The following is a 118,555-nucleotide window of genomic DNA, read 5'->3' on the forward strand; positions in this document are numbered from 1 at the left end:
GATGATATATTTTTTTTTTATTTTTTGTGTCAATTTTTGTCATTTTGCTTAGTTGGCAACATTAGAAGCTCCCCCATAATGCCACTAATTTATTGCCCTCCTCCTTATCCTCGCTATTTAAATTTACTATTTAGCTGTAACTCATTTATAGTTTTTTTTTTGGTCAAAACTCATGTATAGTTAAAAAAAATATGTTTTTCTTTAACAAAGTACACCCATTTAAACTTTTTCCTATATTAGTTAGTAAACAAAAGCTTCTATTGCTTTATGTGTATATGAGAAATATGAAAGATATTATATCGTTACAATTTCTTCTGACTTCAAAATTTAATTTTATGCGTACCTTTTACAATTAACGTCACCTTAGAGTATTGCGAGATTTGTGCTTATATAATATCTTAATTCCATTTGCAATTAAATTGTATTTTAATTTATATCTGTTGCATTTTTAATTATAATTCGCAAGACAATCCGCTCGATTCGCAGGTAAACGTCCGACTTGTCAAAAGTCTATTTACTCAGAGATGATTTGCTACATTATTGGGAAAGTCAATTTTGTGAACAAATTCTAGAATTCCTCTTCGAGCATCTGTACTTTCTTGGAGACAGCTTGATGCTAAAAGTAGTTCACTTTCTGCATATTCATGAACACTGCAACGTCATTGATGACCTAGAGATCTATGAAGTCACACAATGCAATAACATCTTAAAATCTCTTGACTTGAGCTAAAGTAGTTGGTGTAGTTTCCAACTAATTCATGTAGGGCCATCATTTATTTTCTATCTATCCAATTGGTGCTCTAAGTTAATGTATTATGAAAGATTATCGACAAAAAAGAAGTTTGCTAGAGACAGCGAAACTGAGTTTATCTTAAGCGCATTGCCAAAGGAAGCTTTTTGCTGCGCGAGCGACTCTATGATCAAGACACCGTGTACTCACTTTGATGGTGAACAACACTCATGTCGTGTGTAATCAATGTAACTCTGACCACCAACTCAATGTATAATAATCCGAGTTATGATAGAGCGTGTAACAACTAGTATTGGAGGGTGAGTTCGTGGGCGCTCATGCTTCAAGAGGTGTTTCTAGTGACTAATTGCCTAATTAGCTAAGGCTTTTGCGGCAAATGAATCATCGCAGGGTCTATTTCGGCTATAGTTTTGCAAAGGGAAAATTACCCAATCAATTCTAAACCTATTATTCAAATGTCAATTCAGTTATAAAGCTTCGCACGAAATTGCAATGCAGTCTGTCCAGTCAATTTTTGCTAGAAATTACTGACTTAGCAATTCAGTTATTGCACACTGCCACGTCAGCGATTTTCAGCGAAAATTGACTGGAGTGACTATATTGAAATTTCGCACAAAGGTATATGACTAAATTGGCAAAATTAGAAAGTTTAAGACTGAATTATCATTTGTATAATAGGTTTAAGACTAATTGGACAATTTCCCTGTTCTGCAAACCCTAGGATATACCATAGAATCACACGTTGAATGAGGAACATTACATGGGTGTTGTTGTATACGTACCGTGGTAAATCTGCATCATCGAAAAGCGCTAGGGTCTCGAGGGGGGGTCCCACCAGACCCGACCGTTCAAAATCGGACTTAATATGTACACCGAGTTTATTGAATAATTCTCCAAGGTGAATCATAGCGCACGGCGTCGCGATTGATTCCGCCGACCTTATCCTCTCGCATTCGAGACGCGTTCCGTGGAAAAAGCTTGGTCGATCCGGGTTTTGGTTCGGACGATCCGAGCCTATGATGCACGGACCTGAATTGTCAAATCCAAGGACAGGAGATCATACGAATCCGGGCACGACGGTTACGTCGTCTACCCGGCATTTACTAGATAAAGCCACCATTCAAGGTCGAGCAAAGTCAGAAGAGAAGCTTCCGAGACACTGAAGAAGAAAGGGTGGACCCAAGAAAGTCCACGGTCAAATTTGGCACGTACGAGAATGCCAATGAATTCAACCCGACTGATAAGTTTATCGCCTCCAAGAACGAATCAAAAAACCCCTAATGAAAGGTTACATGCATCAATCTCTGTAATCTAATAATAATAATTACAATAGGTGATCATGATGATGACGAAGATTTTGTGAATATATACTTAGGAGGCATTTGTTAAACAACCTGATTAAAAAATTCACGGTTTCTAAAGCTTTCTCGTGTCATGCACGAGTAAATTTTTTTTGGTACTTGCATTATTCTAAATTAAGTATACGTGGCTAGTTTTTCGGGACACTCGTCGACATCAACCTAATAATAATTATAATAATAGTACTAAAGATAACTACTGTTGATATTGCAGAGAAGATAGACGAGCTGGAGATTTGAGAACCCTTGAGTCGGTCAAAGAAGACATTGTTAGTCAATTAGGAGTCCGAAACAAGTTTATGACCCGGAAATTTCGGTTCCTCATGACGGTGTTGCTGTCACAAGCTAATGAGCTCAGCCAAGCAAGAAGTGAAAACCTTTCCTTTAAGTATCAAAATGCGCAAAACTGGACCGGGAAAAGAGTCTTGAAAAATATTATAAATAGAAGAAAGGTTACGACATATATAACTGTAATTGTCGAACGAAAGGAAAGAGAAACATTCGCATTTTCCCTTTAGATCCTCTACCTCATGTGGTGTTTTCTTTTGATGCAGTGAGTGATCGATTTCGAATCTAATCCCTTTCGCATAAATTGACGATTGAGATGTTGGGGATAACGAAATGGGGCCACGAATCGAGATAGAGAAAGCTAAACTTTAGGTACTATTTGGAAAATAATTTATATGCGGATATATTTTACTTGAACTTTCTTGAATTGGAAATCAAACGTCGAATTCGCTGTAAAATCATGATTTTTCATTAGACCAATGTTTCCATTTCTCTCATGCTCACTTGTTGTTACTATTCAATGCATGCAAATCGATTTGAAAAGTGGGATGACTTGGAGGTATTCCAAAGCTATTGCTCTGAGTGATTTTACTATAATTTCTGCAAACCAATCTTACCTATTTTCTTTCAATTATTTTCTCCTAGTCCAAACGTACCGATAACATTAGTCCATCCCTTTCTCTTCTTTTAGTGATTATTAGAACACCGTCGAGTGCGAAAATATATATCGACCAATGATAACACATCATAATTGTCTATTAAAGAGAAGTATATGCTCGAAATCTACGTATTTGAGCTATACTATTTTGACCTCCAAATTGAGTTTTGGTTCCATTAAACAAAATATATATACACACACGGATAAATCATAACGAGGGCAAATTACACTCACAAATTGATAACAGTTAATAAACAATCTTAGAATATAAGTGAAACATTAATCTTATCCTACTTTTTAGGCATAAGAACATTAATATTATATCTTAAACAAATTTACATTGTCTTGTTTTTTTTTTTTGCAATCATATATCATATAGCCCCCAATAAGAAAAAATTATGGATTGGGATTTGCCTTGACTTCTTTCCAAAAAATAAATAATCCATAGATATATGTTAATTATGGACCCAAGAGCTAGCAGGGTGTTGCCTCTTGTACTCGAAGCATTTCATTAGTCAAATATTAATGTTTACCCAATACAAATTTTATATCTCACCCCTCCTAGATTAGGTCACGGTAATTTTTTTCTTGTTCTTAAGCTAAATTTAGGCTTCATCTCGTCATCGCCATCATCAATATTATTCTAACAGTCTTCACCACGCAATTGTTTCTTGACATCGCAAGTTTATGAATTGAAAAAATATTGCGAGATAATTGTCCAAAAGTTTCTAAATCTATTACACGGTGGCTAATTCGGTCCTAAACCTTTCAATTGTGACCATTTAGTCCTGAATTTTTTGACAAATTGCCAATTTATTCCTAAACCTTTCAATTAATTTAGTTATATTTAAGTGCCAAATCGGGGGAAAAACGATCACTTAAGTGCCAAAAATTTTTTTTAGATCACTTCAGTGCTAAAATTTTTGAAAAACGATCACTTAAGTGCTAAAATTTTTGAAAAACGATCACTTAAGTTCTAAATTTTTTGAAAAATGATCACTTAAGTGCCAATCTCCGGCGAGCCACGTCAGCTTCAGAAATTAATAAAAAAAATGCCATGTCGGATTTCCGGCAAAAAATTGTGTACGGCACCGAAGTTGGCACTTAAGTGATCGTTTTTCAAAAATTTTAGTACTAAAGTGATAAAAAAAAAACTTATGGCACCAAAGTGAGCACCGTACACAAGTTATGGCACTTGTAGTGTTCTTTTGCCGATCCAAATGAGTGCCGCGACCCCCATTTGCTAGTCGGCAAGGGCCGCGATGCCCTTGCTTGGATCTTGGCGAGGGTGTGCCCTCGCCTATGGCCTACAAGGACCGTGAAGCTCTCACCAAGACCAAGTGAGGGTCACCGACTAGCAACCTTGCCAGCCTAGAGTTGGAAAAGAAAAGAAAAGAAAAGAAACAATCGAAAAAAAAAATTCAGAACAATTTGAAAAAATCAAAAAATTTACAAAAATTGTCTACATTAGCGACGGTCGTGCCACGTGGGGCGTGCCATGTAGGATGCTTGGCACGCCACATGGCGCACGCTTAGCGCTGAACAGATCGCTACTTGAGCGATTTCCGACCAAAATTGATCGAAATGACTAAATTAGCAAATCTTCAAAAGGTTTTGAACTAAATTGGCAAATCATCAAAAGGTTTAGGAATGAACTGGCACAATTGAAAGATTTAGGACTAAATTGGTAAATTGTCAAAATATTTAGGACTAAATTGACGAATCATCAAAAAGTTTAGGACTAAATTGACAAATCGTCAAAAAGTTTAAGACTAAATTGACCGCCGTACAATAAATTTAAGACTTTTTTGGACAATTTTCCCCAATGTTGCACATCATGTAATCACCTCTGAATTCTTAAACACCTGTATTACGCGACACCAAATGTTTAACCTGAACATCGACACGACATGACTTAGCACATTTTCATTGTGAACCGATTTTTTAGCTTATAAAGTTGTAATTAGCATGTTTTATCTACAAATCACAGACAACGATGATAACCTGATAACCCGAATTTGTCAAAACCCAAGCTGCGAGATTGTGCTGATACTAATCTATGCGCAAACCAGAAGTTTTAGGTAACTAGAAAGATCATAATATATTCCACTTGAACTAAAGCGGGCCAAACTCTTACCAAAACAACATCTAGAGATCTAGTCAAGTCATAACTGGAAAGGGTTTTTTTTTTTTTTTGGTAACCGAGGTGTCCGGGCCAGCTTGCGCACACCTTGACTATTCCTCGGGGGAGACTAGCAGAGCAACCCACTGCCATGGCCCCCCACTTAAATCACAAGTGCTCAGCTGGGGAATCAAACATGGGACCAGTGCGCCTAACCACACAATCCCAAGTACGCCCTAACCAACCGAGCTACCCATGGGTGGGTTAACTGGAAAGGGTTAATACTACGAAAAATCCCAAACTTGTACATTTGTGACAATTTTACCCCGAACTAATTTTTTGATCACCAAAAACCCCAAACTGGTACACCTGTGACAAATTTATCCCGAACTATTTTTTTTGACCACCAAAAATCTCACACCGGTACACTTGTGACAATTTTATCCCGAACTAATTTTTTAACCACCAAAAACCCCAAACTGGTACACATGTGACAATTTTACTCCAAACTAATTTTTTGACCACTAAAAATCCCAAACTGGTACATTTGTGACAATTTTATCCTCCGTTAGTGTCCGTTAAATTGGATTAATATCACGAAAATCACAAATTGATAAACTTGTAACAAATAGAGGGGTAAAACCCCAAACTGGTACATCTGTCAACTACCATGTGTCATCAAACTTAGCAATTCAATAATAAAATTTAACGGAAACTAACAGAGGGTAAATTTGTCACAAATGTACCAGTTTAGGATTTTTGGTGGTCAAAAAACTAGTTCGGGGTAAAATTGTCACTGGTGTACCAGTGTGAGGTTTTTTGTGGTCAAAAAAATAGTTTGGGGTAAAATTATCACATGTGTACCAATTTGGGGTTTTTCATGGTATTAACCCTAACTGGAAAGATGAGCGAGGTTGCTTGTACATGTACATGCTCGTTAAGGCCCATACACAAAACAAGCTTGGTCCAAGGATGCAATGCATCACATATGATGCGAATTACCAATTTGGGTTGGACTAATATCGAGATTGGTCCAATTGGGATGGACCATCTCCGTAAACAAAAATACTAAAATCAGGCTCCGTTTGTTTCGCGGAAAAATGAATGATTTGAAAAATATTTTCTAGTAAATGATCGTTTGTATCGTTTACAAAAATGAATGAATAAAAAATATTTTCATTGTCCATAGAATTGTTTAGACATAAATTGTGGTCGATAATGAAATATTTCCCATTGACTAATAATTTCAAGCGACACAAGCGATTATTTTTAAGGAAAATATTTTTTTAAATCGTTAATTTTCTGCGAAACAAACAGAGTCTAAAATCAGGTTTCGTTTGTTTCGCTAACAAAATGAATGATTTGGAAAACATTTTTGTAAAAATCATGATCTGTATCACTTGAAATAAGTAGTCGATGAAAAATATTTTCATTATCGATGAATAAATTTGTCTAAACATTTTCATGTATGACAACAATATATTTCTATTTATTCATTTTTGTGAGTGATATAAACAATCATTTTCAGGAAAATGTTTTTAAAATAATCTCTTATATTACTTACGAAAATGAAAGAGCGAAAATTATTTCCGTTGCTCAGAAAAATATTTAGACATAAATTGATATCAATAATGAATTTTTTTTCATTGATTAATTATTTCAAACACTACAAGCGATCATTTTCAGGATAATGTTTTCCAAATCATTTATTTTCCATGAAACAAACGGAGCCTAAATGAAATTGAGTAGGTCGACAAATTGCAATTTTCAGTTCTTTTTCTTCTTTTTTTATTTTCACCCTATTATGCAATTTTCCGCCAAAGTATTTTTTTATGCACATGTCTAGAAAAACTGTCTTTTATGTGGGAAATACAAACTTGATGATAGAAAGGCATAGTGAGATTCACATTGCAGTGCACTCAATTTTAACTTTCATTTGACATGCATGAGTTGTCAATTCTCAAGAAATGAAATTAACACAGCGTATTTCACAATCATTGTATTGGTATTAAAATCTATATTGAAAATGTAGATTGCCAATATAAATAAGTAGTGTCTCAAAATTTATTTTTTTTTGCGGTGGATCTCGGTAATAGCGACACAAAAAATGCATTTTAATGAGAAATTGTAAATTACGAACCAAACATTTTTGGACAAAAAAAATATAATTGTACGTATTCGTCCGATACCTGTTATTTCCTCCTTTCAAGAATTTTCATTACAAGATTGTTCATGATACATCCTTTAGGTTTAAAAAAGAAAAAAAAAATTGGACTGGACCGGTTAAGATTGAATGCGTCGATATAGTGTCAAATAACAGTAGGCTACCTCCAACAGTCACCCGCGTTGGAATTATTCATCAGATGGATTGTTGCAAAAATTCAAAATAAATTTTTATCATTGGCCATTTTAAAGAATTTCGAAAATAAATTCTTTCCAATGAGATTCATGCGCAAATGCAATCATGGTGATAAAATCTCTGTTATTGATGATACATGGCTGTAAATTTGTCAATAACCCCTGGTGTTCTTAGATATGCATCTCATTCGTTCTTGCTTCTTCCGGGAGAAGAGCTGGGACAACCCCATTAAGCGGTACCCCGTTTGGCTCCGAACACGACCGGGAGAGCGATATTGAGCTGAGTTAACTAGGAGTCCGGCGGAGGAGGCATTCGGAATGCAACCGAAAGAATTTTCATCGGAACTCTTACTCTTTCCTTAATATCACGAGAGATTATGCAATTTATGCGCTAATTAATTGATGTGCACAGGGATTTCCTGTGCAGGTCAAAAGGCTGAGAGCGTAAGTGGACTACTTCAACGTCACAAGACAGTCAAATTGATAAATTGCTAGGCCCATCGAAGGCCGAAAAGCACATAATGAGGAAATCCATCTTTCTCCATCACAATCGGAGCAAATTATTTCCTCGACGATTACATGCTTCCGGTTCTCTCCATCGGCGGCCCGATATCCGAGATCCCCGACGCCTTCATAGACGACATGATCAACCACTTGCAGACCAACTTATGGTGCGTACATCTCTTCACACATAGTCGACCTCGAGAAATGACCTCGGCGATACATTTGACAACATCTGATTGGCCATGTCAATTACAGAGGCTTTATAAGCTGGATGCTAGTGATTTTGTGCTCGAGAACATCGGCCTGATCGGTTCCATACCTTATCAAAAGACGATGAATCAGGTGAACCCCGATGGATGTGCCAACTTGCCAAACATACTCGCGAAGCAGTGCAATGGAATGTTGAAGGATTTGCTGGCCGAGCTCACGGACAACCTCCCGGGAGCCATTTTTGTCCAAGCCAACGCCTATGATATGGTCATTGAAGTCATGACCAACTTTGACAAACATGCCCCTGTCTCAATACGAATAGAGAAAATTTACACTTTTATTTGACGATACTTTGCGTATATCGTGTTTTCGCAAGCAGCATAGGTTGATTCACAGACATATAGCCTTTTAGATATCTTTATTGATAGAGAGTGTGCACTTCGGCTTGAATTGTAGGATTTACGACGGCGAACCGTGCATGCTGCAGAAACGGAGGCCAATTTGCAGGTATGATACCATTCGGTCCGACCACCAGCATGTGCGAGGACCGGTCGGAGCACGTTTTTGGGACCCGTACCACCCGAGCGAAGCCACAAATATCATACTCGCCAAGCAGCTGGTCGACGGCGAGTGCCGTCACATCATCCCATGAATCTCAGAAACTCCGAGATTTTTTATCCTAATCAACGTCTCTATGTTGCTTGTGAACCGCCAAGTACCAGTCTCGCAACAGTACTGGCGCAAAAGGATCGGTCCTTCACTTGCTGGTCGTTCGCAATTAGGCACTGATATTCTGAGTCTCTCAATTACACATGTTTTAGGGAGTTGAACGTCTTGTTCTTATGAGTGGCCTATGTAAATATAAGCGACGAGCAAGTATTCGGGAAAGTGAAATCCGATATTGCAAATGCAAGTCGATGTTCCTGATATGAAAATGAAAGTGGAGTGAAAGCCGGCCCTAAGCAGGATCCAAAGGCGTTCAATGCAGTTCGGATAAAAACGACCGATTGGGGACGCCTTGGCGATTGTTACTCGTGCATTTACACGTGGCCCGTTGCTTCCTTGTAGCCTCGTTTTGAATTATAAATATACTCAAAAGGAAATTTAGGTTTCTTTCTACATGTATGTTTAGGGTTCAATGTTCATGTTGTTAATTTTATTGGTTCACAGAACTTGATTCAACACAAGTATTTCTGTGTCTAAAGATTGGGATAAGCTCAGCGAGCATGAGAAGCTCTCGCAGAGCCAGAAGACTGCATAACAGATGAGTCTCATCAACATTGAGCGATGCAATTACAGACTTTCAAACCCATCATCATTTGACCAACCAAAAACAAAACCATCATTCATTTAAGGGGGAGTGGAAACACCGAACATGAACAAGGAAACGCCAAACATGACGCTTTTCTTTCTCTCTCTAAGTTAACACAGATGAACTAGCACTTCTTCTCTTCTCTCCCGTGCCTGCTCCCCATTCGGAATAACGAGTAGAGCTCCTGCAAATAGATTAAAAATGCAAAAAAGGAGAAGAAAAAAGAGGACCAAAAATTAAAAGAGAGAGAACCACTATACCCTTCCCGCCACTCGAAGCCCCCAGCCTCGAGGGTCTCCCTCATTTGTTGTATTGAGGGGGTTTATCATGTTGCCATGAACTGTCGCCCTTTGAAGCAGGGAGTGAAACTTCTTCTAATAGCTCCATATAGCTTCTACTTCGTCCACTAGAAGCTATCGTGGAGCTGCTAGAAGGAGTTCCATTCGCATGCAAGCGCGCGGGTGTGCTCGGCAGGGCGAAGCCTCCTCTGTTCCAAGACCTGAACGAGCGTCGCGAGAGTAGCGGGAGGGGATCGGCCATGGTTTGTTTTTGTTTTGAAAAGAGGGGAAAATGGCAATGTGATTTTCACTAGGAGAACGAGGCTTTATATAACGGACTCCGATGACTTTTTAGCCGTTGGATACGCCAAGCTGATTGGGGCCCTCCATGAATAAAGCTTCTGCTCCTATTTACAGTGCTCCCGCAGGCGCGCCTGAAAGGCAAAGAGTGGCCTCTGCTGGTGTCGTGCAGTACTCCCGCAGGCGCGGTTGAAAGGCAAAGAGAACCATTTACGTGTTTGAAGAGACAGAGCTTTGAATGAGGATTGAGACTTTGCGTGTGTTCATTAAAGGCAGACTCGCGTGTAGGTTGAAGGGTGGTTCTTCCTTTTCTTTAAAAGCAGACTTCCTGTTCTGTGATGAGGGCAGGTTTACAGCCGTGGCATTAATGGCACAATATAGCTCTTTCTTCCTCCGACTTAAGCTATTGCATTTCATAAACACAATTAATTTACTCCTATGATACAAATTCATGGATCGAAATTATTTGGAGCAAACAAATAAATTGTACTCTTTCGAGGCAACGGTGCAATCGTATTACTTTGCCGATGATCGTTCATTGATGGCACAATTTGTGGCGGGACAAAACCAAAGACACTTCGGTCTGTCTTTCTAGGAGCAACTTGATCGTGTAACAAGACAAAGAAAGATCCCTATTTCATAAGAATGTTTCATTTGACAAATTAAGCAGAAATCATATGGTAATTCCTCTCAAACAAGGAATTATGTCGGACTTTTGTATTTCTACACAAAATCGTGGGACAAAGATTTCATTCTTCCATATGACAACATTCAATATAATTTGTTAAGTATTGTAAAAGTAAACAATGATCTTTGGAATCAACTCCGAAATCAACTTGAAGTATAATATGAGAGAAAGGAAGAGATAAGAGAGAAGTGGGGAGCAAATGTTAATCTTTTACTCACATCAACAAGTTTACAAAAGCTTCTATTTATAGGCTAGAGGGTACATGAATAATATAGGTACATTGTACATGAATGTATAGAACTATTCATGAAATGGTGAAAAGTGATACATTCACATCATACAATGTATTTATAACACTCCCCCTTGGATGTTCACATTTTATTATACGTTGTTTAGACTGCCTCATTAAAAAAAAACTTTGCCAAGAAAAATCCAGTGGAACAAAAACTTGGCAAAGGGAAAAATAGTACAGTGCATATAATACTCCCCCTCATTTTAATAGTCATTGCACGTAGGCTGCCTCATTAAAAACCTTTAGCAAGTAAAAACCCTGTGGGAAAAAAAAACTTGGCAAAGGAAAAAAGAGTACAGCCATAAACCTTCTGGGTTCATCCTCCAGGGATTTTCATATATATATCAGTGCCAAGTGACCCATACAAATATGCAGTCACAACATTCATTAAGTGCATATCTAGATTCATACTTACTGCCATACTGATCAAATAACGGAACGTAATGTTGTCCGTTACTGGAGAATAAGTGACATCAAAGTCTATACCGTGTCTCTGCGAAAATCCTTGGGCAAGTAGTCTCGTTTTATATCTTACCACCTCATTCTTTTTATTGTATTTTCTTACAAACACCCATTTATATCCAACAGGGATAACATCTTTCGGTGTTCGGACAACAGGTCCAAAAACACAACGTTTATTAAGCGAGTCTAGTTCTGCCTTAATTGCCTCCTTCCATTTATTCCAATATGAACGCTTCTGGCATTCAAGAATGGATTTTGGTTCTGGATCTAGATTATCTTTTGAGACAGTAAGCGCTACTAAGGAGGTAAAAGAGTCGTTGACAACAGTTGTAATTCTATCATATCTTACTCTCGTATTCATATAATTTACTGCAACTTCTATGTTAACATCAACCAAATCCTCTTTGTTTCCCAGATCAATAGGATTTGGCCGTTCCGTATTCCCGGAATTGTTATTTGGGATAGCTGCACTAATTTCACCGGGATTGCATTCCTCTGCAAAAGGCACATTGGGTGACTGAATGTTTTTTCTTTTCCGCAGATTTATGTCTTTAGCCCCTGTGGGTCGTTCACGCTCCTGGCGTTGACTGGGCTTATCAGACATTTTTGGTCCCAAAGGGATCTCCACTCTAGGTGGTGTGTTTTCTGCAGGAATACGGGACTTAGTCACCCCTTTATGATCAGCAAATGCATTTGGTAGTTTACTTGCTAAATTTCGCAAATTAATAATCTTCTGAACTTCAAGTTCAGTCATGCTTGTACATGGATCAAGGTAATTCAATTGATCTTCCTTCCAGGAAATTTCACGGCATTCTTTAAGCTTCAGGCTTTCTCCCCCTAATGCCGGGAAATGTGCCTCATCAAATATACAACCAGCGAATCGGGCAGTAAACAAGTCGCCCGTCTAGTGCTCCAAATATTTTATAATAGATGGAGACTCATATCCCACATAAATGCCAAGTCAACGTTGAGGCCCCATTTTGGAATGCTGTGGAGGTGGTATAGGAACATATACGGCATAACCAAATATTCGCAGATGGGAAACATCAGGTTCACATCCACGTACAAGTTGAATCGGGGAGTATTCATGATATGCAGTAGATCGAATTCTAATCAGTGTTGCAACGTGCAATATCGCATGTCCCTATAAACTAAAGGGTAATTTGGCTCTCAACAGCAACGGTCTAACAATCATTTTCAGGCGTTTAATTAAAGATTCTGCTAGGCCATTCTGTGTGTGAGTATGTGGCATAAGATGCTCCACGTCTATCTCAATGGCCATACAATAGTCATCAAAAGTCTTTGACGTAAACTCACCAGCATTATCTAACCGGATCTTCTGGATCGGGTAATCAGGGAATTGTGCACATAATTTAATTAGCTGAGTGAGTAATTTTGCGAAGGCCATATTATGTGTTGACAACGGGTCAACGTATGTCCATCGCGTTGAAGCATCAATCAAGACCATGAAGTACCTAAAAGGTTCACATGCAGGGATAGGTCCACAGATATCTCCTTGAATTCTATGCAAAAATATAGGAGATTCCACCCTTATTTTAGTATGAGACGGCCGTACAATTAATTTACCCTCGGCGCACGCATCGCATACATAATCAGTGGGTGAAGGGAGCCCACGATTTGTTAATGAATGCCCAATTGAATGTGTTAATATTCGGCGCATCATATTCGACCCCGGGTGGCCCAAACGGTCATGCCATAATTGAAAACCTTCTGGGTTTGTGAACTTCAGGTTCATCGCAACATATTTATTACTCACATGTATGTAAGTATAGTATAACCCGGAGGAGAATGATGGTAACTTTTCCATAATTTGTTTTATGTATCCACTCATCTGGGTTAGATACAAGTATTCTTTACCACAATCGGTCTTGGTTTCAACGTGAAACCCATTGGAACGAATATCTTTAAAGCTAAGTAGGTTCCTTTTAGATCGTGTGTAAAATAAAACATCATTAATGAAAATTTTTGTGCCCATTGGTAGTATTACACAAGCTCTTCCGGAGCCTATAATTATGTTAATATCGCCTGAAATAGTGGTAATATTCCCTTCACATTTTTTCAATTTCTCAAAGAACTTTCTCTGCTGGAGGATAGTATGTGTAGTACCACTGTCTACAAGACAAAGAATATCATTGTTCTCCTCGAGGTAATTGTTTAGCATCATTGATCACTAACATAAAAAGAATAAGAAATGAAATTATAATATTAAACATGAATATTATTCAAAACTAAGAGAATACATGTGAATAAACATAAACTTATTATATATATATATATATATATATATATATATATATATTGCTTAATCTAAATCACCAAAATGATCAATATCAAGAGATGTATTGTCAAGAGATGATTCTTTATTCTCTATTGAGGGCTTGGTTGCAACGTTGGCTTCCCTTTTTCTCTCATCTTGTTCTCTTTTATAGAGGTCAACCAGGTGCTTTGGGGTGCGACAAGTGCGATACCAATGGCCTGCAGAACCACATCTATGACAAATATTGGCACCAACCTGGTTAGGTACTTATGGACCCTCTTTTCTTTGTGGAACATGTTTAGGTCCTTGTGAACCTCGATCTCGATTCTTATAAGGCTGATTTTTCAAGTTATGCCCTTTGCCCTTCCAACGTCGGTGGCTCTTGTTATTATGACATTCGATATGTGCTTCAGACATAAGTGCAGATCCAGTAGGACGAAAATTATGGTTTTGCATCAACAACTGGTTGTGCTTTTCAGCTACAAGTAGTGCAGAAATTAACTCTGAATGCTTGGAGTAATTCTTTGCCCTATACTGCTGCTGGAGTACAAGGTTATTGGCATGAAAGGTGGATAATGTTTTTTTCCAACATTTCAATCTCTATGATTTGCTAGCCCCAAAGTCTTAGTTGTGATACAATTCGGTGAATAGTAGAATTATATTATGCTACAGACTTAAAATCCTGAAAGCGTAAGTTGATCCATTCAAACCTGGCATGAGGAAGGACCACTTCTTGTTGATGATTAAAGCGATCCTTCAGGGATTGCCATAGAATTGCAGGATCCTCCTCAGTCAGATACTTAGCCTTTAAATCTTCATGTAAATGGTGGCGGATGAAGATAAGAGCCTTAGCCTTCTAGGCTGGAGTACAATTCGATTCTGAGAGAATAGACTGACTGAGATCTAATGATGTTAAGTGTATCTTGACATCAAAAACCCATGTTAGATAATTACTTCCGGTAATATCTAACGTTGCAAACTCTCTTTTGGTAATGGTTGACATACTTTAAAAGAAATTGTAGAGATATTAGATAATGGAGAGGTAAAGGTCTGTTACCTTGAGTGATATCCAAGATTCTAATCGGCTTGGGCTGATAACGTGTTGTAAAAGTAAACAGTGATCTTTGGAATCAACTCAGAAATCAACTTGAAGTATAATATGGGAGAAAGGAAGAGATAAGAGAGAAGTGGGGAGCAAATGTTAATCTTTTACTCACATCAATAAGTTTACAAAAGCCTCTATTTATAGGCTAGAGGGTACATGAATAATATAGGTACATTGTACATGAATGTATGTGTTCATGTATACTATTAATGGAGGAGGTGATCATGTACATTGAAAGAGGGAATGTATAGAACTATTCATGGAATGGTGAAAAGTGATACATCCACATCATATAATGTATTTATAACATTAAGCGTATTTAATTTGAACTATTTAAAATTTCAAGATTGAGAACTTTTTGAATTTCCAAGAGTCCATTGCTGACGTGGACGCCAACGGTTTTACGTGGTACAGTTAGCGCTAACGTGAAATTATTTTACAACTTTTTAGTATTTTTTATGAATTTTTAATTATTGTTTTCTTTTTTCTTTTTTCTTTCTCTTTTCTTTTCTTTTGGCCGACAAGTTCGTCAGTCGACCATCACCGGTCACAAGCGAGGGCTCCCACGTCCTCGCCAACCACAGGTGAGGGTTGCCGCACTTAATAAATTCAAAGGTGTTTTCAGTGATTAATTTCGTTTTGCTTCTAAGTGACTAATTGCCTAATTAGCTAAAGCTTTCGCGAATACACCAACGTTGCAATACAGTTGTTCCGGCCATTTTTCGCCAGAAATCACTAATATGGCTATTCAGTTATCATCGGCCGTCCTACATGGCACGTCGCCATGTTAGTGATTTTTGACGAAAATTGACTGGAATGACTACATTGGAATTTTGCGTAAAGATTTATGACTAAATTGGCAAAATTAAAAAGTTTATGACTGAATTGACATCTGTATAATAGGTTCAGGATTGATTGGACCATTTCCCTGTTCCGCAAACCCTAGGATATACCATAGAAACACATGTTGAATGAGGAACATTACATGGGTGTTGTTACATATGTACCGTGGCGAATCCGAATCATTGAAAAACAACAGGGTCTCATGTGAGTCTCACCAGCCCCAACGGTTCACAATCGACTTAGTATGTACACTGAGTTTATTGAATAGTTCGCCATGGTGAATAAAGTATGACATCGTGATCGATTCCGCCGACCTTTTTTTTTTTCGCATTCGAGACGTGTTCGGTGGAAAAGCTTGGTCGATCGGGTTTGGTGCGGACGATTGAAGCCGATGATGAACGGACTTGAATATGGTCTATGCACGGTCAAATTTGGCATGTACGAGAGAGCCAATGAATTCAACCCAACTGATGAGTTTAACGCCTCCAAGAACGAATTAAAACCCTAATGAAAGGTTACATGCATCAATCTGCAATAATAATAATAATAATAATAATAATAATAATAGGTAATCATGATGATGATAAAGATTTTGTGATTAATATTTCAAAGGCATTTGTTAAAGATCCTACTAAAAAAATTCACAGTTTCTAAAGTTTTCTTGTATCTTATGCACGAGTAATTTCTTGGTAAACATTGACATTTTCCCTTCGGATCCTCTACTGCATACGGTGTTTTCTTTTGATGCAGTGAGTGATCGATTTCCAAACTAATCCCTTTTGTATGAATTGATGATTGAGATATCGGAGATACCGAAATGGGGTCACAAATCGAGATAGAAAAAGCTAAACTTTAGGTTCTATTTGGAAAATAATTTACATGACGATATTTATTACTTGAGCTTCAATTTTCGAACTGGAAATCAAACGTTGGATTCGCCGTGAAATCACGATCTTCATTAGATCAATGTTTCCATATCTCTCATGCTTACTTGTTGTAACTACTCAATGCCTGCAAATCCTTTTGAATCGTGGGATGACTTGGAGGTATTCGAAAGCTGTTGCTGTTAAGTGATTTTACTATAATTTCTACCGATTTTACCTATTCCCCTTCAATTATTTTCTCCTTGTCCAAACATCTCGAGTACATTAGTCGATCCCTTTCTCTTCTTTAGTGATTACTAGAACGCCGTCTTTTGTGAAAATATATATCGACCAATGATAGCACATCATAATTGTCGATTAAAGAGAAGTATAAACTCGAAATCTATGTATTTGAATTAACCTATGGAGTTGCTTAGTGAATAGGGGACAAATTTGAGTCTGGGTCTGGAACACAGCATGGGTTCGATATCTCGTACTATCAAGTACAAACAATTCAATGTTTAGACCGCCAACAGGGATGAGCTTATAATTTTGTTGCCCGAGTCACTTCCTTGTAGTTGTTATGGAATATTTTGTCTTGAATGTCCTTTAAGTAATCTCATACTATTTTGACCTTCCAAATTGAGTTTTGCCTCCATTAAATTACAAAAAAAAATGCATATATATATATAAGTCACAGTGAGGGCAAATTGCACTCACAAATTGGTAACAATCGATACACAATTGTAGAATACAATCGTTATAGATAAACGAACATTAACTGCGTCGTACTTTTTCGTCGTAAGAATAGTACTTTTACATCTAAAACAAATATACTCAATTTTCTTTGTAGTAATGGATCATATTAGCCCTGAATAAGAAAAATTATGGATCGGTCATTGGTAACCAATCTGAACTTTGGCTCACCTCGTACTAAGATCATGAAATTAGTAGGGTATTTTTATGGATAAGAGTTTACCTGAACTTCTTCCCATAAAATGAAAATTTACGGATTTATATTAGTTATGGACCCAAGAGCTAACAGGGCGTTACCTTTGGTACTCGAAGCATTTCATTAGTGTGTATGTTCTATTGTTTATGTTATACTTCTATATCTAAGCCTTCTTGGATTAGGTTATTGCAAATATTTGTCTTGTTCTTAAGTTAAATTTATGCTTAATCTCATAATTATCAGCATCATCATTGTTATACTAACAGCCTTCAACACATCACGTTTTTTTGGCATAATCAAGTTTATGAATTCAAAATGATGTTGCATATAATATAGTCGTCCTTGAATTTTAAACACCGATGGAATTCTTTGCAAATCTCAATTAAAGTCGACTAAGTACTTTTGTAAGATCATAAAGCCGAGTAGACTGGGCTTGCCCAACTTTTTACCTTAAATAAGAGTGGGTCTAGTGATTTGGACAAGGCTCGTCTGCACTATGAACACTACACGAGGCAAAACACGAATTACAAAGCAAAAGAACTTTAAAAAACACGACACGAGACGTTTGATCTAGACATTAACATGACACGGGTCAGCACCTTTCCATTCTAGACCGATTTGTTGATAGAATAAAAATCATAATGTTTTATGCTAACAAGAAGTTATATAAATTACCAGCACGATGACAACTTGGTAACCCCAATTTGTCAGACCCTCAATACGAGATTGTGCTGAACATGATCTACATGTGATGCCCCTACACCTTCTCCTACACCTTTTAGGCAAGATTAGCAACGTGCAAGGAATTACTTCCTCAAGCAGAAGTCAAACCAGAGACCTTTTTGCAGTAGGTTGAGGAAACTCCGGAGAATTTAGATGGCCTGATTTTCTCAAAAACCTTAAACTTTAGGTTAGAGGTGTCAAAATGAGTTGAAACCCATTTTTTTGACCCATATTTAATGATTTGGGTCAAATATGGGTTAGTCAAGTTTTAATGAATGGGTTGTTAATGGATTTGAATTCTAAGCCTTTCTTATATGTGGGTTTAAAGACAAACCGATGTACAACCCATTTTCAACCCACCCATTAGATCCACACACACTCTATCCCTCTTTATAAATATTTTTTAAAAAAAAGTCAAAATTATTTTTATTTTTTTCTCTTTTCCTTTATTTTTATTTTTTCTTTTCTTTTCTTTTTTCTTTTTTTTCTTTTTTCTTTATTTTCGGCTAGTGGCCGGCCATGGCGACAGCCGGCAACCGGCCATAGGGCGAGGACGAGCCCGCCGGAGGTCAGTAAAGCTCAAGCTCACCGATCCGGCGAGGCTAAGGCCTCGCCATATCTACAAGCTCGTCCTCCTCCTATGGCCGGTCACCGGCCATTGCCATGGCCGGCCACGGGCCAAAAATAAAGGAAAAAGAAAAAAGAAAAAATTAAAATTTTGATTTAAAAAAAATTATTAAAATTATTAAAATGAGTGCACGAAGTAAAATCAAATTAGATTTTAAATACCAAACGTTCAAAAACATTTTCTAGAAATGTTGCATCTTTCGTGAAACAAACGAAGCCTCAATTTTCAAAAAAAAAATTATAAAAACTGTTCACTAGTTTTGTATTGCATATAAATGTTTTAATAGTGTAATTTTAAAAAAAAAATCATAAGAAACATGTTTTTCTAGATTTGGTTAAATATAGAAGCATTTTAGTAATATGGGTCAAGTATGGGTCGGGATATTTGCATTGTGATAAATGAGTTATAAACGGGTTAAATGGGATAATATGGTCGGACCATTTATGACCCGACCCGACCCACTTATTTGACACCCCTACTTTAGGTTTAATCCCAATTTTGCTCCGAACTCTTTTTCTTTTTCTTTTTTTGATTTTCCCATCTTTCACTCTATTCCCAAATTTGCTGATGCGTTCAAAGATGGCCACTACTTTCTTCAAAATTATCAACATCAAGGCCACTTAGAGATTCATCATCAAAACCTGCATTTTTATCAACACCCTCCCTCACATTTGTATGGAACAAGATTCATCACCAGAAGTCGTGTCTTCATCAACACGCTCACTTTGTATAAAACAACAGCAATCTCTTAATGTTAATAATCTTAAAGAAACCAATTGCGATTTTGGATGAGTAAGCAGATTTGAGACTAAAGTGAAGTTTAAGGTTTTTTCTAAAATGGTTAATATCACGAAAAATCCTAAACTGGTACACTTGTGACACTTTTACCCCGAACTAATTTTTTGACCACCAAAAATCCTAAACTGGTACACCCGTGATAAATTTACGCGAACTATTTTTTTGAACACCAAAAATCGCACATTGATACACTTGTGACAATTTTACCCCAAATTAAATTTTTGATCACCAAAAACCCCAAATCAGTATATCTATGACAATTTTACCCTATACTAATTTTTTGACCATTAAAAACCCCAAACTGGTACATTTATAACAAATTTAGCCTCCGTTAGTGTCCGTTAAATTGGATTAATATCACGAAAAATCACAAATTGGTAAACTTGTGACAAACAGAGGGTTAAAACCCCAAACTGGTATACCCGTCAACTATCATGTGTCATCAAACTTAGCAATTTGACAATAAAATTTAACGGAAACTAGCGGAATGTAAATTTATCATCAATGTACCAGTTTAGGGTTTTTTGTGGTCAAAAAATTAGTTCGGGGTAAAATTGTCACAAGTGTACCAGTTTGGAATTTTTGGTGGTCAAAAAATTAATTCGGGGTAAAATTATCACAAGTCTACCAGTTTGGGGTTTTTTATGGTCAAAAAAATAGTTTGCGGTAAATTTATCACAAGCGTATTAGTTTGGGGTTTTTGGTGGTATTAATACTTTCTTAAACAACAAGAAGTTTGGGATGAAATCGGGATTAGACCCAAAGTTGGGGATTTTTTACGGGGAATTAGCCCGAATTTAGATTGATTTGCCCAATCTCACAGTATATAGTGGACTTTTTTTTGGGTCGAGGTACATAGTGGACTTATAAATCGACATATTCTACTGGAATTGAAGCGGGCCAAGCTCTTACCAAAACAACATAGATCAGCGAGGTTGCTGTGTATGCTCATTTCATTGAGGCCCATACACAAAACAAGCTCGGTCCAAAGTTACAACGCATCAAATTTGATACGAATTACTAATTTGGGTAGGATTAATATCGAGATTGGTCCGACTCGGATTCACACTCTAAAATCAAAAATATTAAAATAGCTTAGTTTGTTTCGATGAAAATGAATTATCTAAAAAATACTTTCCTAAAAATGATCATTTGTATTGCTCGAAATAATTAGTTAATGGAAAATATATTCATTATCGATAATTTATATTTACATATTTTCGTAGATTATGATAACATTTTTTATTTATTTGTTTTTGTAAGTAATATCATTTATTTTCAGCGAAACAAGCAATACGAATGTGAGCAGATTAACTAATTGTTGACCACCTATAAAGGAGAGTAGTTTCTAATGCTACTTCACCTTCGCCTACTCTTTCTTCCTAGTTCCTACTCCCCTCTTTCAGTTCTTTTTTTCTTTACTTTTTTTATGTAATTTTTCGCTAAAGTATTTTTTAGGCAATTGTCTAGAAATACAGTATTTTATGTGCTTGGCACATAACAAAATACACATACGTTGGAGAGCACCATGTGAGAATACAAGTAGATGATATAACGCGTGTTTGGATCCACATTACAGTGCACTTAATATAACTTTTATTTTATATGCGTAAGTTGCCAATTCTGAAAATGAAATTAAGAAGGCATATTTCATAGTCATCGTATAAAAATACCTATAGATTTTATGTTCATTTGATGTCTCTCGAATCAAAACTATATCTCTACTTCTAACGCTTATCAGGTTAGAAAGTGGTGATTTCTTTCCATAAAAAAGCATGTTTTTAATAAGCTAGATCGAATACGCAAATTATCAATATAAATAAGTGATTGCCAAATAATTTTTCTTATGCGATGCCTAACTTGTTAGAAAAGTGCTATTTCAAAGGGTCAAAAAGAAAAGGAGTATACTATATGCATATTCACTCATCTTGCTAATAGCGAGACAAAAATTGCATTTCAATGAAATATTCTAGGACCAAACCAAACATTTTTGCCTAAAAATTATAAACATATGCCTTCGTTTCATATCCATTGCTTCCTCCTTTCTAGAATGTTTATTGCGAGATTGCTCATGACACATCATTTATTTTATATTATATAAAAATTTGGACTGAACCGGTTAAGATTGAATGCGTCAAAACATAGTGTCAAACACGATTATATCCGATACAAATTGCACCCCTTAATAGCACTAGAGTAACTCCAACATTTCAAGAGATTAGATCCATTCATCAGATAAAGGGCGGCCTCGTTTTATTTTTGTGGAAAATACTTACATTCAGATCAGCTAAAACGGATCCTCAATCGGAAAAGGTAGCCAAAAACAAACGAACAAAAAAAAAAAAAAAATCAACCAAACTCAAGCGGCGCACGTGGCGCATGTGCAGCCATTGCCGCAGCGGCAGTGGAGCCTGCCGGTGCCGGTGGCGGCCCACGCCTTGGCGCACGAGCAAGGGTTGCAGCCACAGTGCTCGCCGCAAGTGCATCGCTTGTGAGCTTCGTCCCTACCCGAGGCCTTGCTAATCGATGTGCACCTGTTCAAATTAAACGTTTAATCGTTTAATTATGTGTACACATAGTTCAATTCCACACAGGTTTAAAAGGGTATTGACATAAATGTAAACAGCGCACAACTAAGGCATTACAATTAATCATAATATATATCTACAAAACATCACAATTGATTAATACATAATCCCAGAAGGCATGGCATTAAGTACCACAAATCGATAGTGCTAAGTTTCTAATGGCGCGCACCTGCAAGCGTCACGGCCGGGACAGGGGTTGGGACAGCCGCACCGGTCGTTGCAGCCGGCGGTGGTTCCGCTCCGATCCGCCATATTCTTCAGCTATTCTTTCTTCTCCTCTTTCGGCTGTGAGGGACAGTGCGATGCCAAACGCCGCCATGGAAGTGAAGCTCTATTGAGAATTTATAGGAGGGAGGGTTTCTCAGTTCTGCATGCTTCCTCGTCCCACGTGGCATGCCAAGTGTCTCAAGCTCGTTCGCCGAGCTCGACACGTGGCGGGTTCCTGCGTTGAAGGCGGCTGAGAGTTCCGATTGTAAAGGATCTTCTGTTGCTCGATTGTGATGAACTAACGGAATTATATAAGCCTTGTTTCTTGCTGATCAAATCATCTGTCACTATATTCGGTTTGACCAGATTATTGGTCGGATGTATTGTTGAAAAAGTTCAAAATAAATTTATTAAAATCAACACATGTCAATTGTAACTTTTAGGAATTTCTTTAGAAAAATTCAAGTTTAATAAAAATATTATGTTTCTATGCACAAGGTCAACTAGCAATATAAACACAGGAAATTAAAAAATTTTAGGAATAGAAAATTGCAAAATAGAAATTCCATCAAATAGTTTTCATCAGCTCAAATCAAATTAATGTTTCATTAGGTTTTTTTTTTCGGCCTAATACCCTAAAAAACCTCCAATTTTAGCTATTGTCCCTTTTCATAAAAAAAATCCGAGCTTTAGGTCCAGTTTCAATTTCACTCTAATTTTTTTGTCTCATAAAAAATCACTAACTTTTACTTCGGCCCCAAATATGCTTTCCATTAATACTCCGTCAATATCTCCCTTAGGGATTTTGTGCTCGGTCTTCGATCTCTCGTGCTTGGGAATGTTTCATCTTCCGTGGTCGAAGAGCTCACGCTCGTTACACTCGAATAACTTGTGCTTGGGAGTAGTCCATCTCTTGGTTGTTAACGAGAAATTTTAGACGAATCGTTAATGAGAGCAGATTGTGACTCAAGTAAAAGTTTGTGGTTTTTTATGAGACTGTAAATATTTTAGGGAAAACTTGGGATTGGACGATAAAATTGGGACAAGACCTAAAGTTGGGGGTTTTTCATAGGGCTAAAAAAAGTCTAGAGTAGAATTGAGACATGACCTAAAGTTGATGATTTTTTATGGGACAAAAAAAAGTTTATGGTAGAATTGTGACATAATCAAAATTTAGAGGTTTTTAATGAGGCAAAAGGTAAAATTGAAGGTTTTTTAAGGTATTAGACTGTTTTTTTCATAGAACTTGAGGCATAGTTTGACCTATTTCTAGATATTCTTGAGACGTGTAATACATGTAGGGAAAATGAAACAAATGGTCCCTCAACTTTGGCTCAATATGCAATATGAGCTTTGAACTTTTTAATTTGTTCATATGGTCCCTAAACTTTAGCCCAATGACAATGTCATCACTAAGCTTTTAATTTGTTCGATGCGGTCCCTAGATTTTTTGTACATATTCAATTTAGTCCCTGGACTATATGAAAATGTTGTTTTAAACTTGAATTAATAGAAGGATAACATTGAAAAACATTAAACATGTATCAAAAATTAAAAGTTCAGGGATCACGTTAAATTAAAGTTATGGGACCACATTAAACAAATTAAAAGTTTAGGTAACACATTGCACATTTATCAAAGTTCAAGGACCATTTGTGTCGTTATTCCATACATGTATTATATCATTAGTGCCATGATCTTATAAGATGTTTTTCTGTTTTTTCAGTAAATCAAAACATCTAAAAACGATTATTCAGTCCTTACAAATTTCGTGTCATGACTTTTTCCCATTGTCACTCGCCTTTCTAATCATCATCAATTCCAAAGTATTAATGAAACATATAGCAAAAGAACCAATACATAAAAATTGCAATATTTTCTCAATTAATTATTAAATAGGTGCCATTGGGTCAAAGTTTAGCAAAATCTTATTTTGTTAATCCGTAAAGTTATGCGATTTTTTTATGCTAACAAAAGAGGATGAGATGGGTCGGTTGGTGTAAGTGCCCGCAACGGATGTAACTGCAGGAGACCCGACAACCTACCACAGAACGTATGGCTAACGGTTCCATTCGATCATCTTCCCTTACGGACTGTTGCACACTATTCTCATGGATTAAACTCTGAAAGTGCCAAACGGACACGAGCCCATTTTGAAGTGGATTGATAGCTAGGAGTCTAATCCTCAAACTCGTAAAATTCGGACTCCCGACCACTTGAAAGTAAGCCCTTACCCGCTTAAGCCGCCGCCTTCGCGGTTATAAGGTTCCGTGTTATCCGACCACGTACTGTAGAGTTGATATATGATGGGTCCGGCAAAATACAATTGTCAAAAAGCACAAATTTTGGAGAACGCTATTTAAAGCAAGAGGAAGAGAATTCTAAACTTTGTTGACACTGCCCATGCCCATGAGCCGAAGCATCTTTCCTCTTTATGAGCATTTCCTCCAAGTGGTTCGATGCCCATCTCATTTTTTTTTGGGTTAATACCACGAAAAACTCCAAACTGATATATTTGTGATAATTTTACCCCAAACTAATTTTGCGATCACGAAAAACCCCAAACTGGTACACCTGTGATAAATTTACCCCAAATTAATTTTTTGACCACAAAAAACCCTGAATTGGTATATTTGTGATAAATTTACCCCTCTATTAGTTTTCATTAAATTGAATTAATACTACAAAAAATCATAAACTGGTACGCCTGTGACAAATGGAGAGTAAAACATAAAATTGATACATCTATCAATTGCCGCGTGTCATTTAACAAAGCAATTTGACAGTAAAATTTAACGGAAATAAACTGGGGGTAAATTTGTCATAGGTGTATCAGTTTGGGGTTTTTGATGGTCAAAAAATTAGTTTGGAGTAAAATTATCATAATCGTACCAGTTTGGAGTTTTTCACGGTATTAACCCTTCTTTCTTTTCTTTGCAAAGGCCAGGCTGACATTGTTTGGGATGATGGATGAGGAAAATGGGTGTGAAAACTACCTTTCAAACAAATTGCCCTCTTATTTAAAAAATCCCAAATCGATGCCCCCATAATACATTCATCACGTACTAATTTTCGTCTCACAAAATATCACAAACTGATTCACTTAACATATTTTCACCCAAACTAATTTCCATTTCACAAAAAAATCTCAAACCGGTATCGCTGACCCGAATCTACCCTCCACGTTCGATCTCAAACTACCGCGGCAGATCAGATTTGAATCAAGGGTACCCATTTGAGATTTTTTGTAATATGAAAATTTGATCAGGGTAAATGCATCACGGGGTAACAAATTGGATTTTTTGTGAGGTTAAGGTTCTTTTGTTTGAAGGAAAATTGTTTACGGGAAATTATTTTTCGATTTTTTGGTGTTTAGACAACGAAAAATGGAAAACTAATCGATATACGCAAATTTTTTTTTATGGACAAAAACATAGCAAGTTTAGATTTGGGGAATTCTTCTTCAAGCAAGAAAGAAATACAAAAAACATTTGGCCCTGCTGGTAAAGGGATTGAGGGGTGGGGACGCTAATATCTGCGGGTGATTGGTTCTTGGTTCGGTCAGGTCCGGTTCCGGTTCAAGTCCAATGGAATCAGTCACTTTTTTTTTCCCACTACTTAATACCATATATGTTGGAATTAAAATTGTGTTCCCATGCAAACTACACATATGTTCTAAAATTGGAATTGTATTCCCCATGTTAACTATATAAAATCACAAAAAATATATATAATCTCCCGGGAATCGGACCAAACCGGCCAATCCGAGTGGTTCCATGTTTGGGTAGTCCGTTTTGCACACCCTTACTAATATTACATGTGCTCTGCAAAAGGCAGAGCAAAAGTATGCCAGGGTGCAAACATATCCTGAAATTAGTTTGGAACAAATGTGTCATGATACACCAGTTGACCAGTATGAGATTCTTAAGTGGAGTAACCTCTTTCGAAATATATATATTTTCATTTTTACCCCAAAACTTTCCATTCCTCCCATTTTGCTCCCCCTCCCAAACTCAACGAGCTAATCGACCAACTCAAGCAGGGGAAAAGCGCAAAGTGAGAGACCGGAAGGACAGGACAGCCCCTTTCTTTTATTCTCTTCATCATTTCAAAGGGATCCATTAGTGGGGGCCATCTTCTCATGGACCAGAGAATCAAAAGTACCAAAGATGTCCGCCCGGTTTAGATATTTGGGGGATATTTTTGCCCATCGCCCTTTGCTGTTTTGCACAATGTGCAATCCAATTTGGACGTTCATGTGTACATAGAGAGTGAGGAATCACACTGTTCCCACAAAGAATAATATCATGTACATTGAATAGATATAACGTATATATGTAAACGTGATCTCACTTCAGTCTGTCCGATTGCGACGGAACGGACCATGTAAGCTAAACTCGAGATGAATTTTCTTCGATTCAAGCGCGAATATAACATTAAAGTTCGCATGATTCCGAAAAAATCGGCAAATGAGATAATATCATCACATGACATAGCAATATTCCTCTTGCATTTCGATTTTTTTCTAGCGCTTTTTTTTAATAGCTTTCTCGAAACAATGATTGTCCTATTCGTCTTGATTACGAGGAATTCGTTAATGACCCTCCTTTGAGTAGGGATTATAAATGCTAGTGAAAAACACTTTCTAGATCACGACAGGTATGGAAAAGGCTAAAAATTTTACACCGCTGCATCGGGATGTTTTCTCTATCCTAACAAAATTGAAGAAAATATCTAAATGCGAACTATAAATCAAATCAATAACATCCACCAAAACGATAGATCCTACATGAACATTCGACCCACGAATGCTATTTTCCCAAGTGATCGATTTTTTTTTTTCGCTTTAACGGAAATCCCTAAAGCATGGCGACGAGCCGTATGCTGTTGTCATTTAACTGCTCTCGTTTGTCGATTGATGCTGGGTAGAGACCAACGCCGACGCGAAAGGGTCCATAGTTTCAACGGGGCATAGGTCATGACAAGTCAGAAAGTTATTTATGACCAAGGTGGTTGGATCTCCAACTTTTCAAAAAAAATTGTGTCCTCTTTCTTTCTCTCCCCCTCCGTCCTCTCTTCACGGAGGCAACAGCTGCCCTCCAATGAAAGGGGACCCTCCCACACAGGAAAACCCTAAACTCTTCCTTCTTTTCAAACTCCCTTGTCAAAGGGGCAAACGAGAAAACAAAAGCGAGTGGGTGGGGGGGACTGCTTTGTTTCGTCTTTACCTCTTTGGCAATGGGCTGTAAAAGTGACAAAACAATAATCAATCATCTTCCTCTTGTGAGGGCCCCTACCCTGCATTAGCTGTTGATCACTGACCGATGCCCTTCTCTGTTAAAAACTGACTTTTATAGAGAGAAAAGTTGGGTCACCTCCCCCCACTCCCCTGCTCTCTCTCCCAAAAAGTCTCTCAACCACCGGCATCAAACCCATCCTGATTGAAGCTGGAGATGCCCTTGATGCTCCTCAGCTTTCGATCATGGTGCACAGCTTCGTCTGTCCTTAGGGCTTTTGATCTGAACAATGGAAAGGTGAGTAGTGGAGGAGGTCAAGGCCGTGATTGGAGTTGGGTTGGAGAGTCCTCTTGCTTGATGGGTTTTGTCGATTGTGCGTGACTGGCGATGAGATGCTGCGTCAGTCGACTCCGTTTGACGATCGGAAACTCGGTTTCGGTCGCGATTTGAGCTCGACTCTCGGCTTGCTGAAATTCATCTTCGAACTTGAAGTGGATGAATCAAGTTCGAACGGTCTAATTCAGGCCCGAGCATCAACAGACATGCGGCCTTGTCGACAATAGAATTGGGGAGCGGGGCTCGAGAGTATCAGGTCCGGGATTCAATTCCCGTGAATACCACACACATGTGTACATAGTAGAGAGGAGTGAGACAACAAAAAAGTTCGGACTTGAGCCGTTTGCAAGTATGTTTGACTTTTGTATATGCTATGCTCGCATGATTATCGTGTGTATAGTATAATGATCATTAGGGATTATTTTCTTTTTCTTTTTCTATGTAGGGTATACCTTTTGCTCTTTTTTGACTTTGGTATTAAGAGTTGAGAATTAGCAATGTACAAGGATTACTATTGTTTATAAATAACTCATCATGCATTATAGAATTAGTACCCATATCAGGGTTTTGGACTCATATGGAATATAGTAATACTATTTACAGCTAGCTTTCATTTTCGCGCGCGCAAATATTATTATTATATGAAGTTAGGACTAATGCATGTGCTTATCTTTTTTCAATCAATAAACATAAAAAAATTACAAAAATAAATTGAAAAATAAATAACAATTTGAAAATTAATGATATGTGAAGAAGGAAAGGAGCAAAGACTACCATTTTCATGAAATTACGTAGACATATAGATTTAAATTGAAAATCCATGGCTATTCTGTAAAGTTATTCGCTAGCACAATTTCGTCTGAAAATATTACGCGTTTGCGCTTTTATAGAGTCACTTTTGTCAATCAAATTTAATTATAGGCACAAATTCGGAGATTAAAAGTGAGACATCGAATTCAAAAGTTCCCTTAATAGGAGTATTCGCTTTATATAGCGCGTGGCTGATCCGAGATGGAATTAGCAGGAAAAAAAAAAGTATGGGTAAAAATTTCAAATATGAGAATACTCTCACAAAAGTAGGAGGTTTGCTAGATAATCATTCGAACACAACATCGAATTTCGATCGTCAATTGTATTTAACCTTCTCTTTACTTTTTTCTTATGCTGGAATGAGAAGAGTGTTTCGATTCTATAAAAAATAGAATGGAAACCAAATTTGACAATTGGCTCTATATGTAATAAGGAAAATTGTTTTTAAAACCCGCTTTCCTAAAAATGGTTTATGTTACCATAAAAAATCTAAAAGACTGTGGGTTTAGATCTGTGGGAGAAATTTAGACTATAGTTCAACCGAATTGGGTGGGAGAAATTGACATAAAATAGCAAAATAATGGACTGGCATACGACTCTTGTCAATTTTTGTCTCAATAAATCCAAATTGCCCGTGAAGGCATAGTGCTGACAAGATTAGGAAGTCAAGTGAGCTAATTAATTGCTGACAAAAAGAAAAGGTTAACATCCCAAGATTTCAAACCCAACAAGACCCACTTGCAATTTTCACTCAGCCATGTACAATATAAAAAGAAATAAAATGATATTTATATATATAAAGCATCTATCGGGAACTTTTTACATCTAAGTAAAAATTCTAAATTGCTAAGGAAATAAAAAAAAATCAGGGGATAAAGAAAAATAGAAAATTATCTCATCTCCTATCTTCTTCAAGCCTCTACTCCAAAAGGCAACCCACTTCCATGATGTGCTTCCTCCAATCTCCCCAAACCCTTTTTTTTATTTCCAAAAAAACCCCAGAAAATTGATTAAAAAGGAAAAAAAATCACTTTTAAGAAAAAAGGAATTTGGAAAATTAAAAATCAGTCCAAAGCATTTGGACCGGCACAGGACTTCAACACGGGGCTCCACAGCCACTGCACCAAGAACCGCCGCCCGCTCCGGCCGTTCATGTTGAAGCTCCGCCCTCCGCCGTCCCTCATCACCTGGCCGATGTACCCGCCGCCGCCGCCCGTCCCGTAGAGCCCCTCGCAGAGGTCACCGATCTCCGTCGGCGCCGTGGGGTCCTCCCCGGCGTACCACGCGTTCACCAGCGGGTTCGACGACAGCTCCGCCAGCTCGTGCCCGATCACGCTGATCATGCCGTCCACGCCGACGTCCCCGTTCGGCGGCGACAGCGGCTTCGGCCCCCCGGCGCCACCGCCGCCCATGTAGCCGGGGATGGCGAAGGGGTAGGCGCAGACCTCCGGGCACTGGCGGCCGGAGTTGCCGACCCAGGCGTAGGGGAGGGTGTAGCCCACCATGGAGGGGAAGGTGAAGTAGTGGAACCCGCAGACGGCGCGGCAGAAGTCCTGCATCGTGACGTCCTCGCCGGTGAGGACGAGGTAGACGCCATTGCGGTGGTCGACGGGGAAGGGGAGGGCCCGCGCGGCGGTGGCGATGACCTGCTGCACGGAGAGCCGCGTGAGGGAGCGGCCGTGGGAGCAGGCGGCGTCCTCGTGCTCCCAGGCGACGACGACCCTGCGGGAGACGTTGGCCCCTGTCTGGTCGGTGTAGAGGGACACGGTGCGCCACCACTCCGCCACGGACGGGGATCGCGCGGCCGCAGCCGCCGCGGCGCCGGAGGAGCGGCGGCCGGAGGCGGCGGAGATGGAGAGGAGGAAGTCCTTGATGAGGAGCTTCTGCTGGGAGGCCCAGCGGCCGTACCAGATGACGTAGAGGTTGATGGGGGAGTTGGAGAGGACGGGGCCCATGTGGTACCGGAGCTGGACGAGGTCCGACGAGCCCTCGAACTTCTTCGAGGAGGAGAGGGAGAAGGCTCGCGGCGGCAGCTTCGGGTTGTGGTATTGAATTTGCGGGTCGGGGGTGGTTTTCAAGCTCAGGGTCTGGGCTTGCTGCTTATGAGGAGCGACAGATGCATCGGTGGAGCGGAGGAGGAGGAGGAGGAGGAGGGAGACACTGAAGTGGGTGGGCGACATCTTCTTGTTTCTGGGCGGCGGTCGGCGGTGGCGACGGCGGTGGTGGCGAGGAGGAGGAGTGGGGGTGAGGGGTATATAAAGAGGCTAGGGAGTGAAGAAGGGAGGAGGTTTTGGGAGGGAAATGGCCTGGAGACAGCTTGCGATGTGTGTGGGCACCCCCCACTGCTTTCATTGTGGGGTGAGTCATGTACGTGTGCTCGGTTTCTGTTCATTTACACCTCCATGTATTCAAGCTCAAATTCATCGTATCTACCTTACTTTTTTTTTCTGTATTTTTCAAAATTATCTCTAGAACATCTGATATTTATTCAGTGGGGGTGACCACTCATTTTCTTTCCATCCATGTGTAAATCACCATTTCCTCTCAATAATATTTTTCGCAAACGTCGTTGGGATCTAGAAACGCTGTCTTATAATAGTTCTCTATTCCTAAAATGTAGCTCGCTAAATTTAGCACATAAAATTTACATTGCCGTCTCGAAAGTAGCTGCGCTCGAGTAACGCACGTGTGAGAACTAATTTTCCCCTTTTGTCTGGCACTTGACGAGTAGTTTAAGAATAAACCGAAAAAGGTACGGTTTTTTTTTTTAACTCCCTCGTCAAATTTTGAAATGCCATTCAAGTTTCACAAAATCAGGAAAAATCATATATAACTCTACGTATCAACATTTGGGTGTTACCAACGTTTGGGAGTTTTAGATCTAGAAAATGTCACATGCATTATCAAAAGGATCCGAGTGCATTGAAGATTCAAGTTTTATGACTCAAAATGTACGAAAAGGAAGTTTTAGAGCCTTAATTACCTCACCACGATAAGTTTCAAAACTTATCTCGTAGTTCTCCCTTGAGATCATCATCATCGAAGTAGTAGTGCCTGGTTCGCAAGGATCGGGCTAGATCGTTGTCTTTTAGCTTTGGGGGTCGGTCCAACTTGAATGTGGGAGCGACCCGATTGGCCCCCCTTTCTCTATGCTGCTTTTTTTGAAAACCGACCGTTCTGTGTGGTTCTGGGGCGTTGGACGGTTGGTGCTTTTCCTTGCTAATTAGTTTAAGTTGGGTTTTGTTACTTCCAGGCGTTTGCAGTTTTCTAAGCTTTTCTTGATTAGAGTGCCAAGGAGATAATTAATCATAGATCAGTGATTGTTAATCTTGAGAAGATAAGCTACTGATCGGTATTCATACGTTACCTTCAGGCTTCGTCTGTTTCGCAAAAAATAAATAATTTGAAAAATATATTTTTTAAAAATGATCGTTTGTATCGCTCGAAATAATTAATCGATTAAAATTATTTTTATTATCGATAACGATTTATATTTCGACAAAAATATATTTTGTAAAATATTTTCCAAATCATTCATTTTCGACAAAACAAATGGAGCCTTAAAGTAGGTCTCTAGATAACAAATGTCTATGAAACAATCAAAGAGCATCGATCAAGACTTTTGCAAAACCCGGATCATTTGGTACATGATTGATCGAGCGCCTGACCAGAAATTATCGCGTAAATAAATTATTTTTGATGATGGGTTAGTGCAAAATGCAAAAATGGTATCGATGTCGGTGTCGCTGTCAGCAATTATTTATAGCGAGAAAACCCTAAAGTTTATGATCGTACCAACAATGAGGCAAAATGGTTCCTGGGATGTTTTGGATGTTTATGTCGTCGATCGCAATGGTTGCCAAACGAGTAGAACTGTTACTAGTAGTCATGCAGATATTAACAACCTAAATTTCTTTAAATTAATTTTATTTTTATCCACAGGAACTCATTGCTGAATATTAAAAAGCATTGACCCAGGAAAGAAAGCTGAAAAGGGGAGAAAAGTGCTCCTAAACAAACCCTAATCAGAGGTGATTTTCTTGGTCTCCTCACATGAGGATCGTGGACAGAGACAAAAAACACTCAAGAACCAAGATTTATCCAAATCATGGATCACATGGACCTCCTTAGATTAAAGTTTAAATTTAAACCCTCCCCCTTAAACTAAGAGCACAAAATATCTTACTATAATTATATATATAGATATATTATATTCTCGATTTGAATTCAAATTATATTTTCGATAATTGAGCAGACCCAACTTCAGATTGGATCTGGCAATCAGCAAGAGAGCTCGAGCAGGGTGAAAGGGGATGCCATTTAATAAGGGGGGGGGGGGGGGGCGGGGGGAGAGGTGTTCATGAGAGTCATAGTTCTTGAATTCATGAGCCAGATATCTCTGGTTTCATTCAATTTGGACATAAAAATATAAATGCCATTCATTTGGTTTTTTTAGTAGGTGGGGGATTTTATTTTGGTGGCAGAGAATTTATGGAGGAGCTAAGATATATACATGTACACACACATATATATAATTCATTTATTTATTTATTTATATATGAGATATTTGGCGGAAGTTTCATCCACATGACATTATGGTGAGTCACTGAAGTCATTGAATCCTAGGCATGGGAGTCAGCTCAAGCAAGTGGTGCATTAGTTGACTTTTTTCTTGAAGAGGACGATGATTCCAGTGCATGTTGGGGGTGGAGTCCACTAATATGTAGAGAAGTATAGTATAGTATAGTATAGTATAGTATAGTGTGTAGTCCCTGATTGTTGTTTCATTGTTTTCTTGGTCTTGGTCAACGGTTCATCCATGACTCGTCCAATAATATCTTCTTTTTTAAAAGCTTTTATTTTCTTTTCATATGTGAGGAGAGATTTTGTTATTTTCATTCTATCTAACCCAAGAGTTTAAGCCGAATTAGTTCAAATGTAGAATTTCATGCTTTCTAAAAGTGAAAATTTTCTTCAACTCACTCATCCCATGCAGTTTGTTTTTTTGTATAATTGCGCGGGATTGGTTTGATGGGTGAAGAGCGAATTTGCATGTGTGAATTAGCCGCACTGACAAAGTTTTAAGCAGAAATTTCTAACCTTTCTATTTTCTTCTGAAAAAGAAAAACCCATGCTTTCTGGATGTAAATGATTCCATTTATAAGGTAACCACTCGGGTTTTAGTTCGGGTTTTATCTGGTCTTCGAAGTTAATCTGGTATTTCGCAATTCGAAGTTTATCCAGCTTGGTGGGCCTCAATGAGAATAGGGCCCTCGTGTACCGTCCCTTGTTGTGAGTTCTAGGTTGTTACTTGTAAGTTCCTTGTCCTATGTTCCAATTATGTTCATCCCATATGGTCATCCAACAAAATAAATAAAAAATTGTAGACATCAATAGAAAATGTAAGAAAACAAAGCACCTCTAAGGATTATCTTCATTGATGACACACGGGACTCTATATAATGAGTAAATCTTTCTTCTTATTGTAAGGAGTGATTTTCCTCCACTCTCCACAAGAAAAATGGTGCCATGCCACCACCTAAGCATCTTTTCCCCACTCATCATCCAAAATTTCACGACTGGCCGATTCAATTATCTACCCAATTTCTAAGTTGAATGTTGGCTTTATTTGTATTTTTTCCTATTAAAACCCGAAATTTAATCAAGTAAAAGTTGCCATCCGTGCCTTCTTTCCTTTGATCGATGAGCTGATGAGGGGGGGGGTCATTCGAAACGACGTCGCCCAATTAGGGTTTGTTTTTTTGTTGAAAACTTTGAGAAACCGTGCCAATTCAAGGGGGATTTATAGTATTTTTTCCATTTGAAAAGAACCCTTTTTTCCCAAAATTAATATACTACATTTTTTCTAAAATTGTATTTTGGCCATCAAACAGAAACCACGACTGTAAAGAGACGATAAATGGTCATCATAGACATTTGGTCGCATGAATACCATGATGGCCCATCACTTTCCACATCCGTCATCATCATCGATTTATCATGGTGTCCGTCGCAGGCCACTTTCGTCATGGAAAGGAGCCAAAATAGTCCCAGCTTGCAGCTCATGATTTGGGTGATGGTCCAAAGAGATTTTTTTTTTTAAAAAATCCACGTGCGACAGTTAATGCATCCACTTGGCGCCGACGTGTCGGAACTCGATTGCATGCCCAAAGACAAGGATTGATATCTTGAAAGAGAACAAGCCAGCTGGTTTGGAAGGTGGTGAGCTGTCTGTCCCCCTCCTCTGCTTTTGTCACCAAGCGACAGTTTCATGGATTCAAATCAGAAAGATCGAGTGGCCACAACTACGGTATAATTTTGTATCATGGACCGAGTACATCAGAGTCGTTGATTATATGATTCACGCGTATAAGTCTCGTAAATCAATGGCTATGGTGATTCTGGATCCATGGATGAGGATAGAAGCTTCTTCAAGAGGAAATAATATGCGGCATTATAATCAAGTGAAATGATGCCTTCATTATATTGTGCTATGTATGTTAGGAATGATTGGTTTTAGGATGGGTAGATTTCAAATTTCAAGTCTATAACTTATCTTATTAGGGTCGGTTCTCAATTTTTTGGAACTAAGATCCAACTTTGTTGATTCTGTAATCGGCATGGAACCAAACTGCCCAGTTCTAGGATTAACCCGAAAACTGAGGCAGAGCCTTTTTTATGTTTCATTTTATCATACATGTCCAATATGAATACAATTCTTTTTACTTGAGGATATTATATCAAAACTATTCAATTTCAACAAATATTTTATATCTTAGAAAAAAGAGAGAGAATTTACTTAGGGTAAGGGATAAACCCCTTTAAAACCGATTTGGTTCCAAGTACCTAGATAGAGCTAGCTGGTTTAGGATATATAATCGAAAACTGAATCAGTCACGATTAGTTCCTAGTTTTTGGAACCGGGAACTGGACCGGTCCCCTTGTTAATCGGTCGGTTCTACTCATTTGGGCCGTTCCCAAGTCGAACTTGTCCGATTGCTCACCCCTAATGCATGTATATAAGAAATTTAGAATATTTCTTAGAACATATTAATCTACACATGATTAGACAGATATTAATGGGCAAAAGTACACCACAAGTGCCATAACTTATGTACGGCGATCACTTTGGTGCCACAACTTTTTTTTAGATCACTTTGGTACCAAGTCGGAGAAAAAGAGATCACTTTAGTGCCAATTTGGCCGGAAATCCGACGTGGCATTTTTTATTAATTTTTGACGCCGACGTGGCTCGCCGGAGGCTGAGTCAGCGTGTACAGTCAGCATTTTTAATAATTTTTTTTAGCGTGTACAGTCAGCATTTTTAATTTTAAATATTTTTTTTTCCTTTTTTTTTCTTATTTCCTTTTTCTTTTCTTTTCTTTTTTTTCTTTTCTCCCCTCGCCGGCCGGTTGCCGGTGCCGGCCGGCCACCGGCGAAGCCCGGAAGGGCCGGGCGAGGGCGACCTTGCCCATGGCCGGCGAGGGCGGCCGACCTCGCCGGCGACGGCGAGGCCGGCCTCGCCGGCCCAGCGAGGCCGCCTCGCCCGACGTCGGCGAGGTCGCCTCGCCGGCGTTGGGCGAAGGAAGCCCTCGCCGGGCAGGGCGAGGGTCGCCCACGCCCGACTCGGGCGAGGGCGACCCTCGCCCGCCGGGCGAGGGCTCCGCCCCGACGCGGCGAGGGTCGCCCTCGTCGAATCGGGCGAGGGCGACCCTCGCCGGCGCTCGGTGAGGGTCGCCCACGCCCGACTCGGGCGAGGGCGACCTCGCCGGCGTCGGCGAGGGTAGCCCTCGCTTGGGCCGGCGAGGGCGGCCTCGCCCGGGCCGGCGAGGGCCGGCCTCGCCTGTCGCCGGCGAGGGTCGGCCGCCCTCGCCGGCCATGGGCAAGGCCGCCTCGCCCACCCTTCCCGGAGATTCGCCGGTGGCCGGTCGGCCACCGGCAACCGGCCGGCGAGGGGAGAAAAGAAAAAAAAGAAAAGAAAAGAAAAAGGAAAGAAGAAAAAAAAAGGAAAAAAATATTTAAAATTAAAAATGCTGACTGTACACGCTGAAAAAAAAATTATTTAAAATAAAAATGCCGATCGTACACGCCGACTCACCTCCAAATGAGCCACGTCGGCGTCAAAAATTAATAAAAATGCCACGTCGGATTTCCGGCCAAATTGGCACTAAAGTGATCTCTTTTTCTCCGACTTGGCACCAAAGTGATCCGAAAAAAATTTATGGCACCGAAGTGATCGCCGTACACAAGTTATGGCACTTGTGGTGTACTTTTGCAGATATTAATGGTTAAATTGAAAATTTTAGTTACATGATAACTTGATATGATACTTATTGCGATAGTGTACAAAAAGGGTTATGCTTAACTTGATTTTTCTGATGATGCACTTGCAAACGATGATTAGTACCTTAATACTATTTAGAAGATAATATTAAATTATACCAAAGGAGGAAGCAATACAATAGTAATCCAAAAACATACTGACACTTTAAGAATTTTTTTTTCCTTTCGGCTTTTACTTTGACTTATTTATTTGGTTAGAGTTTCTGCTTTCACTTGAGAAAGTAGAAAGATTGTGGGCCATGCTGAAAATTAGGCCATTAGCTCAAGTAAAAGAGTTAGTGGGCTGAGAGAGGCCAAGCTTGTAAAGAGGATTTCCATGTGTCTTGGGCTCATCCTAAAAAATGACTCACCAATGGTCATTTTTATTGAGAAAACATCACCAAAAATCCCAAACTATGTCATTTGTGACAAATTTACCCTGAACTTTTTTTTGTGATATGAAAAATCCTAAACTATGTCACTTGTGACACATTTACCCCACAATACATTTGTTCATGGGCATTTTCGTCTTTTTCTTTTTTCTGCTTTTTTTTCCTTTTTTTTTTCTTCTCTCTTCCCCTCCGCTGTGGTGGTCGGAGGGAAGCCGGCGAGGGTCGCCCTCGCTAGATCTGGCGAGGGCGACCCTCGCTCGACTCAGGCGAGGGCTGTCCTCCCCGGATCTGGTGAGGGTAACCCTCGCCGGAGTCTGGCGAGGGCAGCCCTTGCCGGCTTCCCTCCGCCGACCACGGCGGAGGGGAAGAGAGAAGAAAAAAAAAAGGGAAAAAAAATAAAATAAAAAAAACAAAAATGCCCTTGGACAAATGTATTGTGGGGTAAATGTGTCATAAGTTGCAGAGTTTGGGGTTTTTCGTGTCACAAAAAAAAGTTCGGAGTAAATTTGTCACAAGTGGCATAGTTTGGGGTTTTTGGTGGTGTTTTCCCTTTTTATTTAGAGTTCCAAGAGAAATCCCAAACTGGTATATCTATAATAAATTTACTTAAACTAAGTTTTTTTTACTACAAAAAATCCCAAACTGGTACACATATAATAATTTTACCATCAGTTAGTTTTTATTAAATTTTACCGCTAATTTTTTGAGTTGGATGACTGTGCCAGTTACGGGTGTACCGGTTTAGGGTTTTACCCTCCGTTTGTTATATGTGTACCAGTTTGTGATTTTTCGTGGTATTAATTTAATTTAACACAGAATAAATTTGTCACAAATGTGCTGGTTTGGGGTTTTTGGTAGTCAAAAAATTAGTTTGGGGTAAATTTATTGCAGGTGTACCAATTTAGGGTTTTTGTCGGTAAAAAAATTAGTTTGGGTAAATTTGTCATATGTGTACTAGTATGTGGCTTTTTGTGATATGAACCCTTTTATTTATTATGTAAACTGTATGTACCAACCTTCACGCATCTGATTGATCTACGTCACTTATACCACATACTAATTAAAATCTTCGTCACCTATACCATATACTAACTAAAATTAAGGGCTGTAAATCATTGCTTAGATTAATGCAAATCTGAATGATCATTTAAAAAGATTAGTTCGGGAAAAGAACTTAGAAACTAACAACCTACTATGGAATTATTCTTTGAAAGTTAAATTTAAATGAATGATGCAATTCAAAGAAATATTAGCTAGGCTTATAAGGATTTCGAAAGGACACCAAAAAGTGAAGCTAGTGTAATGAACTTGTAATGAGTTGTAACGCAACACCATCGAAGTTAAATGAAGTATATTGACCAATCACGTTGTTCGTGTGACGTGCATTTCTACCACTTTCCATTCGACTCTCGAAATCACTTACCAATGATTAGCTTGATTCTCCACATGTCACTATTACGTGACACATTCGATGCACAAATACCTTCTCGAACGCTGTGATCCTTCATAGGATGTGTCACAAAACTTCAATATTGCCATTATTTTGTACATTGCATTGTGAGCCTTGCTTTGTACACATCAATTGAGTTTACTACTACTAATTAGGTCTATCATAACGCAACTTAGTTTTTTTTTCTGCTAAAATGTGAGTATTCAAAAAAAGAAAATGCTTTCTTGACACCATAAATGAAAAGGTGAGAGAAATCATTATTTAGGGGGAAAATTTCAAATAAGGGCCTGAAGTGCTCTCGTTTTTTCAAATAAGGGCATGAAGTGGAATTTGTCTCAAATAAGGGCCTGAAGTGGACATTGTCTCAAATAAGGACTTAAAGTGGCCAAATCATCTCAAATAAGGGTCTGGAGTGGCTAAATCGTCTTAAGTAAGGACCTTTGGGTGGCTGGTGACTATTCTGGCGTCGGAGAAGGGATATTTTAGCAAAATAAATTCGGCGTATTTTTTTTTATTTTTTTACTTTCCTTTTCTTTTTTTATTTTTCCTTTTTTCTTCTTTTCCTCCCCGACCATCACTGCGCCTGGCCGGACGAGGGTGAGGGTTGCCCTCGCCGGCGTTGAGCGAGGACAACCTTACTGGCGAGAGATAAGGGCGAGGGTGGCCCTTGCTTGGGCAGGCGAGAGCCGCCTCGCCGAGTTCGACCACCTCCGCTGGCCATTGGCGATGATCAGCGGAGGGAAGAGGAAAAAAAAGGAAAAAGAAAAGTAAATGAAAAAACGTAAAAAAGAAAGAAAAAAAGGAAAAAAATGTAAAGGACGAAAATGCCATTCAGTCAGATAGGTCATGTTTTTATGTGATACTGATATAGTCACTTTAGACCCTTATTTGAAACAAGTTTAACTTCAGACCTTTATTTGAGAAAATGAGAGCATCTCAGACTCTTATTTGGAATTTTCTCTTATTTAGGGCAAATTTCAAAAACCTTCCTTACATTTGCGCGCACCCACATCAAAGATCCTCCCTAATTTTCAAAACTTGGAAAAGCCATCTTTAAAAATGATTTCCACGGAAATATTTTACTTTATACTAAAGTTTTTTCTGAAATAAACACACCCTAGATTTAAATCCTATTCACAAATATGTCATTATTCTCCAAATAAACCCCTCCCACCATTGGAAACCTACCTACCACAAAACACGCTTAAATCAAAACCCTAACTAACCCATTTTAACCCTTCCTCCCTATCGTCCGCCGACGACCGACACTACAATTGTCGGTCTTGCAAAAAACCCTAAATGTGCATTGCCCCTTCTCCCCTCCTCTCTCATAGATCCGTCGCCGTCAACCTTGTCTGGTGTTACAGCCATAACATTCCCTCGCACTTTATTGCCGTCGCCATCGCCATCGCCATCGCCATCGCCAGAGCTCTAGCTCTTGTGGCTTAGTCCTCCTCTCTCTCCCTCGTGGCCCCTCTGAGAAGGGGAAGTGTGACGACCTAGGCGGCGGTGCGCGGGGAGGAGGGATGGCGGTGCATCAGCACCTCGGTCCTCAGATATGCGTAGGAAAGGGAGGGGGAGCCTCTCTTGTCCCATATCGCTTAGGGGGGAAGTCCTGAACTAGTTTATAAGGCTTGGGGTTCTATATTTGTGTAACGCGTTTTAAAGTCGTAAGGGTCAGTGGGCCCAAAACAGACAATATTATACAGTATAGACTCGGGGTGTTACAGGAAGAGCTCGGTTGCGTGCCTCTACGAAATGATAACGTAGCCTTGGATTGAGGTTGAGCCCCTAGACCCAAGGTCCTGGCCTCGCCGCTCAATCAATTTAGACCTCAACAAAGAGAGATAGAAAGAGGGACGGCCATGCTGAACTAGACTCAACGGATCGTGGGAGGCGGGGCTTGGATGAATGTTGGCGATGGGGACAAAAAGAGAAAAAAGGGAAAGAAAATTTGAAAAAAAAGGAAAAAGAGAGAACGAATCTAGACCATTCAAAAAACACACGTATGGAGGAGGTGTCAACCTTTTAATCACTTTTTAAGAGTCCTTAATTGTGCTTTGGAAATATGAATATTTTTTAAGCTTGGAACTTTTTTGAAATATGTATTAATTTTCAAGATGTGTTGATATGCAATTTTATTAATTTTAGTAGTCTTAACTCGTATCCATGGGTAACCTATTAACTAGGAGTGAGTATGGGTCCACGTATAATCGGAAACCGGACTGAATTGGTCATGAGAACCGGTCCGATTCCAAGTTCTAGTGAGAATCGGTTTGGTTTCTGATTCCAACTTTTTGGAATCTTTACTATTGGGTTTGGTTCTCAATTCCTGGTAGGAACCGGACCGTGAACTGAAGAACCGGAGAATCGGAGAACTGGCCATTGGTAAGTCATGTATATCTCATTTTATTTAATCTATTCTTTTATTAGAGATATAAATTGTCTAAACAAGGAGATTATCATCAATAAATAGAGTTTATAAGTTTAAGTGAAATATATATGTGACGTTTTCTTGTTTTAGTTTAATGAATAGAAAATGTAAAACTATTATTAAGTAGGTACTATGTTTGTTGTTTCTTTTGTGGTTAAATTTTGGAGCAACCTTTTGTGGATGAATGAGACATGAAGTTTGATAATTCATGTTTAATGTTATGTGTTTTGAACTTTTGATTTGTTATTTTATTTTTACCTGTTTATCTTTTATGAATTTTTGCTATTGTTTGATGGGAATTTTTGTTATTGCTTTAACTTTCATTTTGCTTGATAAAAAATGAAAAAAAAAATGGAATTGGTTGGTTCCCAGGTAGACCCTCGGTTCTAAGGTATACAAGGTAGGTTTTAGGTTCCATAAATTGAGAATCTGTCTTGACAAGGTAGGTTTTAGGTTCTACGTGAAATTGAAACCTACCCTAAAACTGCTCATGTGACCTCCAAAATTATCTATATTATTAGGATGGTTTTCCAAATTTGTAGTAACCCGAAGTGTGATACTTTAAAATTAAATTGATAGATGTCAACATGTACGTTGATGATGTACAGTGAGGGTAATTGATTTACCGCCATATTAGTTATAGAAGGGGATCGATATGCTCCGAAATACGTATTTATTGGTTTTCAAGTTTTAAAATTTACTAAGCAAAGATTTTCCTAGCATCCGATAATTTTCATTAATAATTTTAGTAGGTTTAAAATATTTTTTTGATTTACCGATGTTTAGAACGGACATTGCTTTCCTTGTTTACAAACCGATTTACTAGAAATTTTGATAACTTAACAAAATACCTACTTTGAAAACCATATAATTGAACCATTTGTCACTTTCTAATTTAAGCACTTCTCACTCATTTTCAACTAAGTGTTTTTAGCTTCAGGCCATCATTGCTTTTAACCTTGATTATTCATTCTTATCTCTAGGTAACTCTTGGTCTTTTAAGTTCATTCCTCTTGGCCTTATCATTGGAAAGAGCCATGTGATTATGCCACTTGTAATTTTTCAACTTGAACACCTCTTTAGGTCATTAATGCTCTTGATAAGTTTGAATCTTCATTCATGCATCTCATTTTGGCTACTCACATTAATTAGATGGCAGGAGGCGAGCAACGAAGGACGGTGGCGAGAGGCAGTGGAGGACGGCATATGGCGACTGGAGGACGTGGACGACGGCAAGAGGCGGTCGGCGGCTAATGGCGGGAGGTAGCCAGTGTCGAGTAATGGTGGAGGACGGTAGATGGCAGGCAGCGGCAGCGGGAGACGGGCAGCAATGGCGGGCGGTAGGTGGGCGACAAGCTAGTAGCAAGGGCGACAAACTAGTAGCAAGAGTGAGCGATGAGAAGAGTTTTTATTTCTTATTTCTATTCCAGAAATAGAAAAGTAGAAAATTTTTACTTCTCATTTTTATTCCAAACCTATTTTTGAAATCAAAATTTGTTCCGGAAATAGAAAAATGAAATTGCTTTACCAAATGAATTTCTATTTCAAACCTGATCTTAGAAAAGAAAAATAGAGAAACAGAATGGTTATCAGATTACCGTCACTTTCCTCTCTTACTATCACTTTCAAATCTTTCGAGTAAAAGCAAATACTCCATACTTGTGTTGCCGAAGCTTCAAAATTCATCTTTCAAGGTTTTTTTTTGGTCAAAATCTTTCAAGAGTTTTCAAGGTGAACTTTTGAGCTTTATTCTCTTTTCTCAAACAAGTTGTTAATCTTTCCTATTGTTTATTTTGTTTTAAGGTATGTGAAAACTCTAGGGGCTAAGTTAGTTTGATCTACTTAGCACTCCTGACTTGGTTGATTGATGTCTGCTAATTTGGTTTGAATTTGATGTAAGTGAAAACTCTAGGGGCTAAGTTAGATTGATCTACTTAGTACTCCTGACTTGGTTGGTTGATGTTTGTTAATTTAGTTTGAATTTGATGGTAAATGAAAACTCTAGGGACTACGATAGATTGATCTACTTAGTATTTTTTACTTGATTAGTTGATATTTGTTAATTTAGTTTGAATTTGATGAAAAGTATGAGCAAACCTTAACAACGGCGTGTTGAGATATTATGATGATTTGACTTTTTTTGATGAGTTCTTACATGCCTAAATGTGTTTGAACGATTTATGTGAGGTATGGTAGCATCTTGGATGCAAAAGATGTGAAAATGACGAAACTGGACTTTCTTTTTTGGTCGAATACGAAATTGGACCTGAAAGTGTTATTTTTGTAAATTTTGACTCACTTGCCGCTTATATCCACTTATTGCTTATATCCACTTGACGGTTCTATCCACTTACCACCTATATCCACTTGTAGGTTATAACTACTTGCCGAGTATACTCTCTTGGCAATTATATCCACTTGTTAGTTATACCTATTGCCGATTATACCCGCTTGTCGATTGTTTGGATTGTCAATGTTCACGTTGCCAATTCTTTGAGTATGTTATCATTAATTAAATGAGAAAGGGCAAAACCATGAGGCCCGTTGTGGGATTGGCCAAACAGATAATACCTTAAGCGAGTTAATCTAGAGAAGCCAAAGCGGGACCCTCTCTAGGAGGTGTGTGGTTTGCGAATGAACCAAATAGAAGCTGGTGGGTTGCGAATGATCCAGTTCGATAAGAGTAAGGAGCGGTCGTCAGGGCCAGAGGGCTCGAATAAGGAGTGGCTCCTGGCAGGCTTCTAAGATAGCGAAGGAGGCATGAATGAACCGAATTGTACACCGAACGGGGTTGGGGTGTCCCGGGAGTCGGGATGAAATGATATGCTAATAACGAATATGATCTATCTCTATGTGTGTGTATAAATACATATATTCACACATTTCCATTAATGAATTAATTGGTGATAATTGTAAGTGACAATATGTTATGCCATCCTCTTGCATTTGAGTGAATCATCTTATGCAATGTTTTTAATGGTTTCCATTGGCATATCATGATAAGAAAGATAGATCATTTGCTTTTACATTTGTCATGCATGGTTATTTTGAATTGCTTTGAACTCACGTTGGTTGTTGGGGTAAGATAATTTACTATCTTAAACTTAGAAATTTCATTTACTAAGCTTTGACTCACCCCTTGTTTTTTTAGATTTGTAGGATGGATCACCCGTCATTACTGCTTTTTGGATCTTCCATGTATTGTGATTATGAATACCAAAATGTGCTTATATCTAAATCGACCGTAGGATGGATCACCCTCCACCATTATTTTTTTTAGACTTAGTATATACTATGTGTAGTTCCACTGTATGGGTCGACGGGGAGTTTGTTGAACTACTTAGGTGTTTTGATGGTCCCCTAGTTTTAATGGTGACGACTTATCAATGGGCAAGGTTGTTGATCCGTAGTTTAAAAGCATGGCCTTGTACCGGCAAGGTTTTGGAGCAGGAGTGGCGCGATGATTTTAGGTGACCCTACCCTTCCCATGAGTTTTGTAATGTATGCTATTTGTTGAATAATATATATAGATGGTAACTAGTGGTATTAATATAAAGAAGCTTATGTCTATTAATTTAAACTTTTGTGATTTCTTATATGGGATGTTGTGAAAATTTTATTGTGTTTCCACATGTTATTAATAATTAGAAGATATAATTGAAAAGACATGTATCGCACTTGACGTTCTGGGACGTTACAAATCACCCCTATTGTTAACAAATCCCAGAGAAGAAAAAGAGGATATCATTATGTTAGCGATATTGGTCTTAAGATTATGCATATATCTCCTCTGATTATGTATATGTCTGGTATTATATTATTTTATTGCCTCAATGTATTCTTCTTCAAGACACATATATCAAAATATTAACAAAATCCTTATTTCTCTCTTATGCATTATTATTTCTCAACTTAGTTTTAGAGCCATTGTTTGTGAGGAAACCTTAAATGCACCGATTGCACATAGCACTCAAGCACCTTGTTGCACATAGCACACATAGCACCCAAGCACCTGGTGCACATAGCACCCAAGCACCTGGTGCACACCTAAATAAATCAATCCCTATCAAGCACAAGTCTTATATGAGGAAGCGCTTAGTAGAGTCCATTCCATGATGGTTGTGTTTTGATGACGACTGCATCGCCCAATCAAGCCTTTTTCACAGAGGTGGCTTTCTTTCGATGCTAGTCGGACATGCCTCGTTGATCAGTGACAATTTTCACAAGTTAGCTCTATTGGTTGCTTGATGCTACGATATAAACCGTATTGCCGCGTCGGTCAGTTAGTATTTCGCAAGCAAGCTACATTGGCTGCTTGTTGTTTCCTCTCCGATCCTCAACTTTTTCGCTGCTCGTTTTGAGAAGTAGACACCACCAATAGATTCGCTACCCTAAGACGAGTAGTAGCCTGAAGTTTCATCTCGAACACCCATAGGACCCCGCCTCATGCACCGCCATATGCCGCTCCGCCGCGGATCCACCAAGCTCGAGTAGCGTCGTTGGGGAAACAAGTTTTCGTGGCTATGTTTGACTTAATTTCAAACTTCAATTGACTTCTTTGAAGTCACTTGAGTTTGAGGGGACGTCAACGATATTATCTTTTTGATTTTCCATATCTCTCAAGATTATACATATATTTTCCTTAATTGCGCATACCCCTGATTGATAATAATTGGTATTATGTTTATCTTATTACTTTAAATAGTCAAGTAAAATTGATGAATAGCCTCGTGTATCTTCAAGACATATGGAAATATAGACAAATTCCTTATTTCTCTATTCTGCATTATAATTTCTTAACTCACTATAAGATTACCATACTTGACCACATTGTCATTGGAGAAAAGGAATCTCGTAAACCAAAGCCATAGCATGCTCCCTTTTGCATGTCAAGTAAACACCACAGTTAAAGTATGTAAGAGACAATTACTATTATGTACGCATTTCAAGCAGGTGCCTTTCTTCATTAGAGTGTATTTGGGGAAAAAAAAAAAAGAGCAACTGCACACGTGCGTAAAAAAAGAATTTTGGAAGCACCGCGATAATAATTTTTTGATCGTTGGACTGAGAAGAAGATCAGGTGATGGGCCACATGATTAGGCTTATGGATGTCATCTCGACAAGTTTGTCCCTAATAAATTCCCTATTTTTCTAACATCACTTTTTCAATTTCGCTACGTCCCTTTCATAACTAATCATGGGCTGCCCATTGGGCTAAAAATTAAGGCGCTCTCCGTTTTACCCTTCCCTATCGACACTATTACTAATTTGTAATTCCGTGATTAAAAAAATTAATTAAATCAGTAATCAATATCATTTTCGTTGGGAGTCTAAACATCCAACTCGGGGACCATCATTTTCTTTTACAAAATTTAACAGCATATAGTAGGAAAAGATAAAGAGAAATTCGTCATCTTCGTCATCATTTACCCTTCTTTGTCGACATTATCTTCAATGGGGGATGATGTGCATCTATCACCTGTATGGCCATTCAAGTAAATGATTTCCTTTACTTGATGTGCTCGCATTCAAAACATATGAAGAGCATTAGGGATGGTCGTGAATACATCAATTGAAAGTGTGAGATAATGCTTAAGAGGACATAAGTTCCCACGTCGGAAAGGAAAGATAACGAAATATAAACTGAAATTTCTTTGATTGTTGTTTTTATTTATGTTTTCCTTTTCTTTTTCTACGGTCTTTAATTTTGATTAGTGACTCCTTACGTACTTGATGGCGTGTCGCATGCCACCATGTCGTTTGATAATTGGAAGGCTAAATGACTCGGGTCGTAGGCAAAAGCGGTGGCCGTTAGCAGAGCCAAGATGAGAAGGCTAATCGGAAGAAACTTCATTGGGGTTGTGCACCGGAGCGTTGGGGCTTTGGCATCTTCTCTTCTTTTCTTTTGCTTGAGATAGGAGTGAGATGTCTTGCATGGAGACATTATCCCAATTTACATATTCAGATCTTACCAAGTCTCCTACGTTGTAGTTGATTTCTTATTCCTAGAGAGGAATTGTTCCACAACTGCTCCAACAACATGCCTCTTACTTTGACCTATCCTCTTTCCCAGCTAAGAAAAAGTATGTTATCTGGCATGGAAGTGGACTTCTTCAATCATATTTAAATCTTCGGTTTCCTTCTAGACGGTTTCGATGCCGTGCACGATTCGAGTTCAACTGGATTGAGCGAGGGCCAGTTCTTCTCGAGGAGCACCATGTGTTCAAATCGATTTGTCAACTCAAGATGATGTAGGAACCAGTGTTTTCACATGCATCTTCATCTTCCAGAAGGAAAACACTTGCCAAGCTGCCGATTCACTTCCTATTGATATAATGTTCCCTTTTTTCTACGAACATGCAGGTGTTTGCACATACAGAGAATATCCACAAACCATCAGTTGCCTCAGTTTTCTATATCTGATTACCCGTGCTTTAAAAATTCGAACATGGCGTCTAAAGTTGCTACTATGCATCCATTATAGACTAGGAAATCTGAGAATATAAAAAGATGAAAAAGCAAAGTGGGAATCCTTCTCGTTAAAGATCGAATGACTAATTCTCGATGAGAAGGCGTTTAGTTTTACAAGCAATGTAGAAAAAATGAGGTGGTTGAGATTGCAGAACGATTCACCAGCAACACGGAAGAATAAACAATTGTGGTGGACTTGGCAGCGTTCCTAGCTTCGGCTGCTTCCTGCAGGCCAATTGACCGGGACTGAGTCAAATGAGTGACTCCTATATATAGAGTTGCTACCCATGCAGCATTTCACAACAATTCTCAACGAAGCAGAATTACCGAGACAGACTAAACCAAGCTCAGAAATTTTTCCATGATGAAGTTCTTTCCAACATTCGTCCTCTTGGCTTTGGCATCATCCTGTGCCTTTGCCTCTGACCCGAGTCCTCTTCAGGATTTCTGTGTCGCCGTCCCCGACCCCAACTCTGCGGTGTTTGTGAATGGGATGTTCTGCAAGGACCCGAAGCTCGCCACAGCAGATGATTTCTCTTTCACAAAGTTCAGATATCCCGGCAACACATCGAATCCGCTCGGATCCAAAGTCACAACTGCTTTTGTCGACCAATTCCCAGGACTCAACACTCTCGGCATCGCCATGGCTCGCCTGGACTTTGCTCCGTATGGTCTAAACCCCCCACACATCCATCCTCGTGGAACTGAGATGCTAGTGGTCGTGGAGGGCACGCTTCTTGTCGGTTTCGTCACATCCAACCAATTAAACAACACTCTATTTTCCAAAGTCCTGACCAAAGGAGATGTTTTCGTGTTTCCGCAAGGCCTCATTCACTTCCAGCTGAACATTGGAGAAACTAATGCACTGGCCTTTGCTTTCTTGAGCAGCCAGAACCCGGGACTCATAACAATCGCGAATTCAGTCTTTGGGTCGAAGCCGCCTATCAATGTTGACATCCTCACAAAGGCCTTCCAAGTGGATGGCAAGCTCATCAACTATCTCCAGTCACAGAGCTGGTTTGACAACCATTAGACTGATTTGTTCACAAAAATAATTGTGTTTGTTCATTACATTACAAAGAAGAGTTCTTCTGAATAACAACATGATTACTATTGGATACTAGTACAATTGCTTGCTATCTCTTTCTCTCTCTCTCTCTCTCTGAATGTGTGCGTGGCTCTATATTGTTTATTGAGATGAAACTGTATACCATATAGTGAATCTTACATTAAATATGAGCAGAGAATTTGCATTTTGCATCTCATCCGCAAAACGACATGAGTAGTGATTCTTTTTTCTTAAAAATTAATGCGCTTTCCGTTTTACCCTTCTTCGATCGACAATATTACTAATTAGTAATTCCATGATTAATTAAACTTGATTAATCAGTAATTAATATCATTTTCGTTCCGAGTCTAAACATCCAACTTGTAGGCCCTCATTTTCCTTTATAAAAGCTAACACCAAATAGTCGGAAAAGAAGGAAATTCGTGGTCCTCGTCATCATTTATCCTTCTTTATCGACATTATGTTCAATGAGGATGATGCGCACCTATCACCTCTATGGCCATTCAAGGAATTGACTTCCTTTATTTCGTCTGCTCGCATTCAGAACATATGAAGAGCTTCAAGGATTGTCGTGCATGCATAAAAGAAAAATGTGAGATAATGCTTAAGATGACATCTATTGCCATATCGGAAAGGAAAGATAACGAAATATAAACTAAAATTTCTTTGGTTGTTTTTGTTTACGTTTTCCTTTTCTTTTTCTACGATCTTTAATTTTGATTAGTGACTATACGTCCTTGATGGCATGGCCCATGCTACCACCATGCCACCATGTCATTTAGTAAGAAACTTTTAGTACACCGAGAGAGTATTATGCTTCCGAAAATTGCTCACACCCCACCTATCCATAAGATTTGAATGCATTACGGTTACTAATGTCAAACCATCGGAATCACCTCAGTGGCATAATAGCTTAAAGAACATGACTAATCTAGACAAAATGGAAAGGGATTACACGTTAATTGCTCACAGCTGTATCACAATCCATGCCAATGGATTGTTAATATACCAGGTCTCCTATGTGCAACACTTGCCATATCTATATCAGGTCTCCTATGTGCTTTTTAATATCTTATTCCCAGAGGTGAATTGTTCCAAAACTAAAAAAGCCTCTTACTTTGACCTATCTTCTTTCCCAGATAAGAAAAAGCTAGTTATCTGATATAGAAGTGGACTTCTTCAATCATCTTTAAATCTTCGGTTTCCTTCTTTACTGTTTTGATGTCCTGCGCGGATTCTAGCTCAGCTGGATTGAGCGAGGGCCAGTTCTTCTCTAACTGCATTGTTTGATCAAATCAATCTGTCCATTAAAAATGATGTAGGAACCTGTGTGTTCACATGCATTTCCATCCTCTACCAGGAAAATACTTATTCACTTCCTATAGATGTGATGTTTACTTTCTTATACAAACATGCAGGATGTTCACATTAAATAGAATATCCACAAATCATCAGTTCCCTTAGTTTTCTATGTCTGATCACTCGTGCTCTAAAAATTCGAAAGTGGCATCTAAAGTTGAACTAGCCCTATGCATCCATTATAGACTGCAAAATCCGAGAATGTAAAAAGATGAAAATTGATGTGGGAATCCTTCTCGTCAAAGATGGAATGACTAATTCTCGATGAGAAATCATTTATTTTTTCAAGCAAGGCAGAAACATGAGGTGGTTGAGGTTGCAGAACGATTCACCAGCAACATGGAAGTATAGACAATTGTCGTGGACTTGGCAGCGTTCCTGGCTTCAGCTTCTTCCTGCAGGCCAATTGACCGGGACGAAGTCAAATGAGTGACGCCTATATATAGAGTTGCTATACATGCAGCATTTCACAACAATTCTCAAAGAAGCAGAATTACCGAGACAGACTAAACCAAGCTCAGAAATTTTTCCATGATGAAGTTCTTTCAAACACTTGTCCTCTTGGCTTTGGCATCATCCTGTGCCTTTGCCTCTGACCCGAGTCCTCTTCAGGACTTCTGTGTCGCCGTAGACGACCCCAACTCTGCAGTGTTTGTGAATGGGAAGTACTGCAAGGACCCAAAGCTCGCCATGGCAGATGATTTCTCGTTCACAAAGCTCAGATATCCGGGAACACATCGAATCCGCTTGGATCCAAAGTCATGACTGCTTTCGTCGAACAATTCCCAGGACTCCATGGCCCGCCTTGACTTTGCTCCGTATGGTGTAAAACCCCACCTATCCATCCTTGTGGCACTGAGATGCTAGCGGTCGTGGAGGGTACGCTCCATGTCGGTTTCGTCACATCCAACCAATTAAACAACACTCTCTTCACCAAAGTCCTGACCAAAGGAGATGTTTTCGTGTTTCCGCAAGGCCTCATTCACTTCCAGCTGAAAATTGGAGAAACTAATGCACTGGCCTTTGCTTTCTTGAGTAGCCAGAACCCGGGACTCATAACAATCGCGAATTTAGTCTTTGGGTCGAAGCCGCCGATCAATGTCGACGTCCTCACAAAGGCCTTCCAAGTGGACAGCAAACTGATCAACTATCTCCAGGCACAGAACTGGTTTGACAACCATTAGGCAGATGTTCACAGGAATAATGTGTTTGTTCATTACAACATAAAGAAAAATTCTTTCAAATAACATACTGACTTTTGGATATTAGTACAATTGCTTGTCACCTCTCTCTCTCTCTCTCTTTGAATGCGTGCGTGGCTCTACATTATTTATTGAGATGAAACTGTATACCATATAGTGAATCTTTCATTAAATGAGCAGTGAATTTGCATTTTGCATCTCATCCGCAAAAGGACATGGATAGTGATTTTTCTTTCTTCAAATTTCCGACTTATTTCTCTGTAATTCCGAAAAGGAAACAAATTTCATATATTCGGAGGGCTAATTTTGGATTGGTTTGGATCTTTAATTTGACGCGGTATTTAGTCAAGCGAAAATTAATTGATAAAATTCAGGATAAATCAATACGGGCACCTGGAATGGAGATAAACCTAAACGTGTAAGAATTTTCAAAATATGGCGTGACTCGATTACAATTTTAAGTACGCATTTCATAGAGGTGCCTTTCATCACTAGAGTGCATTCGTGGGAAAAAAACAACATAAGGGCAACCGCTCACGCACGTAAAAGAACGAATTTTCGAAGCACCGCAACAATAATCTTTTGATCCTTGGACCAAAGAAGAAAAGCCAGGTGATGGACCGCCATGATTAGGCTTATGGATCTCATCTCCACATGCTTGTCCCTAACAAATTCCCCATTTTTCTAATTTACTTTTGCAATTTGGCGACGTCCCTTTCATAACTAATTACTGGGCTGCCCAACGGGCTGAAAATTAACGCGCTCTCCGTTTTTCCCTTCTCTGTCGACATTATTAATAATTAGTAATTTCGTGATTAATTAAACTTAATTAAATCAATAATCAATATCATTTCGTTCGGAGTCTAAACATAAAACTCGTAGACCCTCGTTTTCCTTAATAAAATTTAACACCAAATAATAGGGAAAAGTGTCAAAAAAGTCCTAAACGTTTTGCATTTGTGCCAATTTAGTCCTAAACCTTTTTTTGGTGCCAATTCAATCCTAAACCTTTTGCATTGGTGCCAATTCAGTCTTAAACCTTTTTATCTTTGTGCCAATTAAGTCTTTCCGGCCAATTTTGGCCGGATTTTGCTAACGTGGATGCCGACCGGTCATCGGCGCTGATGTGGATGAAATTTTAATAATATTTTTTGAATTTTTATTCTTTTTTTTTTTTTCCCTCCCTCCTTCCTCCAGCCTGTCGCCGAACTGGCGACCATCCAGAGACCAGAGGCCGGCGAGGTTGACCTTACCGGCCACAGTAAAGGCGAGCCTCGCCATGGCTAGGCGAGGCACGACCTTGCCGGATCTGGCGAGGTCGTGCCTCGCCTAGCTGCCGGCGAGGCTCGACCTCGCCAAATCCAACGAGGCTCGAGCTCTCGTCGGAGGCCGCGATGAAGGCCTTTGGCGAGGGCTTGACCCTCACCGGCGGTTGGGCGAGGCACGACCTCGCTAGATCTGGCGAGGTCCAACCTCGCCTAGCCATGGCAAGGCTCACCTTTGCCTTCGCCGGCGAGAGCGAGCCTCGCCAGTGGCCGGCTAGGTCGCGCTAGTGGCCGGTCACCGGTCCGGCGACCGGCTAGAGGAAGGAGAGAGGTGAGGGAAAAAAATTCAAAAAAAATTCAAAAAAAAATTCAAATATTATTAAAAGTTGTCCACGTCAGTGACGGTGATCGGCCGCCGGCCGACCGACGTTCACGTTAGCAAAATTTGGCCAAAATTGGCTGGAATGACTGAATTGGCACAAAGACAAAACGGTTTAGGACTGAATTGGCACCAATACAAAAGGTTTAGGCCTGAATTGGCACTAAAAAAAGGACAAAAGTACACCACAAGTGCCATAACTTGTGTACGGCGATCACTTTGGTGCCATAACATTTTTTCGGATCACTTTGGTGCCAAGTCGGAGGAAAATCGATCACTTTAGTGACTCCGGCCAAAAAGCTGACATGGCATTTATATAAAAAAAAATGGTCTGACTTGTACACGGTGGAAATTACGTAACTTTTTTTTCGAATTTTTTAATTTTTAGAAAAATAATAATAATTAAAATAATTTAAAAAATAAAAAAGTGTTGCGCGTGGCGAGGGCTCGAGGAGCCCTCGCGCCGCCTGCTAGCCACCACCGCCGGAAGGACCGGCGGTGGTGGGCGCAGTGGTCGGCGAGGGTCGCCGGCCCTTGGCCGAGGCCCGGCGACCCTAAGCGTCGCCCGGCGAGGCGAGACCTCGCCGTCGCCTGGGTCGTGACGGCGAGGCCCCGCCTCGCCGGCGGCGAGGCCATGCCTCGCCGTCGCGACCCAGGCGACGGCAAGGTCGGCCTCGCCTTCGGCGGCGCGGCGGAACCTCGCCGTCGCGACCCAGGGCGATGGCGAGGTCTCGCCTCGCCCGGCAGGCGAGGCCGGACTCGCCGTCGCCGGGTCGCGACGGCGAGGCGCGGCCTCGCCTTCGGCCAGGCGAGGTGGGACCTCGCCATCGCCCGGGTCGCGACGGCGAGGTCCCACCTCTCCTAGAGAAGGCGGGAGGCCGACGGGCGAGGCGGGACCTCGCCATCGCCGGGTCGCGACGGCGAGGTCCCACCTCTCCCGGCGAAGGCGAGGCCGACGGGCGGCGGGACCTCGCCATCGCACGGGTCGCGACGACGAGGCGCGGCCTCGCCTTCGCGGGCGAGGCGGGACCTCGCCATCGCCCGGGTCGCGACGGCGAGGTCCCACCTCTCCCGGCGAAGGCGAGGCCGACCTCGCCGTCGCGGGTCGCGACGGGCGCGACCTCGCCTTCGGCCGGGCGAGGCAAGACCACGCCGTCGCAACCCGGGTGACGGCGAGGTCTCGCCTCGCCGCCTTGGGCGAGGCGGGACCTCGCCTTCGCCTGGGTCGCGACGGCGAGATCCCGCCTCACCCAGCGAAGGCGAGGCCGACCTCGCCGTCGCCTGGATCGCGACGGCAAGGTCCCGCCTCGCCCAGCGAAGGCGAGGTGACGCAGAGAGAAAGCGTAAATTTTTAACAACTCCAAAGAACTCGAAATTTTTATTCAATAATACTGTGAACTTGATTACAAGACGGACATCTTATATATAGAGATAGGACTCCTAATACTAATGGAAACCGAATAATTAAAGATAACATCTAATAAACTAATATAGGAAACTGCCTGAATGGTAATATAGGAAACTGCCTGACTGGTCATATAGGAAACTGCCTAAATGATAATATAGGAAACTGCCTAAATGATAATATAGGAAATTGCCTGAATGGTTGTTTTCCTCAAAATCAGAAAAACTGCCAAGATTTCCGGTGATTACGGCGATCACATTGTTCAAGATAATCACAGGCTAACTGTTCTACATCATTCCCTCCCTCTTCGGAAAAACTCGCCCTTGAGTTATGATTAGGATAGAGGGGTGTATTGGGAGCATGATACTCAAATAAGTCTGCCACATTAAATGTAGGGGAAATGTTGAGATCACCAGGAAGGTCAACTACATAGGCATTGTCGTTGATCTTCTTCAAGATGCGGCAAGGACCGATCTTCTTGTGCTTCAGTTTATTATAGGTACCTACAGGAAAACGCTCCTTTCGCAGGAAAATCATTACCTCATCGCCTACCTCAAAAATTTTCGAATGTCGCCGTTTGTCAGCATCCTCCTTATACTTTGAATTAGAAGCAGCCAGTTGACTAGCCATAGCAGCTTGGACTTCATTAATTCTGGTCGCCAAATTCTCTGCCGCGACACTATAGCCTGGAATCCTGGGCAAGGGAACCAAATCCAGAGTATGCTGTGGTGTACGCCCATAAACGACCTGAAAGGGAGATGTACCGGTAGAGCGGTTAATCGAGTTGTTGAAGGCGAACTCAGCAGGAGCAAGATACCGGTCCCATTGCTTAGGCATATCACTGCAGAGGCAGCGAATGATATCCGCCATAGTACGATTCACAACTTCCGTCTGACCATCCGTTTGGGGATGAAAAGAACTACTATACTGTAAATCAGTCCCAAACAAACGCCATAAAGTACTGAAATATCGAATGAAACGCCTATAGAATGTTGCAAGACCATGGAAACTTCGAGCCTCGCCAACATTATTTGGAACTGGCCAATTGCGAATCACGGTCACCTTATCTGCATCAACGTGAAGTCCATCCGCGCCAACAACAAAACCCAAAAACAAGAGGCGTTCTGTCATGAAGCTACACTTTTTCAAATTAATGAACAATTTATTTTGCTGCAAGGTTAGTAGGACATCCCTCAAGTGCTCCATGTGTTGACGCCCATCCGGACTATATATGAGTATATCATCAAAGAAAACTACCACAAACTTGCCAAGAAAAGGTTTGAGAACCTGAGTCATCAAACGCATGAAAGTACTAGGCGCGTTAGTGAGTCCAAACGGCATGACAAGCCATTCGTACAAACCTGCACTTGTCTTGAAGGCCGTTTTCCATTCATCGCCAGGACGGATGCGAACTTGGTGGTATCCGCTTTGAAGGTCGATCTTCGTAAAAATCCGTGATCCAGCAAGTCTGTTTAGCATATCATCAAGTCGTGGAATCAGAAACCTATACTTGACAGTAATCCGGTTAATGGCACGACTGTCTACACACATACGCATGGTGCCGTCTTTCTTTGGCGTAAGAAACGCAGGAACTGCACATGGACTTTTGCTTTCACGCAAGAAGCCCTTTCGAAGGAGCTCTCCCACTGCTCCCGTAGAATCGATTATCCTTCGATTCATTCGATAATGCGGCAAATTAGGAAGACTAGCACCTGGAAGAAAATCAATCTCATGCTTGGATATCCCTCAAAGGAGGTAATCCGTCGGGTAAATCCTCGTGCATAACATTACCGAATACCTTTAATAAGGGCTTAAGAATGTCGGGAACACGAACCACAACTTGCTGGTCGCCCTTGTCCACAATCATATACATCCCTTCACGCTTTCGGATGTTCATCATAACCCCTGCATTCTGCTTCTTCACAATATGAGGGGAATTACTCTTCGGTCTCAAAGTAATTTTAGTCCTTTTCCACACAAAAGAATACGTATTCTCCCTAGCTCGGTGTGTAGCATCAACATCATATTGCCATGGCCGACCCAGTAAAGCATGACACGCATCCATCTCCACAACATCACAGACAATAGTATCTTGATATGATTTCCCAATCGAAATAGGTAAACGGCATAATTGGTTTACCTTAAGTTCTGCTCCCTCGTGTATCCACCCGATCGTGTAGGGCGCGGGATGCGGCTCTGTCTTTAGTTGCAAGTGATCCACCAAGGCCTTTGACACTATGTTCTCGCAACTTCCGCTGTCAATAATGATATCGCATACTTTGCCATTGACAGTACAGCGAGCGCGGAAAAGCTGATTCCACTGGGTATCTTCTATTCGCGGAGCAAACAATAGACGACGCACAACACAATTAACTTGCTCGCCCACTTCATCTTCCACTCCCACTTCTTCTTCCTTTTCCCAATCTTCCTCATACACATCTTCGTCATGTTCAACGATATTGGCCATTCTACGATGAGGACAATCGCTGGAACGATGGCTCAACTCGTTACACTTGTAACACCTTATCGGTTGGGGCTTGGCATATGGATTCTGGGTATTCTGATTGGGAGTGCGATTGCTTGCTGCGACTGCTTCCTTAGGCGTCCCACTAGTACCCCCTGGAACTCGACTCGAATAAGGTGTTTGTTGACTAGAACTTGCAACATCAGGCTGTCTTCCTTTCCCGAATGACCCATGACCCGAATAATTGCTACCACGAGTACTAGGGCTAGTCCTCTCCAATTGCACCTCAATTTTTCGCGCCATATCCTGGGCATCTTCGACAGAGAACAGTCGATGCAAAGAAACCCGATCCAGGATATTAAGTCGCAAACCAATAATGTACCTAGCAGTTTGTTGTGCCTCGGACTTATCCAGGTTATTGCGAGCGGAGAGTCGAAGGAACTCTTCCGTATAAGCTTGGACCGATCTATTTCATTGTCTGCAATTTTGGAATTGCTGAAATAACAGTTGCTCATAGTCCGTTGGGAGGAACCTCTTCTTCAACTTCTATTTCATCTGACCCCATGATCGAATAGGAGCCTTGCCTTGTCGACGTCGCGTCAATTGAGTCTGTTCCCACCAAGCTGAAGCGCCACCTTTCAACTTGTACGCCATAAGTTTCACTTGGCGATCCTCGTCAATATCCATAGCGTCGAAGAATTTTTCGACCTCCCAAAGCCAATCAAGGAAATCTTCAATATCCAAATTCCCATTGAAAGTAGGGAGATCCACCTTTAGTTGATACTGCTCAAGATCTCGTCGATATCCTCCCTGACGTCGATTCCCACGAACATGCTCCACCTGGAATCACCTGTATCGGCGACCACCACGAATCTGCATCTCCTGGAAATCATCGTCTTCGTCTTCCGTATCCTCGACATTGTCTTGACGCCTATGTCGGGGAATTCCTCCACGCCCCATAGCATCTTTGGGATCACAAACGACAGGAATTCGCTTGGCTGGAAGAACACCAGGCGCATGGTTTGTGGACAAATGCTGGATGGCATCAAGGATCTCTTGAAACCTCCGATCGGTTTGATCCACGAACTGATTGAACTCAGCCCGCGTAATAGGCTCGTTCTCACGGCCCTCAGCAGCGGGGAGATTGACATTCACGTTATTCACCATCGTCACAGGAGAAACCTGCTCTGATACCAAATGACGCAGAGAGAAAGCGTAAATTTGGAACAACTCCAAAGAACTCGAAATTTTTATTCAATAATACTGTGAACTTGATTACAAGACGGACATCTTATATATAGAGATAGGACTCCTAATACTAATGGAAACCGAATAATTAAAGATAACATCTAATAAACTAATATAGGAAACTGCCTGAATGGTAATATAGGAAACTGCCTGACTTGTCATATAGGAAACTGCCTAAATGATAATATAGGAAACTGCCTAAATGATAATATAGGAAATTGCCTGAATGGTTGTTTTCCCCAAAATCAGAAAAACTGCCGAGAGTTCCGGTGATTACGGCGATCACATTGTTCAAGATAATCACAGGCTAACTATTCTACATCACGAAGCCAGACCTCGCCGTCGCCTGGGTCGCGATGGCGAGGCGCGGCCTCGCCTTCGCTGGGCGAGGCGGGACCTCGCCGTCGCCTGGGTCGCGATGGCGAGGCGCTGGGCGAGGCGGGACCTCGCCATGCGCACGGGTTGCGACGGCGAGGTCCCGCCTCACCGGCGAGGCGAGGCCGACCTCGCCGTCGCACGGGTCGCGACGGCGAGGAGAGACCTTGCCGTCGCGACTCGGGTGACGGCGAGGTCTCGCCTCGCCTTCGCCAGGCAAGGCGGGACCTCACCATCGCTGGGTCGCGACGGCGAGGTCCCGCCTCGCCCGGCGAGGCGAGGCCGACCTCGCCGTCGCTGAGTCGCGACGGCGAGGCGCGGCCTCGCCCTTGGGCGAGGCGAGACCTCGCCGTCGGGACCCGAGCAACGGCGAGGTCGAGCCTCGCCGGATCCGGCCCTCGCCGGGCGAGGCGAGGGTCGCCGGGGGTCGGCGAGGGTTGTCAGGCCCCTACCAGGGGTCGGCGACCCTCGCCGACCACTGCGCCCACCACCGCCGGCCCTTCCTGGCGGTGGTAGCTTGGCGGCAGCAGCGGCGAGGGCTCCCTCGCCGCTGCTACAGGGCTTTTTTTTATAATTAATTAATTTAATATTTTAAAAAAATACACGTCAGCAGGCTAAACGGCGTCGTTTTTTGTTTTTAACGCTGACTGGACCTCTCCAGCGAGCCGTGTCAGCGACACTTCGGATTTCCGGCGAGCCACGTCAGCATTAGCACTAAAGTGATCGATTTTCAAAAAAGTTAGCACCAAAGTGATCCGAAAAAAAGTTATGGCACCAAAGTGATCGCTGTACACAAGTTATGGCACTTGTGGTGTACTTTTGTCCTAAAAAAAGGTTTAGGACTAAATTGGCACCAATGCAAAAGGTTTAGGATTGAATTGACACCAAAAAAAGGTTTAAGACTAAATTGGCACAAATACAAAAGGTGTAGGACTTTTTTGGTACTTTTCTCCCAAATAATAGGAAAATACAAAGAGAAATTCGTCGTCTTCGTCATAGTTTATTCTTCTTTCTTGACATTATGTTCAATGGGGCATGATGTGCATCTATCACCTTTATGGCCGTTCAAGGTATTGATTTCCTTTACTTGGTGTGCTCGCATTCAAACATATGTCGAGCTTCAAGGATTGTAGTGCATGCAACAAATGAAAGTGTGAAATAATGCTTAAGAGGACATCTGTTGCCATATTTGAAAAGGAAGATAACGAAATATAAATTAAAATTTCTTTCGTTGTTGTTTTTGGATACATGTCCTCCTATTCTTTTTCTACGGTTTTTAATTTTGATTACCGACTTCGAACGTACTTGATAAGATGGTGCATGCTATCATGTCATATAGTAAGAAACTTTTAGTAAACCGAGAGAGTATTATTATTCCGAAAATTGCTCACACCCCGCCTATCCATAAGATTAGAATGCGTCACAGTTAGTAATGTGAAACCATCAGAATCACCTCCGTGGCATAATTTGTTAATTAAACATGACTAATCTAGGCAAAATGGAAACGGAGATTACACATTAATTGCTAACATCTCGAAAAGCCTCTTACTTTGACCCATCCTCTTCCCCAGATAAGAAAAAGCTTGTTATCTGATATAGAAATGGACTTCTTCAATCATCTCTAAATCTTCGGTTTCCTTCTTTACTGTTTTGATGTCATGCGCGGATTCTAGCTCAGCTGGATTGAGCGAGGGCCGATTCTTCTCTAAGTGCATTGTTTGATCAAATCAATCTATCCATTAAAAATGATGTAGGAACCTGTGTGTTCACATGCATCTCCATTCTCCACCGGGAAAACACTTATTCACTTCCTATAGATGTTAAGTATACTTTCTTATACAAACATGCAGGATGTTCACATTAAAGGGAATATCCACAAATCATCAGTTCCCTCAATTTGATTACCCGCGCTCTAAAAATTACAACGTGGCATCTAAAGTTGAATTAGCCGTATGCATCCATTGTAGACTAGAAAATCTGAGAATGGGAAAAGATGAAAAGTGAAGTGGATCTCTTCTCGTCAAAGACGGAATGACTAATTCTCTATGAGAACTCGTTTATTTTTTCAGGCAAGGCAGAAACATGAGGTGGTTGAGGTTGCAGAATGATTCCCCAGCAACACGGAAGTATAAACAATTGTCGTGGACTTGGCAGCGTTCCTGGCTTCTGCTTCTTCCTGCAGGCCAATTGACTGGGACAAAGTCAAATGACTGACGCCTATGTATAGAGTTGCTAAACATTCCGCATTTCACAACAATTCTCAACGAAGCAGAATTACCAAGACCATCAAGCTCAGAAATTTTTCCATGATGAAGTTCTTTCAAACATTTGTCCCCTTGGCTTTGGCATCATCCTGTGCCTTTGGCTTTGAGCCGAGTCCTCTTCAGGAGAAAATGTTCAGTAGTACCAAAGCGCCATGTCAGCTGCTGATCTGCTGCGCATTTGTCTAGTCAGATCCATTCAGAGGCTGACACGTGGCAAACTTATTATAATTGAATAAACACGTCTGAGAATTGGACTGGTGCCCATAAATGCTTTTAGCAGCGTTTTGCAGCAAAAAATTTGAACGCCGGCCCAGAAAAGAAGAGAGAGAGTTTCTCCTTCGTCCTTCGAATGCTTAGGATAGATCAAACATCTCTGTTTTCGCTTAGAATCGAACTCCTTCATCTTCGCTCGACCGCAGCCTCGAATACCTCCATTTTCGCGAGTGGCGAAGATCTCCACTTTCGCAAAGACAGCCGCTCGATAGTCACTTCCAAGACCTCCATTTTCTCGAGGACGGCCGCTTCAAAGACCTCCACTTTCATTAAGACTGCCGCTTTTGCTTAGAAGACCTCTTTGAAGCGGCGGGAGATGGAATTCCCAATCCTGGACTCTGATTTCCAGATATTTGGTGCTCTTCGCGGCATTTTCCCAGGTTCGTCGACCCCTCTCTGTTCTTAGCCATTTGGCGGCAGAGGAAAGAAAGAAAATACTCAACTAATAGCTATTCTTTGTCAATGATTATCATTAACCTTGATCACAGGGAAAATGGAGTTTTTGCTTGTCTTGGCAGCCAAGAATAGCGATTGTTTGTAATAGGGTGCTGCATTTCCATTTAGCTGTTTGTTGATAAAATTTCTGTCCTTTAAATTTTGGGTTATTTCTGTTTGCAGACGCAACCAAGAGTTTTTCAAGAAGTTATGATGAAAGATTAATAATCATCGACTCAATTTCATCCCCGATCACGCCAATAATTGGCAGCAGTGGTTCACAGGGTACACACTCTTGAATGTAGGCACAGTTTCCATGTCTTCTAAAGCACTGGACGGATATGATTTATGTATATTATGCCTCGACTTGCAATTTGCATTTGTCATCATTGTCTCCGCAAAATGTGGACGTAGCTGAGCTTGGAGAGGCATCGAACGAAAATGAACAAAGTGGAACTTGAGTGGAGCAACATAAGTTTGGCCGCTGTAATTCTTCAATCTTTAACTAAATTATTATTTGAATGACAGTATCTAGATGTCCAGATGAAACTCGCATTCTTTAAGGGAAACTTCTTTTTCAAAGCTTCATATGAGAAATTCATATCTATGCATTGTAGCTGCTTCTGCAAGAAAAATCGAAGGAGAAAGTTTTATTGTAGCTTACATAAAAACTTCTGAACAATCCCAACTTCTGTTTGTTCGCTCACCGGATGAGCACAATGTCAAATTGGGAGTGCAAAAGTGGATGCCAGAATAGTTAGCCACCAGAGTATGCACCATATTCATCTCCCTTTCTAGCTATAGATTCGAAACTTCTCTATGATCCATTTTCAAGGTAATATATTCTATATAAGGTAAGCAACAGTCTCTCCGAAAATAGAAGTTGAGAAATATATAGAAGATGTCAAGCAATAAACAAAGAAGTCTTCCCCAAACAAAAAAACAGATCCTTGAAAATCTGATGCATCGATTGCTTCCACATTCAACTTGCTTGCTGGAGGAAGATTAAAAAAGCAAACTTTTTTTGGGGTTCCTGCACAAAAGAGTATTAGAATTACCTTATGTCTTTCTCATGCTCAAATGCATTTTTAGAATGGAATGCTGCATATCAGTAAGCCAAAAGGATTAATGGAATAATTTTATCACATTAAATCAGCATCGTGAGGTGGGATTGGTGGAGAGTGTTATTCGCAATTACATACAAATGTGCATCTTTGCAATACTCCTTTACTTTTGTTTGCTTTATGTCCATTTTCGCACTTCAAATCCCTTGCAAATTGCACATGCATTATATGTATTGTAAGTTTCATCTTCATTAGCAAACATCATGCCAATTCTAAATTCAAATTCTTCATCAATATTATGCACGATGATATTATCTTTTGAAAACTCCAAAATTTTACGAAAAGAATCTAATCATTAATATAGAGCAAATACAAATTTAATTCTAAAAAGATAGTCATGGCCATTTCTCCTGAGAACAAGGCATTGCTGGAAGTGAATCTCAAACACGAGTTTTGCGGTCCGCTCATATTGGTTTCTCATGGTGACATGGAGAGGCGTTCAATCGTTGTTTGGCCTGGAGGATTGCATTCCGACCAAAGCATCTAACACAATCCCACGACTTTTTAGCAAATCGTGAACCATTCATCTCCATATTACTGCCCACAGTGTTATCATTAACTAAGCAGGACTCAAATTGACTCAGCAAGCGCGAAACGAAAGAAAAAATTGAAAGTTTAGAACAGCTCTGCAAGCACCGCTGTCACGTCCCGAACCCCATCGAGCACGCGACATCCCTCTTCGGTCGAATTAATGCGACATCCTAGGAAACGTGGCCGACCCAAATGAACCCATCAGAGTTTAATTGCGGCGGAAACAACAAACACCCAGACAATGATTTACCAGAGGTACTAGGGAGAATAAATTGCCAAACCACAAAATCTTATACTATACCTCGATTTAAGTACAATATCCATTTACAATAAAAACTTATGCCACAACCGCCATTTACAAACCACAAAGCAAAATATGCACCCTGAACTACCAAACTGCAAACCACCGATATCACAGAAAGATCAGTAGCCTGGGTAAGCACTACACCAAAAATGGGACACTTCCAAACTCTTCCTCAGCTCCAAAACTAATCTCTATGCCCTCTAGATGGCGACCACTCTGACTCACTCTCTTCGGAATCCTCATTCGAATCTTCATCAGGCACATGCTCATCCGATGACTCCGAATCGGCCTCAATCTCGATCGGATATTCTACAACATCATGATCAGTGTGCATAACAATCCCAAAACGCTGCGGCGGCGGCGACGGAAGGTTCATGGCTTGGGCGGGTGCTCTGAAATGGTTTGGTTGATACAACCATGAGACACTTCTCAATAAGTACACAACCTAAACCTTACCTAGGCTACCACGTATTCCAGACAAGTCCAGACACCGAATCAAGCAACACACAAACAACGTCCACACAATCGTACTGACCTGGTTTTCAATACACGCAACCTGCACGTTAGTCTTACATTCACATTTACAAATCGCATGCACTTTCCCACCCAATCTCATGCTCGAAGGCACATGTCAAACACACCACATTTCCGAACTCCACAATTCACATTCGTTCACGCACCACCACATCATTTTCATTTAACTTGCCACATCGCACCATCTCGTGCTCAATCACTTTCCTCAGCCTGCGTAAACACGCATCAGGCCTACATGATCGCGACCTGAGCATAACACGCCTCGGTCCGATCCCATTCTCACTTTCTTTTCTTAGCCCACATAAACACGCATCAGGCCTACATGATCGCGACCCGAGCATAACACGCCTTGGTCCGATCCCATTCTCACTTTCTTTCCTCAGCCCGCGTAAACACGCATCAGGCCTACATGATCGCAACCCGAGCATAACACGCCTCGGTCCGATCCCACAGTCGTATCACGACCCGCGTAAACACGCCTCAGGCCGGTTCAATTCCCCGCGTAAACACGCCTCAGGGATTTAGTGATCACACGAACATACCAACACACCGTATTTTATCTGTACCCCGCGTAAACACGCCTCAGGGCTTTTTAGTGATCACACGCACATCACACGCCTCAAATCTCACACGTTCACATACTCGAACATTAATTAAATGCACCCAATTCAACCATTTCAATTCAGCCCACATACAAACACACACATCAAGCATCAATTCCAGTCACGAGGGCAGCAACTATTCAACCTTGACACCCCCACCATTCCGCTCATAAAAATGAACATCCATAGAATCAGGGTAAATCTTGGCAGTTTACACAGTGACCGAAATCCCATCAAAATAAATAATAAATGAACTCCAAAAATTCTAAATTTTGGATATATCATAAAAAAATATCTTGATAAACATTTCTTATGAAGAACACGAAATCCGGTTCAACCTGCAACCAAGCCTTTTTGTCCCTCGAAATCAGACCAAAATCAGTTCGCTCTAACAGACTGTTTTGTCCTCAAAATACATTTCTTTCAACACCAAAATCACCTTGAAAAGATTTGAAATTTTTATATGTCATAGAAAAGAAAGTTTCCAACAACTTTTGTGAAGGAAATTTATTGAAAATAGATCTGGAAAATTTTATAAAAATTCGGTAAGACAAGAAGGTCGGGATGAACAGTGTCTCGGGCAGTTTTAAGACGGTCTGAAAATGGGTTTTCGTGCAGTTCAAATGGCCTCCAAAAATTCCAAATTTAAAATATATTATACTTCAAGATGTTGGGAGAAACTTTCATGAAGAAAACTTCCTCAAATTTGGCCCACAAAATTCTCCATAAAAATAGTAAATCAGATGGGTACAGTAGTCACGAATCCGAGTTTTGAAGTAAACAACCAAGATTCAAGTTCTAGCTCACTCCCATGGATCTCCAACCCACAAAACTCGTTCCTAAATGTCTAATCCAACACGCAACAGCCACTAACAGCCATGATCAGCCACCAACAACCACGATCAACACCCTAATCAACCCCTAAACTACCATAAACCGCGTCTAAACGAGTCCGATAATACCCGATGTCCTAGGCAAGGGTTAGATTGCGACTTACTTGGACTCTAGGCTAGCTCGGCTAGAGTGAAATGGAGTGGCGGTCGGCGGCCTCACGGCGGCGATCGGCGACGGCGAGCGGTTCGGCGACGGCGGACGGCGATCGGGCGGACGGTGGCGCGGCGGCGACGTGGCCAAGAGGGAGAGAGGGTGATCGGTGAGGGGGAGAGGGGAGAGAGAGAGTTTGCCGTGAGGGAGGGGAGAGAAATGAGAGGTGAGAGAGAGAAAATGGGTTTAAATAATGCACCCAATAATTGAATTCCCTTTATGGCCAAAATGACCATCTTGCCCTTCTCTCTACTTTTCAATCAACGGCCGAGATTCGTTCTTATCCTAAGATCGACGGCCGAGATCAAATCTTTTCCAAAAATATCCAAGGGCAATTTGGAAATTTCACAAAATTCCAAGGGCAAAATTGTTCATTTCTGAAGTTAGGGCAAAATGACCAAAATGCCATTCTCCTTTAACACTTGTCCTTAATAAACTCTTAAGGGTAAAACGGTCATTTTCCATCCTTCGCAGAAATTTAATTTTTCTAAAGGATCCAGGAAAATCCAAGACTGAACATGCTAATAACAACGTCGTCCAAATGTCCTGTCGTGACTTCCTAAATTTTCAATGCCCAAATTGATCTCTAATTTAATAACTGAATTTTGAATAACGTAACTTGAGCGTGTCTCGGACTAACGGGCGGCTTTTGGAGAAATTCGCATATTCGACCCGTGACTGATACTAAATCAAGTCAGGTGCAAGTTCGTTCGAATCGTGACGACCTCGCGAGGATCGATCGCTAGTTCCGATGGGCGCGATCGTTCGGTATAGGTTCTGGATCGTTCATCAACTCACCTCGTGGTCAAATGGAATCACCCGTGATCCACTCGTATGACAATGACGAACCGGCCCATAACTATCCTAAGATCGGCCTACATTGGCTCAAAATGTCACATCGACGATTCTATGGTCGAAAGTCAGTTCACAACCGAATTTCTTTAGTCGCAAGAATTTAAATCCCTAATTAGCCCTTCCCTAATGGTTAGTATACCAGGAATAGCCAGTTCCGAGCGAGACCTAGCTACAAGTACGTTCATAAAACCACTCATTTCATAAATCCCAAATGGGCAATTTCGGAATGTCACAACCGCACTCATAAACAGAGTAATCAGAGAGCTCCGGCAACAGATTCGCGCACCTGGGACACCGAACCAGCCGAACTTTCTCCGCGTTCTCCATTCAAAGACAAACCTCTGAGAACCAGAGCGACAAGTCCAAGCAGAATATAAAAAGCTTCTTTTATTATATGGGAGAAAATCAGGGGGACAGAAGGTCATTGAGCTGGATTCCTGAGGTCACTGGGTGGTCTCTAATGCGATCTTTTTATATGGGACAAAAATACAAAGCTTCCCCTCTAGATTTTCACCTTAAATCCTTCCGGCAGTCTTCAGAGCGGCGGTCGAGCAGCGGTCTTCATGAAAGTTTTCGTGTTTCCGCAAGGCCTCATTCACTTCCAACTGAACATTGGGCAAGCTAATGCCCTGGCCTTTGCTTTCCTGAGCAGCCAGAACCCGGGACTCATAACAATTGCGAATTCAGTCTTTGGGTCGAAGCCGCCGATCAATGTCGACGTCCTCACAAAGGCCTTCCAAGTGGACAGCAAACTGATCAACTATCTCCAGGCACAGAACTGGTTTGACAACCATCAGGAATAATGTGTTGGTTCATTACATCACAAGGAAAAATTCTTTCGAATAACATACTGACTTTTGGATACTAGTACAATTGCTTGTCACCTCTCTCTCTCTCTCTCTCTCTCTCTCTCTCTCTCTCTCTCTCTGAATGTGTGCGTGGCTCTACATTGTTTATTGAGATGAAACTGTATACCATATAGTGAATCTTACATGAACTATGAGCAGAGAATTTGCATTTTGCATCTCATCCGCAAAACGACATGAGTAGTAATTCTTTTTTCTTGAAAATTAGTGCGCTCTCCGTTTTGCCCTTCTCTATTGACAATATTACTAATTAGTAATTCCGTGATTAATTAAACTTAATTAAATCAGTAATTAGTATCATTTTGGTTCCGAGTCTAAACATCCAATTCGTAGGCCCTCATTTTCCTTTACAAAAGTTAACAGCAAATAGTAGGAAAAGAGAGAGAAATTCGTCGTCTTCGTCCTCATTTACCCTTCTTTGTCGACAATATGTTCAATGGGGATGATGTGCATCTATCACCCCTATGGCCATTCAAGGAATTGATTTCCTTTATTTGGTGTCGTCTCATTCAGAACATATGAAGAGCTTCAAGGATTGTTGTGCATGCAATAAATAAAAGCGTGAGATAATGCTTAAGAGGGCATATGTTGCCATATCGGAAAGGAAAGATACCGAAATATAAACAAAAATTTCTTTGGTGGTTGTTTTTATTTACGCTTTCCTTTTATTTTTCTACTGTCTTTAATTTTGATTAGTGACTCCAGACGTCCTTGATGGCTTGGCGCATGCCACCATGTCATTTAGTAAGAAACTTTTAGTACACGGAGAGAGTATTATAGTTCCGAAAATTGCTCACCCCCCGCCTATCCATAAGATTTGAATGTGTTACGGTTATTAATGTAAAACCATCGGAATCACCTCAGTGGCATAATAGTGACAAATCTAGACAAAATGGAAAGAGATTGCACGTTAATTGCTCGCAGCCGTATCACAATCCATGCAAATGGAGACAACAGATAATCACACATTCTAATATCCAACACAAACTCCAACACAAAACATGAGAAATAAATAGCTCTTTGGGAGAAAGTGCAACGGCAGAATCTGTGGGAAGTATGAGAAGAAATCAAACACGCAATAACCTAAGCGAGTCTGGTTCATATCAATCACAACGAATATTTTTGTTACTCAAACAATCACCATCAGTTACATTAAGAGCACTTCTCTTATTGGGAAGCAATTGTCAGTCTAAGAAGCAATCATGTATGGAGAATATAGGGGTAATCCGATGTCTTGGAGGTCAACGTATCCGCTTAATTGTCGTACCAAAACTGTGCCTGGAGGTAGTCAACAACCTTCTTGTCCACTTGGAAGGCCTTGGTGAGAACATTGGCCGATATGAGCGGCTTCGATCCGAACACCGCATTAGCGACGGTAATGACTCCTGGGTTCTGGCTGCTCAGAGCAGCAAAGGCCAGTGCGGGGGTCTTTCCTACGTTCAGCTGGAAGTGGATGAGACCGATTGGGAATGCAAACACATCCCCTTTGTACAAGACTTTGGTGAAGAGGGTGTTGTTTAATTGGTTGGACGTGACGAAGCCGACGAGCAGCGTGCCCTCAGTGACGACCAGAACCTCGGACCCACGAGGGTGAGTGTGGGGAGGATTCAGGCCACCCGGAGCGAAGTCGATACGAGCCATGGAAATGCCGAGGGTGTTGAGTCCAGGAAATTGGTCCACAAAAGCGGGCGTGACTTTCGATCCGAGCGAATTCGCAGTATTCCCCGGGTATCTGAACCCCTTAAAGAGGAAATCATCTGCCGTGACTTGTTTTGGGTCCTTGCAAAACTTTCCATTCACAAATACTGCATAAGAAAGGGAATTCGTGTTATGAGGCTTATCCAAGGAGAAACTCTTTTTGGACCATTTCCTTTAGGATCATTAGAACAGAAATATACGAGTGACGCCTCTATGGCAGAGGTCCTACCTTTGGGGTCATTGATGGCCACACAGAAGTCCTGAAGAGGACTGGGGTCGTAGGCGAAAGCGGTGGCTGTTGCCAGAGCCAAGATGAGAAGGCAAGTTGGAAGAAACTTCATTGGGGTTGTGCGCCGGAGAGTTGGGGCTTGGATATTCTTCTCTTCTTTTGTTTGCTTGAGATAAGAGCGGGATGTCTTGCATGGAGAAGTGATCCCTTTTTATAGAAGATGGTGGTGTTGACCCTGTATTAAATTTTCTATGATAAGCAACACGGCCAGGCCTATACCAAGTCTCCTATGTGCTTGTTAATATCTTATTCCCAGAGATGAATTGTTCCAAAACTCAAAAGGCCTCTTACTTTGGCCCATCCGCTTTCCCACATAAGAAAACGCTTGTTATCCAATATAGAAATGGACTTCTTCAATCATCTTTAAACCTTCGGTTTCCTTCTTTACTGTTTTAATGTCCTGTGCTGATTCTGGCTCGGTTGGACAGAGCGAGGGCCAATTCTTCTCTAAGGGCATCGTTTGATCAAATCAATATGTCCATTAAAAATGGCGTACGAACCAATGTGTTCACATGCATCTCCATCCTCCACCTGGAAAACACTAAATCACTTCCTATAGATATTATGTTTACTTTCTTATACAAACATGCAGGGTGTTCGCATTAAAGGAATATCCATAAATCATCTGTTCCCTCAGTTTTCTAGGTCTGATTACCCGTTTTCTAAAAATTCGAACATAGCATCTAAATTTGAAATAGCCCTATGCATTTATTTATTTATTTATTTTTTGGTAAAGGCCTATGCATTTATTATAGACTAGAAAATCCGAGAATATAAAAAGATGAAAAGCAAAGTGGGAATCCTTCTCGTCGAAGATGGAATGACTAGTTCTCAATGAGAACGCGTTTAGTTTTACAATGATTCCCCAGCAACAAGGAAGAATAAACAATTGTCGTGGACTTGGCAGCGTTCCTGGCTTCGGCTGCTTCCTGCAGGCCAATTGACTGGGACTGAGTCAAATGAATGACTCCTATATGTAGATTTGCTACTCATGGAGCATTTCACAACAATTCTGAACGAAGCAGAATTACCGATACAGACTAAACCAAGCTCAGAAATTTTTCCATGATGAAGTTCTTTCAAATATTTGTCTTCTTGGCTATGGCATCCTCCTGTGCCTTTGCCTCTGACCCAAGTCCTCTTCAGGACTTCTGTGTCGCCGCGGATAACCCCAACTCTGCGGTGTTTGTGAATGGGATGTTCTGCAAGGACCCGAAGCTCGCCACAGCAGATGATTTCTCGTTCACAAAGTTCAGATATCCCGGGAACACATCGAATCCGCTCGGATCCAAAGTGACGACTGCTTTCGTCGACCAATTCCCGGGACTCAACACTCTCGGCATCGCCATGGCCCGCCTCGACTTTGCTCCGTATGGTCTAAACCCCCCACACATCCATCCTCGTGGAACGGAGATGCTTGCGGTCGTGGAGGGCACGCTTCTTGTCGGTTTCGTCACATCCAACCAATTGAACAACACTCTATTTTCCAAAGTCCTGACCAAAGGAGATGTTTTCGTGTTTCCGCAAGGCCTCATTCACTTCCAGCTGAACATCGGACAAACCAATGCACTGGCGTTTGCTTTCTTGAGCAGCCAGAACCCGGGACTCATAACAATCGCGAATTCAGTCTTTGGGTCGAAGCCGCCCATCAATGTCGACGTCCTCACAAAGGCCTTCCAAGTGGACAGCAAACTGATCAACTATCTCCAGGCGCAGAACTGGTTTGACAACCATTAGACAGATGTTCACAAGAACAATTGTGTTTGTTCATTACGTCACAGAGAAAAATTCTTTTGAATAACATACTGACTTTTGGATACTAGTACAATAGCTTGTCATCTCTCTCTCTCTCTCTCTCTCTCTCTCTCTCTCGCTGAATGTGTGCGTGGCTCTACATTGTTTATGGAGATGAAACTGTATGCCACATAGTGAATCTTGCATTAAATATGAGCAGTGAACTTGCATTTTGCATCTCATCGGCAAAAGGACATAAGTAGTAATTTTTTTTCTTAAAATTTCCGACTTATTTCTCTGTAATTCTGGAAGGAAACAAATTTCATATATTCGGAGGGCTAATTTTGGATTAGTTTGGATCTTTACTTTGATGCAATTTTTAGTCAAGCGAAATTTAATTGATAACATTCAGGAAAAATCAATATGGGCACCTGGAACGGAGATCAATTTAAACGTGCAAGGATTTTCAAAATATGGCGTGACTCAATTACAATTACGTACGCATTTCAAGCAGGTGCCTTTCATCACTGGAGTGCATTCGGGGAAAAAAACAACATGAGAGCAACTGCTCATGCGCGTAGAAGAAGGAATTTTTTGAAGCACTGCGACAATAATTTTTTGATCGTTGGACCAAAGAAGAAAAGCCAGGTGATGGACCACATGATTAGGCTTATGGATCTCATCTCGACAACCATGTCACTAACAAATTCCCCATTTTTCCAATTTCACTTTTTTCTATTTCGCGACGTGGCTTTCATAACTAATTAATGGGCCGCCCATTGGACTGAAAATTGACGCGCTCTTCGTTTTACCCTGCTTTGTCGACATTTTTACCAATTAGCAATTTTGTGATTAATTAAACTAAATTAAATCAATAATCAATATCATTTCGTTCGGAGTCTAAACATACAACTCATAGACCCTCGTTTTCCTTCATAAAATTTAACAGCAAATACTACGAAAATACAAAGAGAAATTCGTCATCTTCGTCTTTGTTTATTCTTTTTTCTTGACATTACGTTCAATGGGGCATGATGTGCATCTGTCACCTTTATGGCCGTTCAAGGAATTGATTTCCTTTACTTGGTGTGCTCGCATTCAAACATATGAAGAGCTTCAAGGATTGTCGTGCATACAACAAATGAAAGTGTGAAATAATGCTTAAGAGGACATCTATTGCCATATTTGAAAAGGAAGATAACCAAATATAAACTAAAATTTCTTTGGTTGTTGTTTTTGTATACATGTCCTCCTTTTCTGTTTCTACGGTTTTTAATTTTGATTACCGACTTCGAACGTACTTGCTAAGATGGTGCATGCCATCATGTCATTTAGTAAGAAACTTTTAGTACACCGAGAGAGTATTATAGTTCCGAAAATTGCTCACACCCCGCCTATCCATAAGATTAGAATGCGTCACAGTTAGTAATGTCAAACCATCACAATCACCTCCGTGGCATAATTTCTTAATTAAACATGACTAATCTAGGCAAAATGGAAACGGAGATTACACATTAATTGCTAACAGTTGTATCACAATCCATGCAAACGGAGACAACAGATGACCACACATTCTGATATCCAACACGAACTCCAGCACAAAACATGAGCAATAAAGAGTTCTTTGGGAGAAAGTGCAACTGCAGTATCTGTTGGAAGTGAAAGAAGAAATCAAATACACATAAACCTAAGCGAGTCTGGTTCGAATCAATCATAAAGAATGATCCTGTAGTACTGAAACATTCGCCATTAACAAAGAGCACTTCTCTTATTTAGAAACAATTGTCAAACTAAGCAATCATGTGTGGACAATGTAGGGGTAATCCGATGTCTTGGAGGTCAACGTATCCGCTTAATTGTTGTACCAAAACTGCGCCTGGAGGTAGTCAACAACCTTCTTGTCCACTTGGAAGGCCTTGGTGAGAACATCGGCCGATATGGGCGGCTTCGATCCGAACACCGCATTAGCGATGGTAATGACTCCTGGGTTCTGGCTGCTCAGAGCAGCAAAGGCCAGTGCGGGGGTCTTTCCAATGTTCAGCTGGAAGTGGATGAGACCGATTGGGAACGCAAACACATCCCCTTTGTACAAGACTTTGGTGAAGAGAGTGTTGTTTAATTGGTTGGACGTGACGAAGCCGACGAGTAGCGTGCCCTCAGCGACGACCAGAATCTCGGACCCACGAGGGTGAGTGTGGGGAGGATTCAGGCCACCCGGAGCGAAGTCAATACGGGCCATGGAAATGCCGAGAGTGTTGAGTCCTGGGAATTGGTCCACAAAAGCGAGGGTGACTTTCGATCCGAGCGGGTTTGCAGTATTCCCCTGGTATCTGAACCCCTTAAAGAGGAAATCATCTGCTGTGACTTGTTTTGGATCCTTGCAAAACTTTCCATTCACAAATACTGCATAAGAAACGGAATTTGTGTGATTAGGCTTATTCAAGCAAAAACTCTTTCTGGAGCAATTCCTTTAGGATCATTAGAACGGAAATATACTAGTGACGCTACAGCAGAGGTCCTACCTTTGGGATCATTGATGGCCACACAGAAGTCCTGAAGAGGACTGGGGTCATAGGCAAAAGCGGTGGCTGTTGCCAGAGCAAGGATGAGAAGGCAAGTTGGAAGAAACTTCATTGGGGTTGTGCACCGGAGAGTTGGGGCTTCGATATCTTCTCTTCTTTTGTTTGCTTGAGATAGGAGCGGGATGTCTTGCATGGAGAAGTGATCCCTTTTTATAGAAGATGGTGATGTTGACCCAGTATTAAATTTTCTGTGATAAGCAACACGGCCAGACCTATACCAGGTCTCCTATGTGCTTGTTAATATCTTATTCCCAGAGATGAATTGTTCCAAAACTCGAAAAGCCTCTTACTTTGACCCATCCTCTTCCCCAGATAAGAAAAGGCTTGTTATCTGATATAGAAATGGACTTCTTCAATCATCTCTAAATCTTCGGTTTCCTTCTTTACTGTTTAGATGTCGTGCGCGGATTCTAGCTCAGCTAGATTGAGCGAGGGCCGATTCTTCTCTAAGTGCATCGTTTGATCAAATCAATCTGTCCATTAAAAATGATGTAGGAACCTGTGTGTTCACATGCATCTCCATCCTCCACCGGGAAACCACTTATTCACTTCCTATAGATGTTAAGTATACTTTCTTATACAAACATGCAGGATGTTCACATTAAAGGGATCATATCCACAAACCATCAGTTCCCTCAATTTGATTACCCGCGCTCTAAAAATTACAACGTGGCATCTAAAGTTGAATTAGCCGTAGGCATCCATTGTAGACTAGAAAATCTGAGAATGGGAAAAGATGAAAAGTGAAGTGGATCTCTTCTCGTCAAAGATCGAATGACTAATTCTCTATGAGAACTCGTTTATTTTTTCAAGCAAGGCAGAAACATGAGGTGGTTGAGGTTGCAGAATGATTCCCCAGCAGCACGGAAGTATAAACAATTGTCGTGGACTTGGCAGCGTTCCTGGCTTCTGCTTCTTCCTGCAGGCCAATTGACTGGGACAAAGTCAAATGACTGACGCCAATGTATAGAGTTGCTAAACATTCCGCATTTCACAACAATTCTCAACGAAGCAGAATTACCAAGACCACCAAGCTCAGAAATTTTTCCATGATGAAGTTCTTTCAAACATTTGTCCCCTTGGCTTTGGCATCATCCTGTGCCTTTGGCTCTGAGCCGAGGCCTCTTCAGGAGAAAATGTTCAGTGACAGAAAATGTAAAGGAAGAAGAAATATTGAAAATGTTCTTGTTGTATGTATTCTGTACATGTACATGCCAATATTTATAGTACAAAGAAAAGATCAAATAAAGAATAAACGAGATACATTTTCCTAATTAATCCCGATTGACTGCATCAATTAATCCTCAATCTTCATGATTAGAATCAGAATCAAGAATCAAATCGGATCTTTCTCCAACACTCCCCCTCAAGCTGGTGGCTTATATATGTCAAAGACGCCTAGCTTGCTTAGAAGATACGCATGCTGTCTCTTGCACAAAGGCTTAGTGAAGATGTCTGCAGGCTGCTCCACAGTTCTAATTCCTCGAGTTGTAATAATCCCTTCTTGAATTTTTTCTCGAGTGAAATGACAGTCAACTTCTATATGTTTTGTTCTTTCATGAAAAACTGGATTTGCTGCTAATTTGAGTGCTGCATCATTGTCACAAAATAGTTTACTTGCTCCATCAATTTGTACCCCAAGATCCGATAGCAAACCTCGTATCCAAATAATCTCGCAAATAGTTTTTGCCATAGCTCGATATTCTGATTCAGCTGATGATAAAGAAACAGTTGATTGTTTCTTTGTCTTCCACGAGATTAAAGATCTTCCCAGTTTGATGCAAAAACCTGTGATAGATCTTCTGGTCGTTGGGCAAGTCGCATAATCTGTATCACAATAAGTTGTCATTTCCATGTTGCAATCACGAGATAACAAGATTCCAAGTCCTGGACATCCTTTCAAATATTTCACGACTTTTAGTGCTGCATTCATGTGTGATTGTTTTGGGTTATGCCTAAATTGGTTGAGTAACTGCACTGCATAACATATGTCGGGCCGAGTTATGGTGAGATAAATCAATTTCCCCACAAGTCACTGATATCCTGATGGATCTCCAAGTAATGGATCTTCATTGGGTGACGTTGAGCTCTTATCATATTCAAGTGTTGTGAGCTTGACATTTTGTTCAATGGGAATAATAGCTGGCTTACATCCCGATAATCCTGCTTCAGATATGATCTCCAAGACAAGCTTCCGCTGACTAAGACATATTCCCTTGTCGGATCTGGCTATCTCAATACCAAGAAAATATTTGGGAGATCCCAAATCTTTGATATGGAAGGTAGAGCGCAAATAACCCTTAAATTTCTTAATAGCGGAATCATCATTTCCCATAATGAGTATATCATCAACGTATATCAATAAATAAATTGATGAAGTACCTTGGGTCCATGTGAACAGGGCATAGTCATGCTTGGAGTGCTTAAAACCTGCATTTGTGAGTGCAGTTGTGAATTTGGCGTACCACTGTCGAGAAGCCTGTTTGAGACCATACAGGGATTTACGGAGACGACAAACCCGAGACTCCCCCTGTCTGCGTAAACCCTGTGGGAGTTCCATGTATATTTCTTCGTCCAGATCGCCATGAAGAAAAGCATTATGGACATCCATCTGATGTAATTCCCAATTACGAAACGTAGCAACTGATAGAAAAGAGCGGACAGTGACCTCTTTGGCAACGAGAGAGAAGGTTTCATGATAATCAAAGCCTTCTCGTTGTGTGAATCCTTTAGCAACTAGCCGAGCCTTGTAACGTTCAATGGAACCATCTGCCTTGTATTTGATTTTACATACCCATTTGCAGCCAATGGGTTTTCTGTTTGGAGGCAGAGGAACTATATCCCAAGTATGATTATCCATAAGGGCACCCAATTCGGCTTCCATAGCTGTCACGCCCCGTACCCCACGAAGCGCGAACATCCCATCTCCGGTCCTTTGTGATGCAACGCTCCCAGGATGCGTCGCCGACCCAACGCCCAATCAGAGATAAGTCACATGCGGAAATAACGTATATAAATATACATATACACCCGTACAAAAACAACACACGTGAGACCAAGGTAGAACAGCCATCAAACAAGAATATACACTTGTACTGTTATAGTAAAAGCCTTTTTACACTATCCATTTGTACAACTCCAAAAACCTCAACATCAGTATTTAACTGCCACTATATCAAAAAGGGTAGGTGGCACAGGTGGTTAGGCTAACTAGGATATGAATGCTATTCAAAAAGAGACGGTCTTCGCTTCCCATGGTACCGGCCTGCTCTAGGGCTCCCAGTCAGGGTCGAACGACTCGGTAGAATCATCTGGCAACTCCTCGGAGGCATCTTTACGACTGGGGGTCTGAAAAGTTTCGGTTTACACAACCGTGAGACGAATCTCAGTGAGTTCAACCCCTAAACCTAGGCTAGGCTAGCATGCAATCTCCCGACCGGAAATAAATATTTAATTCACAATACAACAACAATCAAATAATTCTCTGACCCTACAGGTTAGGCAGTTCAATATATAATAATCACGACACGTACGTGACACACATTATCACACGTACGCCAATCACATGCTCATGCACCGAGTCTCACACACTCGCATGCCAATCCATGCATGTTCATGCATGCAAATATCGTCGACATGTCACGTATATTTCCCGGCCCACTGGCCCACACTGGCACACTGGCAATTGTCCAATTTATTATTTATTACGACTCGAGTCAACAACATTCACGGCCCGGTGCGTCTAGCCTGCTTCAAAGTGCATGAGGCGCAGCAACCGATCTGGCCCAGTGTCTCTAGCCTGCTTCAAAGTGCATGAGGCGCAACACCGATCTCCTTACGAACCAGAGCCTGCTTCAAAGTGCATGAGGATGGTCGTCTTCCGGACGTACTGGGCATCGCCCTACTTCAAAGTGCATGAGGACGGTATCGACCCGAAGGTCATGACCCAAAGGTCCTTAGGTGATCACACAACAAATTATTATCTGAACCCAGCGTAAAACGCTTCAGGGTATTTTAGGTGATCACATGCTCATGGCAAGCACGCATTCTCGCACAATTTCATCACATGCCTCACTCTTGGCATACACAATGCGTGTCCATGTTATGCAATGCAATGCAATGCACCATGAGCGCCAATATAATTCAAACACTCAATATCACAACACGTGCTCAATTGACCCAATTAATACCGTGTGGCCTAACGTGCGAATCACAAATCAACAATTAATTTCAAACCAATCATTGGCCAATCGCACTCCACATAATTCAACCACACGACATGTGACATGGCAGTACGAAGTCAATCACAATTAAGCACAAATTACGTACAATCAGTCAACCCAGACATACCCGGTAAATTTCTAATGGGCTCCTAAATTGATCATTTAATCCAATTAATCTCCCCAAATAATTCTCATTAATCCACTAAATTTTCCCAATAATAATTTCTACCAATCAGTCCTCATCCCAGTCTGAAATATACACTGATATTACCTAAGCCAGTCCAAAAATGCACCGATAATACCTAAACCAGTCCAGAAAAATGCACTATCAGTCCTAATCCGGGTTTAGGAATTTTACTCACCTAATCCAAGGTCACGACGACGGGGAACGGCGGCCGATCACTGGTGAACAGTGAAACCGGCGGCGAAATTCCCGGCGACGGCGTACGGACGGCGTGAACAGTGACCGTACGGACGGCGACCGTACGGCGCTATAGTACCGTCCGTACGGGGACACTGTACGGACAGCATCGTACAGCGTGGCTGGACGGCTGGGTGGCGACGGAACAGCGATCGGAGCTCCAGCGAAGCTCCGGCGAGGCTCCGACGCGGCGGCGGTGCTAACCCGGGAGAGAAAAAGAGAGAAAAAGAGAGGGAAAGAGAGAGAGAAATGGGTCGGATAGGGACAAGGCCGAGGCTGGGGGCTGTGGTGGTCGACGGCGGGGCACGGCGGCCGGCGGCGGCGCTCCGGCGGCCGGCGGCGAGCTCCGGCGAGGCAAACCGAGAGAGAGAAAATGAGAGAAAGAGAGGATGATCTGCTGGTGGGGGTGGTCTGGCCGAGAGGGAGGGTGAGGAGAGAGAGAAAGCAGTCCAAGTTGATCAAATATATCAGCCCACAAGTGCCACGTGTCGCCGATCCGCGAAAAATGACCAAAACGCCCCTAATCTAACGGTTCTAAAGAGATAGGCTTAAATAATTGAGGGGCAATTAGGTCTTTGGTGCCAATAATGCAGCTGATAACCTCTGGTAATTATCCCAAAAATATCCCAAAAATTCGGACCTGAAAATAGCCCAAGGGCAAAATCGTCATTTTTCCGGTCCCGGGGCGAAATTCCAATTTTCGCACATACGCGTTCCATATGTGCGTGGTCAACATAATATGGTGTCGGATTCGCGAAATTCACTTTCTAAGCCCTCGAAAATCGACTGCGAAGTTTCGGGAATAAAATAATATTATTTTCTCAATTTTTGTCGAAATTCCAATTTTTGGCCATAATGACTCCTGGTATGCGTGGCCACCCAAAAATGGCGTTGGCCACGAAAAATAACCTCAGACGGCCTCAGAATCAACGCTGGCGTCCCGAGGGGCAAAATCGTAATTTTTCACCCCCGGACCGAAATTCCAATTTTTAACTGTACTAACTCAAAATATGCGTGGCCAGCATAATATGACGTCAGATTCCCAAAAATAATCTCTTAAGCCATCGAAAATCGACATCGAAATCCGGATCCAATTTCGTGATCAAAACTCGCTCGATTTCCAATTTCAGGGTCCCTCACTAACGGGCGGCTGTCTAGAGGTTACGCGTATCGACCTAGGGTTATCCGAGTCATGACGGTCCTAATCATTGAGAGAATGAGAAATTATCACTAGTCCTAGAGGTCACGATCGTCCGGTTTAAGTTCAGGACTGGTTGGCCACGTGCACTCTCGGTCATGCAGAATCACCTGCGAATCCGATTGTACATCGTTGGCCTTGGCCAAACCAAATCCGTTACCTTTCCTAAGATCGATCCACATTGGTTCATAATATTCTCTCATTATTTCTCGTGATCGGTGTCCGCTTCGCGATCGAATCCTTGGTCCACGTACCGCTTTCTAATTAGCCATACCCTATTGGTTAGTATCCCGAGAGTGATCAGCTCTGGGTGAGACTTACTAAAATGAAATGCGAAATATTGATAATTTTATTGATCCCGGAATTACATCGAAATTCGGGCTGTTACAATAGCTTGTTGCCATCGCAGGTCACATGCTGCTTCTTCATAAGATGAAGGTTCCTGTTCCTCAGATATGCGACTAATGCAGCACATGTGTTCTGCTGACAGTCGATTAAAAGAGACATATGAAGATACAGGATATTGGGTACTTGGAGAATTCAGTGTGGGGCATATGTAGTCCTTTGTCCATGTAGGGGGACGAATTTGACGTCCGGATCGCCGAGGTGGTTCAGCAATTGGTTGTTCCAATAATGAAGGAGATGACTGACCAATATGCTACTGTGGAGATGGAATCGGTAAATCTTCCTCCTCGGTGGATGGCATAAGTGACTCCATCGCCTGGTTTGAGTATTCAGGAGCTTCTGGTGTTTGATCAGGAGAGACGAAAACATATGGTGAAGTCATAGATAAATCTTCTTCGGATAAGAATTGATGATGTTTTGACTCCAATACAGTTGTTTGGAAAGAATATGTCGATTCCTGAAATGAGAATATATCTTCATGGAAAACAACATCTCTACTAACAAAGAACCTGCCTGTAGATATTTCCATAACCCTGTAACCTTTCTGGAGGAGAGGATATCCCATGAACACACATCGAATGGCACGAGGGTCCATTTTGTTTCGAGGACCCACATTTGTTGCATAACATAAGCAGCCAAAAACTCTCAGGTGTCCTATTTCCGGTTGTTTGTTGAAAAGCATTTCAAAAGGAGATCGTCCCTCAAGAATTCTAGTTGGCATGCGATTAATCAAATAAGCCGCCGTGACCACACAATCACCCCAAAAAATTTCAGGAATAGATGCTTGATACTTTAGAGCTCGAGCTACTTCTAAGAGATGACGATGTTTGCGCTCTACAACCCCATTTTGTTGAGGAGTGTAGGTGCAAGAGGTTTCATGAAGTATCCCATGAGAAGCAAGGAAAGAATTGCACTCTGTAGTGAAAAACTTGCGTCCATTGTCTGTTCGAATTTTATGGACAGACTTGTCGAATTGATTTTTAATTAAGGAAAAGAAATTCGACAATTTAGAGAATGTTTGACTCTTGGATTGCATGAGGAAAACCCAAGTGGCACGAGTGTGATCATCTACAATTGTTAAGAAAAAGCGAGACCCATCATGATTTGAAGTATGATAGGGACCCCAAATGTCTACATGAAGCAGGGAGAATGCATCAGTAGCTCGAGATGTGCTTATCGGAAATGGTGCTCATGATTGTTTTGCCAAAGGACAAATTTGACAATTTGAATGAGGAAAACGAGCACTATGACCTAAACGTTGATGAAAAAGAGAATTTTTATTGCTGGTGGTAGCATTACATGAAATGCTTTTATTGAATAATGAAATATCAAAGCCCTTTGGAAAGCTGATCCAAAAATACAATCCTTGTGCAACACTACCCAAGCCCATCATGTTGCTAGTCGAATGGTCCTGAAAGAAATAGTTTTCGGAATTGAATATGACATGACAAGAGTTGTCTTCACAAATCTTGGAAACTGATATAAGGTTGAATTCAAATTCAGGAATGTAGAGGACATTTTTAAGGGTAATGTTTGGACTAAGATGAACTATTCCAATTTTGGTGACATGAGTGACAGTACCATTTGGAAGACGAACAGATGCATCAGGATTTGTTTTGTGGTGATCAGAAAACATTTGCTCATTACAGATTATGTGGTCACTAGCGCCAGAGTCGATTATCCATGCATCAACTGAAATGCTATCATTCTTGGGAAAAGAAGTACCTGAAAAACTTGCTGCCTTGTCTGTAATCTTTAATTGATTCAATGCCCTCATGATATGCTGGTATTGATCATTAGTAATGGTCTGATTTGCCCTATCAGTCCCTTATGTCAAAACCTGATAAGCAGAAAAATCTTTCTCCTTTTTCTCTTTATCATTCGGTTTTCCATGTAACTTCCAGCAGGTATCAACAGTGTGATGTGGACGTTTGCAATAATCACAATATTTACCTTTGTTTTTAAAATTTTGTCCATTTCCTCTAGTTGACGTGGCGCTTCGTGGACCATATGATTTGAAATTCGGAGCTGTTGTGGCTTGATGGAGGCCACCCGATTCACCCGCATGGATGGTTGAATGAGAGCCGTCTGATCCCTTCTTGTAATCTGGACCGTCCATCTTTGAAACCCTATTATTTGGGTCTTCTTCATCCCAGCGATTAGAATTTCTGCTATGTGTCCCGAAGGAGGTCTGAGCTCGTGGCGGCAGCGGCGATCCCAGGGCGTTCGACGGTCGCTGTGATGTCCTCGCCAGAGCAGTGAGCGTCACGCTCTCTCCTATCTTCACGTACTCCGTCGTGGCCAGCCGCTGGTTCTCTTCTTGCACCGCTAGCTGATAGATCCGGCCAAGCGGAGGTACGGGATCCATGGCAAGGATTTGGGAACGAAATGGTGAGTAACTTTCATTTAGAATCAACAAAAAACGGGTTACCTTCTCTCTTTCTTGAATCTTTCTGTACTGTTCTAGTGTCGATTCGGGTCCTTGAAGTTCCTCCTCAGCCGCCTCGAGCTCGTTCCACAGAGCCGAGAGTCGATTGAAGCAAGCGGTAACCGAGAGGTTCCCTTGCTTCAACTCTGATATGGCCTGCGTGAGCGAGAAATGCTTCGCCCGATCCATTTTTCCATACATTTCCCGAATGCTATTCCACATTTTCTTTGAGTCTTCGGTCGGTGGGAGGCCGGCGGCGACGTCGGGGGCTATGCAGTTCCCAATCCAAGTGCGAACAAGTTGGTTGCATTTGCGCCAATATCGCTGTATCCGATCGTCGGTCGGGAAAGGCACGGTTCCGTCGATGAATCCGTCCTTGTCCTTGGTCACAAGGGCTCGCCGGAGATCCCGAGCCCATGTATTATAGTTATCGGGACCGGTGAGTTGCAAGTTAATAAGCCGGAGCTCTGGTCCGTCGGCCGGCGATGTGTAGAGTGCGTCGCCGGGTTCTGGACGGCCGTTGGCGCCCGGAATGGCGTACGGGTAGAAACCGGGTTGTAGTCCTGGGTAGGGATTCATCCCTTGACCCGGTAAAGTCTGATCGGATCCAGTTGGCTGGGCTTCTTGGGTGACTCCAAGTCCAGTATTCGCATTTCCTACGAATGAGCTGTGTTGGCCCCATTGACCTTGCACTGGTATCCATTGTATTGGCGGCCACTGGACATGACTGGAAGGCTCGATTGAAGTTGGTGCTGGAGTCGAGGGATGTTGTATCGGGTCATCTTGGTCTGATTTTTTATTCTGAGGTGAATTGTTGGACGATTCCTCCATCACAGGTAGGGCCGTTTGTTGGTTTTCAGTGGTAGGTGGTTTTTTTATTCTGACTTTTTGGCATGTATGCAGGTGTTTGAATTCCTACCCGAAGTGCTAACTCGTTTTGCCGGGTGAGATTTGCAACAATGAAATTAGAGAGCTAACGGGGGCAATTCGAAAGAATTTGTGGAAGCTAGGTCAGAACCGAAGGCTCTGATACCATGATAGAAAATGTAAAGGAAGAAGAAATATTGAAAATGTTCTAGTTGTATGTATTCTGTACATGTACATGCCAATATTTATAGTACAAAGAACAGATCAAATAAAGAATAAACGAGATACATTTTCCTAATTAATCCCGATTGACTGCATCAATTAATCCTCAATCTTCGTGATTAGAATCAGAATCAAGAATCAAATCGGATCTTTCTCCAACATTCAATAGTACCCAAAGCGCCATGTCAGCTGCTGATGTGCTGCGCATTTGTCTAGTCAGATCCATTCAGAGGCTGACACGTGGCAAACTTATTATATTTGAATAAACATGTCTGAGAATTGGACTGGTGCCCATAAATGCTTTTGGCAGCGTTTTGCAGCAAAAAATTTGAACGCCCGCCCAGAAAAGAAGAGAGAGAGTTTCTCCTTCGTCCTTCGAATGCTTAGGATAGCTCAAACATCTCTGTTTTCGCTTAGAATCGAACTCCTTCATCTTCGCTCGACCGCAGCCTCGAATACCTCCATTTTCGCGAGTGGCGAAGATCTCCACTTTCGCAAAGACAGCCGCTCGATAGTCACTTCCAAGACCTCCATTTTCTCGAGGAAGGTCGCTTCAAAGACCTCCACTTTCATTAAGACTGCCGCTTTTGCTTAGAAGACCTCCTTGAAGCGGCGGGAGATGGAATTCCCAATCCTGGACTCTAATTTCCAGAGGTTTTTTGTGCTCTTCGCGGCATTTTCCCAGGTTCGTCGACCCCTCTCTGTTATTAGCCGTTTGGCCGCAGAGGAAAGAAAGAAAGTACTCCACTAATAGCTATTCTTTGTAAATGATATATCATTAACATTGATCAAAGGGAAAACAGAGTTTTTGCTTGTCTTAGCAGCCAAGAATAGCTATTCTTTGTAATAGAGTGCTGCATTTCCATGTAGCTGTTTGTTGATGAAATTTCTGTCCTTTAAATTTTGGGTTATTTCTTTTTGCAGATGCAACCAAGAGTTCTTCAAGAAGTTATGATGAAAGATTAATAATGATCGACTCAATTTCATCCCCGATCACGCTAATTCTTGGCAGCAGTGGTTCAAAGGGTACACACTCTTGAATGTATGCGCAGTTTCCATGTCTTCTAAAGCACTGGACTGATATGATTTACGTGTATTATGCCTCGACTTGCAATTTGCATTTATCATCTTTTTCTCCACAAAATGCGGACATTGCCGAGCTTGGAGAGGCATCGAACGAAAATGAACAAAGTGGAACTTGAGTGGAGCAACATAAGTTTGACCGCTGTAATTCTTCAATCTTTAACTAAATTATTATTTGAATGACAGTATCTAGATGTCCAGATGAAACTCGCATTCTTTAAGGGAAACATCTTGTTCAAAGGTTCATATGAGAAATTTATATCTATGCATTGTAGCTGCTTCTACATGAAAAATCGAAGGAGAAAGTTTTATTGTAGCTTACATAAAAACTTCTGAACAATCCCAACTTCTGTTTGTTCGCTCACCGGATGAGCACAATGTCAAATTGGGAGTGCAAAGGTGGATGTCAGAATAGTTAGCCACCAGAGTATGCACCATATTCATCTCCCTTTCTAGCTATAGACTCGAAACTTCTCTATGATCCATTTTCAAGGTAATATATTCTATATAAGGTAAGCAACAGTCTCTCCGAAAATAGAAGTTGAGAAATATATAGAAGATGTCAAGCAATAAACAAAGAAGTCTTCCCCAAACAAAAAAACAGATCCTTGAAAATCTGATGCATCGATTGCTTCCACATTCAACTTGTTTGCTGAAGGAAGATTAAAAAAGCAAACTTTTTTTGGGGTTCCTGCACAAAAGAGTATTAGAATTACCTTATGTCTTTCTCATGCTCAAATGCATTTTTAGAATGGAATGCTGCATATCAGTAAGCCAAAAGGATTAATGGAATAATTTTATCACATTAAATAAGCATCGTGAGGTGGGATTGGTAGAGAGTGTTATTCGCAATTACATACAAATGTGCATCTTTGCAATACTCCTTTACTTTTGTTTGCTTTATGTCCTTTTTCGCACTTCAAATCCCTTGCAAATTGCACATGCATTATATGTATTGTAAGTTTCATCTTCATTAGCAAACATCATGCCAATTCTAAATTCAAATTCTTCATCAATATTATGCACGATGATATTATCTTTTGAAAACTCGAAAATTTTACGAAAAGAATCTAATCATTAATATAGAGCAGATACAAATTTAATTCTAAAAAGATAGTCATGGCCATTTCTCCTGAGAACAAGGCATTGCTGGAAGTGAATCTCAGACACGAGTTTTGCAGTCCGCTCATATTGGTTTCTCACGGTGACACGGAGAGGCGTTCAATCGTTGTTTGGCCTGGAGGATTGCATTCCGACCAAAGCATCTAACACAATCCCACGACTTTTTAGCAAATCGTGAACCATTCATCTCCATATTACTGCCCACAGTGTTATCATTAACTAAGCAGGACTCAAATTGACTCAGCAAGCACGAAACGAAAGAAAAAATTGAAAGTTTAGAACAGCTCTGCAAGCACCGCACTCATAAACAGAGTAATCAGCGAGCTCCGGCAACAGATTCGCGCACTTGGGACACCGAACCGCCGAACTTTCTCCGCGTTCTCCATTCGAAGACAAACCTCTGAGAACCAGAGCGACAAGTCCAAGCAGAATATAAAAAGCTTCTTTTATTATATGGGAGAAAATCAGGGGGACAAAAGGTCATTGAGCTGGATTCCTGAGGCCACTGGGTGGTCTCTAATGCGAGCCTTTTATATGGGACAAAAATACAAAGCTTCCCCTCTAGATTTTCACCTTAAATCCTTCCGGCAGTCTTCAGAGCGGCGGTCGAGCAGCGGTCTTCATGAAAGTTTTCGTGTTTCCGCAAGGCCTCATCCACTTCCAACTGAACATTGGGCAAACTAATCCCCTGGCCTTTGCTTTCCTGAGCAGCCAGAACCCGGGACTCATAACAATCGCGAATTCAGTCTTTGGGTCGAAGCCGCCGATCAATGTCGACGTCCTCACAAAGGCCTTCCAAGTGGACAGCAAACTGATCAACTATCTCCAGGCACAGAACTGGTTTGACAACCATCAGGAATAATGTGTTGGTTCATTACATCACAAGGAAAAATTCTTTCGAATAACATACTGACTTTTGGATACTAGTACAATTGCTTGTCACCTCTCTCTCTCTCTCTCTGCTCTACATTATTTATTGAGATGAAACTGTATACCATATAGTGAATCTTACATTAACTATGAGCAGGGAATTTGCATTTTGCATCTCATCCGCAAAACGACATTAGTAGTATTTCTTTTCACTTGAAAATTAATGCGCTCTCCGTTTTACCCTTCTTTATTGACAATATTACTAATTAGTAATTCCGTGATTAATTAAACTTAATTAAATCAGTAATTAATATCATTTTGGTTCCGAGTCTAAACATCCAATTCGTAGGCCCTCATTTTCCTTTACAAGAAGTTAACAGCAAATAGTAGGAAAAGAGAGAGAAATTCGTCGTCTTCGTCATCATTTACCCTTCTTTGTCGACAATATGTTCAATGGGGATGATGTGCATCTATCACCCCTATGGCCATTCAAGGAATTGATTTCCTTTATTTGGTGTCCTCTCATTCAGAACATATGATGAGCTTCAAGGATTGTTGTCCATGCATCAAATAAAAGCGTGAGATAATGCTTAAGAGGGCATATGTTGCCATATCGGAAAGGAAAGATACCGAAATATAAACTAAAATTTCTTTGGTTGTTGTTTTTGTTTACGGTTTTCTTTCCTTTTTCTACTGTCTTTAATTTTGATTAGTGACTCTAGACGTCCTTGATGGCCTGTCGCATGCCACCATGTCATTTAGTAAGAAACTTTTAGTACATGGAGAGAGTATTATAGTTCCGAAAATTGCTCACCCCCCCCCTCCGCCCCCCCTATCCATAAGATTTGAATGTGTTACGGTTATTAATGTAAAACCATCGGAATCACCTCAGTGGCATAATAGTGACAAATCTAGACAAAAATGGAAAGAGATTGCACGTTAATTGCTCGCAGCCGTATCACAATCCATGCAAATGGAGACAACAGATAATCACACATTCCTATATCCAGCACAAACTCCAACACAAAACATGAGAAATAAATAGCTCTTTGGGAGAAAGTGCAACGGCAGAATCTGTGGGAAGTATGAGAAGAAATCAAACACGCAATAAACTAAGCGAGTCTGGTTCATATCAATCACAAAGAATATTTTTGTTACTCAAACAATCACCATCAGTTACATAAAGAGCACTTCTCTTATTGGGAAGCAATTGTCAATCTGAGAAGCAATCATGTATGGAGAATATAGGGGTAATCCGATGTCTTGGAGGTCAACGTATCCGCTTAATTGTCGTACCAAAATTGTGCCTGGAGGTAGTCAACAACCTTCTTGTCCACTTGGAAGGCCTTGGTGAGAACATCGGCCAATATGAGCGGCTTTGATCCGAACACCGCATTAGCGACGGTAATGACTCCGGGGTTCTGGCTGCTCAGAGCAGCAAATGCCAGTGCGGGGGTCTTTCCAATGTTTAGCTGGAAGTGGATGAGACCGATTGGGAACGCAAACACATCCCCTTTGTACAAGACTTTGGTGAAGAGGGTGTTGTTTAATTGGTTGGACATGACGAAGCCGACAAGCAGCGTGCCCTCAGCGACGACCAGAATCTCGGAGCCACGAGGGTGAGTGTGGGGAGGATTCAGGCCACCCGGAGCGAAGTCGATACGAGCCATGGAAATGCCGAGGGTATTGAGTCCAGGAAATTGGTCCACAAAAGCGGGCGTGACTTTCGATCCGAGCGAATTCGCAGCATTCCCCGGGTATCTGAACCCCTTAAAGAGGAAATCATCTGCCGTGACTTGTTTTGGGTCCTTGCAAAACTTTCCATTCACAAATACTGCATAAGAAAGGGAATTCGTGTTATTAGGCTTATCCAAGGAGAAACTCTGTTTGGAGCAATTCCTTTACGATCATTAGAACAGAAATATACGAGTGACGCCTCTATGGCAGAGATCCTACCTTTGGGGTCATTGACGGCCACACAGAAGTCCTGAAGAGGACTGGGGTCGTAGGCGAAAGCGGTGGCTGTTGCCAGAGCCAAGATGAGAAGGCTAGTTGGAAGAAACTTCATTGGGGTTGTGTGCCGGAGAGTTGGGGCTTGGATATCTTCTCCTTTTGTTTGCTTGAGATAGGAGCGGGATGTCTTGCATGGAGAAGTGATCCCTTTTTATAGAAGATGGTGGTGTTGACCCAGTATTAAATTTTCCATGATACGCAACACGGCCAGGCCTATACCAAGTCTCCTATGTGCTTGTTAATATCTTATTCCCAGAGATGAATTGTTCCAAAACTCAAAAGGCCTCTTACTTTGGCCCATCCGCTTTCCCACATAAGAAAACGCTTGTTATCCAATATAGAAATTGACTTCTTCAATCATCTTTAAACCTTGGGTTTCCTTCTTTACTGTTTTAATGTCCTGTGCTGATTCTGGCTCGGTTGGACAGAGCGAGGGCCAATTCTTCTCTAAGGGCATCGTTTGATCAAATCAATATGTCCATTAAAAATGGCGTAGGAACCAATGTGTTCACATGCATCTCCATCCTCCACCTGGAAAACACTAAATCACTTCCTATAGATATTATGTTTACTTTCTTATACAAACATGCAGGGTGTTCACATTAAAGGAATATCCATAAATCATCTGTTCCCTCAGTTTTCTAGGTCTGATTACCCGTTTTCTAAAAATTCGAACATAGCATCTAAATTTGAAATAGCCCTATGCATTTATTATAGACTAGAAAATCCGAGAATATAAAAAGATGAAAAGCAAAGTGGGAATCCTTCTCGTCGAAGATGGAATGACTAGTTCTCAATGAGAACGCGTTTAGTTTTACAATGATTCCCCAGCAACAAGGAAGAATAAACAATTGTCGTGGACTTGGCAGAGTTCCTGGCTTCGGCTGCTTCCTGCAGGCCAGTTGACTGGGACTGAGTCAAATGAATGACTCCTATATGTAGATTTGCTACGCATGTAGCATTTCACAACAATTCTCAACGAAGCAGAATTACCGATACAGACTAAACCAAGCTCAGAAATTTTTCCATGATGAAGTTCTTTCAAATATTTGTCTTCTTGGCTATGGCATCCTCCTGTGCCTTTGCCTCTGACCCAAGTCCTCTTCAGGACTTCTGTGTCGCCGTGGATAACCCCAACTCTGCGGTGTTTGTGAATGGGATGTTCTGCAAGGACCCGAAGCTCGCCACAGCAGATGATTTCTCGTTCACAAAGTTCAGATATCCCAGGAACACAACGAATCCGCTCGGATCCAAAGTCACGACTGCTTTCGTCGACCAATTCCCGGGACTCAACACTCTCGGCATCGCCATGGCCCGCCTCGACTTTGCTCCATATGGTCTAAACCCCCCACACATCCATCCTCGTGGAACGGAGATGCTTGCGGTCGTGGAGGGCACGCTTCTTGTCGGTTTCGTCACATCCAACCAATTGAACAACACTCTATTTTCCAAAGTCCTGACCAAAGGAGATGTTTTCGTGTTTCCGCAAGGCCTCATTCACTTCCAGCTGAACATCGGACAAACTAATGCACTGGCCTTTGCTTTCTTGAGCAGCCAGAACCCGGGACTCATAACAATCGCGAATTCAGTCTTTGGGTCGAAGCCGCCCATCAATGTCGACGTCCTCACAAAGGCCTTCCAAGTGGACAGCAAACTGATCAACTATCTCCAGGCGCAGAACTGGTTTGACAACCATTAGACAGATGTTCACAAGAACAATTGTGTTTGTTCATTACGTCACAGAGAAAAATTCTTTTGAATAACATACTGACTTTTGGATACTAGTACAATAGCTTGTCATCTCTCTCTCTCTCTCTCTCTCTCTCTCTCTCTCTCGCTGAATGTGTGCGTGGCTCTACATTGTTTATGGAGATGAAACTGTATGCCACATAGTGAATCTTGCATTAAATATGAGCAGTGAACTTGCATTTTGCATCTCATCGGCAAAAGGACATAAGTAGTAATTTTTTTTCTTAAAATTTCCGACTTATTTCTCTGTAATTCTGGAAGGAAACAAATTTCATATATTCGGAGGGCTAATTTTGGATTAGTTTGGATCTTTACTTTGATGCAATTTTTAGTCAAGCGAAATTTAATTGATAACATTCAGGAAAAATCAATATGGGCACCTGGAACGGAGATCAATTTAAACGTGCAAGGATTTTCAAAATATGGCGTGACTCAATTACAATTACGTACGCATTTCAAGCAGGTGCCTTTCATCACTGGAGTGCATTCGGGGAAAAAAACAACATGAGAGCAACTGCTCATGCGCGTAGAAGAAGGAATTTTTTGAAGCACTGCGACAATAATTTTTTGATCGTTGGACCAAAGAAGAAAAGCCAGGTGATGGACCACATGATTAGGCTTATGGATCTCATCTCGACAACCATGTCACTAACAAATTCCCCATTTTTCCAATTTCACTTTTTTCTATTTCGCGACGTCCCTTTCATAACTAATTAATGGGCCGCCCATTGGACTGAAAATTGACGCGCTCTTCGTTTTACCCTGCTTTGTCGACATTTTTACCAATTAGCAATTTTGTGATTAATTAAACTAAATTAAATTAATAATCAATATCATTTCGTTCGGAGTCTAAACATACAACTCATAGACCCTCGTTTTCCTTCATAAAATTTAACAGCAAATACTACGAAAATACAAAGAGAAATTCGTCATCTTCGTCATTGTTTATTCTTCTTTCTTGACATTACGTTCAATAGGGCATGATGTGCATCTATCGCCTGTATGTCCATTCAAGGAATTGATTTCCTTTACTTGGTGTGCCCGCATTCAAAACATATGAAGAGCTTCATGGATTGTCGTGCATTCCCGTTCCAGTGGATTCTCTAACCGACCTAAAGAAGCCTCCGACGTGTTATCCTTCTTTTTCAAAAGCGGCATTTTGCTCGGAATGGTTTCCTAGTTGGAGTCGGCACACGTAGGCCTCTAACCGGAGGAAGGAATAGAGTCAGGCCTTTACCGATCTGTTCTATCAAATGAAAGTGTGAGATAATAAGAGTATTTGAAAGGGAAGATAACAAAATATAAACTAAAATTTCTTTAAGTTGTTGTTTTTGTTTATGTCTTCCTTTTTCTTTTTCTACGGTCTTTAATTTTGATTATCAATTCCAGACGTACTCAATGGCATGGCGCATGCCACCGTGTCATTCGGTAAGAAACTTTTAGTACACCAAGAGAGCATTACAGTTCCGAAAATTGCTCACACCCCACCTATCCATAAGATTAGAATGCATCACAGTTGCTAATATAAAACGATCATAATCACCTCCGTGGCATAATTTCTTAATTAAACATGACTAATCTAGGCAAAATGGAAACCGAGATTACACGTCAGTTGCTAACGATTGTATCACTATCCATGCAACGGAGACAAAAGATGACCACACATTCTGATATCCAACACAAACTCCAGCACAAAACGTGAGCAATAAAAAGTTCTTTGGGAGAATGTGCAACAGCAGAATCTGTTGGAAGTGAAAGAAGAAATCAAATACACATCAACCTAAGCGAGTCTAGTTCACATCAATCGTGAAGAATGATCCTATAGTACTCACACATTCACCAGTACACAAAGAGCACTTCTCTTATTTGGAAACAATTGTCAGTCTAAGCAAATCATGTATGGACAATGTAGGGGTAATCCGATGTCTTGGAGGTCAACGTATCCGCTTAATTGTCGTACCAAAACTGCGCCTGGAGGTAGTCGACAACCTTCTTGTCCACTTGGAAGGCCTTGGTGAGAACATCGGCCGATATGGGCGGCTTCGATCCGAACACCGCATTAGCGACGGTAATGACTCCGGGGTTCTGGCTGCTCAGAGCAGCAAATGCCTGTGCAGGGGTCTTTCCTACGTTCAGCTGGAAGTGGATGAGACCGATTGGGAACGCAAACACATCCCCTTTGTACAAGACTTTGGTGAAGAGGGTGTTATTTAATTGGTTGGACGTGACGAAGCCGACAAGCAGCGTGCCCTCAGCGACGACCAGAATCTCGGACCCACGAGGGTGAGTGTGGGGAGGATTCAGGCCACCCGGAGCGAAGTCGATACGAGCCATGGAAATGCCGAGAGTGTTGAGTCCAGGAAATTGGTCCACAAAAGCGGGTGTGACTTTCGATCCAAGCGAATTCGCAGTATTCCCCGGGTATCTGAACCCCTTAAAGAGGAAATCATCTGCCATGACTTGTTTTGTGTCCTTGCAAAACTTTCCATTCACAAATACTGCATAAGAAAGGGAATTCGTGTTATTAGGCTTATCCAAGGAGAAACTCTTTTTGGAGCAATTCCTTTACGATCATTAGAACAGAAATATACGAGTGACGCCTCTATGGCAGAGATCCTACCTTTGGGGTCATTGACGGCCACACAGAAGTCCTGAAGAGGACTGGGGTCGTAGGCGAAAGCGGTGGCTGTTGCCAGAGCCAAGATGAGAAGGCTAGTTGGAAGAAACTTCATTGGGGTTGTGTGCCGGAGAGTTGGGGCTTGGATATCTTCTCCTTTTGTTTGCTTGAGATAGGAGCGGGATGTCTTGCATGGAGAAGTGATCCCTTTTTATAGAAGATGGTGGTGTTGACCCAGTATTAAATTTTCCATGATACGCAACACGGCCAGGCCTATACCAAGTCTCCTATGTGCTTGTTAATATCTTATTCCCAGAGATGAATTGTTCCAAAACTCAAAAGGCCTCTTACTTTGGCCCATCCGCTTTCCCACATAAGAAAACGCTTGTTATCCAATATAGAAATTGACTTCTTCAATCATCTTTAAACCTTGGGTTTCCTTCTTTACTGTTTTAATGTCCTGTGCTGATTCTGGCTCGGCTGGACAGAGCGAGGGCCAATTCTTCTCTGAGGGCATCGTTTGATCAAATCAATATGTCCATTAAAAATGGCGTAGGAACCAATGTGTTCACATGCATCTCGGTCCTCCACCTGGAAAACACTAAATCACTTCCTATAGATATTATGTTTACTTTCTTATACAAACATGCGGGGTGTTCGAATTAAAGGAATATCCATAAATCATCGGCAAAAGAACACTACAAGTGCCATAACTTGTGTACGGCGCTCACTTTAGTGCCATAACTTGTGTACGGCGCTCACTTTAGTGCTAAAATTTTTGAAAAACGATCACTTAAGTGCTACAATTTTTGAAAAACGATCACTTAAGTGCCAACTCCGGTGCCGTACACAATTTTTCGCCGGAAATCTGACGTGGCATTTTTTTTATTAATTTCTGAAGCTGACATGGCTCGCCGGAGTCTCGCCGGAGATTGGCACTTAAGTGATCGTTTTTCAAAAATTTTAGCACTTAAATGATCGTTTTTCAAAATTTTTAGCACTTAAGTGATCGCTTTTCAAAAATTTTAGCACTGAAGTGATCCAAAAAAAAGTTATGACACTTAAGTGATCGTTTTTCCTCCGACTTGGCACCAAAGTGATCCGAAAAAAAGTTATGGCACCAAAGTGAGCGCCGTACACAAGTTATGGCACTTATAGTGTCCTTTTGCCATAAATCATCTGTTCCCTCAGTTTTCTAGGTCTGATTACCCGTTTTCTAAAAATTCGAACATAGCATCTAAATTTGAAATAGCCCTATGCATTTATTATAGACTAGAAAATCTGAGAATATAAAAAGATGAAAAGCAAAGTGGGAATCCTTCTCGTCGAAGACGGAATGACTAGTTCTCAATGAGAACGCGTTTAGTTTTACAATGATTCCCCAGCAACACGGAAGAATAAACAATTGTCATGGACTTGGCAGCGTTCCTGGCTTCGGCTGCTTCTTGCAGGCCAATTGACTGGGACTGAGTCAAATGAATGACTCCAATATGTAGATTTGCTACGCATGGAGCATTTCACAACAATTCTCAACGAAGCAAAATTACCGATACAGACTAAACCAAGCTCAGAAATTTTTCCATGATGAAGTTCTTTCAAATATTTGTCTTCTTGGCTATGGCATCCTCCTGTGCCTTTGCCTCTGACCCAAGTCCTCTTCAGGACTTCTGTGTCGCCGTGGATAACCCCAACTCTGCGGTGTTTGTGAATGGGATGTTCTGCAAGGACCCGAAGCTCGCCACAGCAGATGATTTCTCGTTCACAAAGTTCAGATATCCCAGGAACACAACGAATCCGCTCGGATCCAAAGTCACGACTGCTTTCGTCGACCAATTCCCGGGACTCAACACTCTCGGCATCGCCATGGCCCGCCTCGACTTTGCTCCATATGGTCTAAACCCCCCACACATCCATCCTCGTGGAACGGAGATGCTTGCGGTCGTGGAGGGCACGCTTCTTGTCGGTTTCGTCACATCCAACCAATTGAACAACACTCTATTTTCCAAAGTCCTGACCAAAGGAGATGTTTTCGTGTTTCCGCAAGGCCTCATTCACTTCCAGCTGAACATCGGACAAACTAATGCACTGGCCTTTGCTTTCTTGAGCAGCCAGAACCCGGGACTCATAACAATCGCGAATTCAGTCTTTGGGTCGAAGCCGCCCATCAATGTCGACGTCCTCACAAAGGCCTTCCATGTGGACAGCAAACTGATCAACTATCTCCAGGCACAGAACTGGTTTGACAACCATTAGACAGATGTTCACAAGAAGAATTGTGTTTGTTCATTACGTCACCGAGAAAAATTCTTTTGAAACATACTGACTTTTGGATACTAGTACAATAGCTTGTCATCTCTCTCTCTCTCTCTCGCTGAATGTGTGCGTGGCTCTACATTGTTTATGGAGATGAAACTGTATGCCATACAGTGAATCTTGCATTAAATATGAGCAGTGAACTTGCATTTTGCATCTCATCCGCAAAAGGACATTAGTAGTATTTTTTTCCTTAAAATTTCCGACTTATTTCTCTGTAATTCTGGAAAGGAAACAAATTTCATATATTCGGAGGGCTAATTTTGGATTAGTTTGGATCTTTACTTTGATGCAATTTTTGGTCAAGCGAAATTTAATTGATAACATTCAGGAAAAATCAATATGGGCACCTGGAACGGAGATCAATTTAAACGTGTACGGATTTTCAAAATATGGCGCGACTCAATTACAATTACGTACGCATTTCAAGCAGGCGCCTTTCATCACTGGAGTGCATTCGGGGAAAAAAACAACATGAGAGCAACTGCTCATGCGCGTAGAAGAAGGAATTTTTTGAAGCACTGCGACAATAATTTTTTGATCGTTGGACCAAAGAAGAAAAGCCAGGTGATGGACCACATGATTAGGCTTATGGATCTCATCTCGACAACCATGTCACTAACAAATTCCCTACTTTTCTAATTTCTTTTTGTAATTTCGCAACTTGCCTTTCATAACTAATTATTGGGCTGCCCATTGGGCTGAAAATTAATGCACTCTCCGTTTTTCCCTTCTCAGTCGACATTATTTATAATTAGTAATTTTGTGATTAATTAAATTTAATTAAATCAATAATCAATATCATTTCGTTCGGAGTCTAAACATAAAACTCGTAGACCCTCGTTTTCCTTCATAAAATTTAACAGCAAATAATACGAAAATACAAAGAGAAATTCGTCATCTTCGTCATTGTTTATTCTTCTTTCTTGACATTATGTTCAATGGGGCATGATGTGCATCTATCACCTTTATGGCCGTTCCAGGTATTGATTTCCTTTACTTGGTGTGCTCGCATTCAAACATATGAAGAGCTTCAAGGATTGTCGTGCATACAACAAATGAAAGTGTGAAATAATGCTTAAGAGGACATCTGTTGCCATATTTGAAAAGGAAGATAACCAAATATAAACTAAAATTTCTTTGGTTGTTGTTTTTATATACATGTCCTCCTTTTCTGTTTCTACGGTTTTTAATTTTGATTACCGACTTCGAACGTACTTGATAAGATGGTGCATGCCATCATGTGATATAGAACAGTTAGCGTGCGATTATCTTGAACGACGTGATTGTCAGGATCGCCGAAAATCTCGGCAATTTTTCTGATATTGGGTCTAACGACCTTGGATTGCGTTCAAAGTTGGTTGGTTGAAGCGAAATGACCGTCTGATTCGAACTCATTGCTTTGCCGTGACCTACGATGGATTTTAGCATTCCGGAGTCGTCTGGATAGGTTTTTCAGGCAGTTTTCTATGTTAGGAAATTCGTAATTGTCATTAATTTCAAATATTCTATTTGAAAGATTTGGTTTATTAGATGTTATCTTTAATTATTCGGTTTCCAATAGGAGTCCTATCTCTATATAGGATGTCCGTCTTTGTAATCGGGGGGATCACGATATCATTGAATAAAAAAAATTTCAAGTTCCTTGGAGTTGTTCCAAGTTTACGCTTTCTCTCTGCGTCATTTGGTATCAGAGCAGGATTCTCCTGTGACGATGGTCAATAACGTGAACGTTAATCTCCCCGTAGCTGAGGGCCGTGAAAGCGAGCCTATTACACGGGCTGAGTTCAACCAGTTCGTGGATCAAACCGATCGGAGGTTTCAAGAAATCCTTGATGCCATACAGCGTTTATCCACAAACCCCGCACCTGGCGTTCTTCCAGCCGAGCGAATTCCTGTCGCTCGTGATCCCGAAGTTGCTGTGGACCATGGGGTCAATCTCCGGCATAGGCGAGTAGACTATGTCGAAGACTCTGAAGACGAAGATGAAGAAGATTTCCTAGACATGCCCATTCGAAGAGAACGGCAGAATAGAGAATTCCAGAATGATCCTGTTCGCGGAGGTCGGCGCTATGGAGGACATCAACGGGATCCTGAGCAATATCAATTAAAAGTCGATCTTCCAACCTTCAACGGGAATTTGAATATCGAAGATTTCCTGGATTGGCTGTGGGAAGTCGAAAAATTCTTTGATGCCATGGAAATTGAAGAGGATCGACAAGTTAAATTAGTGGCGTACAAATTGAAGGGTGGAGCTTTGGCTTGATGGGAGCAGATGCAATTAACCCGACGTCGACAAGGAAAGACTCCCATCCAAACGTGGAATCGAATGAAATAGATGCTGAAATCACGGTTTCTCCCCACTGATTATTAGCAACTGTTGTTTCGGCAATTTCAGAATTGCAAGCAGTCGAACCGAACAGTCCAAGCTTATACAGAAGAGTTCCTCTGACTTTGCGCCCTCAATAACCTAGCTGAATCGGAAGCGCAACAAACTGCTAGGTACATAAACGGCTTGCGACTGAACATTCAAGATCGTGTTTCTTTGCATCATGTATTTTCTGTTGAAGACGCCCAAGAGATGGCGCGAAAAATTGAGATGCAATTGGAGAGGACTAGCCCTAGTATTCGTGGAAGCAATTATTCGGGTCGTGGATCATTCGAAAAGGGGAAGCAGATTGATGTCTCAGGTTCCTCAAATCAGCAAATCGGTGATACGAACCAAGCGTCGGGAAGTGTTACTGGTATGCCTAAGGAACCAGTCGCAGCAAACAACCGTACCCCGAATGTCCAGAATCCTTATGCCAAGCCGCAACCGATCAAGTGCTATAAGTGTAACGAATTGGGCCATCGTTCAAGCGAGTGTCCCCGTCGGAGAATGGCCAATATCGTTGAGCATGAAGATGAGATGAATGAGGAAGACTGGGTGGACGAAGTGGAAGATGAGGCGGGCGAGCAAGTGAATCGTGTTGTTCGTCGTTTATTGCTTGCTTTGCGAATAGAGGACACCCAGAGAAATTAGCTTTTCCGCGCTCGATGTACTGTCAACGATAGGGTATGCGATGTTATTATTGATAGCGGAAGTTGCGATAATATAGTATCAAAGACTTTAGTGGATCACTTACAGTTGAAGACGGAGCCACATTCCGCGCCTTATACAATCGGGTGGATTCGCAAAGGACCAGAGCTTAGGGTAACACATGTATGTCGTTTACCTATTTCAATTGGAAAGTCATATCAGGATACTATTGTGTGCGATGTTGTGGAGATGGATGCATGTCATGTGTTATTAGGGCGACCATGGCAATATGACGTGGATATCACTCATCGAGCTAGGGAGAATATTTATTCTTTTGTATGGAATAAGACTAAAATTACCTTGAAGCCGAGGGGTAATACTCCCCAGGTCCCAAAGAAATAGGGTTCTGGTGTTGTGCAAAGTGCAGGAGTTATGTTGAATGTTCGTAAACGTGAAGGAATGTACATGCTCGTAGAGAAGGGTGAACAACAGACTGTTGTTCGTATTCTTGAAGCTCTTAAGCCCTTGCTAAAGGCGTTCTGTGATGTCATGCCAGATGATTTACCTGACGGATTACCTCCTCTGAGGGATATCCAGCATGAGATTGACTTTCTACCAGGTGCCAGTCTCCCTAATCTGCCGCATTATTGGATGAATCCAAAGGAGAACCAGATTTTACAATAGCAGGTGGGAGAGCTCGTACAAAAAGGCTTCTTGCGCGAGAGCAAAAGCCCTTGTGCCGTTCTTGCACTTCTCACGCCAAAGAAAGATGGCAGTATGCGTATGTGCGTTGACAGCCGTGCCATTAATCGGATAACTATCAAGTATAGGTTTCCAATTCCCCGGCTTGATGACATGCTGGACAGACTTGCTGGATCACGAGTCTTTACGAAGATCGACCTTCGAAGCGGCTACCACCAAGTTCGCATCCGTCCGGGCGACGAGTGGAAGACCGCCTTTAAAACGAGTGCAGGTTTGTACGAATGGCTTGTCATGCCGTTTGGACTCACTAACGCGCCTAGTACTTTTATGCATTTGATGACTCAAGTGCTCAAACCTTTTATTGGCAAGTTTGTGGTTGTTTTCTTTGATGATATTCTCATCTATAGTCCGGACGATCGACAGCACATGGAGCACTTGAGAGATATCCTGCTAACCTTGCAGAAAAATCAATTATTTATTAATCTGAAGAAGTGCAGCTTCATGACCGAGCGACTCCTTTTCTTGGGTTTTGTTGTTGGAACGGATGGTCTTCACGTTGATGCAGAAAAGGTAGCTGTGATCCGTGATTGGCCAGTTCCACAGAATGTTGGCGAGGCTCGAAGTTTCCATGGCCTTGCGACGTTCTACAGATGTTTTATTCGAGATTTTAGTACAATTGTAGCCCCGATCACTGATTGTTTAAAGAAAGGCAAATTCCATTGGAGTGATGAAGCTTCGGTCAGCTTCAAGCTTATCAAAGAAAAACTCTCAACGACACCAGTATTGATGCTCCCTAATTTTGAGAAAGTGTTCGAGCTGGACTACGATGCTTCGGGTATTGGAATCGGCGCTGTTCTTTCCCAAGAAGGTAAGCTTATTGCTTTTTTTAGTGAGAAACTTAATGAAGTTCGTTGGCGGTGGTCTACGTATGAGCAAGAGTATTATGCTGTAGTGCGCGCTATAAAGCACTGGCAGTCCTATCTTTATCAGCAAGAATTTGTTCTTAATACTGATCATCAAGCTCTTAAATACATCAAGAGTCAGAAGCATTTGAATAGGATGCATACACGATGGGTTTCCTTTTTGGAGCGGTTTAATTTTGCGCTTCGTCATAAGGCAGGCCGTTTAAATAAAGTGGCGGATGCACTCAGTCGACGTGCTGCGACACTCGTGACCATGCGCACTGATGTTGTTGGTTTTGATCAACTTTGTTCTCTTTATCCTGAAGATGATGATTTTGGTGTTATATGGGAGAAGTGTTCTGAAGCAGGTTCCCATGGCAATATGATAATTCAGGACAGGTTCTTGTTTTTCGGCAATAGACTATGCATTCCTCATAGTTCTTTGCCGGAACAACTCATTCGAGAGCTTCATGGTGGTACTCTTGGTGGACATTTGCGACATGATAAAACTGTGGCCTTAGTGGAGGAACGGTACTATTGGCCGCAACTGAAGCGCGACGTGGGACGATTTGTCAGTAAGTGCTACATTTGTCAGACGGCTAAGGGGCATTCTCAGAACACTGGCCTTTATACTCCCTTGCCTGTTCCTTCTGGTCCGTGGGTGGATATTTCGATGGATTTCGTGTTGGGACTTCCTCGCACCCAACGAGGTGTGGATTCTGTATTCGTGGTGGTTGACAGGTTTTCCAATATGGCGCACTTTATCCCTTGCAAGAAAACTTCGGATGCTTCACATGTGGCAAGTTTGTTTTTTCGTGAGGTAGTCCGCCTTCATGGTGTACCAAAGACAATCACTTCTGATCGTGACACGAAATTCCTAAGCCATTTTTAGCATACTTTATGGCGTCTGTTTGGGACTGATTTACAATATAACAGCTCTTTTCATCCCCAAACGGACGGTCAGACAGAAGTTGTGAACCGTACTATGGCGGATATCATTCGATGCCTCTGTAGTGATGTGCCTAAGCAGTGGGATCGGTATCTTGCTCCTGCTGAGTTCGCCTTCAACGACACTATTAACCGTTCCATTGGAAAATCTCCTTTTGAGATCATTTATGGGCGTACTCCGCAGCATACTTTGGATTTGGTTCCCTTGCCCAAGATTCCTGGCTATAGTGTCGCGGCAGAACATCTGGCGACCAGAATTGAGGAAGTCCAAGCGGATGTTGCTCGCCAATTAGCTGCTTCGAATTCAAAGTATAAGGAACATGCTGATAAACGGCACCGTTCAAAAATTTTTGAAGTAGGCAAAGAGGTCATGGTTTTCCTGCGAAAGGAGCGCTTTCATGTTGGTACCTATAATAAGCTGAAGCACAAAAAGGTTGGTCCTTGCCAAATCTTGAAGAAGATCAACGACAATGCTTATGTTGTTGACTTCCCTGATGATCTCAACATTTCTCTTACATTTAATATGGCGGACTTATTTGAGTATCATTCTTCTGATACTCCCCTCTATCCTGATCATAACTCGAGGGCGAGTTTTTCCGCAAAGGGAGGGAAAAATGATGTAGAACAGTTAGCGTGCGATTTTCTTGAACGACGTGATCGTCAAGATCACCGAAAATCTCGGCAATTTTTCTGTTCTTGGGTCTGACGACCTCGGATTTCGTTCAAAGTTGGTTGGTTGAAGCGAAATGACCGTTCGTTTCGAACTCACTGCTGTGCTGTGACCTACGATGGATTTTAGCATTCCGGAGTCGTCTGGATAGGTTTTTCAGGTAGTTTTCTATGTTAGGAAATTCGTAATTGTCATTAATTTCAAATATTCTATTTGAAAGATTTGGTTTATTATATGTTATCTTTAATTATTCGGTTTCCAATAGGAGTCCTATCTCTATATAGGATGTCCGTCTTTGTAATCGGGGGAAACACAGTATCATTGAATAAAAAAAATTTCAAGTTCCTTGGAGTTGTTCCAAGTTTACACTTTCTCTCTGCGTCATCATGTCATTTAGTAAGAAACTTTTAGTAAACCAAGAGAGTATTATAGTTTCGAAAATTGCTCACACCCCGCCTATCCATAAGATTAGAATGCGTCACAGTTAGTAATGTCAAACCATCACAATCACCTCCGTGGCATAATTTCTTAATTAAACATGACTAATCTAGGCAAAATGGAAACGGAGATTACACATTAATTGCTAACAGTTGCATCACAATCCATGCAAACGGAGACAACAGATGACCACACATTCTGATATCCAACACGAACTCCAGCACAAAACATGAGCAATAAAGAGTTCTTTGGGAGAAAGTGCAGCTGCAGTATCTGTTGGAAGTGAAAGAAGAAATCAAATACACATAAACCTAAGTGAGTCTGGTTCAAATCAATCATAAAGAATGATCCTGTAGTACTGTGTTGTAATATAACGCAGAAACGACAGGATTTTGCAAATTAAGTCAATGCGAAAATACCAGAGAAATAAACGAGAAACGATAAAGGACACCAGAGATTTACGTGGTTCGGTCTGAATATCGGTACCTACATCCACGGGGAGAGCCAGCAACAAATAATCCACTATAATCAGAGAATCAGAGTTACAATTCGCTCATACGCTCGAGTGTTTCCTACACCTAAATTTAAGCCCAAACCCAAAGTATTTACGAATAAACAATTTAATTGGACAAAATAAGCTCGATCACTGCACAAATCTCCGTGTGTTGAAGCCCAAAGTGAAACGCTCTCGTAAAATCAAAATAAAGAACGTCGTACGTACTTTATATTTGTTCTCGCGCGGCATCCTTCCCGGAGAGCTTCGTGGGCGTTCTCGGCTTGTGCGGTTCTGTGCGTGTGCGGCTTCAAACCCTCGCAGAGATACCATGCCTTTTATATGTGTGCCCCTTCTTTCTCTTTTATTTTATTATTTTAATTCCAAGAGTCAACAAAGAATAACTTTGACCAGGGCCCACCAGTTTTCCTTCTCTGTTGAAGACGTCCTTCACTTTACGTGCCATCAGAAGGATTTCTTTTATAGGCAATTTTGAATATTTTCTCCAAAAGAAAATATATATATCTTCACAATAAATATGAAATTTATCCAAGCGAGTCATATTCCGTAAACAATTCAAACTCGAGACATAAATTCAACATACCGAAACTTTGCCATTAACAAAGAGCACTTCTCTTATTTGGAAACAATTGTCAATCTAAGCAATCATGTGTGGACAATATAGGGGTAATCCGATGTCTTGGAGGTCAACGTATCCGCCTAATTGTCGTACCAAAACTGCGCCTGGAGGTAGTCAACAACCTTCTTGTCCACTTGGAAGGCCTTGGTGAGAACATCGGCCGATATGGGCGGCTTCGATCCGAACACCGCATTAGCGATGGTAATGACTCCTGGGTTCTGGCTGCTCAGAGCAGCAAAGGCCAGTGCGGGGGTCTTTCCAATGTTCAGCTGGAAGTGGATGAGACCGATTGGGAACGCAAACACATCCCCTTTGTACAAGACTTTGGTGAAGAGAGTGTTGTTTAATTGGTTGGACGTGACGAAGCCAACGAGTAGCGTGCCCTCAGCGACGACCAGAATCTCGGACCCACGAGGGTGAGTGTGGGGAGGATTCAAGCCACCCGGAGCGAAGTCAATACGGGCCATGGAAATGCCGAGAGTGTTGAGTCCTGGGAATTGGTCCACAAAAGCGAGCGTGACTTTCGATCCGAGCGAATTCGCAGTATTCCCTGGGTATATGAACCCCTTAAAGAGGAAATCATCTGCCGTGACTTGTTTTGGGTCCTTGCAAAACTTTCCATTCACAAAGACTGCATAAGAAACCGAATTTGTGTGATTAGGCTTATTCAAGCAAAAACTCTTTCTGGAGCAATTCCTTTAGGATCATTAGAACGGAAATATACGAGTGACGCCTCTATGGCAGAGGTCCTACCTTTGGGATCATTGATGGCCACACAGAAGTCCTGAAGAGGACTGGGGTCGTAGGCGAAAGCGGTGGCTGTTGCCAGAGCCAAGATGAGAAGGCAAGTTGGAAGAAACTTCATTGGGGTTGTGCACCGGAGAGTTGAGGCTTCGATATCTTCTCTTCTTCTGTTTGCTTGAGATAGGAGCGGGATGTCTTGCATGGAGAAGTGATCCCTTTTTATAGAAGATGGTGGTGTTGACCCAGTATTAAATTTTCTGTGATAAGCAACACGGCCAGACCTATACCAGGTCTCCTATGTGCTTGTTAATATCTTATTCCCAGAGATGAATTGTTCCAAAACTCGAAAAGCCTCTTACTTTGACCCATCCTCTTCCCCAGATAAGAAAAAGCTTGTTATCTGATATAGAAATGGACTTCTTCAATCATCTCTAAATCTTCGGTTTTCTTCTTTACTGTTTTGATGTCATGCGCAGATTCTAGCTCAGCTGGATTGAGCGAGGGCCGATTCTTCTCTAAGTGCTTCGTTTGATCAAATTAATCTGTCCATTAAAAATGATGTAGGAACCTGTGCTCACAAGCATCTCCATCCTCCACCGGGAAAACACTTATTCATTTCCTATAGATGTTATGTATACTTCCTTATACAAACATGCAGGATGTTCACATTAACGGGAATATCCACAAATCATCAGTTCCCTCAGTTTGATTACCCGCGCTCTAAAAATTACAACGTGGCATCTAAAGTTGAATTAGCCGTATGCATCCATTGTAGTCTAGAAAATCTGAGAATGGGAAAAGATGAAAAGTGAAGTGGATCTCTTCTCGTCAAAGACGGAATGACTAATTCTCTATGAGAACTCGTTTATTTTTTCAGGCAAGGCAGAAACATGAGGTGGTTGAGGTTGCAGAATGATTCCCCAGCAACACGGAAGTATAAACAATTGTCGTGGACTTGGCAGCGTTCCTGGCTTCTGCTTCTTCCTGCAGGCCAATTGACTGGGACAAAGTCAAATGACTGACGCCTATGTATAGAGTTGCTAAACATTCCGCATTTCACAACAATTCTCAACGAAGCAGAATTACCAAGACCATCAAGCTCAGAAATTTTTCCATGATGAAGTTCTTTCAAACATTTGTCGTCTTGGCTTTGGCATCATCCCGTGCCTTTGCCTCTGAACCGAGTCCTCTTCAGGAGAAAATGTTCAGTAGTACCAAAGTGCCACGTCAGCCGCTAACGTGGCACGCATTTGTCTAGTCAGATCCATTCAGAGGCTGACACTTGGCGAACTTATTATAATTGATTAAACACGTCTGAGAATTGGACTGGTGCCCATAAATGCTTTTAGCAGCGTTTTGCAGCAAAAAATTTGAACGCCTGCCCAGAAAAGAACAGAGAGTTTCTCCTTCGTCCTTCGAATGCTTAGAATTGCTCAAACGTCTCTGATTTCGATTAGAATCGAACTTCTTCATCTTCGCTCAACCGTGTTAGAAATTAAACCAAATTTGTTAGTACTTGTTTCCTTTTTGAGTCTGTTCGTATTTCCATATTTTGATAGATATTGTGAGATATTGTTTCTAGTTATATGTTAGGAAAGTTTCCTAATTCAATTAGATTTCCTAATTAGAATAGATTTCCTAGAAAGAGGTTTCCTATTTCGAATCAAACTATGGTCTATATATAGTCTATTTCTCTTGTAATTGAGACATGTAATAGAAAGACGCGAATTGCGATTGTTTCACCTTCAAAAATTCCTTTCATCAAATCAATATTGTTGCCGCGCCTCTGACGCTCAACAAATTGGTATCAGAGCTTACGGTTCGTGATCATGGCCTCAACGAACAATCAGCTTCCTCTTCAATACCCTCGTCTTACCAAAGAAAATTATGGTAACTGGGCTGTTAGAATGAAAGCTCTACTCGGCGCCTACGGTGTGTGGAAATTTGTTAACACTGGCTATGATGAGCCAGAGGATGAAGCCACGTTGAACCAGAATCAAAGGAATGCCTTGGAGAAGGATCGAACGAAAGATCAATATGCCCTGTCGATCATCTATCAAGCGTTAGATGATTCCATGTTCGAAAAAGTTTCGAACGCCACTACCGCTAAAGAGGCATGGGAGATTCTTCAAAACACACATCAAGGAGTTCAGAAGATTCGCCTTCAAACCTTGAGAGGCGAATTCGAGGTAATTCGTATGAAAGAATCTGAATCGATTGCTGATTATTTCACGAGAATTTTGGCAATTGTTAATCAGATGAAAAGAAACGGAGAAGAAGTTTCCGATGTTTGTGTTTTTGAGAAAATACTTCGGTCCTTAGACAAGAAGTATGATTATATTGCGGTTGCAATCGAAGAATCCAAAGACTTGGATGCCATGACGGTCGATGAACTTATGGGTTCATTACAAGCCCATGAAGAAAGGTTTAGAAAGAAAAAGATTGAACCGGTGGAGGAAGTTCTCCAAACGCAATTGACCATTCGAGATGAGAAGGAGCAAAGAAGAGATCCCGTACAAAATCGCGGGACAAATCAAGATCGTGATCGAGGTCGTGGCCGAGGTCACTTTCGAGGAAGAGGTCGCGGACGAAGCAGAGGAGATCCTGCTCGAAGTGATGGACGATACCAGTACCAAAGAGGTGTTCGTGGAAGAGGAAAGAACTCAACAAGCCAATGGTATGATAAATCTAAAATCCGATGTTATCATTGCAATAAACTTGGCCATTATGCTTCTAACTGTTGGAATAAAGAAAGTAGCAAACCAAACGAAAAGGCGAACTTGGTAAATAATGATAATCAAGTTCTCTTATTGGCATTCAAAGAAGATGAAGAAGGTCAAAGCGATACGTGGTATTTGGATACCGGCGCAAGTAATCACATGTGTGGGAGAAAGGAGATGTTTGCCGAGTTAGATGAGACAATTAAAGGGAATGTCTCATTCGGTGATAACTCTAAAATTCTTGTTGAAGGGAAAGGTACAATTTTGATTCGCTTAAAGAATGGTGCACGTCAGTTTATTACTAATGTTTATTATGTTCCAAAAATGTCAAGCAATATCTTGAGTTTGGGACAACTTCTGGAGAAAGGTTATACTGTTCATATGAGAGATCTTAATCTTATGTTGAGAGATCGAAATAATAAATTGATTGCAAAGGTGAAGATGTCGAAGAACAGGATGTTTATTCTTAATATAAAGAGTGAGATGTCTCGATGTCTAAAGACGTGCGTAGATGATCCTTCATGGTTGTGGCATTTGAGGTTTGACCATCTCAATTTTGGCGGACTCAATTTGCTTTCTCGCAAGAAGATAATTTATGGCTTACCACATATTGATCATCCCGATCAATTATGTGAAGGGTGTGTTATCGGCAAGCATTCCAGAACTAGCTTTCCGAAGGAGGCGACTTATCGAGCGAAGAAGCCGCTTGAGTTGATTCATTCTGATTTGTGTGGCCCGATCAATCCTCACTCATATGGTAATCATCGATATTTTGTTACTTTTATTGATGATTTTACTCGGAAAACTTGGGTGTATTTTTTGAAAGAAAAGACAGAAGTGTTTGATATTTTCAAACAATTCAAGAACCTGGCTGAAAAGGAAAGCGGCTATTTTATCAAGGCTTTGAGGACTGATCGTGGTGGAGAATTCACCTCAGCCATATTCAACAAATTCTGTGAAAATCATGGTATTCAGCGTTTCTTGACGGCCCTGTATTCTCCTCAACAAAACGGTGTGGCTGAACGGAAAAATAGAACCATTCTTGATATGGTTCGAAGCATGTTGAAGAGCAAAAATTTGTCCAAGGAACTTTGGGCAGAAGTTGTTTCGTGTGCCGTCTATCTTCAAAATAGATGTCCAACATATGGACTTGAAGGCGTAACTCCGCAAGAGGTATGGACCGGGAGAACACCAAGTGTTTCGCACTTGAGAATTTTTGGGAGCATTGCATATGCTCATGTCCCGAATCAAAAAAGATCGAAACTTGAAGACAAGAGCAAAAAGCTCATCTTTATCGGGTATGACTCATCATCCAAAGCCTATCGATTATTTAACCCTAACACTTTGAAAATGTATGTAAGTAGAGATGTCAAGTTCGATGAAAATGGAATGTGGGAAGAAAATCTAAAAGAAGAAGCGAATGTTCGTGATGATTCCGATCAAACAAAGTTGAAAGATCAACCTTCACCTTCTTCTCAACATCTTATTCAAGTTCATCAACACCATCCTCTTTAAATAGTGTCGATGAACCGCTAGTGCCAAGATCAAAAAGATTGTCTGAAATTTACGAAGCTACCAAAGAGCTCCATCTTATATGTCTTCTTGCAAATTATGAACCACTTGCTTATGATGATGCGGCCAAAGAAGAAAAGTGGAGGAAAGCCATGAATGAAGAAATTGAAGCCATCCAGAAAAATCAAACATAGGAGCTTGCTAATCTTCCGAAGGACAAGAAATCAATTGGTGTTAAATGGGTGTACAAGGCCAAGAAGAATGAGAAAGGTGAAGTAACAAGGTACAAAGCTAGATTAGTAGCGAAGGGGTACAAGCAAAAAGCCGGAATCAACTATGATGAAGTTTTTGCCCCTGTCATCCGCATGGAAACGATTAGATTGATTATTTCCATTGCTGCTCAAAATAATTGGCGGATTTATCAAATGGATGTCAAATCAGCATTCTTGAATGGCATCCTTGAAGAAGAAATTTATGTCGAACAACCCGAGGGGTTTGTTGTGAAAGGTTATGAAGGCAAAGTGCTAAGGTTGAAGAAAGCTCTATATGGGCTTAAACAAGCACCGAGAGCATGGAATTCCAGAATTGATGCATATTTTAAGGCGAATGGATTCTCTCAATGTCCATACGAGCATGCACTCTATTTGAAGCAAGAAAAAGGTGATATTCTACTCACCTGTTTATATGTTGATGATCTTGTTTTTACAGGAAATAATTCGGCGATGATTGATGCTTTTAAGGCATCGATGGTGAAAGAATTTGAGATGACCGATAATGGTCTCATGAATTATTTCCTTGGTATCGAAGTGAAGCAAAGTGCCGATGGGATTTTTATTTCCCAAAAAGGATACGCAGAAAATATCCTTGAAAAATTCAACATAAAGAATTGTATGCTGGTCAATACACCAATGGAGTGTGGAACCAAGCTTTCGAAGTTTGATGATGATGCCGATGTTGATTCGACATATTATAGAAGCTTGATTGGAAGTTTGAGATACTTGACATGCACGAGACCGGATATTATGTATAGTGTTGGAATTGTTAGTCGATACATGGAGAAGCCGAAATCATCTCATCTTAAAGCTGCAAAGAGAGTACTTCGGTACATCAAAGGTACTATTTCTCATGTTTACACTATTATTGCTCTGAATCTTTCAAACTTAGAGCTTATTCGGATAGTGATTATGGTGGAGATATCGACGATCGAAAAAGCACCACGGGATTTGTATTTTTCTTGTGCGACACTGCTTTCACGTGGTCATCAAAGAAGCAATCAAGTGTTACTCTGTCGATATGTGAAGCTGAATATGTAGCTGCATCTTCATGCGTTTGTCATGCAATATGGTTGAGAAGACTACTCAAAGATATTATTATGGAGCAGAAGAAAGCAACGGAGATTTTTGTTGGTAATGTTTCTGCTATTGCTTTGGCGAAAAATCCAGTTTTTCATGAACGAAGTAAACATATCGATGTTCGATATCACTTCATCCGAGAACAGGTTAAAGAGAATGAAGTTGAAGTATTGCATGTGAAGACCGGAGATCAAGTAGCAGATATTTTTACTAAACCTCTCAAGATCGATGCTTTTCGAAAGTTCAAAAGCCTGCTTGGAATGATTGATGGAAGGGAATTTGGTTTAGGGGGGAGTGTTAGAAATTAAACCAAATTTGTTAGTACTTGTTTCCTTTTTGAGTCTGTTCGTATTTCCATATTTTGATAGATATTGTGAGATATTGTTTCTAGTTATATTTTAGGAAAGTTTCCTAAGTCAATTAGATTTCCTAATTAGAATAGGTTTCCTAGAAAGAGGTTTCCTATTTCGAATCAAACTATGGTCTATATATAGTCTATTTCTCTTGTAATTGAGACATGCAATAGAAAGACGCGAATTGCGATTGTTTCACCTTCAAAAATTCCTTTCATCAAATCAATATTGTTGCCGCGCCTCTGACGCTCAACAGACCGCAGCCTCGAATACCTCCATTTTCGCGACTACCGCCGCTCGAAGATCTCCACTTTCGCAAAGACTGCCGCTCGACAGTCACTTCCAAGTCCTCCATGTTCGCGAGGATGGCCGCTTCGAAGACCTCCACTTTCATGAAGACCGCCGCTTTTGCTTATAAGACCTCCTTGAAGCGGTGGGAGATGGAATTCCCAATCCTAGACTCTGATTTCCAAAGCTTTTTTGTGCTCTTCGCGGCATTTTCCCAGGTTCGTCGACCCCTCTCTGTTCTTAGCCGTTTGGCTGCAGAGGAAAGAAAGAAAATACTCAACTAATAGCTATTCTTTGTCAATGATTATCATTAACCTTGATCACAGGGAAAATGGAGTTTTTGCTTGTCTTGGCAACCAAGAATAGCGATTGTTTGTAATAGGGTGCTGCATTTCCATTTAGCTGTTTGTTGATAAAATTTCTATCCTTTAAATTTTGGGTTATTTCTGTTTGCAGACGCAACCAAGAGTTTTTCAAGAAGTTATGATGAAAGATTAATAATCATCGACTCAATTTCATCCCTGATCACGCCAATACTTGGCAGCAGTGGTTCATAGGGTACACACTCTTGAATGTACGCGCAGTTTCCATGTCTTCTAAAGCACTGGACTGATATGATTTATGTATATTATGCCTCGACGTGCAATTTGCATTTATCATCATTGTCTCCACAAAATGTGGACGTAGCCGAGCTTGGAGAGGCATCAAACGAAAATGAACAAAGTGGAACTTGAGTGGAGCAACATAAGTTTGACCGCTGTAATTCTTCAATCTTTAACGAAATTATTATTTGAATGACAGTATCTAGATGTCCAGATGAAACTCGCATTCTTTAAGGTAAACATATTGTTCAAAGCTTCATATGAGAAATTAATATCTATGCATTGTAGCCGCTTCTACAAGAAAAATCGAAGGAGAATTTTTTTATTATAGCATACATAAAAACTTCTGAACAATCCCAACTTCTGTTTGTTCACGAAATTGGCAAATTACAGTAAATTGCTCGCTAGGATGAGCACAATGTCAAATTGGGCGCGCAAAAATGGATGCCAGAATAGTTAGCTACCAGAGTATGCGCCATATTCATCTCCCTTTCTAGCTATAGACTCGAAACTTCTCTATGATCCATTTTCAAGGTAATATATACTATATAAGGTAAGCAACAATCTCTCCGAAAATAGAAGTTGAGAAATATATAGAAAATGTCAAGCGATGAACAAAGAAATCTTCCCCAAACAAAAACAGATCCTTGAAATTCTGATGCATCGATTGCTTCCACATTCAACATGCTTGCTGAAGGAAGATTAAAAAAGCAAACGTTTTTTGGGGTTCCTGCACAAAAGAGTATTAGAATTACCTTATGTCTTTCTAATGCTCAGATGCATTTTTAGAATGGAATGCTGCATATAAGTAAGCCAAAAGGAGTAATGGAATAGTTTTATCACATTAAATAAGCATCGTGAGGTGGGATTGGTGGAGAGTGTTATTCGCAATTACATACAAATGTGCATCTTTGCAATACTCCTTTACTTTTGTTTGCTTTTTGTCCTTTTTTGCACTTCAAATCCCTTGCAAATTGCTCATGCATTATATGTATTGTAAGTTTCATCTTCATTAGCAAACATCATGCCAATTCTAAATTCAAATTCTACATCAATATTATGCACGATAATATTATCTTTTGAAAACTCCAATATTTTACGATAAGAATCTAATCATTAATATAAAGCAAATACAAATTTAATTCTAAAAAGACAGTCATGGCCATTTCTCCTGAGAACAAGGCGTTGCTGGAAGTGAATCTCAAAAACGAGTTTTGCAGTCCGCCCATATTGGTTTCTCACGGTGACGCGGAGAGGCGTTCAATCCTTGTTTGGCCTCAAGGATTGCATTCCGACCAAAGCATCTAACACAATCCCACGACTTTTTAGCAAATCATGAACCATTCATCTCCATATTAGTGCCCACAGTGTTATCATTAACTAAGCAGGACTCAAATTGACTCAACAAGTGCGAAACGAAAGAAAAAAAATGAAAGTTTAGAACAGCTCTGCAAGCATCGCACTCATAAACAGAGTAATCAGCGAGCTCCGGCAACAGATTCACGCACTTGGGACACCGAACCAGCCGAACTTTCTCCGCGTTCTCCAATCAAAGACAAACCTCTGAGAACCAGAGCGACAAGTCAAAGCAGAATATAAAAAGCTTCTTTTATTATATGGGAGAAAATCAGGGGGACGGAAGGTCATTGAGCTGGATTCCTGAGGCCACTGGGTGGTCTCTAATGCGAGCTTTTTATATGGGAGAAAATGCAAAAGTACACCACAAGTTCCATAACTTGTGTACGGCGATCACTTTGGTGTCATAACTTCTTTTCGGATCACTTTGGTGCCAAGTCGGAGGAAAAGAAATGACTTTGGTGCCAATTTGGCCAAAAATCCGACGTGGCATTTTTTATTCATTTTTTACGCCGACGTGGCTCGCCGGAGGCTGAGTCAACGTGTATAGTCAGCATTTTTAATTTTAAATATTTTTTTTCCTTTTTTTTTCTTTCCTTTTTCTTTTCTTTTCTTTTTTTTCTTTTCTCCCCTCGCCGGCCGGTTGTCGGTGGCCGGCTGGCCACCGGCGAAGCCCGGGAAAGGCTGGGCGAGGGCGGCCTTGCCCATGGCCGGCGAGGGGCGACCGACCCTCGCCGGTGACAGGCGAGGCCGAGGGCGAGGCCGCCCTCGCCGGATACTGGCGAGGCCGGCCCTTGCCGGCGACAAGCGAGGCCGGCCCTCGCCGGATCCGGCGAGGGCCAGCGATGGCGACCCTCGCCGGCGTCGGGCGAGGAAGCCCTCGCACGGGCGGGCGAGGTCGCCCACGCCCGACTCGGGCGAGGCGACCCTCACCCGCCCGGGCGAGAGCGCCTCGCCCGACGCCGGCGAGGGTCGCCCTCGCCGGATCCGGCGAGGGCGACCCTCGCGAGCGTCGGGCGAGGGCAGCTCTCGCCCGGGCGGGCTAGGGTCGCCCTCGCCCGAGTCCGGCGTGGGCGGCCCTCGCCCGACGCCGGCGAGGCGACCCTCGCCCGGCGTCGGGCGAGGAAGCCCTCGCTTGAGTCGGGTGTGGGCGGCCCTCGCTTGGGCAGGCAAGGGCCGGCCTCGCTTGTCGCCGGCGAGGGTCGGCCGCCCCTCACCGGCCATGGGCAAGGCCGCCCTCGCCCAGCCCTTCCCGGGCTTCGCCGGTGGCCGGCCGGCCACCGGCAACCGGCCGGCGAGGGGAGAAAAGAAAAAAAAGAAAAGAAAAGAAAAAGGAAAAAGAAAAAAAAAAGGAAAAAAATATTTAAAATTAAAAATGCTGACTGTACACGCTAAAAAAAATTATTTAAAATAAAAAATGCTGACTGTACACGCTGACTCAGCCTCCGGCGAGCCACGTCGGCGTAAAAAATGAATAAAAAATGCCATGTCGGATTTCCGGCTAAATTGGCACCAAAGTGATCTCTTTTCCTCCGACTTGGCACCAAAGTGATCCGAAAAAAAGTTATGGCACCAAAGTGATCGCCGTACACAAGTTATGGCACTTGTGGTGTACTTTTGCCTGGGAGAAAATACAAAGCTTCTCCTTATAGATTTTCACCTTAAATCCTTCCGGCAGTCTTCAGAGCGGCGGTCTTCATGAAAGTTTTTGTGTTTCCGCAAGGCCTCATTCACTTCCAGCTGAACATTGGACAAACTAATGCCCTGGCCTTCGCTTTCTGGAGCAGCCAGAACCCGAGCCTCATAACAATCACGAATTCAGTCTTCAGGTCGAAGCCGCCAACCAATTTCGACGTCCTCACAAAGGCCTTCCAAGTGGTCAGCAAACTGATCAACTATCTCCAGGCACAAAACTGGTTTGACAACCATCAGGAATAATGTGTTGGTTCATTACATCACAAGGAAAAATTCTTTCGAATAACATACTGACTTTGGGATACTAGTACAATTGCTTGTCACCTCCCTCCCTCTCTCTCTCTCTCTCTCTCTGAATGTGTGCGTGGCTCTACATTGTTTATTGAGATGAAACTGTCACACCTCGAATCCCATCGAGCACGCGACATCCCTCTTCGGTCGAATTAGTGCGACATCCCAGGAAATGTCGCCGACCCAAATTAACCCATCAGAGTTTAATCGCGGCGGAAACATCAAACACCCAAACATTAATTTACCTGGGGTACTAGGGAGAATAAATTGCCAAACCACCAAATCTTAAACTATACCTCGAATTAAGCACAATATCCATTTACAACATAAATGTATGCCACAACCGCCAATTTACAAACCACAAAGCAAAATATGCACATTGGACTACGAAACTGCAAACCACCGTTATCACAAAAGGTTAGTAGCCTGGGTAACGCTACACCAAAATGGGACACTTCCAAACTCTTCCTCAACTCCAAAACTTCTCCCTACGCCCTCTAGATGGCGCCCACTCTGACTCACTCTTTTCGGAATCCTCATCCGAATCCTCATCAGGCACGTGCTCATCCGTCAACTCCGAATCGGCCTCCATCTCGATCGAGAATTCTACCACATCATGATCAGAGTGCAAAACAGTTCCAAAACGCTGCGACGGCGGCGGAAGGTTCATGGCTCGGACGGGTGCTCTAAAATGGTTTGATTGAAACAACCATAAGACACTTCTCAATAAGTTCACAACCTAAACCTTACTTAGGCTACCACGTATTCCAGACAAGTCCAGACACCGAATCAAGCAACACACAAACAACATCCACACAATCGTACTAACAATCGCATGCGATCCTACCTGGGATCCATCATGCACATCCCTGCATGTCAAACAATAATACAGCCAATTCATTTATATCCATACTCATCCAGCACCATATCACGCGAGGCAAACCACACTCACACACTAACTCTCGCCATGCGTCGACTTTCACAAACCTCACGCGTCAAACCAAATCCGATTCACTCTCAACTTTTCCACCACTACCGCGCCCGCGTAAAACGCATCAGGCCAACGGTCTTCTGACCTCGTCAGGCATCGTCACCCCGTCGGGCCGGGCATCGTCACCCCGTCGGGCCGGGCATCGTCACCTCGTCAGGGACGGCATCGTCCCGCGTAAACGAACACGCCTCAGGACGGAATCCTACATTCTCAACTTTCCTTCTCTACCGCGCCCGCATAAAACGCATCAGGCCAACGGTCTTCTGACCTCGTCAGGCATCGTCACCCCGTCGGGCCGGGCATCGTCACCTCGTCAGGGACGGCATCGTCCCGCGTAAACGAACACGCCTCAGGGCGGAACTTACCCCGCGTAAACGAACACGCCTCAGGATATCACTTTTCCAACCAATCCTACATTCCCATACCTTCGTTCCACTCGTTTCACACGTATCACACGGCCACACGTACACACGGCCACACACAATCTCACGCCTCACACTCACTTCGCAAATGCACATCCTTGCCACACAAACACCATACAATCGCACATGCTTGACACGTGAGCTCATTTCACAATCACACCATACACCTCACGGCCATACACACAGGACACACGGCCACTCAATATTCAGCCCAACAATCATTCAGAAATCAACCAACAACTACAACCACTTTACAAACACACCATCCACATACAAACACACATTCAGGATCAATTCCCATCACAAGGGCAGCAACTATTCAAACTCGACACCCCCATCATTCCGCTCATAAAAACGAACATCCAAAGAATCGGGGTAAAGTTGGGTAGTTTACATAGTGACCGAAATCCCATTCAAATAAATAGTAAACGAACTTCAAAAATTCTGAAATTTGGATATGTTGCGTAAAACATCTTGATAAACATTTTCCGTGAATAACTCGAAATCCAGTCCCAACTGTAAACACCTCTTTTTGTCACTTGAAGTCAGATGAAAATCAACCCGTCAGGTCAGGCCACCTGACCATAAAAATGCATTTCATCCCCCCAAATCACTTTGGAAAGCCTTGAAATTTTTATATGTCATAGTCACAAATGTCCCCAACAAGTTTTGTGAAGGAAGTATTTTGAAAATGGGTCTGGAAAAATTTATAAAAATTCGAACAGACCCGAAGGTCGGAGGAACAGTATTTCCAGCACACTAATTTCGGTCCAAAGATGGACTTCCGAATGGCCTCCGATGATTTCTAAAAATTCTCAAATTAAATTATGCTATACTTCAAGATGTTGGGAGAAACTTTCATGAAGAAAACTTCCTCAAATTCAGCCCACAAAATTCGCTACAAAAATAGCAAATCGAAGACGTACAGTAACCGCGAATCAGAGATTCACCTCAAATTTCAAAGATCTGAACCTTAGTTAATATCCACCGAAATTCAGACCACAAAACTCATTCCCCTCAGCTCAAATGACCATCCAACAGCCACAAGAATGTCCAAGAACACAATAAAGGATCAAGCTCTCCTCTAATCCAATTACAATCACTTCCATTAACCCCTAAACTACCCTAAACCGCGCCTAAACGAGTCCGTTAATACCCGATATCCTAAATAGGGTTTAGATTGCGACTTACCCGACTCTAGACTCACGCGGCTAGAGAGAAAGCGGCGGCAAAACCAAGATCTAACAGCGGCTTGCGGCGGCGGTGATGATCGGCGGCGATCGGCGAACGGCGGCGGCTTGGGCAATGGCCGGTTGGCTCACGGCCAAGGGGAGAGGAACCGAGAGGAAGAGAGAGAGAATCACGGTGGGGTGAGGGTGGCGTGAGGCTTGGCAGACGGGTGGTGCGGCACACGGCGGCGGTGATCCGGCGGGCGTACAGACGGCGGCGATCGGCGAGGGGAGAGGCGGCCGAAGGGGAAAGCTCACGGTGGGGGGGGGGGGGGGGTTTCGGTGGTGGGGGGGGGGGAGGACCGAATGGGAGGGGAGAGAGAGGAGAGAGAGAGACTTATCTTTTAAAAAGTCCACTTTTGGCTAATTACCAAAATGCCCATCTCTAATCTTTTCATCCGACGGTCCAGATTCGATAATATCTTGAAACCGACGGCTCAGATCTAATCTTACCAAAAATATCCAAGGGCAATCTTGTAATTTCTCAAAAAGTCCAAGGGCAAAAGTGTCTTTTCCGAATTTGAGGGTAAAATGACCAAAATGCCCTTTGCCCATAAAACTAACCCTTTATTAATTCCCAAGGGTAAAATGGTCACTTTCTCCGTTTCTCATCGAAAATGAATTTTTCTGAAGAATTCGGGCGCATCCAAAATTGCACGTTACAACCGCAACGTCGTCCTAACGTCCCGTTGTGACTTCCTAATTTTCCGATGTCCAATTTGGGCTCAATTAAATAATTAAATTTTATTAAACGCAACTCGAGCGTTTCTCAAACTAACGGGTGGCTCGTTGGGGAAATTCGCATATTCGACCCGTGACTGATAATAAATCGAGTCACGTGCAAGTTCGTTCGGTTCGTGACGATTTCGGTTGTCATTTAAATCGTGAGGATCAATCACTAGATCCGAGGGGCACGATCGTTTGGTATAAGTTCAAGACCGTTCGTCAATTCATTTCGTGGTCCAATGGAATCACCCGCGATCCACTACTATGACAGTGGTGAACTGGCCCCTAGTTATCCTCAGATCGGCCAACAGTGGCTCCAAATATCACCTCGGCGATTTTATGGTCGAAAATCAATTCACGATCGAATTTTCTCTTCGTCGCACAAATTTAAATCCCCCAGTAGCCCTTCCCTTATGGTTAGTATCCCAGGAATGATCAGTTCCGGGCGAGAACTAACTACGAGTACATTCATAAAATCCAGTATTTCATAAATCCCAAATGGACCAATTTTCAGGATGTCACAGAAACTGTATACCATATAGTGAATCTTACATTAAATATGAGCAGAGAATTTGCATTTTGCATCTCATCCGCAAAACGACATTAGTAGTATTTCTTTTTTCTTGAAAATTAATGCGCTCTCCGTTTTACCCTTCTCTATTGACAATATTACTAATTAGTAATTCCGTGATTAATTAAACTTAATTAAATCAATAATTAGTATCATTTTGGTTCCGAGTCTAAACATCCAATTCGTAGGCCCTCATTTTCCTTTACAAGAAGTTAACAGCAAATAGTAGGAAAAGAGAGAAATTCGTCGTCTTCGTCATCATTTACCCTTCTTTGTCGACATTATGTTCAATGGGGATGATGTGCATCTATCACCCCTATGGCCATTCAAGGAATTGATTTCCTTTATTTGGTGTACTCTCATTCAGAACATATGAAGAGCTTCAAGGATTGTTGTGCATGCATCAAATAAAAGCGTGAGATAATGCTTAAGAGTGCATAT

The 118,555-nt window shown here is 41.5% G+C and overlaps 11 protein-coding genes, 1 long non-coding RNA gene and 2 pseudogenes across 12 annotated transcripts; 7 read left to right on the forward strand and 7 right to left on the reverse strand.

Moving 5' to 3' along the window:
• The first annotated feature begins 7,672 nt into the window (after positions 1-7,672).
• On the forward strand, positions 7,673-8,901 carry LOC115681505 (GDSL esterase/lipase At2g23540-like; annotated as a pseudogene).
• A 13,101-nt stretch (positions 8,902-22,002) lies between these two features.
• LOC115681485 (metallothionein-like protein 4B) lies at positions 22,003-22,665 on the reverse strand. Its single transcript, XM_030605449.2, has 2 exons — positions 22,529-22,665; positions 22,003-22,305 (listed from the first exon to the last, which is right to left on the reverse strand). The coding sequence occupies exons 1-2, from the start codon at positions 22,609-22,611 to the stop codon at positions 22,131-22,133; spliced, it is 258 nt and encodes an 85-aa protein (XP_030461309.1). The 5' UTR covers positions 22,612-22,665; the 3' UTR covers positions 22,003-22,130.
• A 7,044-nt stretch (positions 22,666-29,709) lies between these two features.
• LOC115681552 (protein EXORDIUM-like 5) lies at positions 29,710-31,200 on the reverse strand. The gene has a single exon (XM_030605523.2). The coding sequence runs from the start codon at positions 31,127-31,129 to the stop codon at positions 30,014-30,016; it is 1,116 nt and encodes a 371-aa protein (XP_030461383.1). The 5' UTR covers positions 31,130-31,200; the 3' UTR covers positions 29,710-30,013.
• Positions 31,201-48,215: 17,015 nt separating this feature from the next.
• On the forward strand, positions 48,216-49,051 carry LOC115681553 (germin-like protein subfamily 1 member 14). Its single transcript, XM_030605524.2, has one exon. It carries the CDS (start codon positions 48,380-48,382, stop codon positions 49,049-49,051), a length of 672 nt encoding a protein of 223 aa, XP_030461384.1. The 5' UTR covers positions 48,216-48,379.
• A 1,861-nt stretch (positions 49,052-50,912) lies between these two features.
• Positions 50,913-51,890, forward strand: LOC115681572 (germin-like protein subfamily 1 member 19; annotated as a pseudogene).
• A 16,827-nt stretch (positions 51,891-68,717) lies between these two features.
• LOC130137428 (germin-like protein subfamily 1 member 7) lies at positions 68,718-69,784 on the reverse strand. The gene is made up of 2 exons (XM_056308716.1): positions 69,544-69,784; positions 68,718-69,421 (listed from the first exon to the last, which is right to left on the reverse strand). The coding sequence occupies exons 1-2, from the start codon at positions 69,653-69,655 to the stop codon at positions 68,871-68,873; spliced, it is 663 nt and encodes a 220-aa protein (XP_056164691.1). The 5' UTR covers positions 69,656-69,784; the 3' UTR covers positions 68,718-68,870.
• Positions 69,785-70,625: 841 nt separating this feature from the next.
• On the forward strand, positions 70,626-71,425 carry LOC130137442 (germin-like protein subfamily 1 member 17). The gene has a single exon (XM_056308745.1). The coding sequence runs from the start codon at positions 70,669-70,671 to the stop codon at positions 71,338-71,340; it is 672 nt and encodes a 223-aa protein (XP_056164720.1). The 5' UTR covers positions 70,626-70,668; the 3' UTR covers positions 71,341-71,425.
• Positions 71,426-72,863: 1,438 nt separating this feature from the next.
• LOC130137434 (germin-like protein subfamily 1 member 7) lies at positions 72,864-74,321 on the reverse strand. The gene is made up of 2 exons (XM_056308735.1): positions 73,876-74,321; positions 72,864-73,762 (listed from the first exon to the last, which is right to left on the reverse strand). The coding sequence occupies exons 1-2, from the start codon at positions 74,050-74,052 to the stop codon at positions 73,190-73,192; spliced, it is 750 nt and encodes a 249-aa protein (XP_056164710.1). The 5' UTR covers positions 74,053-74,321; the 3' UTR covers positions 72,864-73,189.
• Positions 74,322-82,263: 7,942 nt separating this feature from the next.
• On the forward strand, positions 82,264-83,842 carry LOC130137453 (uncharacterized). The gene is made up of 2 exons (XR_008815886.1): positions 82,264-83,499; positions 83,807-83,842. It is a non-coding gene; the product is annotated as an uncharacterized LOC130137453 (long non-coding RNA).
• Positions 83,843-87,881: 4,039 nt separating this feature from the next.
• On the reverse strand, positions 87,882-88,870 carry LOC130137438 (germin-like protein subfamily 1 member 7). The gene is made up of 2 exons (XM_056308738.1): positions 88,715-88,870; positions 87,882-88,592 (listed from the first exon to the last, which is right to left on the reverse strand). Exons 1-2 carry the CDS (start codon positions 88,824-88,826, stop codon positions 88,042-88,044), a joined length of 663 nt encoding a protein of 220 aa, XP_056164713.1. The 5' UTR covers positions 88,827-88,870; the 3' UTR covers positions 87,882-88,041.
• An 884-nt stretch (positions 88,871-89,754) lies between these two features.
• LOC115668995 (germin-like protein subfamily 1 member 17) lies at positions 89,755-90,555 on the forward strand. The gene has a single exon (XM_030590326.2). It carries the CDS (start codon positions 89,799-89,801, stop codon positions 90,468-90,470), a length of 672 nt encoding a protein of 223 aa, XP_030446186.1. The 5' UTR covers positions 89,755-89,798; the 3' UTR covers positions 90,471-90,555.
• A 1,578-nt stretch (positions 90,556-92,133) lies between these two features.
• LOC115669199 (germin-like protein subfamily 1 member 7) lies at positions 92,134-93,292 on the reverse strand. The gene is made up of 2 exons (XM_056306454.1): positions 93,141-93,292; positions 92,134-93,018 (listed from the first exon to the last, which is right to left on the reverse strand). Exons 1-2 carry the CDS (start codon positions 93,250-93,252, stop codon positions 92,468-92,470), a joined length of 663 nt encoding a protein of 220 aa, XP_056162429.1. The 5' UTR covers positions 93,253-93,292; the 3' UTR covers positions 92,134-92,467.
• A 1,388-nt stretch (positions 93,293-94,680) lies between these two features.
• On the forward strand, positions 94,681-95,405 carry LOC130136246 (germin-like protein subfamily 1 member 17). The gene has a single exon (XM_056306446.1). The coding sequence runs from the start codon at positions 94,719-94,721 to the stop codon at positions 95,388-95,390; it is 672 nt and encodes a 223-aa protein (XP_056162421.1). The 5' UTR covers positions 94,681-94,718; the 3' UTR covers positions 95,391-95,405.
• A 7,857-nt stretch (positions 95,406-103,262) lies between these two features.
• Positions 103,263-104,260, reverse strand: LOC115681478 (germin-like protein subfamily 1 member 20). The gene is made up of 2 exons (XM_030605437.2): positions 104,016-104,260; positions 103,263-103,893 (listed from the first exon to the last, which is right to left on the reverse strand). Exons 1-2 carry the CDS (start codon positions 104,206-104,208, stop codon positions 103,343-103,345), a joined length of 744 nt encoding a protein of 247 aa, XP_030461297.1. The 5' UTR covers positions 104,209-104,260; the 3' UTR covers positions 103,263-103,342.
• Positions 104,261-118,555: the final 14,295 nt, after the last annotated feature.

Source organism: Syzygium oleosum, unplaced genomic scaffold, assembly GCF_021117445.2.
Source record: "Syzygium oleosum isolate NSW1041296 unplaced genomic scaffold, Sole_v2.1 Sole_v2.02, whole genome shotgun sequence".
Lineage (NCBI taxonomy): Eukaryota > Viridiplantae > Streptophyta > Magnoliopsida > Myrtales > Myrtaceae > Syzygium > Syzygium oleosum.

Excerpts from the sequence above, each read along its gene's own strand:
- LOC115681553 (XM_030605524.2), top strand. The coding sequence starts at position 48,380 with ATGATGAAGTTCTTTCCAACATTCGTCCTCTTGGCTTTGGCATCATCC.
- LOC115668995 (XM_030590326.2), top strand. The coding sequence starts at position 89,799 with ATGATGAAGTTCTTTCAAATATTTGTCTTCTTGGCTATGGCATCCTCC.
- LOC130137428 (XM_056308716.1), bottom strand. The coding sequence starts at position 69,655 with ATGAAGTTTCTTCCAACTTGCCTTCTCATCTTGGCTCTGGCAACAGCC. Across the intron at positions 69,422-69,543 it reads GGCCATCAATGACCCCAAAG|TATTTGTGAATGGAAAGTTT; the intron begins GTAGGACCTCTG and ends TTTCTTATGCAG.
- LOC130137442 (XM_056308745.1), top strand. The coding sequence starts at position 70,669 with ATGATGAAGTTCTTTCAAATATTTGTCTTCTTGGCTATGGCATCCTCC.
- LOC115681478 (XM_030605437.2), bottom strand. The coding sequence starts at position 104,208 with ATGCAAGACATCCCGCTCCTATCTCAAGCAAACAGAAGAAGAGAAGAT. Across the intron at positions 103,894-104,015 it reads GGCCATCAATGATCCCAAAG|TCTTTGTGAATGGAAAGTTT; the intron begins GTAGGACCTCTG and ends TTTCTTATGCAG.
- LOC130137438 (XM_056308738.1), bottom strand. The coding sequence starts at position 88,826 with ATGAAGTTTCTTCCAACTAGCCTTCTCATCTTGGCTCTGGCAACAGCC. Across the intron at positions 88,593-88,714 it reads GGCCGTCAATGACCCCAAAG|TATTTGTGAATGGAAAGTTT; the intron begins GTAGGATCTCTG and ends TTTCTTATGCAG.
- LOC115669199 (XM_056306454.1), bottom strand. The coding sequence starts at position 93,252 with ATGAAGTTTCTTCCAACTAGCCTTCTCATCTTGGCTCTGGCAACAGCC. Across the intron at positions 93,019-93,140 it reads GGCCGTCAATGACCCCAAAG|TATTTGTGAATGGAAAGTTT; the intron begins GTAGGATCTCTG and ends TTTCTTATGCAG.
- LOC130137434 (XM_056308735.1), bottom strand. The coding sequence starts at position 74,052 with ATGCAAGACATCCCGCTCCTATCTCAAGCAAACAAAAGAAGAGAAGAT. Across the intron at positions 73,763-73,875 it reads TTCAGGACTTCTGTGTGGCC|ACAAATTCCGTTTCTTATGC; the intron begins ATCAATGATCCC and ends AAGCCTAATCAC.
- LOC115681485 (XM_030605449.2), bottom strand. The coding sequence starts at position 22,611 with ATGGCGGATCGGAGCGGAACCACCGCCGGCTGCAACGACCGGTGCGGC. Across the intron at positions 22,306-22,528 it reads CCCGGCCGTGACGCTTGCAG|GTGCACATCGATTAGCAAGG; the intron begins GTGCGCGCCATT and ends TAATTTGAACAG.
- LOC115681552 (XM_030605523.2), bottom strand. The coding sequence starts at position 31,129 with ATGTCGCCCACCCACTTCAGTGTCTCCCTCCTCCTCCTCCTCCTCCTC.
- LOC130136246 (XM_056306446.1), top strand. The coding sequence starts at position 94,719 with ATGATGAAGTTCTTTCAAATATTTGTCTTCTTGGCTATGGCATCCTCC.